Source organism: Salmo salar, chromosome ssa03, assembly GCF_905237065.1.
Source record: "Salmo salar chromosome ssa03, Ssal_v3.1, whole genome shotgun sequence".
NCBI classification, from domain to species: Eukaryota; Metazoa; Chordata; class Actinopteri; order Salmoniformes; family Salmonidae; genus Salmo; species Salmo salar.
In genome coordinates, this window is record NC_059444.1 from 20,847,820 (window position 1) to 20,991,998 (window position 144,179).

At 46.5% G+C, this 144,179-nt stretch overlaps 1 protein-coding gene across 1 annotated transcript; it reads right to left on the reverse strand.

The window, feature by feature from the left end:
* Window positions 1-6,304: 6,304 nt before the first annotated feature.
* Window positions 6,305-118,947, reverse strand: LOC106599513 (neuropilin-1a). Its single transcript, XM_014190791.2, has 18 exons — window positions 118,275-118,947; window positions 117,400-117,574; window positions 96,579-96,760; window positions 54,418-54,645; window positions 51,638-51,802; window positions 48,993-49,159; window positions 43,363-43,518; window positions 42,792-42,936; window positions 40,890-41,124; window positions 40,643-40,739; window positions 34,514-34,658; window positions 27,343-27,510; window positions 23,467-23,514; window positions 22,270-22,416; window positions 21,670-22,016; window positions 20,948-21,041; window positions 12,103-12,156; window positions 6,305-11,790 (listed from the first exon to the last, which is right to left on the reverse strand). Exons 1-18 carry the CDS (start codon window positions 118,342-118,344, stop codon window positions 11,501-11,503), a joined length of 2,913 nt encoding a protein of 970 aa, XP_014046266.1. The 5' UTR covers window positions 118,345-118,947; the 3' UTR covers window positions 6,305-11,500.
* Window positions 118,948-144,179: the final 25,232 nt, after the last annotated feature.

Sequence of the window (144,179 nt, forward strand, 5' to 3'; positions counted from 1 at the left end):
TCCTAAGAGACAATGTAGCTTAGTGAAACCACTGTTGGCTTGTTTTTGTGATCAGTGAACAAACATGAAGCTTTAGGGACCCTGTTGTTGGCCCTGTTGTTGGCCCTGTTGCTGACCCTGTTGTTGACCCTGTTGCTGACCCTGTTGTTGACCCTGTTGTTGACCCTGTTGCAGAGCATTGTTTATTTGTAAGACAGCATAGTTTAAGTTGTGCTGTCTTACTGCTGAGGAAGCGTTCTCCCATTTTTCCCCATCAAATTTGAGTTCTTCCAAACTGTGACACTAGTATAATATAACATCAACATTTTTACTCAGTTGGTAGAGCATGGAGCTTGCAATATCAGGATGGTGGGATTGATTCCAGAGACTACCCGTACATAAAACATTTATGCACAGATGTCTGTAAGTCACTTTGCATAAAGGCATCTGCTAAATGGCATGTATTATACTCTAAAAGAGTTACAATGTATTTCCTCTGTGATGTAAAATCTGAAAAACACTGATAGCCATCTGTGTCAAGACAAAGGGGCTCTGTGTAATATACAGTACCAGTCAAAATGCCAAGAGTGTGCAAAGCTGTCATCAAGGCAAAGGGTGGCGACTTTGAAGTATCTAAAGTCTAAAATGTTTTTTTGATTTGTTTAACACTTTTTCGGTTACTACATGGTTCCACATGTGTTAATTCATAGTTTTGATGTCTTCACTATTATTCTACAATGTAGAAAATAGTAAAAAGAAAAGAAAACCCTTGAATGAGTAGGTGTGTCCAAACTTTTGACTGCTACTGTAGGTTAAATTAATTTAAAGGATAGGATAGTGTTCTCTGAATGAGTGTGTACATAGTCAATGAGAACAATGACGATGTGGACACATTTAGCCGTTGTGTATGACTGCACAGCCCCCGTGTCTAAATAACAGTCAAATGAAGCAACAGGGACCTCTCTCCCCAAATCATCAGCCACTCATCTAGTACCTCCTAATTACATCCCAATCTTTTATTTATTTTTAACTTAATCACTGCAGGTTCATGAGTCATATATTCTAATTCAATTAAACTAAATATATAAACTATGAAAGGCTAAGTAATGATTCATTAATCTAGGTTCCAATGAAGCTGTAAATGAAAGACATTACGTTAACATAGTCCTTTGTATTCAAATCGATGTATTTGATGATGTTAGGATAATATTATTGTGTAGCCAAATAATTTGTCACAAACAAAACAATATTTTTTACAAATTTTCGCCTGAAATGACATACCTAAATCTAACTGCCAATAGCTCAGGTCCTGAAGCAAGGATATGCCTATTCTTGATACCATTTGAAAGGAAACACTTTTGTGGATGTTTGTGGAAATGTGAAAGAAATGTAGGCGAATATAACACATTAGATCTGGTAAAAGATAATACAAAGAAAACCCCCCTGTTATTTTTTTGTATTTTTATTTGTACCATCATCTTTGAAATGCAAGAGAAAGGCCATAATGTATTATTCCAGCCAAGCTGCGATTTCGATTTTGGCCACTAGATGGCAGCAGGGTATGTGCAAAGTTTTAGACTGATCCAATGAACCATTGCATTTCTGTTCATAATGTTGTATCAAGACTGCCTAAATGTGCCTAATTTGTTTATTAATTACTTTTCAAGTTCAAAACTGTGCACTCTACTCAAACAATAGCATGGTATTATTTCACTGTAATAGCTACTTTAAATTAGACAGTGCAGTTAGATTAACAATAATTTAAGCTTTCTGCCAATATCAGATATGTGTATGTCCTGGGAAATGTTCTTGTTACTTACAACCTCATGGTAATCGTATTAGCCTACGTTAGCTCAACCGTCCCGTGGATGGGACACCGATCCCGAAGAAGTTCTTCGAACATTTCCCAGGACATACACATATCTGATATTGGCAGAAAGCTTAAATTATTGTTAATCTAACTGCACTGTCTAACCTCATCCCCGTTTTGTGTTTTGAAGTCAGCCTTACGTTATTCAGCATTCTGTGCTGTCTTTGCTGTGTAATGGAGGCAGGAAAAATCCTTTATTAAGTATGGCTCTATAGAGGCAAGTGGAAGGGGGAGAACGTAAGGAATGTGTCTGTCATCCCTGCAATAAGTACCAAAATTGGTTAAAGAAAATTGTAAATGGACAGTTGTGCGATATACAGTGCATTCGGAAAGTAGTCAGACTGCTTCCATTTTCCACATTTTGTTACGTCACAGCCTTATTCTAAAATTGATTAAATATTACACACAATACCCCATAAGGACATTTTTTTTTTTTTTTTTTGCTCATTTATATATAAATAAACCCATACAGAAATACCTTATTTACATAAGTATTCAGACCCTTTCTATGAGACTTGAAATTGAGCTCAGGTGCATCCTGTTTCCATTGATCATCCTTGAGATGTTTCTACAACTTGATTGGAGTCCGACTGTGGTAAATTCAATTGATTGGACATGATTTGGAAGGGAAAACACCTGTCTATATAAGGTCTCACAGTTGACAATGCATGTCAGAGCAAAAACCAAGCCATGAGGTCGAAGGAATTGTCCATTGAGCTCCGAGACAGGATTGTGTCGAGGCACAGATCTGGGGAAGGGTACCAAAAAATGTCTGCAGCATAGAAGGTCCCCAAGAACAGGGTGGCCTCCATCATTCTTAAATGGAAGAAGTTTGGAATCACCAAGATTCTTCCTAGAGCTGGCCACCCGGCCCAACTGAGAAATCGGGGGAGAAGGTACTTGGTCAGGGAGGTAACCAAGAACCCAATGGTCACGCCAACAGAGCTCCAGAGTTTCTCTGTGGAGATGGGAGAACCATCCAGAAGGACAACCATCTCTGCAGCACTCCACCAATTAGGCCTTTATGGTAGAATGGACAGACGGAAGCCATTCCTCAGTAAAAGGCACATGACAGCCCGCTTGGAGTTTGCTAAAAGGCACCTGAAGGACTCTCAGACCATGAGAAACAAGATTCTCTGGTCTGATGAAACCAAGATTGAACACTTTGGCCTGAATGCCAAGCGTCATGTCTGGAGGAAACTTGGAACCCGCCCTACGGTGAAGCACATTGGTGGCAGCATCATGCTGTGGGGAAGTTTTTCAGCTGCAAGGACTGGGAGACAGGATCGAGGGATAAATGAATGGAGCAAAGTACAGAGAGATCCTTGATGAAAACCTGCTCCAGAGAGATACAGACCTCAGACTGGGGCAAAGGTTCCCCTTCCAACAGGACAACGACCCTAAGCACACAGCCAAGACAACGCAGGAGCGGCTTCGAGACAAGTCTCTGAATGTCCTTGAGTGGCCTAGCCAGAGCCCAGACTTGAACCCGATCGAACATCTCTGGAGAGACCTGAAAATGGCTGTGCAGCGACGCTCCCCATCCAACCTGACAGAGCTTGAGAGGATCTGCAGAGAAGAATGGGAGAAACTCCCCAAATACAGGTGTGCCAAGCTTGTAGCATCATACCCAAGAAGAATCAACGCCTTAATCGCTGCTAAAGGTGCTTCAACAAAGTACTGAGTAAAGGGTATGTAAATGTGATTTCAGTTTTTTATTTTAAAATACATTTGCAAAAATCTCTAAAAACCTGTTTTGCTTTGTCACTATGGGGTATAGTGTATAGATTGATGAGGGGAAAAAACAAAAAAAACAGGTTGTAACATAACAAAATGTGGAAAAACTAAAAAAGGGGTCTGATTACTTTCCGAATACACTGTAGATTGCAAAATAGTTGTGAAGAGATTTCAACGTACCAGTTCATGGTATATGGTTTATGAACTGATACACAAAACGATGCCTGACTCAAAACTTTGAGTTTTTCCAATTTCAATTATTATACAAAATTATTGCAACCAATAGAATGTTATATACAGTTGAAGTCGGAAGTTTACATACACCTTAGACAAATACATTTAAACGATGTTTTCACCATTCCTGACATTTAATCCTAGTAAATATTCCCTGTTTTAGGTCAGTTAGGATCACCACTTTATTTTAAGAATGTCAAATGTCAGAATAATAGCAGAGAGAATGATTTATTTCATATTTTATTTCTTTCATCACATTCCCAGTGGGTCAGAAGTTTAAATACAATCAATTAGTATTTGGTAGCATTGCCTTTAAATTGTTTAACTTGGGTCAAACGTTTCGGGTAGCCTTCCACAAGCTTCCCACAATAAGTTGGGTGAATGTGGCCCATTCCTCCTGACAGAGGTGGTGTAACTGAGGCAGGTTTGTAGGCCTCCTTGCTCGCACACACTTTTTCAGTTCTGCCCACACATTTTCTATAGGACTGAGGTTAGGGCTTTGTGATGGCCACTCCAATACCTTGACTTTGTTGTCCTTAAGCCATTTTGCCACAACTTTGGAAGAATGCTTGTCCATTTGGAAGACCTATTTGCGACCAAGCTTTATCTTCCTGACTGATGTCTTGAGATGTTGCTTCAATAAATCCACATCATTTTCCTGCCTCATGTTGCCATCTATTTTGTGATGTGCACCAGTCCCTCCTGCAGCAAAGCACCCCCACAACATGATGCTGCCACCCCCGTGCTTCACGGTTGGGATGCTGTTCTTCAGCTTGCAAGCCTCCCCCTTTTTCCTCCTAACATAACGATGGTCATTATGGCCAAACAGTTCTATTATTGTTTCATCAGACAAGAGGACATTTCTCCAAAAACTACAATCTTTGTCCCCGTGTGCAGTTGCAAACCGTAGTCTGTCTTTTTTATGGCGATTCTGGAGCAGTGGCTTCTTCCTTTCTGAGCGGCCTTTCAGGTTATGTCAATATAGGACTTGTTTTACTGTGGATATAGATACTTTTGTACCCATTTCCTCCAGCATCTTCACAAGGTCCTTTGCTGTTGTTCTGGGATTGATTAGCACTTTTCGCACCAAAGTACGTTAATCTCTAGGAGACAGAACGAGGCTGCATGGTCCCATGGTGTTCATACTTGCGTACTATTGTTTGTACAGATGAACGTGGTACCTTCAGGCGTTTGGAAATTACTACCAAAGATGAACCAGACTTGTGGAGGTCTACCATTTTTCTGAGGTCTTGGCTCATTTCTTTTGATTTTCCACTGATGTCCAGCCAAGAAGCAGTGAGTTTGAAGGTAGGTCTTGAAATATATCCACAGGTACACCTCCAATTGACTCAAATGATGTCAATTAGCCCATCAGAAGCTTCTAAAGCCATGACATAATTTTCTGGAATTTTCCAAGCTGTTTAAAGGCACTGTCAGCTTAGTGTATGTAAACTTCTGACCCACTGGAATTGTGATACAGTGAATTATATGTGAAATAATCTGTCTGTAGACAATTGTTGGAAAAATTACTTGTGTCATTCACAAAGTAGATGTCCTAACCAACTTGCCAAAACTCTAGTTTGTTAACAAGAAATTTGTGGAGTGGTTGAAAAACGAGTTTTAATGACTCCAACGTAAGTGTTTGTAAACTTCCGACTTCAATTGTATATAGGGGATACAACCATCCCAGCTCTGCAGATTTTGCTGGGAAGAGACAGAATCATTATATCGTTTTGGTACTGTCCATATGTAGCTTGTTTTTGGTCACAGGTTCAGGAATGGCTGAAGAATTGTAACATTTACCTGGAGCTAACTCTGCAAATAGTACTGCTGGGTGATTATAAAAGTCATAGTCAATCGATCAATAATGTAATACTCTTAGCAAAAATGTTTATCTTTAATTTACAATATGTAGGAATCTATGAGAAAAGAAAGGTTCAGAACTTTTGAGAAACATCACAGCACAGTTGAAAAATATATGGCAAATAGAATTTGGGTAGTTCGAGGACAGCACATTTCTAATTTGGGTCTTGAGCTGAAAAAGCTTAAGAACCTTTGGTCTATGGTGATATTAAGAATAGCTCTATGTCTGATAGCTCTATGGTGATGGTGTTTTTATCAGGACATTTCACTCTAACCACACAGGTCTTCTTTGCACATTGGTACAGTATCTCTACCTTTAAACAACTATACTTTACAGGAACTGAGCTGTGCTGGTAATTCACTGTATTTGATAATGTAACACCCTAATAACTGTGTGTGAGAAACTGTAACACACTGACAATGCACTAGATGACTTGATTTGTTGCTATTGAGTTGGAGTGGCCCGTCACGTGCAGTTGCCATACAAAGCATTCTATACAACACCGCCCTCCAGTGTTCAATGTGGATATGACAAAGGACTCATTAAAAGGGTACAACTCTGGGTATATGATGGGGCAAATACACAATAATCACTTTCTGAACCAAAACAACTTGAAATAATTAATCTTATTCAAACATTTATTTGATCCAATTCTTTGGAATGTAGTAGTCATTGATCAGAGTCAGAAATAATATAGACAGATGGGTCTTGAAGCTGACCAGGGAGTCAAATGGCACCTATTCCCTACATCGTGCACTACTTTTACCAGAGCCCTATGGGTGCACTATATAGGGAATTGGGACATTTGGGATGGAGTCCAAGTAAAGAAACATTACTTGAGTCATTAAGGCCTCAACTGCTTACTTCTTTTTTCTTTTTTTATCTGGGACGGCAAATTACAGAAGCAGTATTGAAAATCAAACATTTTGTAGAAAAAAAATGGCACAGACATTTGTGACAGTACAAAAAACACAAGGTGATATAACATACCAAGTAAAACATTACGTAAGTAAAGAGACATGTATAGCTTTTTCAATAATGAAAAACATCTCCATAGTTGTACATTTCAGAACTATATCATCTGAAAGCATATAAAAGAGTTATCTGTAACACTGTCTTATCCTTCTTTTGCTTTCTCTCTTTTTTCACAAGTCAATATCATAAACAACACAAAGATCTTTTAAATATATCAGTGCAACATTGTTTTCACATCTAGTGCTGCAGAATCCTTTCCTATTGACGAAGACAACACCAAGACATTATGCCTTTACAAGTGGTGGAACCATAGAAATAGAATGACTCATTTTAATTCCAATCATTCTAATCCTATGGAATGTGGAATACTGTTATGAGCTCGAAGCAGAACTATGAAACATCTGTTTAACTAGCTACCCCGCATTAAGAAAACATGAAAGAATCTAAACATAGAAGCTCATAGACCCTGGCGGAAGGAACAAACAGTATGGCTACATCACATCCATTGATTAAACCTTGGATCTATGTCTTCGCCATTTTATACAGTACTTTGTTTTGTCTGAACTCTTCACATTAACATTCAATACAGACAAAAAGGAGAGCAAAGAGGATGTAGGCTACAGTACATGAAAACAGCATGACGTCATAAGAGTCTCTTTCATTCTATCAAGGGCCATCATTCCACCACAGACATGTAGGGCCGGTTTCCCAGACATAGATTAAGCCTAGTCCAGGACATAAAAGCATTCTCAACGAGATTCTGAATCTATGTCTAAGAAACTGGCCCATAATGTCCCAGGTATTGTCATAGCACTGTGATAGCATTTTCTTCGTAGAGATGCTTCAGCCGCCCAGTCTGTTGTCTGTCTACATCCCAAATACCACCACAGTACACGACTTTTATATAGCCCATAGGGCTCTGGTCAAAAGTAGTGCACTCTTTAGGGAATATGGTTCCATTTCAGACACAGCAGATGGCTTCTTCACTCTCTCCTTGTTAGGCCTTTGTCGCCAATTGTTGCCCCTATTAATAAGGCTCAGTACTGATGATCATGGCTGAATCTGAACATCTCTCAAAAGGCCATAACCATTGGCTATAATAACCCTCATTTCCCAGGCAGCATTGGGAGAGCACCAATGGAACATAATAACAACACAATACATGATGACAGCCAGATAACATTGCCTATGATACATAAACCACAAAGAAAGGATACTGCAGCATTTTGTCTCTTTTTATAAAGGCGCTCAAATATATTAAAACCTATGTACAATAAGTTGGATGTGTCATGTGCTATGGAGGGATGGCATGGAATCCTGCCAATCTGACCCTACTCTACCAACCTAACGTACTGCTATGATCAGAATCAGACTCTACCAGCCGATGCCTAACGTACTGCTATGATCAGAATCAGACTCTACCAGCCGATGCCTAACGTACTGCTATGATCAGAATCAGACTCTACAAGCCGATGCCTAACATACTGCTATGATCAGAATCAGACTCTACCAGTCGATGCCTAACGTACTGCTATGATCAGAATCAGACTCTACCAGTCGATGCCTAACGTACTGCTATGATCAGAATCAGACTCTACCAGCCGATGCCTAACGTACTGCTATGATCAGAACAGAATCAGACTCCACCAGTCGATGCCTAACGTACTGCTATGATCAGAACAGAATCAGACTAAAATCAAATCAGCACAGAATCAGACTACCAGCCAATACCTAACGTACTGCCATGACCAGAACAGAATCAGACTACCAGCTGATGCCTAACGTACTGCCATGATCAGAACAGAATCAGACTACCAGCCGATGCCTAACGTACTGGTAGGACCAAAACAGAATCAGAATACCAGCCGATACCTAACGTACTGCCATGACCAGAACAGAATCAGACTACCAGCCGATACCTAACGTACTGGTAGGACCAGAACAGAATCAGACTACCAGCCGATACCTAACGTACTGGTAGGACCAGAACAGAATCAGACTACCAGCCGATACCTACGTACTGGTAGGACCAAAACAGAATCAGACTACCAGCCGATACCTAACGTACTGGTAGGACCAGAACAGAATCAGACTACCAGCCGATACCTAACGTACTGGTATGACCAGAACAGAATCAGACTACCAGCCGATACCTAACGTACTGGTAGGACCAGAACAGAATCAGACTACCAGCCGATGCCTAACGTACTCGTAGGACCAGAACAGAATCAGACTACCAGCCGATGCCTAACGTACTGGTAGGACCAGAACAGAATCAGACTACCAGCCGATACCTAACGTACTGGTAGGACCAGAACAGAATCAGACTACCAGCCGATACCTAACGTACTGGTAGGACCAAAACAGAATCAGACTACCAGCCGATGCCTAACGTACTGGTAGGACCAGAACAGAATCAGACTACCAGCCGATACCTACGTACTGGTAGGACCAGAACAGAATCAGACTACCAGCCGATACCTAACGTACTGGTATGACCAGAACAGAATCAGACTACCAGCCGATGCCTAACGTACTGGTAGGACCAGAACAGAATCAGACTACCAGCCGATGCCTAACGTACTGGTAGGACCAGAACAGAATCAGACTACCAGCCGATGCCTAACGTACTGGTATGATCAGAACAGAATCAGACTACCAGCCGATAACTAACGTACTGGTAGGACCAAAACAGAATCAGACTACCAGCCGATAACTAACGTACTGGTAGGACCAAAACAGAATCAGACTACCAGCCGATGCCTAACGTACTGGTAGGACCTGAACAGAATCAGACTACCAGCCGATGCCTAACGTACTGGTAGGACCAAAACAGAATCAGACTACCAGCCGATACCTAACGTACTGGTAGGACCTGAACAGAATCAGACTACCAGCCGATGCCTACGTACTGGTAGGACCAAAACAGAATCAGACTACCAGCCGATACCTAACGTACTGGTAGGACCAAAACAGAATCAGACTACCAGCAGATGCCTACGTACTGGTATGATCAGAACAGAATCAGACTACCAGCCGATGCCTAACGTACTGGTATGACCAGAACAGAATCAGACTACCAGCCGATACCTAACGTACTGGTAGGACCAGAACAGAATCAGACTACCAGCCGATGCCTAACGTACTGGTAGGACCAGAACAGAATCAGACTACCAGCCGATGCCTAACGTACTGGTATGATCAGAACAGAATCAGACTACCAGCTGATGCCTACGTACTGGTATGACCAGAACAGAATCAGACTACCAGCCGATGCCTAACGTACTGCCATGATCAGAACAGAATCAGACTACCAGCCGATACCTAAAGTACTGGTAGGACCAAAACAGAATCAGACTACCAGCCGATGCCTAACGTACTGGTATGACCAAAACAGAATCAGACTACCAGCCGATGCCTAACGTACTGGTAGGACCAGAACAGAATCAGACTACCAGCCGATACCTAACGTACTGGTAGGACCAAAACAGAATCAGACTACCAGCTGATGCCTACGTACTGGTATGATCAGAACAGAATCAGACTACCAGCCGATGCCTAACTTACTGGTATGACCAGAACAGAATCAGACTACCAGCCGATACCTAACGTACTGGTAGGACCAGAACAGAATCAGACTACCAGCCGATGCCTAACGTACTGGTAGGACCAGAACAGAATCAGACTACCAGCCGATGCCTAACGTACTGGTAGGACCAGAACAGAATCAGACTACCAGCCGATGCCTAACGTACTGGTATGATCAGAACAGAATCAGACTACCAGCTGATGCCTACGTACTGGTATGACCAGAACAGAATCAGACTACCAGCCGATGCCTAACGTACTGCCATGATCAGAACAGAATCAGACTACCAGCCGATACCTAAAGTACTGGTAGGACCAAAACAGAATCAGACTACCAGCCGATGCCTAACGTACTGGTATGACCAGAACAGAATCAGACTACCAGCCGATACCTAACGTACTGGTAGGACCAGAACAGAATCAGACTACCAGCCGATACCTAACGTACTGGTAGGACCAGAACAGAATCAGACTACCAGCCGATGCCTAACGTACTGGTATGATCAGAACAGAATCAGACTACCAGCCGATACCTAACGTACTGGTAGGACCAGAACAGAATCAGTGGAGAAAAGGCAACAGAAACTTTCAAAAAGGCACTGTGGAACTAGACACAGGTCTAGGGCCAGGGCAAGCACCCTCTGGATGCATACACACATGCACGCACATACACTTGCTCACGCACGCACATGCATGCGTACATGCACGCACACACACAAACAAGATGCACAAATCGATGCAGACATACAAACTGATAACATGGCCAGCCGAAGAGCCACGCGTCAGGTTAGTGAATATACGTTTTTATGCTCTTTCTGTGAAATAATAATGACTTCTGATGAAAAATAAAATATCCTATCCTTCCAGAAGAAAAATAACAAAAACATGATAAATACTTCCATCTCAATTGGTCTCATCACCAGCATCTGATTACAGAAAAACAAAGCACGTCGCAAAACAAACAAACAAAAAACTAAACAAAATAATAATTTTTGCTGTACACGTTTTATTTATACACAGTGCCCACTACGGGTAGGTTCCTTTCACTGCAGCTCCTGAGAATAGCATGGCTCAGTCACAACCTCCCACCATCGCTATAGCCAGCTGCATCCCAAATGCCACCCTATCCCCTCCATAGTGCACTATATAAGGAATAGGATAACACTTGAGTCACAACTCACAACCCTCCGTCCAGTGGTCTAGTTCCTCCAGCTATGAGGCTGCTTGTGTTCTTTTCCCTCAGAGGATAACGCTCACGCCTCTGAGTAGCTGTTCTGTGCATTCAGCTTGCTGTCCTTCTTTAGCTTGACTCCGTCCACCAGCTCAAAGTTATAGTTCTCCAGAGCTGACAAGTTCCGGCTGTCGGACATGTGGCCGTGTGAGCAGGCACAGTAGAGGACAACACCACAGATAGCTCCCAGGAAAACCCCCAGAGCGCTCATAGCGATGATGGTGATGAGAATGGGGTCCAGAGTTTTCAGCATGTTGCCTGGGCCACCCAGCTCGCTATTCTCCACTTCCTCTGGGTAGTAGGGGTCCATCGCTGAAATAGAGATGGAAAAAAACAACTTTAGTAGCCTGGGGTGGTCTAGACTAGCAGTTACTACTGCTGCCTTCAAAGCACACATGTACTGTATGCCAGTGCTGGCATTGGTTTGAATCTGGCCCACGCCCTTCTAACACAGCATCTCTCCTCTTTACTTTCTTGTCCCTCTTCACTTTAGTTGTTAAGGATGGAAGATCCTTAAACAGCTGGATACATACAGTATATGGCCGAGCATGCGCTCGAATTTATAATGTTAGAGATTTAAAACAAATATTACAAGCTCAATGAGCAGTGAGGTACTGCACTCACGGTATATGCAGATCTCTGTTGGCTGGGACGTGGGAGCCTCTGGTATATCTGGATCTGGAGGAGAAACAAAGTTGTTCTACATCATAAGCAGGATCAGTATTGTAACAAACTACCATTCTGATTACCTTCCCAAAGATGTCCAGAAGTCCTGGTTGAAGGATTTCATATTTCCTGCCTGTTCCCTTCCAATAGGATTTGCAACCTTAGCAGAGTCAAGGTGGGCAGTGACTAGGGTTGATGGGTGGGAACCCGGTTACCGAGATTTACCGGGATTTACAGCCCAAAACCACTCCCTTTTCGCGGGATAAATAGCTGCGAGAATCCGGTCAATTATAATAAATTATTTATATTTATTATTTATATACAGCATGGCGTGAAATGGAACTGTTAAATTATATGCAATGTTTAAATCTGGCTTCTCTACGGCCTATGCATGATGAATCATCAGTGCTCAGGGTGGGAACAGACAGCCCATCTCACAGCACTCTCTTTTTTTTTTGCTGAGTAGAGTGTTGGAGTCTATTTTGTAAATGACATCGCCAAAGTAAAGTCAGTTTCACGAGGGTATGTTTAGCAGCATGAGTGAAGGAGGCTTAGTCGCGAAATAGGAAGCCGATTCTAGATTTCATTTTGGATTGCAGATGCTTAATGTGAGTCTGGAAGTGCTAGCCGGGCGGGCGGGTGCGGGCAGCGATCGGTTGAAGAGCATGCATTTAGTTTTTACAAGCATTTAAGAGCAGTTGGAGGCCATGGAAGGAGTGTTGTATGGCATTGAAGCTCGTCTGGAGGTTAAGAAGTTTTTAACACAGTGTCTAAAGAAGGGCTAGAAGTATACAGAATGGTGTCGTCTGCGTAGAGGTGGATCAGAGAATCACCAGCAGCAAGAGCGACATCATTGTTATATACAGAGAAAAGAGTCGGCCCGAGAATTGAACCTTGTGGCACCCCCATAGAGACTGCCAGAGGTCCGGACAACAGGCCCTCCGATTTGACACACTGAACTCTATCTGAGAAGTATTTGGTGAACCAGGCGAGGCAATCATTTGAGAAACCAAGGCTGTTGAGTCTGCCGATAAGAATGTGGTGATTGACAGAGTCGAAAGCCTTGGCCAGGTCGATGAAGAAGGCTGCACAGTACTGTTTTTTATCGATGGCGGTTATGATATCGTTTAGGACCTTGAGTGTGGCTGAGGTGCACCCATGACCAGCTCGGAAACCAGATTGCATAGCGGAGAAGGTACGGTGGGATTCGAAATGGTCGGTGATCTGTTTGTTAACTTGGCTTTCGAAGATATAAGAACGGCAGGACATGATAGATATAGGTCTGTAACAGTTTGGGTCTTTAGGAATCTCAGATGATACGAAAGAGGTTGAACAGGCTAGTAATAGGGGTTGCAACAATTGCGGCAGATAATTTTAGAAAGAGAGGGTCCAGATTGTCTAGCCCAGCTGATTTGTAGGGGTACAGATTTTGTAGATCTTCCAGAACATCAGCTATCTGAATTTGGGTGAAGGAGAAGCAGGGGGCTTGGGCAAGTTGCTGCGGGGGTTGCAGAGCTGTTGGCCTGGGTAGGTGTAGCCAGGTGGAAAGCATGGCCAGCCGTAGAAAAATGCTTATTTAAATTCTTGATTATCATAGATTTATCGGTGGTGACAGTGTTTCCTAGCCTCAGTGTAGTGGGCAGCTGGGAGGAGGTACTCTTATTCTCCATGGACTTTACAGTGTCACAAAACTTTTTGGAATTTGTGATACAGGATGCAAATTTGTGTTTGAAAAAGCAAGCCTTTGCTTCCCAACTGACTGTGAATATTGGTTCCTAACTTCCCTGAAAAGTTGCATATCGAGGGGGCTATTCAATGCTAATGCAGTACGCCACAATATGTTTTTGTATTGGTCAAGGGCAGTCAAGTCTGGAGTGAACCAAGGGCTATACAGTTGAAGTCCGAAGTTTACATACTTAGGTAGAAACCTGTTTTTTAAACATTCCACAAATTTCTTGTTAACAAACTATAGTTTTGGCAAGTCGGTTAGGACATCTACTTCGTGCATGACACAAGTAATTTTTCCAACAATTGTTTACAGACAGATTATTTCACTTAAATTCACTGTATCACAATTCCAGTGGGTCAGACGTTTACATACACTAAGTTGACTGTGCCTTTAAACAGCTTGGAAAATTCCAGAAAATTATGTAATGGCTTTAGAAGCTTCTGATAGGCTAATTGACATCATTTGAGTCAATTGGAGGTGTACCTGTGGATGTATTTCAAGGCCTACCTTCAAACTCACTGCCTCTTTGCTTGACATCAGTGGAAAATAAAAATAAATCAGCCAAGACCTCAGAAAAATCATTGTAGACCACCACAAGTCTGGTTCATCCTTGAAACAATTTCCAAACGCCTGAAGGTACCACGTTCACCTGTACAAACAATAGTACGCAAGTATAAACACCATGGGACCACGCAGCCGTCACACCGCTCAGGAAGGAGACACGTTCTGTCTCCTTGAGATGAACGTACTTTGGTGCGAAAAGTGCAAATCAATCCCAGAACAACAGCAAAGGACCTTGTGAAGATTCTGGAGGAAACAGGTACAAAAGTATCTATATCCACAGTCAAACGAGTCCAATATCAACATAACTTGAAAGGCCGCTCAGCAAGGAAGAAGCCACTGCTCCAAAACCGCCATAAAAAAGCCAGACTACGGTTTTCTACTGCACATGGGGACAAAGATCATACTTTTGGAGAAATGTCCTCTGGTCTGGTGAAACAAAAATATAACTTTTGGGCCATAATGACCATCGTTATGTTTGGAGGAAATAGGGGGAGGCTTGCAAGCCGAAGAACACTATCACAACCGTGAAGAACGGGGGTGGCAGCATCATGTTGTGGGGGTGCTTTGCTGCAGGAGGGACTGGTGCACTTCACAAAATAGATGGCATCATGAGGATGTAAAATTATGTGGATATATTGAAACAACATCTCAAGACATCAGTCAGGAAGTTAAAGCTTGGTCGCAAATGGATAATGACCCCAAGCATTCTTCCAAAGTTGTGGAAAAATGGCTTAAGGACAACAAAGTCAAGGTATTGGAGTGGCCATCACAAAGCCCTGACCTCAATCCTATAGAACATTTGTGGGCAGAACTGAAAAAGTATTTGCGAGCAAGAAGGCCTACAAACTTGACTCAATTACACCAGCTCTGTCAGGAGGAATGGGCCAAAATTCACCAAACTTATTGTGGGAAGCTTGTGGATGGTTACCCGAAACGTTTGACCCAAGTTAAACAATTTAAAGGCAATGCTACCAAATACTAATTGTAGTCCAACTTCTGACCCACTGGGAATGTGATGAAAAAAAAAAAAAAAGCGGAAATAAATCACTCTTACTATTATTCTGACATTTCACATTCTTAAAATAAAGTGGTGACCCTAACTGACCTAAGACAAGGAATTTTACTAGGATTAAATGTCACGAATTGTGAAAAACTGAGTTTAAATGTATTTGACTAAGGTGTATGTAAACTTCTGACTTCAACTGTGTCTGTTCTTAGTTCTAAATTTTTTTGAATGGGGCATGCTTATTTAAGATGGAGAGGAAAGCACTTTTAAAGAATAACCAGGCATCCTCTACTGACGGGATGAGGTCAATATCCTTCCAGGATACCCGGGCTAGGTCGATTAGAAAGGCCTGCTCGCTGAAGTGTTTTCGGGAGCGTTTGACAGTGATGAGGGGTGGTCGTTTGACCGCGGACCCATTACGGACGCAGGCAATGAGGTTGTGATCGCTGAGATCCTGGTTGAAGACAGCAGTGGTGTATTTGGAGGGCAAGTTGGTCTGGATGATGTCTATGAGGGTGCCTGTGTTTATGGATTTAGGGTTGTACCTGGTAGGTTCCTTGATAATTTGTGTGAGATTGAGGGCATCTAGCTTAGATTGTAGGATGCCCGGGGTGTTAAGCATATCCCAGTTTAGGTCACCTAACAGTACAAACTCTGAAGATAGATGGGGGGCAATCAATTCACATATGGTGTCCTGGGCACAGCTGGGGGCTGAAGAGGGTCTATAACAAGCGGCAACAGTGAGGGACTTATTTCTGGAAAGGATTCAGACACGGCTAGGACATCCGGGTTTGCGGAGTGTGCTAAAGCAGTGAATAAAACAAACTTAGGGAGGAGGCTTCTGATGTTAACATGCATGAAACCAAGGCTTTTACGGTTACAGAAGTCAACAAATGAGAGCGCCTGGGGAATAGGTGTGGTACTGGGGGCTACAGGGCCTGGGTTAACCTCTACATCACCAGAGGAACAGAGGAGGAGGAGGATAAGGATACGGCTAAAGGCTATAAGAACTGGTCGTCTAGTGGGTTGGGAACAGAGAGTAAAAGGAGCAGATTTCTGGGCTTGGTAGAATAGATTCAGGGCATAATGTAAAGACAAGGGTATTTGAGGATGTGAGTACAGTGGAGGTAAACCTAGGCGTTGAGTGACGATGAGAGAGGTTTCGTCTCTGGAGGCACCAATTAAGCCAGGTGAGGTCTCCACATGTGTGGGGGGTGGAACAAAAGAGCAATCTAAGGCATGTTGAGCAGGACTGGGGGCTCCACAGTGAAATAAATCAATTAGAACTAGCCGAGACAGCAGTAGACAAGGCATATTGACATTAGAGAGAGGCATAAAGCAATCACAGGTGTTGATCGGGAGAGCTAAGACAACAACGGGTAAATGGTGATGAATGGGTAGAGCGGGTCAGTTAGGTACATACAGGACCCGAGTTCGAGGCTGGGACCGACAGATAAACAAAATGAGGTACCGTGTTATTGCAACAGTCCAGGGGGCATCAGCTGTGTAGCCGAGTGATCATAGGGTCCAATGAGCAGCAGTAGATGAAACATGGAGCCGTTCGGTAGTCACTACTACGCTAGGTGAGCGGGAGACACGGCGTTCAGAAAGCTAGCAGGCCGGGGCTAGCAGATGGGTCTTCGGCGACATCGCAACAGAAAAGCCTGTTGAAACTACATCGGACGATTACGTCGGCAGACCAGTCGTGATGGATCGGCGGGGCTACATGTCGACAATAAAGGGTCCAGGCCAATTGGCAAAAGAGGAATTGTAGTCCAAGAATTAGCTGGTATATGGGCCTAGCTCGAGGCTAACTAAAGGCTAACTGGTGCTTGCTTCGGGACAGAGGCGTTAGCTAACAGAAGCCACTCGGTTGCAGTTAGCAAGCTGCAATGATATATAGCCCATATATATATATATATATATATATATATATATATATAGATGTCCTATCCTACCTTTTTTCAATGCAGTATTAGCCTTATATTTAGCTAATTAATGATGGGTTATGCATAATAAGTTTCTAATTTATAGCCTCTGTCACTTGCACAATATGCACGCACCTGTGCTCCGCTGGCCTCTCTTCTTAAAAAATGCTCCTTTGCTCTTGGAGTCCCATGCAGGAAAAGCTAGACTAGAATAGCTTGTGCGACATATTTTTCTTTTGCATTTCTTATTCCAATAGACTATTTGAAGATGGACTCAAGCATAGCCACGGGAAGTAGGGGTGCTGAGGGTGCTGCAACACCCCCTGGAAAATCCCAATATATTTTAATTTGAAAATAATATTTTTTCACAAAAGTATTGCATGGGCCTTTTTTAGAATTAGCGGACCAATATAGATTTCTGTAGCCCAGGCAAAAGCAAAAAAATTCAGCACATCCGCTTTTTCAAAAAATGTAGTTGTATAATTAAGAACAGTATCATGCAGGATTCAATAGTTGGAATTGTAAGAGTTGTTGCCCAGTCCCTTTCTCTGTGATTGTCTTTATAATGGAATCCAGAAAGAACATAACCCTGTTCTTCAGCATTTATATCAAAAGGTGCAAAGTTATGGGCAAAGACAAAACAGCCACATCAAAATAAATATTTTTCTTGATCAAATAGCATGGAAAACAAAGCCTTTTTTGTGCAATATTAATTTACCATCCCTACAAACCACTTAATGTTAATGTTACTGTATTGTACATAGGCTGGTCATCTATGTCTGTACCTGTAGACTTTCCATCACCATGAAGAAAAACAATGCACACTACAGTAATTGACTACATTGAGACATCAAGTGGTTTGTGACGATGTGGCTCAGTTGGTAGAGCATTGCACTTGCAATGCTAGGGTTGTGGGTTTGATTCCTACGGGGTACCAGTACAAGAAAGTATGAAAATGTATGCATTCACTATTGTAAGTTGCTCTGGATAAGAGTATCTACTAAAATGGAAAATGAATGAATAGACCATTTCAGTTTTCATGCAGAAATAAGTTGCATTTAAAAAGTATTTCAGGAAACTGGAAAACATACTGTATATCAAGCAAGTATTTTTATATTCCACAAGTATTATCAGATTAACTGTTTTGCACAGATAATTATCAGACTCAAGTTACAAATCCTGGTAAACACTCCAATATATTTTGTTAAAATTTTTTCACAAACGTAGTGCACTGTGCCTTTACTAGTCCTGTATTAGCGGACTCATATAGATGTCTTCGGAGCTGCATATTTGTTTTTCTGCTTCCTCCACGGCAATAAAATCACAGCACCCCCAACCCCAAACTACTTCCCGCGGCTATGAACTCAAGCTCTTATTTGCTGAATGTTAAATAGCCTACAGCAGCCAACAGAACTCACAGGTAGTTTGAAAGAAGAGCGAACACGCGATGGCGGTAGGCTATAGCAGTTATTTATTCAGACCCATAACAATTCAATCTTTGTGAAGTGAAGTGAAAACATTCTGCATCTAATTCTAGTCATATATTATTCAAGGATGACATTAGAATGATGAAGATAAGGACAAAACTTGTTTCGTTTAACTGTTGAAAGTGAGGAAGGAATGAAGCAACAATAGAGAGAGAAAGAGGACGTAATACCCCATAATGACAAAGCAAAAACAGGTTTTGAAAGTTTTGCTAATTTATTAAATATTAAAAAATGAAAAATGACATTTACATAAGTATTCAGACCCTTTACTCTGTACTTTGTTGAAGCACCTTTGGCAGCGATTACAACATTGATTCATTATCGGTATGACACTAAAAGCTTGGCACTCCTGTATTTTTTGGAGTTTCTCCCATTCTTCTCTGCAGATCCTCTCAAGCTCTGTCAGGTTGGATGGAGAGCGTTGCTGCACAGCTATTTTAAGGTCTTGCTACAGAGATGTTCTATCGGTATCAAGTCCGAGCTCTGGCTGGGCCACTCAAGGACATTCAGAGACTTGTCCCGAAGCCACTCCTGCATTGTCTTGGCTGTGTGCTTAGGGTTGTTGTCCTGTTGGAAGGTGAACCTTAGCCCCAGTCTGAGGTCCTGAGTGCTCTGGAGCAGGTTTTCATCAAGGATCTCTCTGTACTTGGCGCCGTTCAACTTTGCCTCGATCCTGACTAGTCTCCCAGTCCTTGCCGCTGAAAAACATCCTCACAACATGATGCTGCCACCACCATGCATCACTGTAGGGATGGTGCCAGGGTTCCTCCAGACGTGACGCTTGGCATTCAGGCCAAAGAGTTCAATCTTGGTTTCATCAGATCAGAGAATCTTGTTTCTCATGGTCTGAGAGTCTTTAGGTGCCTTTTGGCAAACTCCAAGCGGGCTGTCATGTGCCTTTTACTGAGGAGTGGCTTCCGTCTGGCCACTCTACCATTAAGGCCTGATTGGCCTGAGTGCTGCAGAGATGGTTGTCCTTCTGGAAGGTTCTCCCATGTCCACAGAGGAACTCTAGAGCTCTGTCAGAGTGACCATCGGGTTCTTGGTCACCTCCCTTACTCAGTTTGTTCGGGTGGCCAGCTCTAGGAAGAGTCTTAGTGGTTCCAAACTTCTTCCATTTAAGAATGATGGAGGCCACTGTGTTCTTGGGGACCTTCTATGCTGCAGACATTTTTTGGTAGCCTTCCCCAGATCTGTGCCTCGACACAATGCTGTTTCGGCGCTGTACGGACAATTCTTTCGACCTCATGGCTTGGTTTTTGCTCTGACATGCACTGTCAACTGTGGGACCTAATATAGACAGGTGTGAGCCTTTCCAAATCATATCCAATCAATTGAATTTACCACAGTCGGACTCCAATCAAGTTGTAGAAACATCTCAAGGATGATCAATGGAAACAGGATGCACCTGTGCTGAATTTCAAATCTGGAAATAAGGTATTTCATTTTTTTTAAATAAATAACTTTGCAAAAATGTATAAAAAACAGTTTTCGCTTTGTCCTTATGGGGTATCGTGTGTAATATTGTATCCATTTTAAAATAAGGCTGTAACGTAACAACATTTCCTTAAATTAAACTGGTATACTTTTTATATATATATATATACATTTTCAAAAATGTCTAAAAACCTATTTTTGCTTTGTCATTATGGGGTATTGTGTCTAGATTGCTGAGGTATTTTATTATATTTAATCAATTTTAGAATAAGGCTGTAATGTAACAAAATGGGGAAAAAGTCAAAGGGTCTGAATACTTTCTGAAGGCACTGTATGCCTATTGAAAATTGCTCTATTGGATAATGGCGCAATCATTTTGGCTTTTTTGGGCTTGGTCTCATTAAATGTCTTTAATGTAGGGCTCATAAAATGCATTTAATATATGGCTCATCAGGCTCAGGTAGCATCAGGGTTGATTTTTTTAAATCAAAGCTCTAATCAAATTCAGACGTAGGCCTATTTAAATTCTTTTGAATGGCACTTCCGGTTTTGGCAGGAAATACCGGGTTACCCGGGAAAAAAGTTATTTATTCTCAGGGTTGAACATTTGCAAAATACCAGGAAAATATTCAACACTAGCAGTGACACTTACCCTTACACTCCTCTGGTGTGAGTCCATCCAGGATCTTTATATTGTCCAGCGCGATGTGTCCTGTGCTCCTATCTCCCACTCCCTCAATCACCACCTAGGAACAACAACACAAACACACAGGTGAAATACTGCTATATAGTGTATTACTTTTGACTAGGGCCCGTATTGTGCATTACTTCTGACCAGGGACCATGCTGCTCTGGTCAAAAGTAGCACACTACTGTACATAGGAAATAGGGTGTCATTTGGAACGTAACCTAGGTCTAAGAAGCTCGTAACCTAGGCCGAAGAGGCCCGTAACCTACAGATGTAAGATCTTAATTTGATCACCCTGTTGCAGGAGACATTTCCTGCAATGCAGGACATTTAAAACTTGTAGTGTATTTGAGGTTTAAAAAGGTTTCTGTAATTTCCACTTTAAAATTTCAGACAAGATTTTACCAAATGAAAAAAATATATAAACCCCCCAGAAAATGTCCATTAACTTGGATGCCTGATGAAGACCTAAGGGTCAAAACATTGTGTAAATAGAATCACCTGGGAGCATGAACAGCATTGTGCAACGTTTTCCTTTTTTATTGTATGTTTTATAAATTTAATTACACATAATAATTCACATTTCCTGTTGCTGCAGGATTTTTTTCTTGCTGGAGCAAACTGGCTCAAATTAAGATCCTACATCTGTATTTCGAAGAGACTCGTAACCTAGCCTAGTGCTTTACCTCATAGGGTATGCTGGAGTGGGGCACCAACAGTCGTCCCTCCCTCCATCTGCTGCCCTGGTGTCCACTGACGGTCCAGAGTAGTGCCTCCGCCCGCCCCTCCTCTGTCTGTCTCCTCTGTTTGATGTGCAGGGTGCCAGCGTGCTCCCCGAAAATGTGGTACCAGAAGGACACACACAGGTTGGTGTCAGGGGCGGTGACAGGCAGGCTGGCTAGGCGTGCCACCCTCTCCTCCATCCTCTCCTCCACCTCCTCTACCTCTGTCTCCCCCTCCTCCTGCTCATCCTCCTCCTCTTCCATTTCGGTCTCAGCAGCCAGCTGCATGTAGATGAAGTTCCCTGGAACTCCTGTAGAGGGCAGTAAGAGACAAGCTAAGAGACAAGCTAAGTATTTTCTGAGTCCATGTTCATTGTGTTAGTCCATATTTACTACAGTGTGTGTGTGTGTGTGTGTGTGTGTGTGTGTGTGTGTGTGTGTGTGTGTGTGTGTGTGTGTGTGTGTGTGTGTGTGTGTGTGTGTGTGTGTGTGTGTGTGTGTGTGTGTGTGTGTGTGTGTGTGTGTGTGTGTGTGTGTGCACTGTTCTCTTCTCCTCCCACCCACCTGTGTGGTCCAGGTTGGGCCCTTTGTGGACGGTGGGGGCCCCACTGGTCTGAATCATCCACTCGGCACCAGTATCCTTCTCCAGTGTCCAGCCACAGAACGACGGGTTGCCCGCCCAGCCAAAGTCACAAGCAAACCACAGGTACTCTGGAAAAGAGGTCAACCTTGTAAGTAACCACGCTCGTTTCCTCTGGCTGAGTGCAACTATTCTACACAATGTGAGAAGAGAGTGAGGTAAGGAAGTGAAAACATGTCATTTCTAATTTCCTAATAACAATTTAAACTTCACACCATTTTTCTTAAGAAAAATTACAATTTCTAGTTTCCTTACAGTCTCTTGAAGGCACTCAAACTTACATACAGAATTTCATATTTGACTAAACAAAGATTCACAGATCCAACACGTGTTTAGTACCAGGAGAAGGAGGAGTGAAGCGACCTTCCAGAGAGAAGGGAGGAGTGAAGGAACCTTCCAGAGAGAAGGAAGAGTGAAGGGACCTTCCAGAGAGAAGGGAGGAGTGCCATCAGAACAGAACAGCGATGAAGACCAAACCATTTCCAGACCGTACACTACGAGACAGAAACCCGTTTTCCATCCCCACTATGCCAGCTCTGCACAGTAACCCTGTGGGCCCTGGGCAAAAGTAGTGCACTATAAAGGGAATAGGGGGCTATTTGGGGCAAAACATTACACGGTGGCAGTGATTAACCAACGCATCCAAATGAATGCTACTGCTATGAAAACAAAGAGTGTTTGTTTAGTTCTCAGACGTTGCTGTAGCAGTCAGAGAATAAATAACTGTTGTTTGGCCCTCTGGTTGTTGACATATGACCCCTTTACTCAGTTCATTGAGACCCAATGTTCTTGTTTCTCTAGTTCAGTTTTTTCCATCTCAAAGCCAAAGACTGGTTGCTGGTCAACAGTTATGCACTATAAAGGGAATAGGGCGCCATTTCAAATCAAATTCAAATTTGATTTGGCAGCCACTCGCTGAAAGTAGTCCAATCTAGAACAGTAACGGAAATGTTCCTTCTCTTTTGTGCCTGGTTGCCAGATCTGTTTGTCCTTTAGCCAACTCCACTGTTGGTCTCTGTCATACCCAACATGCTAACAAACAGAGGAGTTGGCCAAAGCACAGAGAGAGAGAGAGATCGATGGATGAAGTGAATGAGGCGGTACTTTATGGGCGTTCTCACCTGGCACAAGTTCTTCCTCCAGGGTTGGGTCTGCCAATGTGGTGCCACCTGTCAGACACAGACGGGCACAGTCAGGGATGCAAACAAAATAGATCCTGTAGATAGATAGAGGTTGTTAGCAGAGAAGGAGGGATGGAGAGAGAGAGGTCATGAGCAACTGAGCTCCCACATTGTTCAGCATGTTTTAAAAAAAAATAGGTAGATTTAGAGTTAGACAAACTTAGATTTTTTGGCAGGGACATATTCAGGATGCTACCCGAAACAACATAACCTTCACTCCAAATCAAAGCTCCAAACCTACAACCTGATTTTGGATGGAATTTACTTGGAATGCTTCCTACACCCAAGGATTATTATTCCCAAACTGTACAGCAAATGCTCTGTCAAACAAACAGAAACCTGAAAACACCATCCAACCTGGAACTAAGTGAGTAATGCTTAGTCTGAAGCTATTTTTTACTTTCAAAAGCCAAGAAGAAAAATACATTACAATGATATATTTTACTTTATAAGGACTGAATGATAATGCTACCAAGCTTGCTAGGACAAAGAGATACAACTTCAATTATCACTGATGTGTGAAGCGAGAGGTGTCAAAGCCCTTGAGCCCAACAATGGCAGTAGAGCCCCAACCAAATGGAGAGGCTTTAGAAGCACCCTCCTGCTGTTCAGAGGTAATTAAAATACAGTACCCTCTGTATGGAAAGAATAATAAGACAAGAAAATAGTACAAAATGAAGCTCCTTATGCAAAATCAAGAGAATTTTTGCTGACTATTATAAAAATGGGAACATAAGCAACCTTATCTTCCACACAGACCATCCCCTGGCATGGTGCAGAGCTATATTAACACAGTACCCCTCTGTTAAGAGGGGGGGGGGTGTTACCGATGGGTGGAAACTCAGGATACTAGACAACGAGGACTTGGAGTCAGCTAATATAAATCTCTATAAGTCTGGAACAGTATTGGTACAGGGCAACCATAAACAGTTTTAGCTGAACTTTCACCTAATCTAAGAAATAGCTCAGCAGGAGAAGCTCTCCCTTGAGAAAAATACCCCCAACCCAAGCGGGTCAGACCAGACCTCTTCATAACATAACCCCACAGACGAGCAACCCCAAGTGGAAAGTCAACCTCCCAGCACAGAGTACTACTCCCTCATTGAAATGAAGGACACATTCACCCAGCTGGAGGTAAGGCAGGTGGAGCTGAAACAGCAGGTGATTACACTCCAGTCAGCACAGACCCAGACAACAGTCCAGCACAACAACACCCCCTTAATTAGACCTGGAGAGCTGGAGGTGGAGAGAGACATATCTGTACTCTGGACTGTAGTGAGACGACTTCAACAGGAGAAATAGCAGGAGAACAGAGCACTAGAGGAGAGGATCAGACTGCTGGAGGAGAGGGTAAGGGGGATGGCGTGTGACAGAGAACAACCCATTAGCGAGGTGGTCACCTCTGCAGAGAAGCCAGCAGAACAGCCCACCTCAGCTCCCGACAAAAGTCTCGACACCACAGCAGAACAGTCCCCAGACCCTGACCACGTCTACATCACAGCAGAACAGTCCCCAGACCCTGACCACGTCTACATCACAGCAGAACAGTCCTCAGACCCTGACCACGTCTACACCACAGCAGAACAGTCCTCAGACCCTGACCACATCTACATCACAGCAGAACAGTCCCCAGACCCTGACCACGTCTACATCACAGCAGAACAGTCCTCAGACCCTGACCACGTCTACATCACAGCAGAACAGTCCCCAGACCCAGACCACGTCTATATCACAGCAGAACAGTCCTCAGACCCTGACCATGTCTACATCACAGCAGAACAGTCCTCAGACCCTGACCACGTCTACACCACAGCAGAACAGTCCTCAGACCCTGACCACGTCTACACCACAGCAGAACAGTCCTCAGACCCTGACCACGTCTACATCACAGCAGAACAGTCCTCAGACCCTGACCACGTCTACACCACAGCAGAACAGTCCTCAGACCCTGACCACGTCTACATCACAGCAGAACAGTTCCCAGACCCTGACCACGTCTACACCACAGCAGAACAGTCCCCAGACCCTGACCACGTCTACACCACAGCAGAACAGTCCCCAGACCCTGACCACGTCTACACCACAGCGGAACAGTCCAGCCCGGACCCTGACCATGTCTACACCACAGCAGAACAGACAAATGAAGAACCCCAAGCCCAAGGGATCGCACCCCCTCTGAGCACCCCCCTGTCCCCCCGTCAGCCACCCTGATAGCCCTCCTGTGACAACCCCCCCCACAACCACTGAGGACATACACAAGACACAGATTGTTCTCCTTATGGACTCAAACAGAAAATATATACAAGGAAAAAAAAGTGTCTAAACTCTGGTGTCCAAACACCCAGCGTGCCCTAGACCTTCTGTCTGAGGACCAACTAGATTCACCCAGCGCGCCCTAGACTTTCTGTCTGAGGACCAACTAGGTTCACCCAGCGCGCCCTAGACCTTCTGTCTGAGGACCAACTAGATTCACCCAGCGCGCCCTAGACCTTCTGTCTGAGGACCAACTAGGTTCACCCAGCGCGCCCTAGACCTTCTGTCTGAGGACCAACTAGGTTCACCCAGCGCGCCCTAGACCTTCTGTCTGAGGACCAACTAGGTTCACCCAGCGCACCCTAGACCTTCTGTCTGAGGACCAACTAGGTTCACCCAGTGCGCCCTAGACCTTCTGTCTGAGGACCAACTAGGTTCACCCACCGCGCCCTAGACCTTCTGTCTGAGGACCAACTAGGTTCACCCAGCGCGCCCTAGACCTTCTGTCTGAGGACCAACTAGGCTCACCCAGCACGCCCTAGACCTTCTGTCTGAGGACTAACTAGGTTCACCCAGCGTGCCCTAGACCTTCTGTCTGAGGACCAACTAGGGTCACCCAGCGTGCCCTAGACCTTCTGTCTGAGGACCAACTTGGTTCACTCAGCGTGCCCTAGACCTTCTGTCTGATGACCAACTAGGTTCACCCAGCACGCCCTAGACCTTCTGTCTGAGGACCAACTAGGTTCACTCAGCGTGCCCTAGACCTTCTGTCTGAGGACCAACTAGGCTCACCCAGCCACATAATAATACACACAGTCACAAACCACCTGAGAGCACAGCAGGAAAGGGTGGCCACAGCACTCAAGGGAGTGATTGAAAAAGCTTCTTCTACTTTGCCCATCCTGCTACCATACAGTGGGTAAACGCAAGTATTTCCCGTGACTGTGCCTCAAAATCAAATGTTTACCTGGCCCACCACTCCACCAGGGACTTGAACAGCCTTTATGACCAGGCCCACCTATACAAGGCAGCAGTGTCCACCTTCGCTCAGACCCTAAAGGACATTGCTCTCAAACGCAGCCCCAAACTTCTGACCCACTGGGAATGTGATGAAAGAAATAAAAGCTGAAATAAATCATTCTCTCTACTATTATTCTGACATTTCACATTCTTAAAATAAAGTGGTGATCCTAACTGACCTAAAACAGGGAATTATTACTAGGATTATATGTCAGGAATTGTGGAAAACTGAGTTTAAATGTATTTGGCTATGGTGCATGTAAACTTCCGACTTCAACTGTATATACATAATGACATTTGAAATGTCTTTATTCTTTTGGAACTTCTGTGAGTGTAATGTTTACTGTTCATTTTTATTGATTATTTCCCTTTCGTTTATTATCTACTTCACTTGCTTTGGCAATGTAAACATATGTTTCCCATACCAATAAAGCCCCTTGAATTGAATTGAATGGGGGGTTGTGATAAGGAGAGAGTGATAGAGAGAGAGAGAGGGGAAAGGATAGAGGAATGGAGAGAGAAAAGGAGGGTGGTGGTCAGCACCTGTTGTGTCATAGTCCTCCCCTCCTGTTCCACTGTGACAGCTGGCCTCCTGGTCGTCACACTCTGACGTCAGGGTGGGCATGGTCACAGATGCGGTTGTGGTGGCAGCGAACGTGGTTACAGCAAACTTGGTTGCTACAGCCGTGGTCAGTGGGAGAGTTGTGGGCTCTGGAGGTAGAGAGAGGTAAAGAGAGAGTTGGTCCCCAACCAAGGAGGGCCTACAGCAGCCCCTATATCTTCTGCATAGATTCTGTCAGACCTGGGCCCTGACAGTAAATCTCAGTAAGACAAAAATAATGGTGTTTCAAAAAAGGTCCAGTTGCCAGGACCACAAATACTAATTATATCTAGACACCGTTGCCCTAGATGACACAAAAAACTATATATACCTCGGCCTAAACATCAGCGCCACGGGTAACTTCCACAAAGCTGTGAACGATCTGAGAGACAAGGCAAGAAGGGCCTTCTATGGAATCAAAAGGAACATAAAATTTGACATACCAATTAGGATCTGGCTAAAAATACTTGAATCAGTTATAGAACCCATTGCCCTTTATGGTTGTGAGGTCTGGGGTCCGCTCACCAACCAAGAATTCACAATATTGGACAAACACCAAATTGAGACTCTGCATGCAGAATTCTGCAAAAATATCCTCAGTGTACAATGTAAAACACCAAATAATGAATGCAGAGCAGAATTAGGCCGATACCTGCTAATTATCAAAATCCAGAAAAGAGACGTTAAATTCTTCAACCACCTAAAAGGAAGCGATTCCCAAATCTTCCATAACGAAGCCATCACCTACATAGAGATGAACCTGGAGAAGAGTCCCCTAAGCAAGCTGGTCCTAGGGCTCTGTTCACAAACACAAACTCACCCCACAGAGTCCCAGGACAGGAACACAATTAGACCAAACCAAATCATGAGAAAACAAAAAGATAATTACTTGACACACTGGAAATAATTTACAAAAAAATAACAGAACAAACTAGAATGCTATTTGGCCCTAAACAGAGACTTTACAGTGGCAGAATTACGTGACCAATGTGACTGACCTACAATTAAGAAAATATTTGACAATGTACAGACTCAGTGAGCATAGCCTTACTATTGAGAAAGTCCACCGTAGGCAGACCTGGCTCTCAAGAGAAGACAGGCTATGCCCACAAAATGAAGTGGAAACCGAGCTGCACTTCCTAACCTCCTGCCAAATGTATGACCATATTAGAGACACACAGAATTTGAAAACAAATCACATTTTGATAAACTCCCATTTATATTGGGTGAACTACCACACGCAGCAAGATTTGTGACCTGTTGCCACAAGAAAAGGGCAACTCGTGAATAAGAAACACCATTATAAAAACAACCTATATTTATGTTTATTTATAAATAAATAATGGGACATTTGAAATGTCTTTATTATTTTGGAACTTTGGTGAGGGTAATATTTACTGTTTATTTTTTATTGTTTAACTTTTATTTTATCTATTTCACTTGCTTTGGCAATGTAAACATATCACATAGAGTCTGCACAACTCTGCCAGGACCTAGGATCAAGGGAGATACTAAAGTGTTTTAGTACTATATCTCTTGACACAATGATGAAAATAATCATGGCCTCTAAACCTTCAAGCTGCATACTGGACCCTATTCCAACTAAACTACTGAAAGAGCTGCTTCCTGTGCTTGGCTCTCCTATGTTGAACATAATAAACGGCTCTCTATCCACCGGATGTGTACCAAACTCACTAAAAGTGGCAGTAATAAAGCCTCTCTTGAAAAAGCCAAACCGTGACCGAGAAAATACGAAAAACTATCGGCCTATATCGAATCTTCCATTCCTCTCAAAAATGTTTGAAAAAGCTGTTGCGCAGCAACTCACTGCCTTCCTGAAGACAAACAGTGTACACGAAATGCTTCAATCTGGTTTTAGATGGGTGAGACTGTACTTGTGAAGGTGGTAAATGACCTTTTAATGGCGTCAGACCGAGGCTCTGCATCTGTCCTCGTGCTCCTAGACCTTAGTGCTGCTTTTGATACCATCGATTACCACATTCTTTTGGAGAGATTGGAAACCCAAATTGGTCTACACGGACAAGTTCTGGCCTGGTTTAGATCTTATCTGTCGGAAAGATATGTTTGTCTCTGTGAATGGTTTGTCCTCTGACAAATCAACTGTAAATTTCGGTGTTCCTCAAGGTTCCGTTTTAGGACCACTATTGTTTTCACTATATATTTTTACCTCTTGGGGATGTCATTCGAAAACATAAAGTTAACTTTCACTGCTATGCGGATGACACACAGTTGTACATTTCAATGAAACATGGTGAAGCCCCAAAATTGCCCTCGCTAGAAGCCTGTGTTTCAGACATAAGGAAGTGGATGGCTGCAAACTTTCTACTTTTAAACTCGGACAAAATAGAGATGCTTGTTCTAGGTCCCAAGAAACAAAGAGATCTTCTGTTGAATCTGACAATTAATCTTGATGGTTGTACAGTCGTCTCAAATAAAACTGTGAAGGACCTCGGCGTTACTCTGGACCCTGATCTCTCTTTTGACGAATATATCAAGACTGTTTCAAGGACAGATTTTTTCCATCTACGTAACATTGCAAAAATCAGAAACTTTCTGTCCAAAAATGATGCAAAAAAATGTATCCATGCTTTTGTTACTTCTAGGTTGGACTACTGCAATGCCCTACTTTCCGTCTACCCGGATAAAGCACTAAATAAACTTCAGTTAGTGCTAAATACGGCTGCTAGAATCCTGACTAGAACCAAAAAATTTGATCATATTACTCCAGTGCTAGCCTCCCTACACTGGCTTCCTGTTAAGGCAAGGGCTGATTTCAAGGTTTTACTGCTAACCTACAAAGCATTACATGGGCTTGCTCCTACCTATCTTTCCGATTTGGTCCTGCCGTACATACCTACACGTACGCTATGGTCACAAGACACAGGCCTCCTAATTGTCCCTAGAATTTCTAAGCAAACAACTGGAGGCAGGGCTTTCTCCTATAGAGCTCCATTTTTATGGAATGGTCTGCCTACCCATGTGAGAGACGCAGACTCGGTCTCAACCTTTAAGTCTTTACTGAAGACTCATTTCTTCAGTAGGTCATATGATTGAGTGTAGTCTGGCCCAGGAGTGTGAAGGTGAACGGAAAGGCTCTGGAGCAACGAACCGCCCTTGCTGTCTCTGCCTGGACGGTTCCCCTCTCTCCACTGGGATTCTCTGCCTCTAACCCTATTACAGGGGCTGAGTCACTGGCTTACTGGGCTCTTCCATGCCGTCCCTAGGAGGGGTATGTCACTTGAGTGGGTTGAGTCACTGACGTGGTCTTCCTGTCTGGGTTGGCCCCCCCCCCCTTGGGTTGTGCCGTGGCGGAGACCTTTGTGGGCTATACTCGGCCTTGTCTCAGGATGGTAAGTTGGTGGTTGAAGATATCCCTCTAGTGGTGTGGGGGCTGTGCTTTGGTAAAGTGGGTGGGGTTATATCCTGCCTGTTTGGCCCTGTCCGGGGGTATCATCGGATGGGGCCACAGTGTCTCCTGACCCCTCCTGTCTCAGCCTCCAGTATTTATGCTGCAGTAGTTTATGTGTCGGGGGGCTAGGGTCAGTCTGTTATATCTGGAGTATTTCGCCTGTCTTATCCGGTGTCGTGTGAATTTAAGTATGCTCTCTCTAATTCTCTCTTTCTCTCTTTCTTTCTCTCTCTCGGAGGACCTAAGCCCTAGGACCATGCCTCAGGACTACCTGGCATGATGACTCCTTGCTGTCCCCAGTCCACCTGGCCGTGCTGCTGCTCCAGTTTCAACTGTTCTGCCTGCGGCTATGGAACCCTGACCTGTTCACCGGACGTGCTACCTGTCCCAGACCTGCTGTTTTCAACTCTCTAGAGACAGCAGGAGCAGTAGAGATACTCTCAATGATCAGCTATGAAAAGCCAACTGACATTTACTCGAGGTGCTGACTTGTTACACCCTCGACAACTACTGTGATTATTATTATTTTACCATGCTGGTCATTTATGAACATTTGAACATCTTGGCCATGTTCTGTTATAATCTCCACCCGGCACAGCCAGAAGAGGACTGGCCACCCCTCATAGCCTGGTTCCTCTCTAGGTTTCTTCCTAGGTTTTGGCCTTTCTAGGGAGTTTTTCCTAGCCACCATGCTTCTACACCTGCATTGCTTGCTGTTTGGGGTTTTAGGCTGGGTTTCTGCACAGCACTTTGAGATATCAGCTGATGTAAGAAGGGCTATATAAATAAATTTGATATGTTTCCCATGCCAATAAATCTATGAAATTGAATTGAAATTGGGTGAGAGAGGATAAGAATCCTCAGGGAAATGATACCTCTGCTGTTAGGATGTAGCAAGCAGACCGTCTACAGGTCAACCTTCTGTGATTGGATTAGGGGATATGGGGGTTTAGATGGTAATGTGTCTGACATGGTGACACCAAGCAGCCTTCCAGGCCACATGGTCTGGGTGGAGACAGGAAATTATTCTGTAACATGAGACAATGGAGAGAGGCTGGTAGCTACTGGTAGCATGATCACTACAGATAAACCCTAGTCCGATGCAGGCAGAGAGGGGTGGAACAGAGGGGTTGAAATAAAGGTGTGAAAGTGATTTGGAAAATGAATTGGAGTAGATTGCTCATAGTCAATTTTCCGATGCGCCCTTGTGAGTGTGTGTGTGCCCGCTCCCTAGTAAGTGTGTACATGCAGATGCTATTTGATGTGGAGATTGTATTGATTTAGGACAGATAAAAGGAGTTGGAGAATGTAAGCAGCCAGCCACACTCTTCTTCTTCTCTCATTTTTTACATTTATCAGACGATCTTATCCAGAGTGACTTATCGGAGCAATTATGGTTAGGTGCCTTGCTCAGGGGCACGTCAGCAGATTTTCCCCTAGTCGGCTCAGGGATTTGAATGAGAAACCTTTCGGTTACTATCCCAATGCTCTTAACTGCTACGCCGCCTGCCACCCATTCCACCCCCTCTCCCCTCCACTACCCCACCGTCTGTTTCTTATCCTCCTCCCTACGAGGGTAACCAGATACCCCATACCAGACAAATCCCCAACCCTCAGTCACCCTCCCACTGTGACTGGTCCACCTCGCCTCCCTCACCCTCACACTATGACTGGTCCACCTCCCCTCCCTCACCCTCACACTATGACTGGTCCACCTCCCCTCCCTCACCCTCCCACTTTGACTGGTCCACCTCCCCTCCCTCACCCTCAAACTATGACTGGTCCACCTACCCTCCCTCACCCTCACACTATGACTGGTCCACCTCCCCTCCCTCACCCTCACACTGTGACTGGTCCACCTCCCCTCCCTCCCTCACCCTCCCACTGTGACTGGTCCACCTCCCCTCCCTTACCCTCACACTATGACTGGTCCACCTCCCCTTCCTCACCCTCCCACTATGACAGGTCCACCTCCCTTCCCTCACCCTCACACTATGACAGGTCCACCTACCCTCCCTCACCCACCCTCACACTATGACGGGTCCACCTCCCCTCCCTCACCCACCCTCCCTCTATGACTGGTCCACCACCCTCCCTCACCCACCCTCCCACTGTGACTGGTCCACCTCCCCTCCCTCCCTCACCCTCCCACTATGACTGGTCCACCTCCCCTCCCTCACCCTCACACTATGACTGGTCCACCTCCCCTCCCTCACACTCACACTATGACTGGTCCACCTCCCCTCCCTCACACTATGACTGGTCCACCTCCCCTCCCTCACCCTCACACTATGACGGGTCCACCTCCCCTCCCTCACCCTCACACTATGACTGGTCCACCTCCCCTCCCTCACCCTCACACTATGACGGGTCCACCTCCCCTCCCTCACCCTCACACTATGACGGGTCCACCTCCCCTCCCTCACCCTCACACTATGACGGGTCCACCTCCCCTCCCTCACCCTCACACTATGACAGGTCCACCTCCCCTCCCTCCCTCACCCTCACACTATGACAGGTCCACCTCCCCTCCCTCACCCTCACACAATGACTGGTCCACCTCCCCTCCCTCACCCACCCTCCCTCTATGACTGGTCCACCTCCCTCCCTCACCCTCACACTATGACAGGTCCACCTCCCTTCCCTCACCCTCACACTATGACTGGTCCACCTCCCCTCCCTCACCCTCACACTATGACAGGTCCACCTCCCCTCCCTCACCCTCACACTATGACAGGTCCACCTCCCCTCCCTCACCCTCCCACTATGACAGGTCCACCTCCCCTCCCTCACCCTCCCACTGTGACAGGTCCACCTCCCCTCCCTCACCCACCCTCCCACTGTGACAGGTCCACCTCCCCTCCCTCACCCACCCTCCCACTGTGACAGGTCCACCTACCCTCCCTCCCTCACCCTCCCTCTATGACTGGTCCATCTCCCCTCCCTCACCCACCCTCCCACTATGACAGGTCCACCTCCCCTCCCTCACCCACCCACTGTGACTGGTCCATCTCCCCTCCCTCACCCACCCTCCCACTATGACAGGTCCACCTCCCCTCCCTCACCCACCCACTGTGACTGGTCCATCTCCCCTCCCTCACCCACCCTCCCACTATGACAGGTCCACCTCCCCTCCCTCACCCACCCACTGTGACTGGTCCATCCCCCTCCCCCTCCAGCCCAGAGTCAGGGCAGCCTGCTCTGGCACGCGTCAGCCTTTTATGTCCTAACCCTCCCACATAACACATAGCACATAACACAATCATTACACTTCCCACACTAAATGACAGGCAGGGTACGGTATACGACAGTCATCAAGCATGCAGCAAAGGCTAAATATCTACTGCCCAAGTCTTGCCACTAACGCAGGTCTCAGGTCTGTAGTTAGGAGTAGGTAAGTGAAACCTGTCTGGGATTCCATCTGTGTGTGGTCACTATGGTTGATGTCTAACTCTAGACCCTGTCAGAGGGGTCTTTTAATACTGAAATAACCCTAGCCTGGTCCTAGATCTGTTTGTGTGCTTAGTCAACTCTGTTGCTGTCGTTGTTAAGTAAAACTGTTGCCATGACAATTAATGTGCATGCGTGTGTGTGCACATGTTTGTCTGTCTTTCTATTTGTCTGTCTGTCTGTCTGTCTTGCTGTGATTGTGTGTGTGTGCTGAGATGTTTGTGCTAACTCACCATGGATCTCACAGCCCAGCAGCTCCAGTCTGAGCCCCAGGCCATCGGGGGTGGCTCTCTCTGGGTAGACCCTGAGGAAGCGAGTCAGCAGAGGGCCCAGCGTACGCAGCTCTGGGGTGTCATGGTTCTGGTTCCCAATGAAGATCTGGAAGAGAGCCAGGAGAACAGAACAGTGATGAAGCCCAAACCATTTCCAGACCGTACACTATGAGACAGAAACCCGTTTTCCATCCCCACTATGCCAGCTCTGCACAGTAACCCTGTGGGCCCTGGGCAAAAGTAGTGCACTGTAAAGGGAATAGGGGGCTATTTGGGGAAAAACATTACAAGAAGGGTAATGTCAGCTCCACACACTGCTCTGTGAGTTCAGCCACCTCATACTGCACACCCACACACCCACCCACCCACCTGACCATCCACCCACCCACCCTGAGGAAGATCATCTCCAGTCTATTGAAAAAATAATCCACTTTCTATCAAAACAAAACTTTCGGGAGGATGACATCTAGGATCTAGCAGGGTTATGAAACTAATATTATATCCTTAATATATTATTAATATATTATTATCCTTAATATAAGTATATCCTTAATATATTATTAATATATTATCCTTAATATAAGTATATCCTTAATATAGTATTCATATATTATTATCCTTAATATAAGTATATCCTTAATATAGTATTAATATATTATTATCCTTAATATAAGTATATCCTTAATATAGTATTAATATATTATTATCCTTAATATAAGTATATCCTTAATATAGTATTAATATATTATTATCCTTAATATAAGTATATCCTTAATATATTATTATCCTTAATATAAGTATATCCTTAATATATTATTAATATATTATTATCCTTAATAAAAAAAAAATTTGAATTTTTTTTGTTTTTTTTTTTTGAATTTTTTTAACCTTTATTTAACCAGGAAAGGCTCATTGAGATTTAAAATCTCTTTTTCAAGAGCGTCCTGGCCAAGATAGGCAGCGCCAAGTCATTACAAAAATTAGACAAACAACATGAAAAACTACAAGTAATCTAGTAAAAACCATAAAATTAACAAAGAATATAACAAAATCAAAAACAGCAAATTAAAAACATTGACAGGTCAGGGAATCAGTCTCAAGATCATTCATCAGTGATTTAAAAATACCAATCGGGACAAGTTCTTCCAGTTTAAAAGTATTTTGTAAGGCATTCCAAGACGATGGCGCAGAGTACATAAAAGCCCTTTTACCAAATTCAGTTCGGACATTTGGAACAGTTAGCAAGATAAAGTCCCTCGAACGAAGAGAGTACCCACCACATTTCTGAACAATAAAAATGCCCAAATAAAAAGGTAGTAAACCCAAAATGGCTTTGTAAATAAAAGTATACCAGTGACTGAGCCTACGAGTGACTAGAGAAGGCCAGCCAACCCTGGTATACAAAGTGCAGTGGTGCGTAAGGGTTTTGCAATTTAAAATAAATCTCAAAGTGCCATGGTAAAGGGTGTCAATTGATCTCAAACACTGAGCGGAAGCATTTATATATAAAATATCCCCATAGTCTAGTAAAGGCATAAATGTAGCTGATACTAGCCTCCTTCTGGCTTCAAAAGAAAAACAAGCCTTATTCCTAAAATAAAATCCTAATTTCAGCTTCAATTTTTTTGTAAGTTGTTGAATATGCATTTTAAAAGAGAGGCCATCATCAATCAAAATTCCAAGATATTTATATGAGGTTACAACCTCAATCTCCTTGCCCTGAAAGGTAGTAATAGGTGAAAGGTTCAGGGGTCTATTTCTTGCTTTAGAAAACACCAGAAGTTTAGTTTTGTCAGTATTGAGGATAAGCTTCAATTGAGACAAGGTATGTTGAACAGTATTAAAAGCAGTTTGCAAGTTCTGGAAAGCTTTTGTAAGAGATGAAGCACAACAGTAAATAACAGTATCATCAGCATAAAAATGAAGTTGTGCATTTTGGACATTTTTGTCTAAATTATTTATAAAAATAGTGAATAAGAGAGGACCAAGTACAGAGCCTTGGGGCACACCATTTAAGACAGACAATTTAACAGACCTAAGCCCATCAAATTGAGTGCACTGAGTTCTATCAGACAGATAGTTAACAAACCATGCAACTGCATGCTCTGAAAGACCTACACTCGACAATCTCTGCCTTAGTATAGCATGATCAACTGTATCAAAAGCCTTAGAGAGATCAATAAAAAGTGAGACACAATGCTGTTTTTTGTCAAGAGCTTCAGTGATATCATTTAAAACCTTCATGGCTGCTGTAATTGTGCTATGCTTCTTCCTGAAACCCGATTGGTACATTGATAAAATAGAGTTAGTATATAAAAACTCTTTTAGCTGGTCACTCACAAGGGTTTCAAGTATTTTCACCAGGGGTGACAGCTTTGAGATTGGCCTATAATTATTTAAAAGAGTTGGATCTCCCCCTTTTAAAAGTGGCAGGACAAATGCTGATTTCCAGATCTTTGGAATTTCATTACATTCCAGGGTTAGATTAAACAGATATGCAAGTGGTTCAGCTATGAAATCAGCTGCCAGATTTAAAAAGCAGGGATCCAAAAGATCAGGACCTGCAGGCTTTCTCTGATCTAAGGATTTCAGGGCTTTATGTACCACCTGCACTGAGAATGGCAAAAAGCTAAAAGTTTGACCAGCTCTCACTGGTTCATCCACACAAGGTTGTACAGAGACAGAGGACACTGAATCAAACAGCCTACCAGATGATACAAAGTGCTCATTGAAACAATTCAGCATTTCAGTTTTGTCATATATAGCAACAGAGTCCTTCAATACACATGACGGTAATTCATTAACATTACTGTTACCAGACATAGACTTAATAGCCTTCCAAAACTTTCTAGGGTCATTCAGGTTATCAGTGGTAACAGACATAAAATATTCAGATTTGGCCTTCCTGAGAAGAGAAGAACACTTGTTTCGTAACTGCCTAAAAACAAGCCAATCAGCATCAGAACACGATTTCCTTGCTTTAGCCCAGGCTAGATTACGGTCGTGAACAATGCAAGAAAGCTCAGACGAAAACCATGGATTATCCCTCCCTTTAACCCTGAACCTGCGGAATGGAGCATGTCTGTTTACTATTTGGAGAAAACCATCATGAAAGAATTTCCAGGCAGTTTCCACATCAGGGATAAGCTCAATCTTGCTCCAGTCAAAATAAAACAAATCATGAAAGAAAGCCTGCTCAATGAAACACTTCAGATTTCTCTTACGAATAAAACGCGGGTTAGACTTAGAAATCTTAGTATTTCTAATAGCAACAACAGCACAATGGTCACTTAAATCATTACAAAAAACACCAACCGCAGAATATTTATGTGGAACATTTGTCAATATCAAATCAATCAGGGTAGATTTATCAGGGCATTTTAGATTAGGGCGAGTGGGTGAGTTAATCAACTGGGTAAGATTCATAGAATTACAAAACATTTTTAAATCATCAGACACCGGCATTAACCAACACCAGTTAAGATCACCAATCAAAATCATTTCACTGTAAAGAAGTTTAGACATGAGGTGCGTCAAAGAAGAAAATGCATCACCGAGAGCAGAGGGGGGGTCTGTAACAGCCAATCACAGTTATAGAAAGACCCTTAGAAACCTCAATATTCAAAGCAAGAAATTCCAACTGTTTACAAATAGTTTCAGACTTTGCCACACTTACAGGGAATTTCGTTTTTACATATATAGCCACACCCCCACCTTTCTTAACCCGATCAGTGCGATAAACATTGTAACCAGTTATACAAATATCCGTATCAAGAACAGACTTGCTGAGCCAGGTTTCAGAAAACACAATTATATCAGCATCAGTTGATTTAGCCCAAATCCTAACCCCATCCATTTTTGACAACAGGCTGCGTACATTTAAATGAAAAATACCAAGACCAGATCTTGATTTAAAATCAGAGGGGGTTTGGAGACATTGCATATCAGGGCCAGGGTTAGGCTGCACGTTACCTGATATCAACAAAAGAAGAATAACTAGGCACCTCTGTTTAATAACTTTGCACGGCTTCTCTTTTTTAAGAGACCTACTGCAAGCGAAGTCTACAAGTGAGTTTCCAGACAATACAAAACAGTCATTTAAAACCATTAGACTTTGGTAGTGACACAAATTCGTAATGTTCACATCATGCCACAAATACATCGGCACTTGGACGAGTGGAACGAGTGAAAAGGAGCGAGTTCCTGCAAACAAAATGTCCAATGGACGGGAGAGCACATTGTCAGATGTACTCATCCAGCGACAATGTTCGTTTTCTCCAGATCTCGTTAAAGTCAGTGCACAAAGCAATACCACGAAAATTGTCATTTTCTCTGACAAATGTAAATAGAGCCCAATGAAGGTAAGGGGAGAGAGGGACAGCGTATATGTAAATCTGAATGTGAGTATTTGCACGTGTGAGTAGATTGGGTGTTGAGGTCGATTGAGAGAGCGGGTTGGGGATTATTGAGCTGCCACTGACAGCCAGACGAAGAGCAAAAAGGAGCGGCTTGGACGAGACACTCCGTGGATGAAGAAGGAACTCAGGCCAGCCAGAGATCGGGTTACTTTGGTAAACGTCAGTGCAGAGTTGAAGTGCCAAGTTGAGGAAGACCCGTGATCTTTACAGCAGCAAAAATAAAATAATTTGCACTACACAACAAGGAAGTTACTCAGCCATAAATAAATAGGTTATTAGTAGGTTAAAATGTACTAGTCACAGACAAACGACTTGACATGCTACCATCTTGGGACTTGACAAGTAGAACTTGACAAGAATACTTAATATAAGTATATCCTTAATATATTATTATCCTTAATATAAGTATATCCTTAATATAGTATTTTAAGCGAGAGGACATGTGAAAATAGTTAGCCCCTGCTGTGAAAAGGTTATTATGATGTCCGGGACACCAGGCCTGCTACCACCATGGTGCCATACCCTACACAGCTAACCGGGAACATTCCCAGAGCATTAGGTAACATTCCCATTAAGTTCTAGTTCGGGTTTTATCTAACATTAGGATGATAACATTGAAACAACATTCAGTGAATGTTTTTGATTAAATATATGTATTTATATGTCCACAAAATGTTCTCACCAGAGTGTTCTCACAACCTATGATTCTTATGTTTCCAATCAAAGTGAAGCCTGAAGTGGCAGTTTGAAAAACACTTTGTCTGCCTCCCAAATGGCTCACTATTCCCTTTATAGTGCACTAATTGTGACCGGAGCCCCGGTCAAAAGTGGTGCACTATATAGGGAATAGGGATCCAGCCCTGGATGTATAGCTGAAGCCACAGAAATAGACTTCCTGTTTGTTCATCTTTGAAGACTGGAGGCCGGAAATTAGCTTTTTAAAAAGACACAGGAAAAAGGCACAGGGGATATCTAACGCCACGTCCCAAATTGCACCCTATTCCCTATGTAATAAGTAAATTACTTTTGACAAGGGCGTGTTCTACATAGGGAATATGGTGCACTTTAGGACAGATAAGATCTCCCTCTGTCTACCATAAACAAGTCGCACCATCTGGAATAGATGGATATTCAAGTCAGACTGTCTTATGGAGGGGACAGAGAGTACTGCTGGATGTTTTGAATAGCTAGGTGCTGATGGTTTGCACACAAACACATTTCATCCTTGACTTTACCAACAGGATATGTTGCACTCTTGTCATCAATCTTGTCAAAATATTTTAATCACAGGATTTTGAGCTGTAATTCAAGATTTTTCATACAAAAAGCATTACAAGAATATTGACATCTTGATTTTTCCCAAAGTAACGCTAAGCAGAATCAGGTAAATAGATAAAGCACACTTTCTTTAACCTCAATGTCAACTTGTTTAGACATCACATTGTTGTTTTTTGTTTTTAGCTGTATATATTATGTATTGTGGATGTTTTCAATGTATTTTGAACACTTTCAGACAATGTGTTTAATCGTCATGAAAAAAAATGTGTGCACTAAAATTACAAACAGTTAACTCTGACAGCCCTACTTTCTATTGATCTGTGGGTCTCCGTTGAAAAGAGAGGAGATGAATGCACAGGATACCAAACATGAATTCCCAGGTTCCTTCCCTTACCTTAGGCTTAGAGCTGTTGTCTTCCTTCACCATGGTAAAGTCAGAGCCATTGTTGCTGTAGCCCACCTTGAACTTCTTCATAAACACATTCTTGTCTCTAGAAGAAGAAGAATACTTCATTAATCCATTCTACAGGCCACTGAAGATAATCTTCTGCCAAGATCCCAACCTCTGCGAAAGACACAAACACACACTGGCTCGAACCCTCCGGTTGCTGACCCGCCTATCTAACCTCCATGTTACCTACCTGTGGCGTCCTCCTTGGATGAGCAGGCCGCTGACCAGCTTGTCCTGGCCCAGGTCCATCTGCAGCCACTCGTTCCGGAAGGGCTGTCTGGTCTGTTGCTGGGTCCAGCCCGACCTCCCTGTCAGCAACCTGGCGTTCTCTGGTACCCAGCCGCGCTCTGCGTGCGATGACGCGCTGATCTGGGCGTCCGAGATTTGACCGGAGACCATCCCCAGCATGCCGGAGCAAGGGTAGTCTGTGAAATAGAGAGCGAGAGAGAGGGGGCAGGGTGAAGCTGCTGTGTCCTCATGGGCTCTATAAGGTAATAGGATACCATTTCAGACACATCCTGAGTCTGAGTGAGACAGTATGTAACAGCTTTCCCTGTGGAGATCAACTCCCCCTAGTTCCCCAGTCATTCAGTGTTAAGGTCTTGTGATTTCTTTTTACCACTGCTCTTTGTGGGAACTCCCTCTATGTGTGTGTGTATGTGTGTGTGTGTGTGTGTGTGTGTATGTGTGTGTGTGTGTGTGCACATGCGTATACTGCATGACATATAAGTGGAGGACACAGAGACAGACTGTCTACATCCTCCCTGTGTCATTCTAAACTCTTAATCACCTGGGCCTTGTACAGTATCACACACACACACACTAGCCCTGCAGTGAGAAAGAGTATAATAACATCTTTATGATGTTCTCCTGCTGAGAGAAATAAGGGAGGATATGGATCTCTGGAATGAATCATGCTGTGCTTTGTAATATCGTAAATACTGTATGTACGATGACTCAACTTGCCTTTTTGCCTTTTTCCATTGCACTTTTACAATAACAACCTAGCATGACCCTCAACCGGCTTAGGAAGCAGTGATTCTTCTTCTTTACAACCAAGAACAGAATCCATCAGATTTCTTAGAGCACTTATTAGGAAACCAGGTAACAGTATATGGTCTATATTAGAAGTTAAAGGAAGAGCCAAAATATGCTTATGCAATTGTGTGTGTGTGTGCGTATAATGTGCATTTGTGTGTATGTTTGAGAGCCGCCTGGTGATGTCTGACCTGATGTCTTGCAGCTGTGTGTGTGTGTACCTGATGTCTGCAGCTGTGTGTGTGTGTGTGTGTGTGTACCTGATGTCTGCAGCTGTGTGTGTGTACCTGATGTCCTGCAGCTGTGTGTGTGTGACTGTACCTGATGTCTTCAGCTGTGTGTGTGTGTGTACCTGATGTCTGCAGCTGTGTGTGTGTGTGTACCTGATGTCTTGCAGCTGTGTGTGTGTGTGTACCTGATGTCTGCAGCTGTGTGTGTGTGTGTACCTGATGTCATGCAGCTGTGTGTGTGTGTACCTGATGTCTGCAGCTGTGTGTGTGTACCTGATGTCTGCAGCTGTGTGTGTGTTTACCTGATGTCTGCAGCTGTGTGTGTGTGTGTGTGTGTACCTGATGTTTGCAGCTGTGTGTGTGTGTACCTGATGTCTGCAGCTGTGTGTGTGTGTACCTGATGTCTGCAGCTGTGTGTGTGTGTACCTGATGTCTGCAGCTGTGTGTGTGTGTGTGTGTATACCTGATGTTTGCAGCTGTGTGTGTGTGTGTGTGTGTACCTGATGTTTGCAGCTGTGTGTGTGTGTACCTGATGTCTGCAGCTGTGTGTGTGTGTACCTGATGTCTGCAGCTGTGTGTGTGTGTGTGTGTACCTGATGTTTGCAGCTGTGTGTGTGTGTGTGTGTGTGTGTGTGTACCTGATGTTTGCAGATGTGTGTGTGTGTGTGTGTGTGTGTGTACCTGATGTTTGCAGCTGTGTGTGTGTGTACCTGATGTTTGCAGCTGTGTGTGTGTGTGCCTGATGTCTGCAGCTGTGTGTGTGTGTACCTGATGTCTGCAGCTGTGTGTGTGTGTACCTGATGTCTGCAGCTGTGTGTGTGTACCTGATGTCTTGCAGCCGTACACCTCGAAGCGCATGCAGATGCCTATCTCCCAGGACATGGGTCTGATGCGGACGTAACGGGCTAGAGTCTGCTTGGGTAGGAACGACCTTTTTTCCTCTGTAGGATTGTGGTTCCCCTGGAAAATCTGAAGGAGGAGAAGGAGGAGGAAAACAAGAACAAGATTACTTTATTGTCCAAAAGAAACCTATCTTCTGCTTTATTCCAGAATATTAGACAATAGAGTCACTTTTGTTAAATAGAACTGTCTGAATCAATTGTGTAAAATATGGCAATTATTTTCTGGCATTATTTGTCCAGAGTACAGGAAATCTTGCCTAAAGTATTGTGAAATATGTATTGTGAAATGTGTGGTCTTGAAGTTCAAATCATACTGAACTCATTCTTTCTATTAGTTACAATGTATCACTATTCTGCAACCTCTCTGGGTTTCATCCTTCTAGGGCATTTTTCCTGACCATTGTGCTCTCGCTTCTGGCAGGTTACTGTAAAGCTCTTTGTGCCAACTGCTGATATAAAAAGGCTTAACTTATATCTTATGAGTCAGTCTTACCATCTGCTTGGATCCCTCCTTTATTGTGACCCAGTCCTCTCCATTGGAGCTCACGTCCAATTTGTAGGAGTGGACAAAGTACTCCTTCTTCGTCTCCTTGGAGATTGCTCCCTGTGTTCCCACAGCTGAAACAAAACGGAGGAATCCCAGGTCCACCTGGCAACACAAATTAGGCAAGAACATCCAGTTAGCTAGAACCCTGTTAGCTCATGCATTATTAGGACAAACAGATATAAAGAAATGAAAGGTCTGTATAGGGAATATTGCTGCACCTAAGTATTACAATGTTTTGACTTCACAGAAGCCTTCTTCAGGTGCAAACAAATACAATAACCAACGAGTTTGTTGGGCACAGGGCAGCTCTCATTGTCCTGCATTTGGCTGTTCATCATATACAGCCTATAAGAAGAAAATTGCAAACATGCAATACAGGCCTACTAACCGTGTTAGAAAAGAGCTGACAGAAGCCACTTTGAGCTACCTGTCCGGGCCGGTAGTGTTTGTCCCTAAAGTGTCAGTTAAGATATGGGTTGTAAGTGTTGATCATGTTAAGACACTCTGAATGAATAAACAGAGAGGCTGGACTTGCATTCTGAGCAGGGCGGGGCCTGCTAGTACAATTGTGGTGGACAGGATGAAACCAGTCAGAAGGCCCACAATGCCCCTGACGGTGAGTACAGGAGAGTTGGCCCTTCCTCTGGGAGCAGGGGCAGATCCACAGGAAGTCAGCTCCACCGCCTGGGGAATTCAATTGTCCGTCTGGGGAATTCCTGAGCTGCTGGTCCCTCTAAGGTTGCACCCCAAATGGCACCCTATTCCCTATAGTGCATAACTTTTGACCAGGGCCTATAGGGTAGTGATCAATATATGGAATATGGGGCTCAACCCTGGTCTCTCAAGGGCACAGGGGCATGGAGGGCAGGGCTGCCTGCTGGTTACACTGCTGCTGTTGGCTTTGTGTATTAATTATTGATGTGCTTTAAAGTAGCTGGAGCACAGCGTGGTTGGTTGCTATGTGATAATAGTGTAGATGTGTTTGTTTCTGTGCGTTTGTCTTGAGTCAGTGGCATGCTTTTTTGCTTTGTCAAATTAAAGCGTTTTCTTTCAGAGTATCCTCCAAAAGAACCGTTAGAGTGTCTTTGAGGTAATATTGATTTATACACAAAAAAACAGTGCAACTCCATGCCTTCTTCTTTTAGGGGCTTTGAATTATGAGGTGTTTTCTAGGTACATCATTTTCCATTTTGTTATGATGAAGTGTGCTACAGTAAGTGTCCCACTCCGTAGCATGGTGCAGATAGCCAGAGGCTAAGTCCCGAATGGCACCCTATTCCCTATAGTGCACTACGTTTGACTAGGGCTCTGGTCAAAAGGACAAAAGGAGTGCACCGTGTAGGGAACACAGTCCCATTTGGAACACAGAGTAATGCTCCATTCTTCTTACTTCAGCTGAATATAATGAGTTACCTAATTCATGCATGTGTGCCTTCACTACATAAAATTATATTATTCATGCGTCGACAGTTTATATATTATTGATACTATTTCCAGGATACAATTCTTCACCATGTTGTCATTTTAATGTGGGCTAGATGGTGGAGGACAGGAATTGGTGCTTCGACTCCTTTGTTATGAATCCTTGGCCATATAGGTATTATGCTGATTCATTGCCTCATCTTGGCTTTTATATTAAAGGGATATAGCTCGGCCCATTGTCTATAGCCAGTTTCCTCCAGATGCCACAGGTATGAATGAAACTACCAACCCATCACTGTGTGTAATTAATCCCCAACATGGCCGTTATTGTTGTACATAAGAGTTGAATTGTAGTGAGATTGACATGTAATTGAACCCTGTGAAGTAAGCTCATGCAGGAAAGGTTTCCTTTCCTTCCTCTCCGAAGACATTTATAGAGGTATACTGCTTGAGGAGAAACGTTTGTCATTGGTCTGTGACGTAGGGAACCAGGAAAGGGCTGTACATCTGGAGAACACATTTGGACCTGGCTGTGCTGTGAGTGAACATGTTGTTCTAGGACAGAGAGGAAAAGTGAAAACAACTAGTCCTCGGAGACTGTTGGAGGAGCTCCCATCATCCTATGAGAAAGTGAAGAATGCGATTCTTAGTTAGGTCGCATATGATCCAGTGTCGATGTGCACATATCAGAATCATACACTAAAATGTAGTATAAATAGGCAGGGCGTGAGTTTTATTTCGGAATGTTGGATGTCATGATAGAAGAATTGAAGCATTCTGTGGTATGCAGTCCTTAACATAATTGCCTTGTTAGTGCAAAACTGAACAGAAGAGATGTGTAATAAGCTCTTTACATTGCATTCAAAGCTGGTCCATGTAGAATGTGTTAACATGGCCAAAACCGACAGCTCACATCTCAACTGACCTGACCATGATTGACCCTGTCACTTTAGGGAATCTTGTTTAGTGTATTTTTCCTCGCTAACAATCCTACATGTGGTCGGAACCCCTTTTCCTGTCCTGATCTTAAGCGGTCTAAACCCAAGGTTATAGCACAGCACTTTCGTGAGAAAACACGGAGAGGTGGGTCAAAGCAGTCAGTCACAGCAGTCAGTCACAGCAGTCAGTCACAGTAGCCTAGCGCTGATTACAAGCTCTTCCTCTCCTCGCCATAAAAACACCAATATCCTGTTTTGAAGGATGTGCCAATGTTTTTGTTGAATCTCATTTAGTGAAGGTCTGGCTGATGAATGCAGCCGTGTCTGCCTCTTATTGTTTTCTCCATTAAAGGCCTGAGCGGAGGGTTTTATTTTCAACCGCAGGGTGTTAGCACTGCCAAGTGTGGAGTAATTAGGAATACGGGAGAATAATTAGCATCAGTCTTTTCATAGAGGAAGTCTGGCCAATAGGCTTGGCCGGCCACTGCGGAGCTCATGTCAGATAGAATAGGAGGCGCTGGACAGAGTGTTCAGTTGCTGGACAGAACGTTCGATTCAGAGCCATCTATTGCAATACAGGGCTCTGGTTCGGTTGGGAGATCAAGTTGAGACTGAGACTGAAGCTGAGAAACAAGGTATTTCCTGCCAGGACAGTCCAGGACACTGTCCAAAACCCCTCTAGTTTGTACTCAAGCTGCTTGTCTGTCCACCTTTTGGCAAACATTCTCAGCATTTTTCAATTTGTACAAATTTGTTGATGGGCACTTTGTATACAATGCTGTGCATGATTATGATTCTCAAAGAGATAACAAGTATGTGTATCAAATGTCCAAGTGTCTCAAAGAGTCTAACAGCGTAGCTTGTGTGCTATAAGTAGCTTGCCATTAATTTATAGAAGACGGAGGGGAATATATGGAAACTCTAGGGATTTTACCAGGATAGGCTACAGTAAGGAACACAACAGCCCAGTTCCCAGGGGTACTCTGTCATTCACACAGTCCACACAAATCCACGGGGAGCTATTTCTTCCTCTCCCAGAAAAGAAAGAGGGAGTGCCTTCCCATCCTTCAGACTACACTATATATACAAAAGTATGTGGCATTCCCTTCAAATTTGTGGATTTGGTTATTTCAGCCACACCCGTTGCTAACAGGTGTATGAAATTTGAGCACACCGCCATGTAATCTCCATAGACAAACATTGGTAGTAGAATGACCTTACTGAAGAGCTCAGTGACTTTCAACGTGGCACCGTCATAGGATGCTACCTTTACAAATAGACAATTTGTCAAATTTCTGCCCCAGTCAACTGTAAGTGCTGTTATTGTGAAGTGGAAACGTCTAGGAGCAACAACGGCTCAGCTGCAAAGTGGTAGGCCCAAGAAGCTCACCGAACGGGACCACCGCCTGTTCTTGGATGCAACACTCACTACTGAGTTCCAAACTGCCTCTGGAAGCAATGTCAGCACAAGAACTGTTCATCAGGAGCTTCATGAAATGGGTTTCCAATGCCAAGCGTCGGCTAGAGTGGTGTAAAGCTCGCTGCCATTGTACTCTGGAGCAGTGGAAACGTGTTCTCTGGAGTGATGAATCATGCTTCATCATCTGGCAGTCCGACGGACAAATCTGGGTTTTTGGTGGATGTCAAGAGAACGCTACCTGCCCCAATGCATAGTGCCAACTGTAAAGTTGGGTGGAGGCGGAATAATGGTCTGGGGCTGTTTTTCATGGTTCGGACTAGGCCCCTTAGTTCCAGTGAAGGAAAATCTTAACACTACAGCATACAACGACATTCTAGATGATTCTGTGCTTCTATCTTTGTGGCAACAGTTTGGGGAAGGCCCTTTCCTGTTTCAGCATGACAATGCCCCCGTGCACAAAGCAAGGTCCATAAAGAAATGGTTTGTCGAGATCAGTGAGGAATAACTTGACTGGCCTGCACAGAGCCCTGACCTCAACCCATCGAACACCTTTGGGATGAATTGGACGCCGACTGCGAGCCAGGCCTAATCTTGTGGCTGAGTGGAAGCAAGTCCCCGCAGCAATGTTCCAATATCTAGTAGAAAGCCTTCCCAGAAGAGTGGAGGCTGTTATAGCAGCAAATGGGGGACCAACTCCATATTAATGCCCATTATTTTGGTATAAGATGTTCGATGAGCAGGTGTCCACATACTTTTGGTCATGTAGTGTATGTTACTGCAGTATTCTGTGGTAATGTAACGACATCCCATGATTCAAAGAACAACAGAATTATCATGCAATGCGGTCAAACTATGGAGGATGTCCCATTTGATACATGTTGTGTTTTTTCCTAGCAGTTCCTTAAAAGCAGCTATTGCATTTGGTTGTTTTAAAAGACATTATAATCCCTGCATTATTCCTGGAATTCTGTTCTGTTTCGTGAAACTAGTGAAATCTTGATTGACATGTTCATGTTCAGTTCCTAGTGTTTGGAGTGTGTGTGTGTAGTGTTACATAACAGCCTCATATAACAATCTGCATTTACCACAAGAGGCCTCCCCCTGAGGTTGTTGTTGATACAAAACTAGATTATAGAAGCCATGTCCCTGTTGGACAGTTTGTTTACAGTGTGCATAGGTAGGAGCTTAATCAACCCAAACACCAACTAGTCCAGTCAGTCTGGCCTCTCAATCATAATCATAATCATAATAATTGTTTGTGACTTGGTGTTGTTTATTTTCTGGCTTTTGTAGGTCTGGCATCATTCACAAACAACCTCATGACCTGTGCTACTACAATCTCTCTCTCTCTCACACACACACACACGCACACAATCAAATTTGCGCAGACACACACACACACACACACACTAGTGTATACACACACACACACGCGCACACAATCATACTCACGCACGCATGCACACCTACAATCACATACAGTACACACACACACACACACACACAATCACACACTCACTTCACATGACAGTAGCTGAACAGGGAGCTGTAAAGGACTAAACACACTGTCCCAACGAGTTTGAATACCCAACTCTTGCTCAATCCAGTGCTTAATATGCAGCCATAATGTTTTATAGGCACCAATAGGATAAGTAATGTCAGTGACAGACACACAGAACCCTATTTCTCTATGTAGTGAACAGTGCCCATAGGGATACAAAGGGAATAGGGTGCCGTTTGGGACTCAGACACCACACATGTAACCCAGCTGCCCCAGGGCTGTCTCTCTCACTTACCTGTATCCACTCTCTAGCAGAGTCTTCTGAGGGGGTCCATCCGTTCTCTTTGTAGTTGAGTCTGGAGCGTTCTGGGGACCAGTTGGGGTTGTACTGAGAGGAGGCAGTGATCTGATCTGAGGTGATCTCTCCTGACTCCATCCCCAAGCCCTCCAGACAGGTAAAGTCTGTCAGAGGAGAAATAAAACATGAGTTAGACTTTATTTGGATATTCCCCTAGAGATGATCTACATAATACCGATTCAATTATCAACAAATGATCAACTGCAACTCTGTTGTTACACAACAACTTGCTGTGGTTAGGGTTAGGGTGAGGGTTAGGGTGAGGGTTAGGGTGAGGGCTATGAGTCTCCATCCTCTGTCCTGTGGTGTCTGTCTAAAGCAGTGTTCACTCTTTTTCAGCAGGGACACCATTTTTTTCAGGCAGAATTTCAGGGGACCCCATTTTTTCCCAAAATAATTTCTCGTAACCTCAAATCTACATCAACAAATAACCTTCAATTCATTGCATTTTCATCTCTTAATAAAATGAAAGAAACCAATAAATATATTTACTCAATAAAATAGTATTTGTCTAATGATCTTTCTCAAAAACATTTGTATATTGTCCCATACAATAATCTGTACTCTTAGTTTTTTGTTACTCATTTTGAATACCACTGGTCTAATGAGACGCTCTGTATTTGTGTGACTCATAGAGGTCTCAATCACAAAGACAATTCATGTGTAATACAATGGAAATGAACTGTGTTTTACTAGAAACTAAAAGTTACTTGCTCAAAATCCAAATCCAAATCCAACAGGTAGACCTTACAGTGAAATGCTCAGAAGAAAAGAAGAGCATTGTGTATCTCAACTGGACATGTTAAAAGATGACCCATTCAGAACATTTTGTAAGGCGTTAGAGCGCACCAAATTCCTCTGATTAGTCGTGGTTGTAAATGCCTCATCTCAACACCCCCGGAGTAGTACGTCGAATGCCTGTCTTTGTTAGTGTCTGTTTGGTGACCCTTGCCCCAAACACAGGTTCAGGTTAGGTTCGCTGCCCTGATGCATGTACCCTTACCCCCAATTCAATCTCCTTAATGCTGAGTGCCAAGCAGAGAGGGACTGGGTCCCATTTTTATTTACTCTTTACAGCTGTAAAATACCAGTGGTTGGTGTTCATGTTCATGTTGGATGACCAAAACTCATCAGGAGGTTGTACAAAAACATCTCAAACAGACTCCATGTTGAAATTCCCCCGGACTCCTACAGTGATTTAGGGCCTTGCGACCTGTCCCTCTGACCCTGGTTGAAGGAATGTGTGCGAGTGTTTGTTTGTTTGTGTTTGTGTGTGCACTCACACGGCTCCCATCAGACTGTAAATCTGTCCACATAGCCTTTCTCTGGATGGCTAAGAGCAGTGCTGGTGTTAGACAAATCTCTAATTATCCCAGATGGCTGTAGAAACACACACACACACATAAATACACACACACACCCTCCATGGCTGGCTAGCTGTGTGTTTTCACAGTGGACCCACACAGAGCAGAGTGATGACTGGTCTTGTCACCAGGCCTCCAGCTAAGCGTGACAGATTGAAATGAAGGCTCCATGGTGAACCCAATCACATTGCCTTTTCCACAGCATTAGTTCCCTATCAGTCTGTTTGGTAGTAGAAATGTGTGTGCCTAAATGTTCTTAAAACTGTTTTGGGAAAACTTCAGATACTTTTTTCCATTACGTGGGAGGAAGGTTGGAATGTAACATTCTCAGAAATCAGTATTCCTCCTATTTCCACGATGACGTTATCTTATCTATAACAGTCGGAAACACCCCATACTGTGACTTTGATCGCATGAACTGTTGAAATAGTCTCTGATAAGGTCTTTCATTTGGATTGCAATGATATGTGGACATTTTGATGTTCTGTCAATGCCTGCTGAGGGAATGGAACCGAAGGAAACGTATGAATGGAAATGAGAGAATTAGCAGAGTGCTGAGGAGAGATGGAAGAAAGGACAGAGACTGTTTTGGATTCTCTGCGATGGGATCTTGTAAGTCCATCCTGCCTCTGTGTGTATGAGAGGCGTCTAAACAGACCTTATGTCACCAGTCAGTCCCACACACATTGTCCGTTCCCCCCATCCCACCTACTGTGGGTGTGTTTGTAAATTCTATCTGGAGTGCCAGATTGCGCTCAGAGTGCGCTCTGGGCGTTTGTAAATTCAGAGTGTTGTCAGATTGTCCATTCGTAAATTCAGAGCGTTTCGCTCTCGGAGCGTTCAGTGCGCACACTGGACGCTCTGGCCGAGAGTTGATCCTAGCGTTCTGACCTCACAACAGCAGTCAAGCACCCAAGCTAACCGGCTAAAGTTAGCTAGCTTGCTAGCTACTTCCAGACCATTTTACTCGCCCTAGCAGAGCTGGTTAGGCTGTTTTCATGTTACCTAGAACGTTGGTGACTGTAACTGTGCTGCTGGCAACAATTTAATTATGATTTTTGCCGACGTTTACTGACATATTCAACGCGTGTTGAACGTTCGTAAATTTGTCAGTTATGTGCTCTGGCACACTGAGACGAGAGCGCTCTGAAATCGGAGTAGATGGCCAGAGCAAATTTACGAACGGCCCTAGGCCGTAAGGCAGTAGGTCATACTAACCCTCTGGTCCCTGTCGTAGGCTCCTCTCTCTGACGGTGTAGTTGCCTGAGAAGCCCTCTCTGGCGATGGCGTTGTCTGTGTTGATGGTCATAGAAAGGATCCCTGTGTAGGAGATGACTCGGCCAGGACTGCTGTTACCACAGTACCGCCCGATGTGGGGTCCCACTGGGATAGGGAGAAGGAGAGAAGGGGGGAAAGAGAGAGAGCGAGAGAGAGAGAGAAAGAGAGAGAGAGAGAGAGAGAGGGGAGAGAGAGAGAGGGGGAGAGAGAGGGGAGAGAAAGAAAGAGAGAGAGAGAAAGAGAAGGGAGAGAGAAAGGGGAGAGCGAAAGAGGGGGGAGAGAGAGAGGGGAGAGAGAAAGAAAGAGAAAGAGAGAAATGAAGAGAGAGAACAATGTAAAGTCCATCACAGCTACAACATCACAATTACTTCCTTCAATATCCCATGTTGTGATTGATTCAGCTTTTCTACAATTAAGCAATAAGGCACGAGGGGGTGCGGTATATGGCCAATATACTATGGCTAAGGGCTGTTCTTATGGATACAGCCCTTAGCCGTGGTATATTAGTCATATACCACAAACCCCCAAGGTGCCTTATTGCTTTATAAATTGGTTACTAATGTAATTAGAGCAGTAAAAATACATGTTTTGTCATATTTGTGGTATACGGTCTGATATACCACGGCTGTCAGCCAATCAGCATTCAGGGCTCGAACCAACCAGTTTATAATCTGTAGTAATAGGCTAATTTACTGCACGAAGTCTCTATTCTAGAATGAACTTCCCTCCATTAAATGTTTCACTAACTTTCACTCTGTTATCTGACAAAACATTATATCGTGGTCGTGTGACAACCATTAGAGGATAACAGGTTGGAACTTTCCGATGATCTCAGGTCGCACCTCGTTTGTGACTTTACACCTTGTGTCAAAAACAGACGTGACAAGTCAGGTAGCAGAGACTATGGTACGTTCACAGTGTTTATCATTAACACGTGTTCACAGACAATATATAACAGGTTTGGTACAGAAAAAATATCTCTCATCTCCAATTATGTGTCAAGAATTCTCTGATGCTTCTCCTTTTTCCTTTTTGTTTCCCTTTCAAATACCATCTGGGATGTCAAACATGTACACACCTCAAACACAAAGCTTTGGCAGACCCCGGGACAGAAAACACACAGGTCTATTGAGAGACATGACCGGCCTGGCATGTTTACAGCACTAACCCAGCTGTGAGGTGTGTGATTGTTTGGTCCTTGTATGTTTCTATAGGGCTGTGCCAGTCCCTTCCTTGGGGCTGTTTCCCAAATGGCACCCCATTCCCTATTAAGTGAACAACTTTTGAGCAGGGCCCATTGCGATCTGGTCAAAAGTAGTGTGCTAAATAGTGAACAAGGTGACATTTGAGATGCAGGCCCTAGCCTGGCAAGGCCCTAGTATAGAGGAAGAAGTCTCAGGGAACCAGACAAAGCAATGTGCCCAGCCCGGCACTCCTCTGATGCTTGTCAATGTACATTTCCTCCCATTCTCCTCAGACCCAATCACACAACAATGGAGACTGGGCAACGCGGTCCAGTGAAACAACATCATTGAAGACAATGAATAGTGGAGGTTCTGCCTGTCTCCTTAATGTGCTGGGCTAAATCAATCTGTGTGGCCTGGTGGATGAAAAACAACAGCGCTGCTGGCTGATGAAACAAATCTCTCTCTCGCTCTCTCTCTCTCGCTCTCTCTCAAGTCAATTCAATTTCATTTCAATGTGAGGGCTTTATTGGCATGGAAACATATGTTAACATTGCCAAAGCAAGTGAACTAGATAATAAACAAAAGTGAAATAAACAATACAAATTAACAGTAAACATTACACTCACAATATTTCCAAAAGAATAAAGACATTACAAAATGTCATATTATGTGCAAATAGTTAAAGTACAAAAGGGAAAATAAATAAACATAAATATGGGTTGTATTTACTCGTTCTTCACTGGTTGCCCTTTTCTTGTGGCAACAAGTCACAAATATTGCTGCTGTGATGGCACACTGTGGTATTTCACCCAATAGATATGGGAGTTTATCAAAATTGGGTTTGTTTTCAAATTCTTAGTGTATCTATGCAATTTGAGGGAAATATGTGTCTCTAATATGGTCATACATTTGGCAGGATGTTTAATTGCTATATTGTAATTATTTTGCCACTATGGCCTATTTATTGCATTACCCCCCTTATCCTACCTCATTTGCACACACTGTGTATAGACTTTTTCTATTGTATAATTGACTGTATGTTTGTTTATTCCATGTGTAACTCTGTGTTGTTGTTTGTGTCGCACTGCTTTATCTTGGCCAGGTCTCAGTTCTAAATGAGAACTTGTTCTCAACTAGCCTACCTGGTTAAATAAAGGTGAAATATATATATATTTTTTTAAAAGGAGGTTAGGAAGTTCAGCTCAGTTTCCACCTCATTTCTGGGCAGTGTGCACATAGCCTATCTTCTCTTGAGGGCCAGTTCTGCCTATGGCGCCCTTTCTCAATAGCAAGGCTATGCTCACTGAGTCTATACACAGACACAGCTTTCCATCAGTTTTAGTCAGTCACAGTGGTCACGTATTCTGCCACTGCATACTCTTTGTTTAGGGACAAATAGCATTCTGGTTTGCTCTGTTTTTATGTCAATTATTTCCAGTGTGTCAAGTAATTATCTTTTTTCATGATTTGGTTGGGTCTAATTGTGTTGCTGTCCTAGGGCTCTGTGGGGTCTGTTTGTGAACACTCTCTCACCTGCAGGGAACCCGTCCCAGATCTCCAGCCAGTCGTAGCGACACAGTGCCCCGGGTGGAGGGGTGGTGTCAGGCTCCATGTCGAACGTGTCAAAGTCCACCACGATCTCTGACATTTTGGGGGCGATGATCATGAAGGTACAGTCCAGGTTGTTGGGGTACTTGTCAGGGAAGCCTGGCGTCTTTATAACGCCCTTAGACGAGGTGAAGTTTCTGGAACACTCAGGTCCTGATGAGAAGATGGAAAAAATATGAATCGTATGTTAAACTTTGCATGCTTTATCCTGTTTTGGTAAATAATATTTGGGTCCATGGCTGTAGTTTTATGGCTTTATGCTTGTATTAAATGTATTAATGCTGTTATTTATCATCATAATCACTGTATTTGTCTGTAACACTAATCATACAGCAGTTGAGGATCTGAAAGCAAGCAATATGTTGCCATAACTACAATGTTGTCACTTGGGCTTATATAGACCACTGTTACCCCTAACACCACACCAAAACAAATCCCTACCACCTCACCCCAACAAACCCCTCACCCCTACCACCTCACCCCAACAAACCCCTCACCCCTGCCACCACACCAAAACAAACCCCTCACCCCTACCACCTCACCCCAACAAACCCCTAACCCCTACCACCACACCCCAACAAACCCCTACCACCTCACCCCAACAAACCCCTCACCCCTACCACCTCACCCCAACAAACCCCTCACCCCTACCACCTCACCCCAACAAACCCCTCACCCCTACAACCTCACCCCAACAAACCCCTAACCCCTACCACCTCACCAAAACAAACCCCTCACCCCTACTACCTCACCCCAACAAACCCTTCACCCCTACCACCTCACCCCAACAAACCCCTCACCCCTACCACCTCACCCCAACAAACCCCTAACCCCTACCACCTCACCCCAACAAACCCCTCACCCCTACCAACTCACCCCAACAAACCCCTCACCCCTACCACCTCACCCCAACAAACCCCTCACCCCTACCACCTCACCCCGACAAACCCCTCACCCCTACCAGCTCACCCCAACAAACCCCTCACCCCTACCACCTCACCCCAACAAACCCCTAACCCCTACCACCTCACCAAAACAAACCCCTCACCCCTACCACCTCACCCCAACAAACCCCTCACCCCTACCATCTCACCAAAACAAACCCCTCACCCCTACCACCTCACCCCAACAAACCCCTCACCCCTACCACCTCACCCCAACAAACCCCTCACCCCCACTCCACCCCAACTAACCTCTCACCGCCACTCCACCCCAACTAACCTCTCACCGCCACTCCACCCCAATTAACCTCTCACTGCTACTCCACCTCAACTAACCTCTCACTGCCACTCCACCCCAACAAACCCCTCACCCCCACTCCACCCCAACTAACCTCTCACTGCCACTCCACCCCAACTAACCTCTCACCGCCACTCCACCCCAACTAACCTCTCACCGCTACTCCACCCCAACTAACCTCTCACCCCCACTACCTCAACTAACCTCTCACTGCCACTCCACCCCAACTAACCTCTCACCGCCACTCCACCCCAACTAACCTCTCACCGCCACTCCACCCCAATTAACCTCTCACTGCTACTCCACCTCAACTAACCTCTCACTGCCACTCCACCCCAACTAACCGCTCACCGCCACTCCACCCCAACTAACCTCTCACCGCCACTCCACCCCAACTAACCGCTCACCCCCACTCTACCCCAACTAACCGCTCACCGCCACTCCACCCCAACTAACCGCTCACCGCCACTCCACCCCAACTAACCGCTCACCGCCACTCCACCCCAACTAACCGCTCACCGCCACTCCACCCCAAATAACCTCTCACTGCCACTCCACCCCAACTAACCTCTCACTGCCACTCCACCCCAACTAACCTCTCACCGCCACTCCACCCCAACTAACCTCTCACCGCTACTCCACCCCAACTAACCTCTCACCCCCACTACCTCAACTAACCTCTCACTGCCACTCCACCCCAACTAACCTCTCACCGCCACTCCACCCCAACTAACCTCTCACCGCCACTCCACCCCAATTAACCTCTCACTGCTACTCCACCTCAACTAACCTCTCACTGCTACTCCACCTCAACTAACCTCTCACCGCCACTCCACCCCAACTAACCTCTCACCGCCACTCCACCCCAATTAACCTCTCACTGCTACTCCACCTCAACTAACCGCTCACCGCCACTCCACCCCAACTAACCGCTCACCGCCACTCCACCCCAACTAACCTCTCACCGCCACTCCACCCCAAATAACCGCTCACCGCCACTCCACCCCAACTAACCTCTCACCGTCACTCCACCCCAACTAACCTCTCACTGCCACTCCACCCCAACTATTCTCTCACTGCCACTCCACCCCAACTATTCTCTCACTGCCACTCCACCCCAACTATTCTCTCACTGCCACTCCACTCCCAACTAACCTCTCACCCCCACTCCACCCCAACTAACCTCTCACCCCCACTCCACCCCAACTAACCGCTCACCGCCACTCCACCCCAACTAACCTCTCACTGCTACTCCACCTCAACTAACCTCTCACCCCCACTCCACCCCAACTAACCTCTCACCCCCACTCCACCCCAACTAACCTCTCACCGCCACTCCACCCCAACTAACCTCTCACTGCTACTCCACCTCAACTAACCTCTCACCCCCACTCCACCCCAACTAACCTCTCACCCCCACTCCACCCCAACTAACCGCTCACTGCTACTCCACCTCAACTATCCTCTCACTGCTACTCCACCTCAACTAACCTCTCACCGCCACTCCACCCCAACTAACCTCTCACTGCTACTCCACCTCAACTAACCTCTCACTGCTACTCCACCTCAACTAACCTCTCACCCCCACTCCACCCCAACTAACCTCTCACCCCCACTCTACCCCAACTTATCTCTCACCCCCACTCCACCCCAACTAACCTCTCACTGCCACTCCACCCCAACTAACCTCACTGCCACTCCACCCCAACTAACCGCTCACCCCCACTCCACCCCAACTAACCTCTCACCCCCACTCCACCCCAACAAACTTCTCACTGTCACTCCACCCCAACTAACCTCTCACTGCCACTCCACCCCAACTAACCTCTCACCCCCACTCCACCCCAACTATTCTCTCACTGTCACTCCACCCCAACTAACCTCTCACTGCCCCTCCACCCCAACTAACCTCTCACCCCCACTCCACCCCAACTAACCTCTCACCCCCACTCCACCCCAACTAACCGCTCACCCCCACTCCACCCCAACTAACCTCTCACCCCCACTCCACCCCAACTAACCCCCACTCCACCCCAACTAACCTCTCACCGCCACTCCACCCCAACTTATCTCTCACCCCCACTCCACCCCAACTAACCTCCCACCCCCACTCCACCCCAACTAACCTCTCACCGCCACTCCACCCCAACTAACTGCTCACCCCCACTCTACCCCAACTAACCTCTCACCCCCACTCTACCCCAACTAACCTCTCACCCCCACTCCACCCCAACTAACTGCTCACCCCCACTCCACCCCAACTAACCGCTCACCGCCACTCCACCCCAACTAACCCCTCACCCCCACTCCACCCCAACTAACCTCTCACTGCCACTCCACCCCTCACCCCCACTCCACCCCAACTAACTGCTCACCCCCACTCCCCCCCAACTAACCTCTCACCCCCACTCCACCCCAACTAACCTCTCACCCCCACTCCACCCCAACTAACCTCTCACCGCCACTCCACCCCAACTAACCTCTCACCGCCACTCCACCCCAACTAACCTCTCACTGCTACTCCACCTCAACTAACCTCTCACCGCCACTCCACCCCAACTAACCTCCCACCCCCACTCCACCCCAACTAACCTCTCACTGCTACTCCACCTCAACTAACCTCTCACCGCCACTCCACCCCAACTAACCTCTCACCGCCACTCCACCCCAACTAACCTCTCACTGCTACTCCACTTCAACTAACCTCTCACTGCCACTCCAACTAACCTCTCACTGCCACTCCACCCCAACTAACCGCTCACTGCCACTCCACCCCAACTAACCTCTCACGTCACTCCACCCCAACTAACCTCTCACTGCCACTCCACCCCAACTAACCTCTCACCCCAAATCTACCCCAACTAACCTCTCACCCCCACTCCACCCCAACTATTCTCTCACTGTCACTCCACCCCAACTAACCTCTCACTGCCACTCCACCCCAACTAACCCCTCACCCCCACTCCCCCCAACTAACCTCTCACTGCCACTCCACCCCAACTAACTGCTCACCCCCACTTCACCCCAACTAACCCCTCACCCCCACTCCACCCCAACTAACCTCTCACTGCCACTCCACCCCAACTAACCGCTCACCCCCACTCCACCCCAACTAACCTCTCACCGCCACTCTACCCCAACTAACCTCTCACCCCCACTCCACCCCAACTAACCTCTCACCCCACTCCACCCCAACTAACCTCTCACTGTCACTCCACCCCAACTAACCTCTCACTGTCACTCCACCCCAACTAACCTCTCACCCCCACTCCACCCCAACTTACCCCTCACCCCCACTCCACCCCAACTAATTCTCACCGCCACTCCACTCCAACTAACTGCTCACCCCCACTCCACCCCAACTAACCTCTCACCCCCACTCCACCCCAAATAACCTCTCACCCCCACTCCACCCCAACTAACCTCTCACCGCCACTCCACCCCAACTAACCTCTCACCGCCACTCCACCCCAACTAACCTCTCACTGCTACTCCACCTCAACTAACCTCTCACCGCCACTCCACCCCAACTAACCTCTCACTGCTACTCCACCTCAACTAACCTCTGACCGCCACTCCACCCCAACTAACCTCTCACCGCCACTCCACCCCAACTAACCTCTCACTGCTACTCCACTTCAACTAACCTCTCACTGCCACTCCACCCCAACTAACCTCTCACTGCCACTCCACCCCAACTAACCGCTCACTGCCACTCCACCCCAACTAACCTCTCACGTCACTCCACCCCAACTAACCTCTCACTGCCACTCCACCCCAACTAACCTCTCACCCCCACTCTACCCCAACTAACCTCTCACCCCCACTCCACCCCAACTATTCTCTCACTGTCACTCCACCCCAACTAACCTCTCACTGCCACTCCCACCCAACTAACCCCTCACCCCCACTCCACCCCAACTAACCCCTCACCCCCACTCCACCCCAACTAACCTCTCACCCCCACTCCACCCCAACTAACTGCTCACCCCCACTTCACCCCAACTAACCCCTCACCCCCACTCCACCCCAACTAACCTCTCACTGCCACTCCACCCCAACTAACCGCTCACCCCCACTCTACTCCAACTAATCTCTCACCCCCACTCCACCCCAACTAACCTCTCACCCCCACTCCACCCCAACTAACCTCTCACTGTCACTCCACCCCAACTAACCTCTCACTGTCACTCCACTCCAACTAACCTCTCACCCCCACTCCACCCCAACTAACCCCTCACCCCCACTCCACCCCAACTAATTCTCACCGCCACTCCACTCCAACTAACTGCTCACCCCCACTCTACCCCAACTAACCTCTCACCCCCACTCCACCCCAACTAACCTCTCACCGCCACTCCACCCCAACTAACCTCTCACCCCCACTCCACCCCAACTAACCCCTCACCTCCACTCCACCCCAACTAACCTCTCACCGCCACTCCACCCCAACTAACTGCTCACCCCCACTCCACCCCAACTAACCTCTCACCGCCACTCCACTCCAACTAACCTCTCACTGCCACTCCACCCCAACTAACCTCTCACCCCCACTCCACCCCAACTAACCTCTCACCGCCACTCCACTCCAACTAACCTCTCACTGCCACTCCACCCCAACTAACCTCTCACTGCCACTCCACCCCTCACCCCCACTCCACCCCAACTAACCTCTCACCGCCACTCCACCCCAACTAACTGCTCACCGCCACTCCACCCCAACTAACTGCTCACCGCCACTCCACCCCTCACCCCCACTCCACCCCACCAAACCCCTCACACCCACTCCACCCCAACTAACCTCTCACCGCCACTCCACCCCAACTAACCTCTCACTACCACTCCACCCCTCACCCCCACTCCACCCCAACTAACCTCTCACTACCACTCCACCCCTCACCCCCACTCCACCCCAACTAACTGCTCACCGCCACTCCACCCCAACTAACCTCTCACCCCCACTCCACCCCAACTAACCTCTCACCGCCACTCCACCCCAACTAACCTCTCACCGCCACTCCACCCCAACTAACTGCTCACCCCCACTCTACCCCAACTAACCTCTCACCGCCACTCCACCCCAACTAACCTCTCACCCCCACTCCACCCCAACTAACCCCTCACCCCCACTCCACCCCAACTAACCTCTCACCGCCACTCCACCCCAACTAACTGCTCACCCCCACTCCACCCCAACTAACCTCTCACTGCCACTCCACCCCTCACCCCCACTCCACCCCAACTAACTGCTCACCGCCACTCCACCCCAACTAACTGCTCACCGCCACTCCACCCCTCACCCCCACTCCACCCCACCAAACCCCTCACACCCACTCCACCCCACCCCAATGAGCTTCAGTCAGGAAGAGTATCATTCCCCGCTGTGAGGAGATAAAGTGTTGTTCCCTCACTGTTGCTTTGGCCTTGTACACATTATTGCATTGTACACATTCAAGTTGTACAACTGATGTACAAGACGTTTCACACAACAGAGAGTTTGTACAAGACATTTGTGACACAACGGAGAGTTTGTCTGCACAAAGATGCCTATGATGACAGACACGGTTTACCTCAGTCCAAAAGCCAGGGAGTCAGTGGACTGTCATAAAGCGACATGTGCAAGCCAAGGTTACTGTTGTAATGTTGACTGATCTTTGTAGAGAAGATGAGATGACAGCAGCACACAGTGTTGATGTGGGTCACTGACCCACAGGAGAGAGATGTGTCTCTCATGTTGTCGGGCCAGATGTGACCTCTGATACATGAGAGCATGCAACATATGAGAGAGAGAGAGAGAGAGAGAGAGAGAGAGAGAGAGAGAGAGAGAGAGAGAGAGAGAGAGAGAGAGAGAGAGAGAGAGAGAGAGAGAGAGAGAGAGAGAGAGAGAGAGAGAGAGAGAGAGAGAGAGAGAGAGAGAGAGAGAGAGAGAGAGAGAGAGAGAGAGAGAGAGAGAGAGAGAGAGAGAGAGAGAGAGAGAGAGAGAGAGAGAGAGAGAGTGTGTGTGTGTGATCTTGCCTGTACATTGTGTCTATCAACTAACCTCCTGCCAAACTCCACCCACTTGGACGGAGAACTTTCCCTGTCTAAGCCACAGTTTGATGTGGTCCTGGAAAAATGTCCGTCTTTCAAAACCACCAGACATGTGTTTTTGGTTTGAGGAATGTCAGTGAAACGATAGTGAGAGGAGAGGCCTAGACAGATATAGTCTCATGGTTCTGTGGAACACCCAGTGTGTATCATTTATAAGACCACTGGTGTGTATTATGTGGTCAATGAGGGGAGGAGCTCTGGATATGGCGGCCGGATGTGTTCCAATCGTATTGCGTTCCAAATGGTACCCTATTCCGTATATAGTGCACTTCTTTTGATCAGGACCTATAGGGCTCAGATCAAAAGTAGTACACAATGTAGAGAATAGAGTGCCATTTGGGACACAACCACATTTATCAGTCACCCTGGCGATACGCTATCTTTAACACAAATGGTGCTTGTCTTCATCATGAGAACAGTTTATGACAATTTCCAGTGTCACTTTTCTCTCGTCGTAAAGATAGACCCATAGCCAGAGTCGTTGCTTGGCTTGTCACAGTATATTACACATCCTAAATGTGAACAGAGCCAGAGAGATTCCATAGAGGGAGTAGAGCCATAGAGGGAGCAGAGCCATAAAGGTTCCATAGAGGGAACAGAGCCATAGAGGTTCCATAGAGGGAACAGAGCCATAGAGGTTCCATAGAGGGAACAGAGCCATAAAGGTTCCATCGTGGGAACAGAGCCATAGAGGTTCCATAGAGGGAACAGAGCCATAGAGATTCTATAGAGGGAACAGAGTCATAGAGGTTCTATAGAGGGAACAGAGCCACAGAGAGAACAGAGCCATAGAGGGAGCAGAGCCATAGAGGGAGCAGAGCCATAGAGGGAGCAGAGCCATAGAGGTTCCATAGAGGGAACAGAGCCATAGAGGGAGCAGAGCCATAGAGGGAGCAGAGTCATAGAGGTAGCAGAGCCATAGAGGTTCCATAGAGGGAACAGAGCCACAGAGAGAACAGAGCCATAGAGGGAGCAGAGCCATAGAGGGAGCAGAGCCATAGAGGGAGCAGAGCCATAGAGGTTCCATAGAGGGAACAGAGCCATAGAGGGAGCAGAGCCATAGAGGGAGCAGAGCCATAGAGGGAGCAGAGCCATAGAGGGAGAAGAGCCATAGAGGGAACAGGGCCATAGAGGTTCCATAGAGGACACAGAGCCACAGAGAGAACAGAGCCATAGAGGGAGCAGAGCCATAGAGGGAGCAGAGCCATAGAAGGAGCAGAGCCATAGAGGTTCCATAGAGCTGAACAGAGCCACAGAGAGAACAGAGCCATAGAGGGAGCAGAGCCATAGAGGGAGCAGAGCCATAGAGGGAGCAGAGCCATAGAGGTTCCATAGAGGGAACAGAGCCACAGAGAGAACTGAGCAATAGAGGGAGCAGAGCCATAGAGGTTCCATAGAGGGAACAGAGCCATAGAGGTTCCATAGAGGGAACAGAGCCATAGAGAGAACAGAGCCATAGAGGGAGCAGAGCCATAGAGGGAGCAGAGCCATAGAGGTTTCATAGAGGGAACAGAGCCACAGAGAGAACAGAGCCATAGAGGGAGCAGAGCCATAGAGGGAGCAGAGCCATAGAGGGAACAGAGCCATAGAGGGAACAGAGCCATAGAGTGAGCAGAGCCATAGAGGTTCCATAGAGGGAACAGAGCCATAGAGAGAACAGAGCCATAGAAGGAGCAGAGCCATAGAGGGAGCAGAGCCATAGAGGGAGCAGAGCCATAGAGGGAGCAGAGCCATAGAGGTTCCATAGAGGGAACAGAGCCATAGAGGGAGCAGAGTCATAGAGGGAACAGAGCCATAGAGGGAGCAGGGCCATAGAGGGAGCAGAGCCATAGAGGGAGCAGAGCCATAGAGGTTCCATAGAGGGAACAGAGCCATAGAGGGAGCAGAGCCATAGAGGGAACAGAGCCATAGAGGGAGCAGAGCCATAGAGGGAGAAGAGCCATAGAGGGAACAGAGCCATAGAGGGAGCAGAGCCATAGAGGGAGCTGAGCCATAGAGGGAGCAGAGCCATAGAGGGAGAAGAGCCATAGAGGTTCCATAGAGGGAACAGAGCCATAGAGGTTCCATAGAGGGAATAGAGCCATAGAGGGAACAGAGCCATAGAGGTTCCATAGAGGGAACAGAGCCATAGAGGGAGCAGAGCCATAGAGATTCCATAGAGGGAACAGAGCCATAGAGGGAGAAGAGCCATAGAGGGAGCAGAGCCATAGAGGGAGCAGAGCCATAGAGGGAGCAGAGCCATAGAGGGAGCAGAGCCATAGAGGTTCCATAGAGGGAACAGAGCCATAGAGAGAACAGAGCCATAAAGGTTCCATAGAGGGAACAGAGCCATAGAGGGAACAGAGCCATAAAGGTTCCATAGAGAGAACAGAGCCATAGAGGGAGCAGAGCCATAGAGGGAGCAGAGCCATAGAGGGAGCAGAGCCATAGAGGGAGCAGAGCCATAGAGGTTCCATAGAGGGAACAGAGCCATAGAGGGAACAGAGCCATAGAGATTCTATAGAGGGAACAGAGCCATAGAGGTTCTATAGAGGGAACAGAGTCATAGAGGTAGCAGAGCCATAGAGGTTCCATAGAGGGAACAGAGCCACAGAGAGAACAGAGCCATAGAGGGAGCAGAGCCATAGAGGGAGCAGAGCCATAGAGGGAGCAGAGCCATAGAGGTTCCATAGAGGGAACAGAGCCATAGAGGGAGCAGAGCCATAGAGGGAACAGAGCCATAGAGGGAGCAGAGCCATAGAGGGAGAAGAGCCATAGAGGGAACAGGGCCATAGAGGTTCCATAGAGGACACAGAGCCACAGAGAGAACAGAGCCATAGAGGGAGCAGAGCCATAGAGGGAGCAGAGCCATAGAGGGAGCAGAGCCATAGAGGTTCCATAGAGGGAACAGAGCCACAGAGAGAACTGAGCCATAGAGGGAGCAGAGCCATAGAGGGAGCAGAGCCATAGAGGTTCCATAGAGGGAACAGAGCCATAGAGGTTCCATAGAGGGAACAGAGCCATAGAGAGAACAGAATCATAGAGGGAGCAGAGCCATAGAGGGAGCAGAGCCATAGAGGTTTCATAGAGGGAACAGAGCCACAGAGAGAAAAGAGCCATAGAGGGAGAAGAGCAATAGAGGGAGCAGAGCCATAGAGGGAATAGAGCCATAGAGGGAACAGAGCCATAGAGTGAGCAGAGCCATAGAGGTTCCATAGAGGGAACAGAGCCATAGAGAGAACAGAGCCATAGAGGGAGCAGAGCCATAGAGGGAGCAGAGCCATAGAGGGAGCAGAGCCATAGAGGGAGCAGAGCCATAGAGGTTCCATAGAGGGAACAGAGCCACAGAGAGAACAGAGCCATAGAGGGAGCAGAGCCATAGAGGGAGCAGAGCCATAGAGGTTCCATAGAGGGAACAGAGCCATAGAGGGAACAGAGCCATAGAGGGAACAGAGCCATAGAGGGAGCAGAGCCATAGAGGGAGAAGAGCCATAGAGGGAACAGGGCCATAGAGGTTCCATAGAGGACACAGAGCCACAGAGAGAACAGAGCCATAGAGGGAGCAGAGCCATAGAGGGAGCAGAGCCATAGAAGGAGCAGAGCCATAGAGGTTCCATAGAGCTGAACAGAGCCACAGAGAGAACAGAGCCATAGAGGGAGCAGAGCCATAGAGGGAGCAGAGCCATAGAGGGAGCAGAGCCATAGAGGTTCCATAGAGGGAACAGAGCCATAGAGGGAGCAGAGCCATAGAGGGAACAGAGCCATAGAGGGAGCAGAGCCATAGAGGGAGAAGAGCCATAGAGGGAACAGGGCCATAGAGGTTCCATAGAGGACACAGAGCCACAGAGAGAACAGAGCCATAGAGGGAGCAGAGCCATAGAGGGAGCAGAGCCATAGAAGGAGCAGAGCCATAGAGGTTCCATAGAGCTGAACAGAGCCACAGAGAGAACAGAGCCATAGAGGGAGCAGAGCCATAGATGGAGCAGAGCCATAGAGGGAGCAGAGCCATAGAGGTTCCATAGAGGGAACAGAGCCACAGAGAGAACTGAGCCATAGAGGGAGCAGAGCCATAGAGGGAGCAGAGCCATAGAGGTTCCATAGAGGGAACAGAGCCATAGAGGTTCCATAGAGGGAACAGAGCCATAGAGAGAACAGAGCCATAGAGGGAGCAGAGCCATAGAGGGAGCAGAGCCATAGAGGTTTCATAGAGGGAACAGAGCCACAGAGAGAACAGAGCCATAGAGGGAGCAGAGCCATAGAGGGAGCTGAGCCATAGAGGGAGCAGAGCCATAGAGGGAGAAGAGCCATAGAGGTTCCATAGAGGGAACAGAGCCATAGAGGTTCCATAGAGGGAATAGAGCCATAGAGGGAACAGAGCCATAGAGGTTCCATAGAGGGAACAGAGCCATAGAGGGAGCAGAGCCATAGAGATTCCATAGAGGGAACAGAGCCATAGAGGGAGAAGAGCCATAGAGGGAGCAGAGCCATAGAGGGAGCAGAGCCATAGAGGGAGCAGAGCCATAGAGGGAGCAGAGCCATAGAGGTTCCATAGAGGGAACAGAGCCATAGAGAGAACAGAGCCATAAAGGTTCCATAGAGGGAACAGAGCCATAGAGGGAACAGAGCCATAAAGGTTCCATAGAGAGAACAGAGCCATAGAGGGAGCAGAGCCATAGAGGGAGCAGAGCCATAGAGGGAGCAGAGCCATAGAGGGAGCAGAGCCATAGAGGTTCCATAGAGGGAACAGAGCCATAGAGGGAACAGAGCCATAGAGATTCTATAGAGGGAACAGAGCCATAGAGGTTCTATAGAGGGAACAGAGTCATAGAGGTAGCAGAGCCATAGAGGTTCCATAGAGGGAACAGAGCCACAGAGAGAACAGAGCCATAGAGGGAGCAGAGCCATAGAGGGAGCAGAGCCATAGAGGGAGCAGAGCCATAGAGGTTCCATAGAGGGAACAGAGCCATAGAGGGAGCAGAGCCATAGAGGGAACAGAGCCATAGAGGGAGCAGAGCCATAGAGGGAGAAGAGCCATAGAGGGAACAGGGCCATAGAGGTTCCATAGAGGACACAGAGCCACAGAGAGAACAGAGCCATAGAGGGAGCAGAGCCATAGAGGGAGCAGAGCCATAGAGGGAGCAGAGCCATAGAGGTTCCATAGAGGGAACAGAGCCACAGAGAGAACTGAGCCATAGAGGGAGCAGAGCCATAGAGGGAGCAGAGCCATAGAGGTTCCATAGAGGGAACAGAGCCATAGAGGTTCCATAGAGGGAACAGAGCCATAGAGAGAACAGAATCATAGAGGGAGCAGAGCCATAGAGGGAGCAGAGCCATAGAGGTTTCATAGAGGGAACAGAGCCACAGAGAGAAAAGAGCCATAGAGGGAGAAGAGCAATAGAGGGAGCAGAGCCATAGAGGGAATAGAGCCATAGAGGGAACAGAGCCATAGAGTGAGCAGAGCCATAGAGGTTCCATAGAGGGAACAGAGCCATAGAGAGAACAGAGCCATAGAGGGAGCAGAGCCATAGAGGGAGCAGAGCCATAGAGGGAGCAGAGCCATAGAGGGAGCAGAGCCATAGAGGTTCCATAGAGGGAACAGAGCCACAGAGAGAACAGAGCCATAGAGGGAGCAGAGCCATAGAGGGAGCAGAGCCATAGAGGTTCCATAGAGGGAACAGAGCCATAGAGGGAACAGAGCCATAGAGGGAACAGAGCCATAGAGGGAGCAGAGCCATAGAGGGAGAAGAGCCATAGAGGGAACAGGGCCATAGAGGTTCCATAGAGGACACAGAGCCACAGAGAGAACAGAGCCATAGAGGGAGCAGAGCCATAGAGGGAGCAGAGCCATAGAAGGAGCAGAGCCATAGAGGTTCCATAGAGCTGAACAGAGCCACAGAGAGAACAGAGCCATAGAGGGAGCAGAGCCATAGAGGGAGCAGAGCCATAGAGGGAGCAGAGCCATAGAGGGTTCCATAGAGGGAACAGAGCCATAGAGGGAGCAGAGCCATAGAGGGAACAGAGCCATAGAGGGAGCAGAGCCATAGAGGGAGAAGAGCCATAGAGGGAACAGGGCCATAGAGGTTCCATAGAGGACACAGAGCCACAGAGAGAACAGAGCCATAGAGGGAGCAGAGCCATAGAGGGAGCAGAGCCATAGAAGGAGCAGAGCCATAGAGGTTCCATAGAGCTGAACAGAGCCACAGAGAGAACAGAGCCATAGAGGGAGCAGAGCCATAGATGGAGCAGAGCCATAGAGGGAGCAGAGCCATAGAGGTTCCATAGAGGGAACAGAGCCACAGAGAGAACTGAGCCATAGAGGGAGCAGAGCCATAGAGGGAGCAGAGCCATAGAGGTTCCATAGAGGGAACAGAGCCATAGAGGTTCCATAGAGGGAACAGAGCCATAGAGAGAACAGAGCCATAGAGGGAGCAGAGCCATAGAGGGAGCAGAGCCATAGAGGTTTCATAGAGGGAACAGAGCCACAGAGAGAACAGAGCCATAGAGGGAGCAGAGCCATAGAGGGAGCAGAGCCATAGAGGGAACAGAGCCATAGAGGGAACAGAGCCATAGAGGGAACAGAGCCATAGAGTGAGCAGAGCCATAGAGGTTCCATAGAGGGAACAGAGCCATAGAGAGAACAGAGCCATAGAAGGAGCAGAGCCATAGAGGGAGCAGAGCCATAGAGGGAGCAGAGCCATAGAGGGAGCAGAGCCATAGAGGGAGCAGAGCCATAGAGGTTCCATAGAGGGAACAGAGCCATAGAGGGAGCAGAGACATAGAGGGAACAGAGCCATAGAGGGAGCAGGGCCATAGAGGGAGCAGAGCCATAGAGGGAGCAGAGCCATAGAGGTTCCATAGAGGGAACAGAGCCATAGAGGGAGCAGAGCCATAGAGGGAACAGAGCCATAGAGGGAGCAGAGCCATAGAGGGAGAAGAGCCATAGAGGGAACAGAGCCATAGAGGTTCCATAGAGGGAATAGAGCCATAGAGGGAACAGAGCCATAGAGGTTCCATAGAGGGAACAGAGCCATAGAGGGAGCAGAGCCATAGAGATTCCATAGAGGGAACAGAGCCATAGAGGGAGAAGAGCCATAGAGGGAGCAGAGCCATAGAGGGAGCAGAGCCATAGAGGGAGCAGAGCCATAGAGGGAGCAGAGCCATAGAGGTTCCATAGAGGGAACAGATCCATAGAGAGAACAGAGCCATAAAGGTTCCATAGAGGGAACAGAGCCATAGAGGGAACAGAGCCATAAAGGTTCCATAGAGAGAACAGAGCCATAGAGGGAGCAGAGCCATAGAGGGAGCAGAGCCATAGAGGGAGCAGAGCCATAGAGGGAGCAGAGCCATAGAGGTTCCATAGAGCGAACAGAGCCATAGAGGGAACAGAGCCATAGAGATTCTATAGAGGGAACAGAGCCATAGAGGGAACAGAGCCATAGAGGTTCTATAGAGGGAACAGAGTCATAGAGGTAGCAGAGCCATAGAGGTTCCATAGAGGGAACAGAGCCACAGAGAGAACAGAGCCATAGAGGGAGCAGAGCCATAGAGGGAGCAGAGCCATAGAGGGAGCAGAGCCATAGAGGTTCCATAGAGGGAACAGAGCCATAGAGGGAGCAGAGCCATAGAGGGAACAGAGCCATAGAGGGAGCAGAGCCATAGAGGGAGAAGAGCCATAGAGGGAACAGGGCCATAGAGGTTCCATAGAGGACACAGAGCCACAGAGAGAACAGAGCCATAGAGGGAGCAGAGCCATAGAGGGAGCAGAGCCATAGAAGGAGCAGAGCCATAGAGGTTCCATAGAGCTGAACAGAGCCACAGAGAGAACAGAGCCATAGAGGGAGCAGAGCCATAGAGGGAGCAGAGCCATAGAGGGAGCAGAGCCATAGAGGTTCCATAGAGGGAACAGAGCCACAGAGAGAACTGAGCCATAGAGGGAGCAGAGCCATAGAGGGAGCAAAGCCATAGAGGTTCCATAGAGGGAACAGAGCCATAGAGGTTCCATAGAGGGAACAGAGCCATAGAGAGAACAGAGCCATAGAGGGAGCAGAGCCATAGAGGGAGCAGAGCCATAGAGGTTTCATAGAGGGAACAGAGCCACAGAGAGAACAGAGCCATAGAGGGAGCAGAGCAATAGAGGGAGCAGAGCCATAGAGGGAACAGAGCCATAGAGGGAACAGAGCCATAGAGTGAGCAGAGCCATAGAGGTTCCATAGAGGGAACAGAGCCATAGAGAGAACAGAGCCATAGAGGGAGCAGAGCCATAGAGGGAGCAGAGCCATAGAGGGAGCAGAGCCATAGAGGGAGCAGAGCCATAGAGGTTCCATAGAGGGAACAGAGCCATAGAGGGAGCAGAGTCATAGAGGGAACAGAGCCATAGAGGGAGCAGGGCCATAGAGGGAGCAGAGCCATAGAGGGAGCAGAGCCATAGAGGTTCCATAGAGGGAACAGAGCCATAGAGGGAGCAGAGCCATAGAGGGAACAGAGCCATAGAGGGAGCAGAGCCATAGAGGGAGAAGAGCCATAGAGGGAACAGAGCCATAGAGGGAGCAGAGCCATAGAGGGAGCTGAGCCATAGAGGGAGCAGAGCCATAGAGGGAGAAGAGCCATAGAGGTTCCATAGAGGGAACAGAGCCATAGAGGTTCCATAGAGGGAATAGAGCCATAGAGGGAACAGAGCCATAGAGGTTCCATAGAGGGAACAGAGCCATAGAGGGAGCAGAGCCATAGAGATTCCATAGAGGGAGAAGAGCCATAGAGGGAGAAGAGCCATAGAGGGAGCAGAGCCATAGAGGGAGCAGAGCCATAGAGGGAGCAGAGCCATAGAGGGAGCAGAGCCATAGAGGTTCCATAGAGGGAACAGAGCCATAGAGGGAGCAGAGCCATAGAGGGAACAGAGCCATAGAGGGAGCAGAGCCATAGAGGGAGAAGAGCCATACAGGGAACAGAGCCATAGAGGTTCCATAGAGGACACAGAGCCACAGAGAGAACAGACCATAGAGGGAGCAGAGCCATAGAGGAAGCAGAGCCATAGAGGTTCCATAGAGGGAACAGAGCCATAGAGAGAACAGAGCCATAGAGGGAGCAGAGCCATAGAGGTTTCATAGAGGGAACAGAGCCATAGAGGGAGCAGAGCCATAGAGGGAGCTGAGCCATAGAGGGAGCAGAGCCATAGAGGGAGAAGAGCCATAGAGGTTCCATAGAGGGAGAAGAGCCATATAGGTTCCATAGAGGGAACAGAGCCATAGAGGTTCCATAGAGGGAACAGAGCCATAGAGGGAACAGAGCCATAGAGGTTCCATAGAGGGAACAGAGCCATAGAGGGAGCAGAGCCATAGAGGGAACAGAGCCATAGAGGGAGCAGAGCCATAGAGGGAGAAGAGCCATAGAGGGAACAGAGCCATAGAGGTTCCATAGAGGACACAGAGCCACAGAGAGAACAGAGCCATAGAGGGAGCAGAGCCATAGAGGAAGCAGAGCCATAGAGGTTCCATAGAGGGAACAGAGCCATAGAGAGAACAGAGCCATAGAGGGAGCAGAGCCATAGAGGTTTCATAGAGGGAACAGAGCCATAGAGGGAGCAGAGCCATAGAGGGAGCTGAGCCATAGAGGGAGCAGAGCCATAGAGGGAGAAGAGCCATAGAGGTTCCATAGAGGGAGAAGAGCCATATAGGTTCCATAGAGGGAACAGAGCCATAGAGGTTCCATAGAGGGAACAGAGCCATAGAGGGAACAGAGCCATAGAGGTTCCATAGAGGGAACAGAGCCATAGAGGGAGCAGAGCCATAGAGGTTCCATAGAGGGAACAGAGCCATAAAGGTTCCATAGAGGGAACAGAGCCATAAAGGTTCCATAGAGGGAACAGAGCCATAGAGGGAACAGAGCCATGAAGGTTCCATAGAGGGAACAGAGCCATAGAGGGAGCAGAGCCATAGAGGGAGCAGAGCCATAGAGGTTCCATAGAGGGAACAGAGCCATAGAGGGAACAGAGCCATAGAGATTCTATAGAGGGAACAGAGCCATAGAGGGAACAGAGGCATAGAGGTTCTATAGAGGGAACAGAGTCATAGAGGTAGCAGAGCCATAGAGGTTCCATAGAGGGAACAGAGCCACAGAGAGAACAGAGCCATAGAGGGAGCAGAGCCATAGAGGGAGCAGAGCCATAGAGGGAGCAGAGCCATAGAGGTTCCATAGAGGGAACAGAGCCATAGAGGGAGCAGAGCCATAGAGGGAACAGAGCCATAGAGGGAGCAGAGCCATAGAGGGAGAAGAGCCATAGAGGGAACATGGCCATAGAGGTTCCATAGAGGACACAGAGCCACAGAGAGAACAGAGCCATAGAGGGAGCAGAGCCATAGAGGGAGCAGAGCCATAGAAGGAGCAGAGCCATAGAGGTTCCATAGAGGGAACAGAGCCACAGAGAGAACAGAGCCATAGAGGGAGCAGAGCCATAGAGGGAGCAGAGCCATAGAGGGAGCAGAGCCATAGAGGTTCCATAGAGGGAACAGAGCCACAGAGAGAACTGAGCCATAGAGGGAGCAGAGCCATAGAGGGAGCAGAGCCATAGAGGGAGCAGAGCCATAGAGGTTCCATAGAGGGAACAGAGCCACAGAGAGAACAGAGCCATAGAGGGAGCAGAGCCATAGAGGGAGCAGAGCCATAGAGGGAGCAGAGCCATAGAGGTTCCATAGAGGGAACAGAGCCATAGAGGGAGCAGAGCCAAAGATGGAGCAGAGCCATAGAGGGAGCAGAGCCATAGAGGGAGCAGAGCCATAGAGGTTTCATAGAGGGAACAGAGCCACAGAGAGAACAGAGCCATAGAGGGAGCAGAGCCATAGAGGGAGCAGAGCCATAGAGGGAACAGAGCCATAGAGGGAACAGAGCCATAGAGTGAGCAGAGCCATAGAGGTTCCATAGAGGGAACAGAGCCATAGAGAGAACAGAGCCATAGAGGGAGCAGAGCCATAGAGGGAGCAGAGCCATAGAGGTTCCATAGAGGGAACAGAGCCATAGAGGGAGCAGAGTCATAGAGGGAACAGAGCCATAGAGGGAGCAGAGCCATAGAGCGAGCAGAGCCATAGAGGGAGCAGAGCCATAGAGGTTCCATAGAGGGAACAGAGCCATAGAGGGAGCAGAGCCATAGAGGGAACAGAGCCATAGAGGGAGCAGAGCCATAGAGGGAGAAGAGCCATAGAGGGAACAGAGCCATAGAGGTTCCATAGAGGACACAGAGCCACAGAGAGAACAGAGCCATAGAGGGAGCAGAGCCATAGAGGGAGCAGAGCCATAGAGGTTCCATAGAGGGAACAGAGCCATAGAGGTACCGTAGAGGGAACAGAGCCATAGAGAGAACAGAGCCATAGAGGGAGCAGAGCCATAGAGGGAGCAGAGCCATAGAGGTTTCATAGAGGGAACAGAGCCATAGAGGGAGCAGAGCCATAGAGGGAGCTGAGCCATAGAGGGAGCAGAGCCATAGAGGGAGAAGAGCCATAGAGGTTCCATAGAGGGAGAAGAGCCATAGAGGTTCCATAGAGGGAACAGAGCCATAGAGGTTCCATAGAGGGAACAGAGCCATAGAGGGAACAGAGCCATAGAGGTTCCATAGAGGGAACAGAGCCATAGAGGGAGCAGAGCCATAGAGGTTCCATAGAGGGAACAGAGCCATAAAGGTTCCATAGAGGGATCAGAGCCATAAAGGTTCCATAGAGGGAACAGAGCCATAGAGGGAGAAGAGCCATAGAGGGAACAGAGCCATAGAGGGAGCAGAGCCATAGAGGGAGCTGAGCCATAGAGGGAGCAGAGCCATAGAGGGAACAGAGCCATAGAGGTTCCATAGAGGGAACAGAGCCATAGAGGGAACAGAGCCATAGAGGTTCCATAGAGGGAACAGAGCCATAGAGGGAGCAGAGCCATAGAGGTTCCATAGAGGGAACAGAGCCATAGAGGGAGCAGAGCCATAGAGATTCCATAGAGGGAACAGAGCCATAGAGGGAACAGAGCCATAGAGGGAGCAGAGACATAGAGGGAGCAGAGCCATAGAGATTCCATAGAGGGAACAGAGCCACAGAGAGAACAGAGCCATAGAGGGAGCAGAGCCATAGAGGGAGCAGAGCCATAGAGGTTCCATAGAGGGAACAGAGCCACAGAGAGAACAGAGCCATAGAGGGAACAGAGCCATAGAGGGAGCAGAGCCATAGAGGGAGCAGAGCCATAGAGGTTCCATAGAGGGAACAGAGCCATAGAGGGAACAGAGCCATAGAGGGAGCAGAGCCATAGAGATCCATAGAGGTTATAGAGCCATAGAGGGAACAGAGCCATAGAGGGAACAGAGCCATAGAGGGAGCAGAGCCATAGAGGTTCCATAGAGGGACCAGAGCCATAGAGGGACCAGAGCCATAGAGGGAGCAGAGCCATAGAGAGAACAGAGCCATAGAGGGAGCAGAGCCATAGAGGGAGCAGAGCCATAGAGGTTGCATAGAGGGAACAGAGCCACAGAGAGAACAGAGCCATAGAGGGAGCAGAGCCATAGAGGGAGTAGAGCCATAGAGGTTCCATAGAGGGAACAGAGCCATAGAGGTTCCATAGAGGGAACAGAGCCATAGAGGGAGCAGAGCCATAGAGGGAACAGAGCCATAGAGGGAACAGAGCCATAGAGTTAGCAGAGCCATAGAGGTTCCATAGAGGAAACAGAGCCATAGAGGGAGCAGAGCCATAGAGGGAACAGAGCCATAGAGGGAGCAGAGCCATAGAGGGAGCAGAGCCATAGAGGGAACAGAGCCATAGAGGGAGAAGAGCCATAGAGGGAGAAGAGCCATAGAGGTTCCATAGAGGACACAGAGCCGTAGAGGGAGCAGAGCCGTGGAGGGAGCAGAGCCGTGGAGGGAACAGATCCATAGAGGGAACAGAGCCATAGAGGGAACAGAGCCATAGAGGGAGCAGAGCCGTAGAGATTCTATAGAGGGAACAGAGCCATAGAGGGAACAGAGCCATAGAGGTTCTATAGAGGGAGCAGAGCCATAGAGGGAGCAGAGCCATAGAGGTTCCATAGAGGGAACAGAGCCATAGAGGGAACAGAGCCATAGAGATTCTATAGAGGGAACAGAGCCATAGAGGGAACAGAGCCATAGAGGTTCTATAGAGGGAACAGAGCCATAGAGGTAGCAGAGCCATAGAGGTTCCATAGAGGGAACAGAGCCACAGAGAGAACAGAGCCATAGAGGGAGCAGAGCCATAGAGGGAGCAGAGCCATAGAGGTTCCATAGAGGGAACAGAGCCATAGAGGGAGCAGAGCCATAGAGGGAACAGAGCCATAGAGGGAGCAGAGCCATAGAGGGAACAGAGCCATAGAGGTTCCATAGAGGACACAGAGCCACAGAGAGAACAGAGCCATCGAGGGAGCAGAGCCATAGAGGGAGCAGAGCCATAGAAGGAGCAGAGCCATAGTGGTTCCATAGAGGGAACAGAGCCACAGAGAGAACAGAGCCATAGAGGGAGCAGAGCCATAGAGGGAGCAGAGCCATAGAGGGAGCAGAGCCATAGAGGTTCCATAGAGGGAACAGAGCCATAGAGGGAACAGAGCCATAGAGGGAGCAGAGCCATAGAGGGAGCAGAGCCATAGAGGGAACAGAGCCATAGAGAGAACAGAGCCATAGAGGGAGCAGAGCCATAGAGGGAGCAGAGCCATAGAGGGAGCAGAGCCATAGAGGGAGCAGAGCCATAGAGGGAGAAGAGCCATAGAGGTTCGATAGAGGGAACAGAGCCATAGAGGGAGCAGAGCCATAGAGGGAACAGAGCCATAGAGGGAGCAGAGCCATAGAGGGAGCTGAGCCATAGAGGGAGCAGAGCCATAGAGGGAGAAGAGCCATAGAGGTTCCATAGAGGGAACAGAGCCATAGAGGTTCCATAGAGGGAACAGAGCCATAGAGGGAACAGAGCCATAGAGGTTCCATAGAGGGAACAGAGCCATAGAGGGAGCAGAGCCATAGAGGTTCCATAGAGGGAACAGAGCCATAAAGGTTCCATAGAGGGAACAGAGCCATAGAGGGAACAGAGCCATGAAGGTTCCATAGAGGGAACAGAGCCATAGAGGGAGCAGAGCCATAGAGGTTCCATAGAGGGAACAGAGCCATAGAGGGAACAGAGCCATAGAGATTCTATAGAGGGAACAGAGCCATAGAGGGAACAGAGCCATAGAGGTTCTATAGAGGGAACAGAGTCATAGAGGTAGCAGAGCCATAGAGGTTCCATAGAGGGAACAGAGCCACAGAGAGAACAGAGCCATAGAGGGAGCAGAGCCATAGAGGGAGCAGAGCCATAGAGGGAGCAGAGCCATAGAGGTTCCATAGAGGGAACAGAGCCATAGAGGGAGCAGAGCCATAGAGGGAACAGAGCCATAGAGGGAGCAGAGCCATAGAGGGAGAAGAGCCATAGAGGGAACAGGGCCATAGAGATTCCATAGAGGACACAGAGCCACAGAGAGAACAGAGCCATAGAGGGAGCAGAGCCATAGAGGGAGCAGAGCCATAGAAGGAGCAGAGCCATAGAGGTTCCATAGAGCTGAACAGAGCCACAGAGAGAACAGAGCCATAGAGGGAGAAGAGCCATAGAGGGAGCAGAGCCATAGAGGGAGCAGAGCCATAGAAGTTCCATAGAGGGAACAGAGCCACAGAGAGAACTGAGCCATAGAGGGAGCAGAGCCATAGAGGGAGCAGAGCCATAGAGGTTCCATAGAGGGAACAGAGCCATAGAGGTTCCATAGAGGGAACAGAGCCATAGAGAGAACAGAGCCATAGAGGGAGCAGAGCCATAGAGGGAGCAGAGCCATAGAGGTTTCATAGAGGGAACAGAGCCACAGAGAGAACAGAGCCATAGAGGGAGCAGAGCCATAGAGGGAGCAGAGCCATAGAGGGAACAGAGCCATAGAGGGAACAGAGCCATAGAGTGAGCAGAGCCATAGAGGTTCCATAGAGGGAACAGAGCCATAGAGAGAACAGAGCCATAGAGGGAGCAGAGCCATAGAGGGAGCAGAGCCATAGAGGGAGCAGAGCCATAGAGGGAGCAGAGCCATAGAGGGAGCAGAGCCATAGAGGTTCCATAGAGGGAACAGAGCCATAGAGGGAGCAGAGTCATAGAGGGAACAGAGCCATAGAGGGAGCAGAGCCATAGAGGGAGCAGAGCCATAGAGTTTCCATAGAGGGAACAGAGCCATAGAGGGAGCAGAGCCATAGAGGGAACAGAGCCATAGAGGGAGCAGAGCCATAGAGGGAGCAGAGCCATAGAGGGAGAAGAGCCATAGAGGGAACAGAGCCATAGAGGGAACAGAGCCATAGAGGGAGCTGAGCCATAGAGGGAGCAGAGCCATAGAGGGAGAAGAGCCATAGAGGTTCCATAGAGGGAACAGAGCCATAGAGGTTCCATAGAGGGAATAGAGCCATAGAGGGAACAGAGCCATAGAGGTTCCATAGAGGGAACAGAGCCATAGAGGGAGCAGAGCCATAGAGATTCCATAGAGGGAACAGACACATAGAGGGAGAAGAGCCATAGAGGGAGCAGAGCCATAGAGGGAGCAGAGCCATAGAGGGAGCAGAGCCATAGAGGGAGCAGAGCCATAGAGGTTCCATAGAGGGAACAGAGCCATAGAGGGAGCAGAGCCATAGAGGGAACAGAGCCATAGAGGGAGCAGAGCCATAGAGGGAGAAGAGCCATAGAGGGAACAGAGCCATAGAGGTTCCATAGAGGACACAGAGCCACAAAGAGAACAGAGCCATAGAGGGAGCAGAGCCATAGAGGAAGCAGAGCCATAGAGGTTCCATAGAGGGAACAGAGCCATAGAGAGAACAGAGCCATAGAGGGAGCAGAGCCATAGAGGTTTCATAGAGGGAACAGAGCCATAGAGGGAGCAGAGCCATAGAGGGAGCTGAGCCATAGAGGGAGCAGAGCCATAGAGGGAGAAGAGCCATAGAGGTTCCATAGAGGGAGAAGAGCCATAGAGGTTCCATAGAGGGAACAGAGCCATAGAGGTTCCATAGAGGGAACAGAGCCATAGAGGGAGCAGAGCCATAGAGGTTCCATAGAGGGAACAGAGCCATAAAGGTTCCATAGAGGGAACAGAGCCATAAAGGTTCCATAGAGGGAACAGAGCCATAGAGGGAACAGAGCCATGAAGGTTCCATAGAGGGAACAGAGCCATAGAGGGAGCAGAGCCATAGAGGGAGCAGAGCCATAGAGGTTCCATAGAGGGAACAGAGCCATAGAGGGATCAGAGCCATAGAGATTCTATAGAGGGAACAGAGCCATAGAGGGAACAGAGGCATAGAGGTTCTATAGAGGGAACAGAGTCATAGAGGTAGCAGAGCCATAGAGGTTCCATAGAGGGAACAGAGCCACAGAGAGAACAGAGCCATAGAGGGAGCAGAGCCATAGAGGGAGCAGAGCCATAGAGGGAGCAGAGCCATAGAGGTTCCATAGAGGGAACAGAGCCATAGAGGGAGCAGAGCCATAGAGGGAACAGAGCCATAGAGGGAGCAGAGCCATAGAGGGAGCAGAGCCATAGAGGGAACAGAGCCATAGAGGGAGCAGAGCCATAGAGGGAGCAGAGCCATAGAGGGAACAGAGCCATAGAGAGAACAGAGCCATAGAGGGAGCAGAGCCATAGAGGGAGCAGAGCCATAGAGGGAGAAGAGCCATAGAGGTTCGATAGAGGGAACAGAGCCATAGAGGGAGAAGAGCCATAGAGGGAACAGAGCCATAGAGGGAGCAGAGCCATAGAGGGAGCTGAGCCATAGAGGGAGCAGAGCCATAGAGGGAGAAGAGCCATAGAGGTTCCATAGAGGGAACAGAGCCATAGAGGTTCCATAGAGGGAACAGAGCCATAGAGGGAACAGAGCCATAGAGGTTCCATAGAGGGAACAGAGCCATAGAGGGAGCAGAGCCATAGAGGTTCCATAGAGGGAACAGAGCCATAAAGGTTCCATAGAGGGAACAGAGCCATAGAGGGAACAGAGCCATGAAGGTTCCATAGAGGGAACAGAGCCATAGAGGGAGCAGAGCCATAGAGGGAGCAGAGCCATAGAGGTTCCATAGAGGGAACAGAGCCATAGAGGGAACAGAGCCATAGAGATTCTATAGAGGGAACAGAGCCATAGAGGGAACAGAGCCATAGAGGTTCTATAGAGGGAACAGAGTCATAGAGGTAGCAGAGCCATAGAGGTTCCATAGAGGGAACAGAGCCACAGAGAGAACAGAGCCATAGAGGGAGCAGAGCCATAGAGGGAGCAGAGCCATAGAGGGAGCAGAGCCATAGAGGTTCCATAGAGGGAACAGAGCCATAGAGGGAGCAGAGCCATAGAGGGAACAGAGCAATAGAGGGAGCAGAGCCATAGAGGGAGAAGAGCCATAGAGGTTCCATAGAGGACACAGAGCCACAGAGAGAACAGAGCCATAGAGGGAGCAGAGCCATAGAGGGAGCAGAGCCATAGAAGGACCAGAGCCATAGAGGTTCCATAGAGCTGAACAGAGCCACAGAGAGAACAGAGCCATAGAGGGAGCAGAGCCATAGAGGGAGCAGAGCCATAGAGGGAGCAGAGCCATAGAGGTTCCATAGAGGGAACAGAGCCACAGAGAGAACTGAGCCATAGAGGGAGCAGAGCCATAGAGGGAGCAGAGCCATAGAGGTTCCATAGAGGGAACAGAGCCATAGAGGTTCCATAGAGGGAACAGAGCCATAGAGAGAACAGAGCCATAGAGGGAGCAGAGCCATAGAGGGAGCAGAGCCATAGAGGTTTCATAGAGGGAACAGAGCCATAGAGGGAGCAGAGCCATAGAGGGAGCAGAGCCATAGAGGTTTCATAGAGGGAACAGAGCCACAGAGAGAACAGAGCCATAGAGGGAGCAGAGCCATAGAGGGAAAAGAGCCATAGAGGGAACAGAGCCATAGAGGGAACAGAGCCATAGAGTGAGCAGAGCCATAGAGGTTCCATAGGGGGAACAGAGCCATAGAGAGAACATAGCCATAGAGGGAGCAGAGCCATAGAGGGAGCAGAGCCATAGAGGGAGCAGAGCCATAGAGGTTCCATAGAGGGAACAGAGCCATAGAGGGAGCAGAGTCATAGAGGGAACAGATCCATAGAGGGAGCAGAGCCATAGAGGGAGCAGAGCCATAGAGGGAGCAGAGCCATAGAGGTTCCATAGAGGGAACAGAGCCATAGAGGGAAAAGAGCCATAGAGGGAACAGAGCCATAGAGGGAGCAGAGCCATAGAGGGAGAAGAGCCATAGAGGGAACAGAGCCATAGAGGAGCAGAGCCATAGAGGGAGCTGAGCCATAGAGGGAGCAGAGCCATAGAGGGAGAAGAGCCATAGAGGTTCCATAGAGGGAACAGAGCCATAGAGGTTCCATAGAGGAATAGAGCCATAGAGGGAACAGAGCCATAGAGGTTCCATAGAGGGAACAGAGCCATAGAGGGAGCAGAGCCATAGAGATTCCATAGAGGGAACAGAGCCATAGAGGGAGAAGAGCCACAGAGGGAGCAGAGCCATAGAGGGAGCAGAGCCATAGAGGGAGCAGAGCCATAGAGGTTCCATAGAGGGAACAGAGCCATAGAGGGAGCAGTGCCATAGAGGGAACAGAGCCATAGAGGTTCCATTGAGGACACAGAGCCACAGAGAGAACAGAGCCATAGAGGGAGCAGAGCCATAGAGGAAGCAGAGCCATAGAGGTTCCATAGAGGGAACAGAGCGATAGAGAGAACAGAGCCATAGAGGGAGCAGAGCCATAGAGGTTTCATAGAGGGAACAGAGCCATAGAGGGAGCAGAGCCATAGAGGGAGCTGAGCCATAGAGGGAGCAGAGCCATAGAGGTAGAAGAGCCATAGAGGGAACAGAGCCATAGAGGTTCCATAAAGGACACAGAGCCACAGAGAGAACAGAGCCATAGAGGGAGCAGAGCCATAGAGGGAGCAGAGCCATAGAGGTTCCATAGAGGGAACAGAGCCATAGAGGTTCCATAGAGGGAACAGAGCCATAGAGAGAACAGAGCCATAGAGGGAGCAGAGCCATAGAGGGAGCAGAGCCATAGAGGTTTCATAGAGGGAACAGAGCCATAGAGGGAGCAGAGCCATAGAGGGAGCTGAGCCATAGAGGGAGCAGAGCCATAGAGGGAGAAGAGCCATAGAGGTTCCATAGAGGGAGAAGAGCCATAGAGGTTCCATAGAGGGAACAGAGCCATAGAGGTTCCATAGAGGGAACAGAGCCATAGAGGAACAGAGCCATAGAGGTTCCATAGAGGGAACAGAGCCATAGAGGGAGCAGAGCCATAGAGGTTCCATAGAGGGAACAGAGCCATAAAGGTTCCATAGAGGAATCAGAGCCATAAAGGTTCCATAGAGGGAACAGAGCCATAGAGGAACAGAGCCATGAAGGTTCCATAGAGGGAACAGAGCCATAGAGGGAGCAGAGCCATAGAGGGAGCAGAGCCATAGAGTTTCCATAGAGGAAACAGAGCCATAGAGGGAACAGAGCCATAGAGATTCTATAGAGGGAACACAGCCATAGAGGGAACAGAGGCATAGAGGTTCTATAGAGGGAACAGAGTCATAGAGGTAGCAGAGCCATAGAGGTTCCATAGAGGGAACAGAGCCACAGAGAGAACAGAGCCATACAGGGAGCAGAGCCATAGAGGGAGCAGAGCCATAGAGGTTCCATAGAGGGAACAGAGCCATAGAGGGAGCAGAGCCATAGAGGGAGCAGAGCTATAGAGGGAGCAGAGCCATAGAGGGAGAAGAGCCATAGAGGGAACAGGGCCATAGAGGGTTCCATAGAGGACACAGAGCCACAGAGAGAACAGAGCCATAGAGGGAGCAGAGCCATAGAGGGAGAAGAGCCATAGAAGGAGCAGAGCCATAGAGGGTTCCATAGAGGGAACAGAGCCACAGAGAGAACAGAGCCATAGAGGGAGCAAAGCCATAGAGGGAGCAGAGCCATAGAGGGAGCAGAGCCATAGAGGGAGCAGAGCCATAGAGGGAGAAGAGCCATAGAGGGAACAGAGCCATAGAGGGAGCAGAGCCATAGAGGGAGCAGAGCCATAGAGGGAGCAGAGCCATAGAGGTTTCATAGAGGGAACAGAGCCACAGAGAGAACAGAGCCATAGAGGGAGCAGAGCCATAGAGGGAGCAGAGCCATAGAGGGAACAGAGCCATAGAGTGAACAGAGCCATAGAGTGAGCAGAGCCATAGAAGTTCCATAGAGGGAACAGAGCCATAGAGAGAACAGAGCCATAGAGGGAGCAGAGCCATAGAGGGAGCAGAGCCATAGAGGGAGCAGAGCCATAGAGGGAGAAGAGCCATAGAGGTTCCATAGAGGGAACAGAGCCATAGAGGGAGCAGAGTCATAGAGGGAACAGAGCCATAGAGGGAGCAGAGCCATAGAGGGAGCAGAGCCATAGAGGGAGCAGAGCCATAGAGGTTCCATAGAGGGAACAGAGCCATAGAGGGAGCAGAGCCATAGAGGGAACAGAGCCATAGAGGGAGAAGAGCCATAGAGGGAACAGAGCCATAGAGGGAGCAGAGCCATAGAGGGAGCTGAGCCATAGAGGGAGCAGAGCCATAGAGGGAGAAGAGCCATAGAGGTTCCATAAAGGGAACAGAGCCATAGAGGTTCCATAGAGGGAACAGAGCCATAGAGGGAACAGAGCCATAGAGGTTCCATAGAGGGAACAGAGCCATAGAGGGAGCAGAGCCATAGAGATTCCATAGAGGGAACAGAGCCACAGAGAGAACTGAGCCATAGAGGGAGCAGAGCCATAGAGGGAGCAGAGCCATAGAGGTTCCATAGAGGGAACAGAGCCATAGAGGTTCCATAGAGGGAACAGAGCCATAGAGAGAACAGAGCCATAGAGGGAGCAGAGCCATAGAGGGAGCAGAGCCATAGAGGTTTCATAGAGGGAACAGAGCCATAGAGGGAGCAGAGCCATAGAGGGAGCAGAGCCATAGAGGTTTCATAGAGGGAACAGAGCCACAGAGAGAACAGAGCCATAGAGGGAGCAGAGCCATAGAGGGAAAAGAGCCATAGAGGGAACAGAGCCATAGAGGGAACAGAGCCATAGAGTGAGCAGAGCCATAGAGGTTCCATAGGGGGAACAGAGCCATAGAGAGAACATAGCCATAGAGGGAGCAGAGCCATAGAGGGAGCAGAGCCATAGAGGGAGCAGAGCCATAGAGGTTCCATAGAGGGAACAGAGCCATAGAGGGAGCAGAGTCATAGAGGGAACAGATCCATAGAGGGAGCAGAGCCATAGAGGGAGCAGAGCCATAGAGGGAGCAGAGCCATAGAGGTTCCATAGAGGGAACAGAGCCATAGAGGGAAAAGAGCCATAGAGGGAACAGAGCCATAGAGGGAGCAGAGCCATAGAGGGAGAAGAGCCATAGAGGGAACAGAGCCATAGAGGGAGCAGAGCCATAGAGGGAGCTGAGCCATAGAGGGAGCAGAGCCATAGAGGGAGAAGAGCCATAGAGGTTCCATAGAGGGAACAGAGCCATAGAGGTTCCATAGAGGGAATAGAGCCATAGAGGGAACAGAGCCATAGAGGTTCCATAGAGGGAACAGAGCCATAGAGGGAGCAGAGCCATAGAGATTCCATAGAGGGAACAGAGCCATAGAGGGAGAAGAGCCATAGAGGGAGCAGAGCCATAGAGGGAGCAGAGCCATAGAGGGAGCAGAGCCATAGAGGTTCCATAGAGGGAACAGAGCCATAGAGGGAGCAGTGCCATAGAGGGAACAGAGCCATAGAGGTTCCATTGAGGACACAGAGCCACAGAGAGAACAGAGCCATAGAGGGAGCAGAGCCATAGAGGAAGCAGAGCCATAGAGGTTCCATAGAGGGAACAGAGCGATAGAGAGAACAGAGCCATAGAGGGAGCAGAGCCATAGAGGTTTCATAGAGGGAACAGAGCCATAGAGGGAGCAGAGCCATAGAGGGAGCTGAGCCATAGAGGGAGCAGAGCCATAGAGGTTCCATAGAGGGAACAGAGCCATAGAGGGAACAGAGCCATAGAGGTTCTATAGAGGGAACAGAGTCATAGAGGTAGCAGAGCCATAGAGGTTCCATAGAGGGAACAGAGCCACAGAGAGAACAGAGCCATAGAGGGAGCAGAGCCATAGAGGGAGCAGAGCCATAGAGGGAGCAGAGCCATAGAGGTTCCATAGAGGGAACAGAGCCATAGAGGGAGCAGAGCCATAGAGGGAACAGAGCCATAGAGGGAGCAGAGCCATAGAGGGAGCAGAGCCATAGAAGGAGCAGAGCCATAGAGGTTCCATAGAGGGAACAGAGCCACAGAGAGAACAGAGCCATAGAGGGAGCAGAGCCATAGAGGGAGCAGAGCCATAGAGGGAACAGAGCCATAGAGGGAACAGAGCCATAGAGTGAGCAGAGCCATAGAGGTTCCATAGAGGGAACAGAGCCATAGAGAGAACAGACCCATAGAGGGAGCAGAGTCATAGAGGGAACAGAGCCATAGAGGGAGCAGAGCCATAGAGCGAGCAGAGCCATAGAGGGAGCAGAGCCATAGAGGTTCCATAGAGGGAACAGAGCCATAGAGGGAGCAGAGCCATAGAGGGAACAGAGCCATAGAGGGAGCAGAGCCATAGAGGTAGAAGAGCCATAGAGGGAACAGAGCCATAGAGGTTCCATAAAGGACACAGAGCCACAGAGAGAACAGAGCCATAGAGGGAGCAGAGCCATAGAGGGAGCAGAGCCATAGAGGTTCCATAGAGGGAACAGAGCCATAGAGGTTCCATAGAGGGAACAGAGCCATAGAGAGAACAGAGCCATAGAGGGAGCAGAGCCATAGAGGGAGCAGAGCCATAGAGGTTTCATAGAGGGAACAGAGCCATAGAGGGAGCAGAGCCATAGAGGGAGCTGAGCCATAGAGGGAGCAGAGCCATAGAGGGAGAAGAGCCATAGAGGTTCCATAGAGGGAGAAGAGCCATAGAGGTTCCATAGAGGGAACAGAGCCATAGAGGTTCCATAGAGGGAACAGAGCCATAGAGGGAACAGAGCCATAGAGGTTCCATAGAGGGAACAGAGCCATAGAGGGAGCAGAGCCATAGAGGTTCCATAGAGGGAACAGAGCCATAAAGGTTCCATAGAGGAATCAGAGCCATAAAGGTTCCATAGAGGGAACAGAGCCATAGAGGGAACAGAGCCATGAAGGTTCCATAGAGGGAACAGAGCCATAGAGGGAGCAGAGCCATAGAGGGAGCAGAGCCATAGAGTTTCCATAGAGGAAACAGAGCCATAGAGGGAACAGAGCCATAGAGATTCTATAGAGGGAACACAGCCATAGAGGGAACAGAGGCATAGAGGTTCTATAGAGGGAACAGAGTCATAGAGGTAGCAGAGCCATAGAGGTTCCATAGAGGGAACAGAGCCACAGAGAGAACAGAGCCATACAGGGAGCAGAGCCATAGAGGGAGCAGAGCCATAGAGGTTCCATAGAGGGAACAGAGCCATAGAGGGAGCAGAGCCATAGAGGGAGCAGAGCTATAGAGGGAGCAGAGCCATAGAGGGAGAAGAGCCATAGAGGGAACAGGGCCATAGAGGTTCCATAGAGGACACAGAGCCACAGAGAGAACAGAGCCATAGAGGGAGCAGAGCCATAGAGGGAGAAGAGCCATAGAAGGAGCAGAGCCATAGAGGTTCCATAGAGGGAACAGAGCCACAGAGAGAACAGAGCCATAGAGGGAGCAAAGCCATAGAGGGAGCAGAGCCATAGAGGGAGCAGAGCCATAGAGGGAGCAGAGCCATAGAGGGAGAAGAGCCATAGAGGGAACAGAGCCATAGAGGGAGCAGAGCCATAGAGGGAGCAGAGCCATAGAGGGAGCAGAGCCATAGAGGTTTCATAGAGGGAACAGAGCCACAGAGAGAACAGAGCCATAGAGGGAGCAGAGCCATAGAGGGAGCAGAGCCATAGAGGGAACAGAGCCATAGAGTGAACAGAGCCATAGAGTGAGCAGAGCCATAGAAGTTCCATAGAGGGAACAGAGCCATAGAGAGAACAGAGCCATAGAGGGAGCAGAGCCATAGAGGGAGCAGAGCCATAGAGGGAGCAGAGCCATAGAGGGAGAAGAGCCATAGAGGTTCCATAGAGGGAACAGAGCCATAGAGGGAGCAGAGTCATAGAGGGAACAGAGCCATAGAGGGAGCAGAGCCATAGAGGGAGCAGAGCCATAGAGGGAGCAGAGCCATAGAGGTTCCATAGAGGGAACAGAGCCATAGAGGGAGCAGAGCCATAGAGGGAACAGAGCCATAGAGGGAGAAGAGCCATAGAGGGAACAGAGCCATAGAGGGAGCAGAGCCATAGAGGGAGCTGAGCCATAGAGGGAGCAGAGCCATAGAGGGAGAAGAGCCATAGAGGTTCCATAAAGGGAACAGAGCCATAGAGGTTCCATAGAGGGAACAGAGCCATAGAGGGAACAGAGCCATAGAGGTTCCATAGAGGGAACAGAGCCATAGAGGGAGCAGAGCCATAGAGATTCCATAGAGGGAACAGAGCCATAGAGGGAGAAGAGCCATAGAGGGAGCAGAGCCATAGAGGGAGCAGAGCCATAGAGGGAGCAGAGCCATAGAGGTTCCATAGAGGGAACAGAGCCATAGAGGGAGCAGAGCCATAGAGTGAACAGAGCCATAGAGGGAGCAGAGCCATAGAGGGAGAAGAGCCATAGAGGGAACAGAGCCATAGAGGTTCCATAGAGGACACAAAGCCACAGAGAGAACAGAGCCATAGAGGGAGCAGAGCCATAGAGGGAGCAGAGCCATAGAGGTTCCATAGAGGGAACAGAGCCATAGAGGTTCCATAGAGGGAACAGAGCCATAGAGAGAACAGAGCCATAGAGGGAGCAGAGCCATAGAGGGAGCAGAGCCATAGAGGTTTCATAGAGGGAACAGAGCCATAGAGAGAACAGAGCCATAGAGGGAGCAGAGCCATAGAGGGAGCAGAGCCATAGAGGGAGCAGAGCCATAGAGGTTCCATAGAGGGAACAGAGCCATAGAGGGAGCAGAGCCATAGAGGGAACAGAGCCATAGAGGGAGAAGAGCCATAGAGGGAGCAGAGCCATAGAGGGAGAAGAGCCATAGAGGGAACAGAGCCATAGAGGGAGCAGAGCCATAGAGGGAGCTGAGCCATAGAGGGAGCAGAGCCATAGAGGGAGAAGAGCCATAGAGGTTCCATAAAGGGAACAGAGCCATAGAGGTTCCATAGAGGGAACAGAGCCATAGAGGGAACAGAGCCATAGAGGTTCCATAGAGGGAACAGAGCCATAGAGGGAGCAGAGCCATAGAGATTCCATAGAGGGAACAGAGCCATAGAGGGAGAAGAGCCATAGAGGGAGCAGAGCCATAGAGGGAGCAGAGCCATAGAGGGAGCAGAGCCATAGAGGGAGCAGAGCCATAGAGGTTCCATAGAGGGAACAGAGCCATAGAGGGAGCAGAGCCATAGAGTGAACAGAGCCATAGAGGGAGCAGAGCCATAGAGGGAGAAGAGCCATAGAGGGAACAGAGCCATAGAGGTTCCATAGAGGACACAAAGCCACAGAGAGAACAGAGCCATAGAGGGAGCAGAGCCATAGAGGGAGCAGAGCCATAGAGGTTCCATAGAGGGAACAGAGCCATAGAGGTTCCATAGAGGGAACAGAGCCATAGAGAGAACAGAGCCATAGAGGGAGCAGAGCCATAGAGGGAGCAGAGCCATAGAGGTTTCATAGAGGGAACAGAGACATAGAGAGAACAGAGCCATAGAGGGAGCAGAGCCATAGAGGGAGAAGAGCCATAGAGGGAGCAGAGCCATAGAGGTTCCATAGAGGGAACAGAGCCATAGAGGGAGCAGAGTCATAGAGGGAACAGAGCCATAGAGGGAGCAGAGCCATAGCGGGAGCAGAGCCATAGAGGTTCCATAGAGGGAACAGAGCCATAGAGGGAGCAGAGCCATAGAGGGAACAGAGCCATAGAGGGAGCAGAGCCATAGAGGGAGAAGAGCCATAGAGGGAACAGAGCCATAGAGGGAGCAGAGCCATAGAGGGAGCTGAGCCATAGAGGGAGCAGAGCCATAGAGGGAGAAGAGCCATAGAGATTCCATAGAGGGAACAGAGCCATAGAGGTTCCATAGAGGGAACAGAGCCATAGAGGGAACAGAGCCATAGAGGTTCCATAGAGGGAACAGAGCCATAGAGGGAGCAGAGCCATAGAGGTTCCATAGAGGGAACAGAGCCATAGAGGGAGCAGAGCCATAGAGATTCCATAGAGGGAACAGAGCCATAGAGGGAACAGAGCCATAGAGGGAGCAGAGCCATAGAGGGAGCAGAGCCATAGAGATTCCATAGAGGGAACAGAGCCACAGAGAGAACAGAGCCATAGAGGGAGCAGAGCCATAGAGGGAGCAGAGCCATAGAGGTTCCATAGAGGGAACATAGCCACAGAGAGAACAGAGCCATAGAGGGAACAGAGCCATAGAGGGAGCAGAGCCATAGAGGGAGCAGAGCCATAGAGGTTCCATAGAGGGAACAGAGCCATAGAGGGAACAGAGCCATAGAGGGAGCAGAGCCATAGAGATCCATAGAGGTTATAGAGCCATAGAGGGAACAGAGCCATAGAGGGAACAGAGCCATAGAGGGAACAGAGCCATAGAGGGAGCAGAACCATAGAGGTTCCATAGAGGGAACAGAGCCATAGAGGGAGCAGAGCCATAGAGAGAACAGAGCCATAGAGGGAGCAGAGCCATAGAGGGAGCAGAGCCATAGAGGTTGCATAGAGGGAACAGAGCCACAGAGAGAACAGAGCCATAGAGGGAGCAGAGCCATAGAGGGAGTAGAGCCATAGAGGTTCCATAGAGGGAACAGAGCCATAGAGGTTCCATAGAAGGAACAGAGCCATAGAGGGAGCAGAGCCATAGAGGGAACAGAGCCATAGAGGGAACAGAGCCATAGAGTTAGCAGAGCCATAGAGGTTCCATAGAGGGAACAGAGCCATAGAGGGAGCAGAGCCATAGAGGGAACAGAGCCATAGAGGGAGCAGAGCCATAGAGGGAGCAGAGCCATAGAGGGAGCAGAGCCATAGAGGGAGAAGAGCCATAGAGGGAGAAGAGCCATAGAGGTTCCATAGAGAACACAGAGCCGTAGAGGGAGCAGAGCCGTGGAGGGAGCAGAGCCATAGAGGGAGAAGAGCCATAGAGGGAACAGAGCCATAGAGGTTCCATAGAGGACACAAAGCCACAGAGAGAACAGAGCCATAGAAGGAGCAGAGCCATAGAGGGAGCAGAGCCATAGAGGTTCCATAGAGGGAACAGAGCCATAGAGGTTCCATAGAGGGAACAGAGCCATAGAGAGAACAGAGCCATAGAGGGAGCAGAGCCATAGAGGGAGCAGAGCCATAGAGGTTTCATAGAGGGAACAGAGCCATAGAGAGAACAGAGCCATAGAGGGAGCAGAGCCATAGAGGGAGCAGAGCCATAGAGGGAGCAGAGCCATAGAGGTTCCATAGAGGGAACAGAGCCATAGAGGGAGCAGAGTCATAGAGGGAACAGAGCCATAGAGGGAGCAGAGCCATAGAGGGAGCAGAGCCATAGAGGGAGCAGAGCCATAGAGGTTCCATAGAGGGAACAGAGCCATAGAGGGAGCAGAGCCATAGAGGGAACAGAGCCATAGAGGGAGCAGAGCCATAGAGGGAGAAGAGCCATAGAGGGAACAGAGCCATAGAGGGAGCAGAGCCATAGAGGGAGCTGAGCCATAGAGGGAGCAGAGCCATAGAGGGAGAAGAGCCATAGAGGTTCCATAAAGGGAACAGAGCCATAGAGGTTCCATAGAGGGAACAGAGCCATAGAGGGAACAGAGCCATAGAGGTTCCATAGAGGGAACAGAGCCATAGAGGGAGCAGAGCCATAGAGATTCCATAGAGGGAACAGAGCCATAGAGGGAGAAGAGCCATAGAGGGAGCAGAGCCATAGAGGGAGCAGAGCCATAGAGGGAGCAGAGCCATAGAGGTTCCATAGAGGGAACAGAGCCATAGAGGGAGCAGAGCCATAGAGTGAACAGAGCCATAGAGGGAGCAGAGCCATAGAGGGAGAAGAGCCATAGAGGGAACAGAGCCATAGAGGTTCCATAGAGGACACAAAGCCACAGAGAGAACAGAGCCATAGAGGGAGCAGAGCCATAGAGGGAGCAGAGCCATAGAGGTTCCATAGAGGGAACAGAGCCATAGAGGTTCCATAGAGGGAACAGAGCCATAGAGAGAACAGAGCCATAGAGGGAGCAGAGCCATAGAGGGAGCAGAGCCATAGAGGTTTCATAGAGGGAACAGAGCCATAGAGGGAGCAGAGTCATAGAGGGAACAGAGCCATAGAGGGAGCAGAGCCATAGAGGGAGCAGAGCCATAGAGGTTCCATAGAGGGAACAGAGCCATAGAGGGAGCAGAGCCATAGAGGGAACAGAGCCATAGAGGGAGCAGAGCCATAGAGGGAGAAGAGCCATAGAGGGAACAGAGCCATAGAGGGAGCAGAGCCATAGAGGGAGCTGAACCATAGAGGGAGCAGAGCCATAGAGGGAGAAGAGCCATAGAGATTCCATAGAGGGAACAGAGCCATAGAGGTTCCATAGAGGGAACAGAGCCATAGAGGGAACAGAGCCATAGAGGTTCCATAGAGGGAACAGAGCCATAGAGGGAGCAGAGCCATAGAGGTTCCATAGAGGGAACAGAGCCATAGAGGGAGCAGAGCCATAGAGGTTGCATAGAGGGAACAGAGCCACAGAGAGAACAGAGCCATAGAGGGAGCAGAGCCATAGAGGGAGTAGAGCCATAGAGGTTCCATAGAGGGAACAGAGCCATAGAGGTTCCATACAGGGAACAGAGCCATAGAGGGAGCAGAGCCATAGAGGGAACAGAGCCATAGAGGGAACAGAGCCATAGAGTTAGCAGAGCCATAGAGGTTCCATAGAGGGAACAGAGCCATAGAGGGAGCAGAGCCATAGAGGGAACAGAGCCATAGAGGGAGCAGAGCCATAGAGGGAGCAGAGCCATAGAGGGAGCAGAGCCATAGAGGGAGAAGAGCCATAGAGGGAGAAGAGCCATAGAGGTTCCATAGAGAACACAGAGCCGTAGAGGGAGCAGAGCCGTGGAGGGAGCAGAGCCATAGAGGGAGAAGAGCCATAGAGGGAACAGAGCCATAGAGGTTCCATAGAGGACACAAAGCCACAGAGAGAACAGAGCCATAGAGGGAGCAGAGCCATAGAGGGAGCAGAGCCATAGAGGTTCCATAGAGGGAACAGAGCCATAGAGGTTCCATAGAGGGAACAGAGCCATAGAGAGAACAGAGCCATAGAGGGAGCAGAGCCATAGAGGGAGCAGAGCCATAGAGGTTTCATAGAGGGAACAGAGCCATAGAGAGAACAGAGCCATAGAGGGAGCAGAGCCATAGAGGGAGCAGAGCCATAGAGGGAGCAGAGCCATAGAGGTTCCATAGAGGGAACAGAGCCATAGAGGGAGCAGAGTCATAGAGGGAACAGAGCCATAGAGGGAGCAGAGCCATAGAGGGAGCAGAGCCATAGAGGGAGCAGAGCCATAGAGGTTCCATAGAGGGAACAGAGCCATAGAGGGAGCAGAGCCATAGAGGGAGCAGAGCCATAGAGGTTGCATAGAGGGAACAGAGCCACAGAGAGAACAGAGCCATAGAGGGAGCAGAGCCATAGAGGGAGTAGAGCCATAGAGGTTCCATAGAGGGAACAGAGCCATAGAGGTTCCATAGAGGGAACAGAGCCATAGAGGGAGCAGAGCCATAGAGGGAACAGAGCCATAGAGGGAACAGAGCCATAGAGTTAGCAGAGCCATAGAGGTTCCATAGAGGGAACAGAGCCATAGAGGGAGCAGAGCCATAGAGGGAACAGAGCCATAGAGGGAGCAGAGCCATAGAGGGAGCAGAGCCATAGAGGGAGCAGAGCCATAGAGGGAGAAGAGCCATAGAGGGAGAAGAGCCATAGAGGTTCCATAGAGAACACAGAGCCGTAGAGGGAGCAGAGCCGTGGAGGGAGCAGAGCCATAGAGGGAGAAGAGCCATAGAGGGAACAGAGCCATAGAGGTTCCATAGAGGACACAAAGCCACAGAGAGAACAGAGCCATAGAGGGAGCAGAGCCATAGAGGGAGCAGAGCCATAGAGGTTCCATAGAGGGAACAGAGCCATAGAGGTTCCATAGAGGGAACAGAGCCATAGAGAGAACAGAGCCATAGAGGGAGCAGAGCCATAGAGGGAGCAGAGCCATAGAGGTTTCATAGAGGGAACAGAGCGATAGAGAGAACAGAGCCATAGAGGGAGCAGAGCCATAGAGGGAGCAGAGCCATAGAGGGAGCAGAGCCATAGAGGTTCCATAGAGGGAACAGAGCCATAGAGGGAGCAGAGTCATAGAGGGAACAGAGCCATAGAGGGAGCAGAGCCATAGAGGGAGCAGAGCCATAGAGGGAGCAGAGCCATAGAGGTTCCATAGAGGGAACAGAGCCATAGAGGGAGCAGAGCCATAGAGGGAACAGAGCCATAGAGGGAGCAGAGCCATAGAGGGAGAAGAGCCATAGAGGGAACAGAGCCATAGAGGGAGCAGAGCCATAGAGGGAGCTGAGCCATAGAGGGAGCAGAGCCATAGAGGGAGAAGAGCCATAGAGGTTCCATAAAGGGAACAGAGCCATAGAGGTTCCATAGAGGGAACAGAGCCATAGAGGGAACAGAGCCATAGAGGTTCCATAGAGGGAACAGAGCCATAGAGGGAGCAGAGCCATAGAGATTCCATAGAGGGAACAGAGCCATAGAGGGAGAAGAGCCATAGAGGGAGCAGAGCCATAGAGGGAGCAGAGCCATAGAGGGAGCAGAGCCATAGAGGTTCCATAGAGGGAACAGAGCCATAGAGGGAGCAGAGCCATAGAGTGAACAGAGCCATAGAGGGAGCAGAGCCATAGAGGGAGAAGAGCCATAGAGGGAACAGAGCCATAGAGGTTCCATAGAGGACACAAAGCCACAGAGAGAACAGAGCCATAGAGGGAGCAGAGCCATAGAGGGAGCAGAGCCATAGAGGTTCCATAGAGGGAACAGAGCCATAGAGGTTCCATAGAGGGAACAGAGCCATAGAGAGAACAGAGCCATAGAGGGAGCAGAGCCATAGAGGGAGCAGAGCCATAGAGGTTTCATAGAGGGAACAGAGACATAGAGAGAACAGAGCCATAGAGGGAGCAGAGCCATAGAGGGAGAAGAGCCATAGAGGGAGCAGAGCCATAGAGGTTCCATAGAGGGAACAGAGCCATAGAGGGAGCAGAGTGATAGAGGGAACAGAGCCATAGAGGGAGCAGAGCCATAGAGGGAGCAGAGCCATAGAGGTTCCATAGAGGGAACAGAGCCATAGAGGGAGCAGAGCCATAGAGGGAACAGAGCCATAGAGGGAGCAGAGCCATAGAGGGAGAAGAGCCATAGAGGGAACAGAGCCATAGAGGGAGCAGAGCCATAGAGGGAGCTGAACCATAGAGGGAGCAGAGCCATAGAGGGAGAAGAGCCATAGAGATTCCATAGAGGGAACAGAGCCATAGAGGTTCCATAGAGGGAACAGAGCCATAGAGGGAACAGAGCCATAGAGGTTCCATAGAGGGAACAGAGCCATAGAGGGAGCAGAGCCATAGAGGTTCCATAGAGGGAACAGAGCCATAGAGGGAGCAGAGCCATAGAGGTTGCATAGAGGGAACAGAGCCACAGAGAGAACAGAGCCATAGAGGGAGCAGAGCCATAGAGGGAGTAGAGCCATAGAGGTTCCATAGAGGGAACAGAGCCATAGAGGTTCCATAGAGGGAACAGAGCCATAGAGGGAGCAGAGCCATAGAGGGAACAGAGCCATAGAGGGAACAGAGCCATAGTGTTAGCAGAGCCATAGAGGTTCCATAGAGGGAACAGAGCCATAGAGGGAGCAGAGCCATAGAGGGAACAGAGCCATAGAGGGAGCAGAGCCATAGAGGGAGCAGAGCCATAGAGGGAGAAGAGCCATAGAGGGAGAAGAGCCATAGAGGTTCCATAGAGGACACAGAGCCGTAGAGGGAGCAGAGCCGTGGAGGGAGCAGAGCCGTGGAGGGAACAGATCCATAGAGGGAACAGAGCCATAGAGGGAACAGAGCCATAGAGGGAGCAGAGCCGTAGAGGGAACAGGGCCATAGAGGGAACCGGGCCATAGAGGGAACAGAGCCATAGAGGGAGCAGAGCCGTAGAGGGAGCAGAGCCGTAGAGGGAAGAGCCATAGATGCTTTTCTGACTGTAATGTATTTTAAATGTGGCAAGAGTGGAATGTAATATGTCATGGGATTATATAGGCAGGCCAATGCAGGCGCAATTTTTAAGTCATACATATGGCAGGTAGCCTCGAGGTTAGAGTGTTGAACCAGTAACCGAAACGTCGCTGGTTCAAATACAGGAGCCGACAAGGTGAAGAATCTGTTGCTGTGCCCTTGAGCATGGCACTAACCCTAATTCCTCCAGGGGTGCTGGACAATGGTGATCCTGGCTGTGACCCCACTCCCTGTGGGTGTCTCAGGGGGACTTACACACGTGTGTAACAGTAGAAATGATTATTACTTGTATGCCTTCCAAATTGTACCCTATTCCTGATGTAGTACACTACTTTTGCCTACTACTTTTTTTAAAACAGTGCATTATTACTTGTATGCCTTCCAAATTGTACCCTATTACCGATATAGTACACTACTTTTGCCTACTACTTTTTTTAAAACAGTGCATTATATAGGGAATAGGGTGCCATTCAGGGTGCACCCTTTGTTAAGAGGACCTACATTCGTCTTTCTAACACCCCCCCCAACACCCCTGTCCTAGATTCAGATTCAGCCTCTCTTTGCCAGAGCATTCATCTAATGTGCAGGTCACCCCTGAGCGTCCAAGGATAAACTGTGCATTAACTAAATGAGCCTGGGGCTACCGCACCTGTCTGGTACCCCCCCTCCCCACCCTCACTCCCTGTCTGTCTCCCTGTCTGTCTCCCTGTCTGTCTTTGTCTCTCTCTCTCTCTCTCTCTCTCTCTCTGTGTCTCTGTCTCTCTCTCTCACTGGGGTCTCCTGCACCCGTCTCGTACCCTCCCTCCCTCCCTCCCTCCCTCCCTGTCTGTCTGTCTGTCTGTCTGTCTTTGTCTCTCTCTCTCTCTCTCTCTGTCTCTCTCTCTCGCTGGGGTCTCCTGCACCCGTCTCGTACCCTCCCTCCCTCCCTCCCTCCCTCCCTCCTCCCTCCCTCCCTCCCTCCCTCCCTCCCTCCCTGTCTGTCTGTCTGTCTGTCTGTCTGTCTGTCTGTCTGTCTGTCTGTCTGTCTGTCTGTCTGTCTGTCTGTCTGTCTGTCTGTCTGTCTTTGTCTGTCTCTCTCTCTCTCTCTCTCTCTCTCTGTGTCTCTGTCTCTCTCTCTCACTGGGGTCTCCTGCACCCGTCTCGTACCCTCCCTCCCTCCCTCCCTCCCTCCCTGTCTGTCTGTCTGTCTGTCTTTGTCTCTCTCTCTCTCTCTCTGTCTCTCTCTCTCGCTGGGGTCTCCTGCACCCGTCTCGTACCCTCCCTCCCTCCCTCCCTCCCTCCCTCCCTCCCTCCCTCCCTCCCTCCCTCCCTCCCTCCCTCCCTGTCTGTCTGTCTGTCTGTCTGTCTGTCTGTCTGTCTGTCTGTCTGTCTGTCTGTCTGTCTGTCTGTCTGTCTGTCTGTCTGTCTGTCTCTGTCTTTGTCTCTCTCTCTCTCTCTCTCTCTCTCTCTCTCTCTGTGCCTCTGTCTCTCTCTCTCTCTGTGCCTCTGTCTCTCTCTCTCACTGGGGTCTCCTGCACCTGTCCTTACTGGCTGCTACAGTGGAAAAGTCCCAGCTTCTCCCACTAGCACTTCTAGAGCCAAACGGCAGCAGGAACGACTCAGCAGGAAGACTTAGCAACAACAGGAAACCTGCTCGTACTGCATCCATCCCCATTCTCTAACAACCACAAGCACCAGGCGTGGACGGGAGAGATACAGGCAGAGACTCAGACAGCCAGGTAATGGGTTCCAAGCAGTGATGACCGATAGAGGAAGAAATCGGAGGATGGGCTCATTGTCATGACTGGAATGGAATGAAAAGGTATCAAACACATGGTTTCCGTGTGTTGGATGTGTTTGATACCTTTCCATTCCATTCCAGCCATTACAATGAACCTGGCCACCATTGGTTCCAAGAGTAGTAGAGAGGGGTCTTTTCAGGAGAGTCAGTGTGTGTTGGACCTTCCTTATCAGATCTGTCCTCATTGGCTCTCAGTCAGCTGGATAGAGAGAGACTGGCCGGGCTAATAGGGATTGGATAAAGGATATGGGAATGGGGTTCCTTCCTTTAAAGGCTGATATGAATGTTTACAGTACTCTCCCTGTCCTGCATCCTGCCCCCCGAGGGGCCATTCAGAGAACAGGGGACTCTGGGTCCCTGGGTTCATTTGGCTTCAACAAGGGTGACCTACAGTACTGACGCTAGTTGTATAGGAAAGGATGAAGTAGCTTTAACTTCAGTTTGTAAGACCTTGAACAAAAGATTTAGCCTCTTAGCTGCGAATCCTAACTGGCCCTTAGTCTCCCATTGCCGTCAATGCATGACTAAGTGAAAATTCCTCTTAGGTGGAAGTTAGGATTCACCCTTGTCTGTATCTGAACAGAGTGAAACAAGTAATAACACATAATAGTAAGAAATACTTTAGAAACGGTTCAACACCGTATCCAAAGAGGCTGACCTGTCTTGAAGACCTCGTAGCGCACTGAGAATCCAGCCCCGGGTGACTCGTAGTCGGACACAAACTTGATTAGGAGCTGGCTGCCGCTGGAGATGATGGGGGAGGGGGCTATCTTCCCACAGAACTTCCCCAGGGTCGGAGCCTGCTCATCCCCACCGTTAAACACCTCCACATAGTCATACCTGACGACACAGAGAGGGGTGTAAGACTTACTTATTGTACAACACTGCTGCAGTAGCTAAACAATAGCTAAACAATAGTGAAATAGATCATTATTTAGGTTTGGAGGTTTGTCCACAGCACTGGGCCTCAACCTACTGCAAGTAAGGAAAATACATGTTCATAGAGTGGTATGGTGAGGTTGCTTTTGAGCATGGCTGCGTCATGGTCATAACATGATGCAGCCACCACCATGATTGAAAATATGAAGTGTGGTACTCAGTGATGTGTTGTGTTGGATTTGCCCTAAACATAACACTTTGTATTCAGGACATAAAGTTCAATTCTTTGCCACATTTTTTGCAGTTTTACTTTCGTGCCTTATTGCAAACATGATGCATGTTTTGGAATATTTGTATTGTGTACAGGCTTCCTTCTTTTCACTCTGTCATTTAGGTTAGTATTGTGGAGTAACTACAATGTTGTTGATCCATCCTCAGTTTTCTCCTATCACATCCATTAAACTCTGTAGCTGTTTTAAAGTCACCATTAGCATAATGGTGAAATCCCTGAGCGGTTTCCTTCCTCTCTGGCAACTGAGATAGGAAGGGCGCCTGTATCTTTCTAGTGACTGGATGCATTGATACACCATCCAAAGTGTAATGAATAACTTCACCATGCTCAAAGGGATATTTAATGTCTCCTTTTTTTTTACCCATCTACCAATAGGTGCCCTTCTTTGCAAGGCATTGGAAAACCTCCCTGGTCTTTGTGGTTGAATCTGTGTTTGAAATTCACTGCTCCATTGAGGGACCTTCCAAATACTTTGATGAAGTTATTTCTGCTTGCCATAACAAAGGGGTTGAATACTTATTAACTAAAGACATTTCAGCTTTTCATTTTTTATTAATTTGTAAAAAAATCTAAAAACCGAATTGAAACAAAATCTCAATTGAATCCATTTTCAATTAAGGCTGTAACACAACAAAATGTGGAAAAAGTCCAAGGGTATGAATATTTTCTGAAGGCAATAGGGTGCCATATCCTAGGCTTTACACACAGCTACTTCATCAGTTTGCCCAGGAGTTTGATTCTCAGGAACCTGTGTGTGTGTGTGTGTGTGTGTGTGTGTGTGTGTGTGTGTGTGTGTGTGTGTGTGTGTGTGTGTGTGTGTGTGTGTGTGTGTGTGTGTGTGTGTGTGTGTGTGTGTGTGTGTGTGTGTGTGTGTGTGTGTGTGTGTGTGTGTGTGTAATTGGGTTCTCAGCTGAGCTCTCTGGGTTTGGGTTTCTTTGTTTAAACCAGACTGCTAACACATTTATTTATTTTAGTTATTTAACCTTTTTTATTTTTTACCAGGTAGGCCAATTAAGAACAAATTCTTATTTCCAATAACGGCCTGGACATGTGGACTAATAGTATCTACTCTAGCCACATGTAGCTCAGTTGGTAGAGCATGGTGTTTGCAACGCCAGGGTTGTGGGTTCGATTCGCACGGGGGGCCAGCACAGAAAAAAAAAAAATGTATGAAATTGTATGAAATGTATGCATTCACTGCTGTAAGTCGCTCTGGATAAGAGCGTCTGCTAAATGACAAAAATGAAAATGAACTCTCAATGTGAACACAGTTCAGCATTTTATGAATCCTGTATAGTTGTCTCTTTCCAATCCCATGACTGCTGTGTCTAAGCAGGCTTGATGATGACGACAGCTGTCTCTGTTCCACTCTCAAGAAAAAGTTCCCATCCTCGGGTGGGTTAAAGAACACCAATAAAGGGTTCCACCTCTCCACTTTTTGCATGGCTGCCTATATGTAGCCTGGCTGCCTATATGTAGCCTGGCTGTCTGTATGTAGCCTGGCTGTCTGTATGTAGCCTGGCTGCCTGTATGTAGCCTGGCTGCCTGTATGTAGCCTGGCTGCCTCCATATAGCCTAACTGTCACACTCACATACTTGCACACACACACATAATCAAACATGTTTTTTCTTGTATACTGAGTACATCATGTACAATTATAATGAGTATGCTTTGTTTAACTGATTGAACAAACTACTGACATTTTTTTGTACTTATATTTGTGGTGTGGTTTTCATATAAGCCCTTTTTGGCTTACAACCTCACCAGCACACCGTTTTTACCTGTGTTTTTAATCTGTACTGTTATGCCTTTCACTTCTTTTCTTTGGTGCGAATAAATAAAGCCTACAAAAAAACCTATGGGAAGGGAGTGGGAAAAATGGGGTTGGCCCAATTGAACTGCTAAAGGAGTGGGGGTGGGAGGAGAGGGAAAGATGGGGTTGGCACAACTGAACTACTAAAGGAGTAGGGGTGGGAGGAGAGGGAAAGAAAACCCATTTGTTTCTGTCTCCACCAGCAGGGAGGCACAATGTTACATTCTGTTCTAAGACACACCATTTGTAGGGTTGCATCTATTTTTAGGGCCGGGGAGTGACAGAGTGAGTTTGTCCTGTGAGTGTCTCTCTTGTCTATACCAACGATGTTAGTTAGACTGTTAGCTAGGCTGTGAGAACCATGAACTCACTCCCTGTATATTTGTAGGTCATATCAAGACTCATCATCACACCCACATTCAGTACGTCACATGTTGAACCCAGAACAAAGGAGAGCTCGGTTTGTTGTTTTGAAAGTTTTGAAAGTCTCTGGAAAAGTATTCTATTAAAAAAGTCTGGTTATTAGCTAGCTACAGTGCCTTCAGGAAGTATTTATATCCCTTGACTTACAGCCTGAATTCAAAATGAATTAAATAGATGTTTTTTCTCACCAGTCTACACACAATACCCCATAATGACAAAGTGAAAACATGTTTTTAGAAATGTTTGCAAATGTATTGAAATTAAATACAGTATCTCATTTCCATACCCCTGAGTCAATACATATTAGAATCACCTTTGGCAGCGATTAAAGCTATGAGTCTTTCTGGGTATGTCTCTAAAAGCTTTGCACACCTGGATTGTACAATATTTGCACATTATTCTTTTCAAAAATCTTCAAGTTCTGTCAAATTGGTTGTTGATCATTGCTAGGCAACCATTTTCAAGTCTTGCCCTAGATTTTTAAGCAGATTTAACTGTAACTCTGCCACTTAGGAACATTCACTGTCTTCTGGGTAAGCAACTCAAGTGTAGATTTGGCCTTGTGTGTCACGTCCTGACCATAGAAAGATGTTATTTTCTATGGTAGAGTAGGTCAGGGCGTGACAGTTTTTTTTTTCTAGTTTAGTTTTTCTATGTTGTCATGTTCTAGTTTTGTATTTCTATGTTGGGTTTTGTTTGGGATGATCTCCAATTAGAGGCAGCTGGTCCACGTTGTCTCTAATTAGAGATCCTACTTTAAGTAGGTTTTTTTCTACCTGGGTTTGTGGGAGATTGTTTTTAAGTAGTGTATGTTTCACCTATGCGTCACGGTTTGTTGTTCTTAGGTTTATGTTTATGTATTGCATAGTTTCACAGTGTAAATAAAATGTGGAACGACATACACGCTGCATTTTGGTCCGCTTCTCCTTCCTACGACAGCTGTGACAGAATCTCCCACCACAAAAGGACCAAGCAGCGTGCCCAGGAGGAGCAGGGATCCTGGGCCCGGGAGAGGAAAGAGTGGAGGACGTCCTGGACCTGGGAGGAGGTAATGGCAGGGGACAAGACCCTGCGATGGAAGCAGGTGGAGACAGCGAGGTAGGAACGGCAACGTTACGAGGAACTAGCACGGCAACGACGGAAGCACGAGAGGCACCCCCAAATATATTTGTGGGGGGGGGGGTGGCACACGGGGAGATTGGCAGAGTCAGGGTGGAGACCTGAGCCAACTCCCCGTGCTTACTGTGGGGAGCGAGTGAAGAAGCAAGCACCGTGTTATGCAGTGATTCACAGCCCGGTGCGATCTGTGCCGGCGCCCCGCATTTGCCGAGCTAGGTTGAGCATTCAGCCAGGAAGGGTGGTGCCAGCTCAGCGCTCCTGGTCTCCAGTTCACCTTCTCGGTCCAGGATATCCTGCGCCGGCGCTGCGCACTGTGTCGCCAGTGCGTATTCACAGCCCAGTTCGTCCTATGCCAGCTCCCCGCATTTGCCGGGCGGAAGTAAGCATCCAGCCAGGACGGGTTGTGCCAGCTATACGCTCGGGACCTCCAGTGCGCCTCCATGGTCCAGTATATCCTGTGCCTGTCCCACGTACCCGGCCTCCAGTGAGTCTATCCAGCCTGATACGCCTTGTGCCTGCTCCTCGCACTTGCCCTGAGGTGCGTGTCACCAGTCTGGCGCCACCTGTGCCAGCCCCACGCATCAGGTCTCCAGTGCGGCTGCCCAGTCCGGGGTGTCCTGTTCCTGCTCCCCGCACTCGCCTTGAGGTGCGTGTTACCAGTCTGGCGCCACCTGTGCCAGCCCCACGCATCAGGCCTCCAGTGCGCATTCCCAGTCCAGAGCTTCCAGCGACAGTTCCCAGTCCGGAACCTCCTGAGACGGGCCGCAGTCCGGAACCTCCTGAGACGGGCCACAGTCCGGCGACGTTCCCCAGTCCGGACCCTCCGGCGGCGTTCCCCAGCCCGGAGCGGCCGGCAGCCCGGAGCCTCCGGCAGCCCGGAGCCTCCGGCGGCAGCCTGCAGCCCGGAGCCTCTGGCGATGATCTACAGTCCAGTTCCTCCGATGACGATCCACAGTCCGGTGGCACAGAAGCAGAGGGATCAGCCGGCGGAGCGGGGGTTACGCCCCGAACCGGAGCCGCCTCCTCTGTTGGAGGATCCGCGGGATGAGAAGTTTATGTGTACTGCACCAGAGCCGCCATAGACAGTAGTTACCCACCCTACCCTCCCTTTCTTTGTCACGTCCTGACCATAGAAAGATGTTATTTTCTATGGTAGAGTAGGTCAGGGCGTGACAGGTTTTTTTTTCTTCTAGTTTAGTTTTTCTATGTTGTCATGTTCTAGTTTTGTATTTCTATGTTGGGTTTTGTTTGGGATGATCTCCAATTAGAGGCAGCTGGTCCTTGTTGTCTCTAATTGGAGATCATACTTAAGTAGGTTTTTTTCTCTACCTGGGTTTGTGGGATATTGTTTTTGAGTAGTGTATGTTTCACCTTTGCGTTTTTTTGTTCTTCAGTTTGTTTATGTATTGCATAGATTCACAGTGTAAATAAACTGTGGAACGACACACATGCTGCACTTTGGTACGCTTCTCCTTCCTACGACAGCCGTGACATTGTGTTTTAGGTTATTGCTCTACTGAAAGGTTAATTCATCTTCCAGTGTCTGGTGGGAAGGAAACTGAACCAGGTTTTCCTCTAGGATTTTGCCTGTGCTTACAGTAGTTCCATTCCGCTTCTTTTTTTAATCCTGAAAAACTCCTTAATGATTACAAGCATACCCATAACATGATTCAGCCACCCCTATGCTTGAAAATATGGAGCGTGGTACTCAGTCATTTTTTGTTTTGGATTTGCCCCAAATATAAACTTTATTCAGGACATGTTTTGTAATATTTTTTATTGTGTACAGGCTTATTTCTTTTCACTCTGTCAATTAGGTTAGTATTGTGGAGTAAGTACAATGTTGTTCATCCATCCTCAGTTTTCTCCTATCACAGCCATTAAACTATAACTGTTTTAAAGTCACCATTAACCTCATGGTGAATTCCATGAGTGGATTTCTTCCGCTCTGGCAACTGATAATGGATAATATGTCTGCAAAGCTTGATAATGTGTGTGATGTTAACAGAGGTCTATTTTCTGGGTGACTTGACTGGTTAGCAACTAGCTGTCCTCTCAAAAGGAAGCTTCTAACTGTGACTAATGCCTGTAATATGACCCAGGTTATTACTCAATCAACTAGAGTGCATTCCAATAGTGTTGGATCTTTGGCATCCACTTGTATTGATCATATTAATCAGTAGTTAATCATATTGAAAGTCAGTAGTTAACTTGTTTGCTGAAAAATAGCATTGTATTTGGTCAAACTGTCACGTATTTCGTTGTGTTGAGGAAAGGAGGACCAAAATGCAGCGGGATTGTGGACACATGTTTATTCCTGATAAAAACAGGTAAGGTATCCACTTGAAGAAAAACAAAACAATAAACAATACTCACAACGGCAACAGTGTTGCAGGCTCAAACAAACGCAATGCACACAACAATCTCCCACAAAAGACAAACACAAACACACCCTCATATATGGGACTCTCAATCAAAGGCAAATAGACAACACCTGCCTTCGATTGAGAGTCCCAACCCCAATGAACCCAAACATAGAAACAGACACACTAGACTAAACAGAGTACATGAAAATCAAACAGCGCCCAAAAACCCAGGGAATACCTAAATCGACTGCCCTACAACAAACACACCACCCCTAACCACATAAAACAAATACCCTCTGCCACGTCCTGACCAAACTACAATACCAATTAACCCTTATACTTGCCAGGACGTGACACAAACACAATCTTCTCCAGCAGTTTACTAAGAACAGTTTATTAAGAATAGGCAGCAAACTGAAAGGATGCTTTACTATTTTTAGGCGGTGAAATTACCTTTGCTTCCTTCAATGCCTGTGGACACACAGTCCTTTAGGCTTTGGTTAAACCTGCAATATGTCACTTTTTGGGCGACCCGACCAAATTCTCATAGAAGTGTGTGGTATGTCTGACTGTTTGAGACACTACTCTGCCCTAAGGCAGGACCTAGCTGAGACAGTGTGTCCGTCTGTCGACAGTTTCCAGTATTCAGCCTGCTCGACACTGCAGGCTGGATTAACCCTGAGCGTGGCTAGGTCAGTGGAATAACTAATGCCTTAACTTCTCCCAGTGAGAAGAGAGGATGGAAGGAGTCATTCCCTGTGTGTGTGTGTGTGTGTGTGTGTGTGTGTGTGTGTGTGTGTGTGTGTGTGTGTGTGTGTGTGTGTGTGTGTGTGTGTGTGTGTGTGTGTGTGTGTTCTACTGGACAATATGAGGGCAGTTAGGCTACAGCTACAGAACATAGCCTAAGTTCCTATTTAACAAGGGCGAGAGGAAAGAGTTTCAGTTGGTTAATAGGGCTGTCTCAGTGCGCAATGAAAGCCCCAAGTGTGCAGCCATCTGCATACTCTCTCCCCATGGCACTGCTTTTACAAGTCTATCTAAGGGGGGCATGATGCACAGGAATAAAATGCCATACGTACATAACATCACTGTAAGCTAGGCACTAGTGCTTTACTAGAGGGCACTTCAAATGCTTCCCACAGGTCACATAAAGCCTGCTGTGAACAGAATGAATAGATTTTATAACGCAGAGTGTTCATTTAAGCATTGGAAACATATTTATGCCCTAAGCTGTCTGTGACCAATAAACTGCAGTCAGGTATGAAGACTGGTGTCATAATTACTGTTAATTATGACACCACTCCGTGTTTGCCTAGTTGACTATAAGCTAAACAAGGCACATGGGCGGAGGATAATAGACAGACTCCCTTAACTTTTTAGGGTATAGGGGACAGTATTTTCGATTTCGGATGAAAAGCGTGCTCAGAGTAAACTGCCTAATACTTGGGCCCAGAGTCAAATATTTGCATATTATTAGTAGATTTGGATAGAAACTTCAGAGTGTTTTATAAAACTGTTTGAATGATGTCTGTGAGTATAACAGAAGTCATATGGCAGGCAAAAACCTGAGAAAAATCCAACCAGGAAGTGTGGAAATCTGAGAATTGTAGTTCTTCTTTTAAATCCCTATCGAAACTACAGTGTCTGTGGGGTCACGTTGCACTTCCTAAGGCTTCCATTGGCTGTCAACAGCCTTCAGAAAGTTTTTCCATCATTCTCCTGTTACTGGGCAGAGAATAGTAGCTCAGTCAATGAGTGGACTGCCTATGGACAAAGGACTTGGTGATGTGCGATCCTTCTTTTTCTTCTTGAATGAATACGCTATTGTCCGGTTGGAATATTATCGACGTTTTATGTTAAATACCCTAAGGATTGATTGTAAACAACGTTTGACATGTTTCTACGACCGGTAATGGAACATTTTGACTTTTCGTCTCTGGTTCTGTGCTTGCGCGTTATGCCTTTGGATAGTGATCTGAACGCACGAACAAAACTGATGTATTTGGACATAAATATGGAGTATTTCGAACAAAACAAACATTTCTTGTGGTAGTAGGAGTCCTCGGAGTGCATTCTGACGAAGATCAGCAAAGGTAATAGAATATTTATAATACTAATTCAGAGTTTTGTTGATGCCAGAACTTGGCGGGTAGCTGCTTCGATGGCTGAGCAATGTACTCAGAATATTGAACAATGTGCTTTCTCCATAAAGTTATTTTGAAATCTGACAAAGCGGTTGCGTCAAGGAGTAGTGCATCTATAATTCTTTCAATAACTGTTGTACATTTTATCAATGTTTATGATGAGTATTTTTGTAAATTGATGTGCACATTCACTGGAAATTTTGGTGAGAATACATTTTCTGAACATCACGCGCCAATGTAAAATGCTGTTTTTGGATATAAATATGAACTTTATCGAGCAAAACATACATGTATTGTATAACATGAAGTCCTATGAGTGCCATCTGATGAAGATCATCAAAGGTTAGTGAATATTTTAGCTGTACTTTTGTTTTTTGTGATGCATGTCCTTGCTTGGAAAATGGCTGTGTGGATTTTCTTGTGAAGTTTATGTCCTAACATAATCTAATTTTATGCTTTCGCCGTAAAGCCTTTTTGAAATCAGACAATGTGGTTACATTAACGAGAGTCTTATCTTTAAAATGGTGTAAAATAGTTCTTTTTTTAGAAAATGAAATTATGAGATTTTTGCTGTTTTGTATTTCGCGCCATGGTATTTCACTGGCTGTTGAGTAGTGTGGGACGGTCACGTCCCACCTAGCCCAGAGAAGTTAAGGACACGACATGGCATAGCGAATGTCAGCCGCACACAGTAGATCACATGCTGGGTGTCGGAGAACAATATACCATCATTACCTCTTTAACAACAGAATGTTATTTTACAAGATCTACCAAAGGTGTCCAGAAACAGTGAAAGACACTATTAATGAGCACAACATAACCAAATAGCTGTCTGTTCTGGCATTGAACAAATAAATACAGTAAAATCGAACCTATGGGGCCAACCACATAAAATGTGTCACTATCTATACCCCATGCCTCAGTCAGCGTAACCCTTAGGTGTAACAAACATTTAAAGGGTGTTCCCATGTCTAAATCCTGAGAAAGGAGACTCATATACCTGGGAGAGGTAAGAGGAAAATGGCCCTTGCTCAAAAGTAGTGCACTATATATAGGGAATACTTTATATTTGGGACGCATCCTGGACAGATGGACAGACAGGGAGGAGAGGAACAAGCTGTTACTTATACTCTGAAAGGAAAGCACTGCTTACTGGGCTTTCTGATTGTAGCTGGCTGGCCACAAACACCTCTGGTTTCAGCCTTGTAGTGTCTGACACCCCGAGATGGAAACATGGTGACTGGAGTCCTCATGATGATTGGTGATCAAGGCTTTTTTTCATCCATATTATAGCACAGCAACAACACAGTTATCTAGACATTCATGTTTGTCCTGGCAGATCATTTTAATGCTTGTCCTGGCAGATCATTTTAATGCTTGTCCTGGCAGATCATTTTAATGCTTGTCCTGGCAGATCATTTTGTAGATGCCAATAATATATTTCTATACCATCCACATGGTCAGCCGGCCAGCCACACAGCAGTAACTCTTATTTTTAGACTGCAGCTGTACTCCAGTCCACTGCTTATTCTGTTTAGATACATGAGGAAGGCCAGATAGATACATAACCATCTGTGGTGATAGATAGTCCTATAGCCCTTCCTAAATACAAGCGGTTGAGTTTTTTTTATGTATTTTTTATTTCACCTTTATTTAACCAGGTAGGCCAGTTGAGAACAAGTTCTCATTTACAACTGCGACCTGGCCAAGATAAAGCAAAGCAGTGTGACACAAACAACAACACAGAGTTACACATTGGATAAACAAACGTACAGTTAATAACACAATAGAAAAGTATATATACAGTGTGTGCAAATGAGGTAAGATTAGGGAGATAAGGCAATAAATAGGCCATAGTGGCGAAATAATTACAATTTAGCAATTAACACTGGAATGATAGATGTGCAGAAGATGAATGTGCAAGTAGTGATACTGGGGTGCAAAGGAGCAAAAACATAAATAACAATATGGGGATGAGGTAGTTGGAGGGCTATTTACAGATGGGCTATGTACAGGTGCAATGTAAGCCGCTCTGACAGCTGATGCTTAAAGTTAGTGAGGGAGATATGAGTCTCCAGCTTCAGTGATTTTTGCAATTCGTTCCAGTCATTGGCAGCAGAGAACTGGAAGGAGAGGCGGCCAAAGCAGGAATAGGCTTTGGGGTTGACCAGTGAGATATACCTGCTGGAGCGCATGCTACGGGTGGGTGCTGCTATGGTGACCAGTGAGCTAAGATTAGGCGGGGCTTTACCTAGCAAAGACTTATAGATGACCTGAAGCCAGTGGGTTTGGCGACGAATATGAAGCGAGGGCCAGCCAACGAGAGCATACAGGTCGCAGTGGTGGGTAGTATATGGGGCTTTGGTGACAAAACGGATGGCACTGTGATAGACTGCATCCAATTTGCTGAGTAGAGTGTTGGAGGTTATTTTGTAAATGATATCGCCGAAGTCAAGGATCGGTAGGATAGTCAGTTTGCAAGGGTATGTTTGGCAGAATGAGTGAAGGATGCTTTGTTGTGAAATAGGAAGCCGATTATAGATTTAATTTTGGATTGGAGATGCTTAATGTGAGTCTGGAAGGAGAGCTTACAGTCTAACCAGACACCTAGGTATTTGTAGTTGTCCACATATTCTAAGTCAGAACCGTCCAGAGTAGTGATGCTGGACGGGAGGGCAGCAATCGGTTGAAGAGCATGCACTTAGTTTTACTTGTATTTAAGAGCAGTTGGAGGCCACGGAAGGAGAGTTGTATGGCATTGAAGCTCGTCTGGAGGTTAGTTAACACAGTGACCAAAGAATAGCCAGAAGTATACAGAATGATGTCTTCTGCGTAGAGGTGGATCAGAGAATCACTAGCAGTAAGAGCGACATCATTGATGTATACAGAGAAAAGAGTGACCGGAGGGACCTGATATCCATCCCAAATGGCACCCTATTCACTATACAGTATAGTTCACTACTTATCACCAGGGTCTATAAGGCTTATAGCACTACAGATGTCCTATCTTAATTTGACCAGTTTCTCACAGCAGGAAAATAAAGCTGCATCAACAGGAAATTAATATGTGGATTCTAATATATACTTGTGTAGGGTTTTTACATTTTTAGTTAGGATAAACCAAGTCTGACATTTTAAAGTGGAAATTACAAACTTTAGAAGCCTTTTTAAACTAAAATAATCTGTGACAAGCGAGTGATCAAATTAAGATAGTATATCTGTATATAAGGAATAGGGTTCCATTTGTGATGCAGGTCTGATCTCCAACTTCTCCACAGCCATATTGAGAATGAGTCTCAGTAGTCAAGAATCAAAGACGTCTGCTGTCCTCTCCTCTCCTATAAACAATGCTGCTTTATGAGTTCAGACAGACTGGGGGGTCAGCCTAAGGGCCTGTTCTTGTGTTGGGAGCAGATACAAGGCATTCCTCCATGCCACTCGTGATAGAGAGTTATTATCCACCAGGGTCCCTGCTGTTGGTGGGCGGCTAACCCTAACCCTGGCTCCAGAGGATGGGCTTCCTGTCTGTCTGACTCTGGATGAGTCTCAAATGGCACCCTATTCTGTATAGATTTCACTACTTTTGACCAGAGCCCTATGCGCCCTAGTCAAAAGTAGTGCACTAAATATGGAATAGGGTGTCATTTGAGACACCCACTGCAATGCTGAAGTGATATAGACCATCGGCTCATCCTCTCATCCTGAGGACACTAACTGGGTGACCGTCGGACTCCCCTTTGACCCCTTAAGGGACCCTGACCCCAGCGGTAAGAGGTCTCCCTGCATCCTTATGGTCTTTTCTGTCCACTATGAAATCACCTGAAGCTACAATGACATGATCCAAACAGAGTAAAAAGGCACTATTTTTAACTGATTAGTTCATTGAGTTTGTTGCTCAGTGTCTCATGATTGTTGTTGGCACAGACACACACACAGACACACACACATCACGTTGCCATGGTAATAGGACAATATTACTATTCACAGTGAACTCTGGAGAAAGCCACTGTCAAGGGGGACAGACTGTGTACATGCTGTAGACAGCAGACCTGTGTTCAAACACTATTTGAAATCTTTCAATTACCTTGAACATTTGCTTTAGCCTGCCTGGAGTGCCAGATGAGCTGGGTTTGCAGTTATGATACTATTGGTCTATGAAAGCCAGGCAAGTTCAATCAAGCACAGACAAAGTATTTGAAATTATTTCAAATAATCCTTAAACCCAGGTCTGGTACACAGTTCTTGTGACTTGTGACGCATTTCCTAAGTCCTGAAGACATCTGGAAGGGGGTGCTTTCTGTCCACAGAGGGATAGCAGCTGTGAGATTGCAGCGCAGCACCTCTCTGAATCTGAGTTTTGTCTTAACTCTCTCCTCATTAATCTGCTCGTTAGACTGAAATCTGACATGTGTTTTCATTAGGCTGTGCAACTTCAGCCTGCTCATGAGTAGGGAGGCAGAGGGCCTCCGGATGCTCTGACTACTAAAATGCACTTTAGACTGAAGATGACTGAAGGGCACATTTTAGACCCATTGCCTGTGTGTCGGTTAACAAAACACACAAAGGTTTTGTCCCAAATGGCACCCTACCCATCAAAGGTAGTGCACCCTATATAGTGCATTACCCATCAAAGGTAGTGCACCCTATAGGGAACATGGTGCCATTTGGGATGCATCCACAATGTTTCGTCTGGCGTAAGCCAAGTGGTGAGTGACAACATTTATTTGGGAAAATGCATCCAAACAATCATGACAACGGTCTTGAGAAAGGAAAAGTCATACAATTGCACAAAGCATGATTACAGTACAGATAATACCTATTTATATACTGTGTGTACAAAACATTAAGAACACCTGCTCTTTCTATGACAGACTGACCAAGTGAATCCAGGTGAAAGCTATGATCCCTTATTGATGTCACTTGTTCAATCCACTTCAATCAGTGTAGCTGAAGGGGAGAGGACAGGTTAAAGAAGGATTTTTAAAACCTTGAGACAATTGAGACATGGATTGTGTATGTGTGCCATTAATTAGAGGGTGAATGGGCAAGACTTAAGTGCCTTTGAACGGGGTATGGTAGTAGGTGCCAGGCGCACCGGTTTCTGTCAATGCTGCTTGGTTTTTCACGCTCAACAGTTTCCCGTTGTATCAAGAATGGTCCACCACCCAAAGGACATCCATCCAACTTGACACAACTGTGGGAAGCATTGGAGTCAACATGGGCCAGCATCCCTGTGGAACACCATGCCCCTAATTGGGGCTGTTCTGTTATGTTTATGTATGATGTAGCTATTCAGTGTAAGCCAGTCATAAGGTTAAAAAATGGGTCAACTGCAGTGCCACTGTACCGGGAGTAAAAAATGCTTGGTGTCCATGGTGTGCACTTTGCACCAATACAGAGAGAGAGATCAAGATCGAGAGATCGAGATCGAGAGAGAGACATAGAGACAGAGAGAGAGAGACACAGAGAGAGAGAGAGAGACAGAAAGAGAGAGACAGGGAGAGACAGAGAGAGATCGAGAGAGAGATGGCGTGTGGAGAAGAAAAACAGGAAACTGAGGAGTGTATAGAGAGTTCAGTGTGCATACAGTACAAAGTGAGAAATGGAATGTCATAAGAAAAGAGAGAATCCAGATGAAATCTGTCCAAGAGGTCATAGTACGACTGCCCATCAGGCTGACTAGCCTATGGCTCTATAAGTCACCACCAGCAGTCTAAATAAGTATTACATCTGGTTGACCACAATGACCACAGAACCATAGTGGGGCAGTGGGAATGTCCATTGACCACACTGAGAGGATCATTCAATTAGGGCTGTATCCTTCACTGGACCATTCCTCTCCAGCAGGACACCCTATACCCTACATAGTGCACTACTTCCCCATGGTCCTGGTCAAAAGTAGTGCAAAACATAGGGAATAGAGTGCATTTGGGACAGTCACTGTCTCTGACCAGGTTAGTAGCAGCACTGCTGGTTGGGAGTCTGTAGGTCGGCAGCTGTGTTTTTATTTGATACGTGTCATACCACAAAGGTTATGTCAACTACAGACAACAAGGGAAAACAAGGCAAGAGTAAACATGTCGTCCCCCACAAATGATGCAGCGCCCCCCCTTGGGCCAATTGAGATATAACGTGTGACTAACGTACTAACGCACGTGCCTCATCCATGTAGTTTAGGAACCTGCAGGCTGGATTTAAGGTTGTTGATTGTTGAACACATGAGTCATCTGATTCCATAACCTGTAATCACCCTACATCCTGGCATTTAGATTTGATTCAATTACACGACTTGAAGTTCAAGAGAGAATAACTTCAGATAAGCATGCCAGTCCCAACTCTGAAGTTCACAAATCTTTCATTGATGTAATTGGGAAACTTTAGTGGAATTTAAAATCACGAGCACCAAATATCTTAAGTTAGGATTTGTCCGGAAATTCCTACAGCAAACTCTCTTAGATTTATGAGATTATGTAAAGAGGGGTTTTACAAGAATCTATTTTCAACTCTGATATGGTTGTTTTAAAATTGGTATATAAAGGCCGATGTCACGAAAAGACACGATATAATCACCAACTATTTATTTCCGTACAGGGTAATGTAATAGTGTTGTTGCAGCTACTTAGTACATTGAGAGAAAAAAAGAGTCTCAATAGTGACCGATCACAATAGTGACAGTAAATACATGAAGATAGAGTGCCCTCATGGGCCTGGACCCAGATTCACAAAACCTTCTTAAGAAGGAATTACTTCTTAACTGCCATTGTTTCCTTAACAATAGACTTAAGAAGAAAGTTAAGCAAAGTTGCTATTCCTCGAAAAGGCTCTTGGAAATATTATTGCGCTATTTTTTATGTTTCTCCTTAAGCAAAAAGTTAACAAGAAATTAGATTCTGGAAAATAATGTTTTTAGAAATGTATTTAATTCCAAGATAGCTAAACCCTTGTCTCAAACTCAGAGCATTGAAAGAAAAAGCTCATTAAAACAATTGAACATGTTTAATTCACTCACAAACTTAATCTGAAAGTTTCAGTTTTGATTATTTTAAACCCAAGAACAGGTTTTAGAACAATACGCTACATGATTGCCATTGCTAGCTAGATAGCTAGCTAAAATTGTTGCATAGCAACAAACATCTTAAGAGGATTTTCAACGAGATATGAGAAATTCGTAAGAAAATGATTCAATCTTAAGATATTGTTGAGGAATTTCACTTACGAACTATATTATTTTGTGAATCTGGGCCCTGGCCATTCCAGGAATGGAACTATCTGTCCCAACCCCTTACAGCAAAGTAAGGGGCAAGGCTCGTGATCGGTAATGGTATTATTAAAAACACTAGAAAATAAAGGAAAGCCGCACACTCTAAGAGCTCAGATGCAAAAATGTAATAACCAACGTTTCGACAGCGAAGCTGTCTTCATCAGGGTATCATCACAAACACTGCAAGATGAGTCATTTATATAGTGTCAAGAGACACACAGGTGTTTGTAATCATGGCCAAGTATGGCCTAATATCATTGGTTAACTCAAATATTTAAAAAAAGAGACACACAGGTGTTTGTAATCATGGCCAAGTATGGCCTAATATCATTGGTTAACTCAAATATTTAAAAAAATGGCATACAAAGAACATACAAAAAGACAAACAAATGAATAGCATACGATCATAGCATTTGTAGTCTAAAATGTATCTAACAAACAATTACAATGGCAAAATCACAATTATCACAAGAATGGCTTCGTTTATTGTTAAAACGAGAGGCTGCCTGGATCTTTAATTTAAAGACCCTTGCTCCCTTCGGTCTCAACATAGACTTTGATCTGAAGCCATTCTTGTGATAATTGTGATTTTGCCATTGTAATTGTTTGTTAGATACATTTTAGACTACAAATGCTATGATCGTATGCTATTCATTTGTTTGTCTTTTTGTATGTTCTTTGTATGCCATTTTTTTTTAAATATTTGAGTTAACCAATGATATTAGGCCATACTTGGCCATGATTACAAACACCTGTGTGTCTCTTGACACTATATAAATGACTCATCTTGCAGTGTTTGTGATGATACCCTGATGAAGACAGCTTTGCTGTCGAAACATTGGTTATTACATTTTTGCATCTGAGCTCTTAGAGTGTGCGGCTTTCCTTTATTTTCTAGTGTTCTACTCCGCTAGCCAGCACCTCGCCTTTATAGGTGTGCGTTTCTTTTTTCTAGATTATTAAAAACACAACATATAATATAATGTATACCAGAGTAAAATCTAATATATGCATGCAAGTATGTACAATACATGACCAAAAGTATGTGGACACTTGCTCTTTGAACATCTCATTTCAAAATCATGGGCATTAATATGGAGTTGGTCCCTCCTTTGCTGCTATAACAGCCTCCACTCTTCTGGGAAGGCTTTCTACTAGATGTTGATACAATGTGCTTCCATTCAGCCACAAGAGCATTAGTGAGGTCGGGCACTGATGATGGGTGATTAGGCCTGGCTCGCAGTCTGCATTCCAATTCATCCCAAAGGTGTTCGATGGGGATGAGGTCAGGGCTCTGTGCAGGCCAGTCAAGTTCTTCCCCACAGATCAACAAACCTTTTCTGTATGGACCTCGCTTTGTGCAAAGGAAAGGGCCTTCCCCAAACTGTTGCCACGAAGTTGTAAGCACAGAATCATCTAGAATGTCATTGTATGCTGTAGCATTAAGATTTCCCTTCACTGAAGCTAAAATCATTAAAAAACAGCCCCAGACCAGAGATCCTTCTAATCCCCAGCTATGTGGTGGCAGCATGGTTCAACAGTGCCCCTGTGTCCCGAAAACATCAAGCTTTCTAATCGCCCAAGTATGTCCTCACTCACAGGACATCTCCAAGTCATATGAAAAAAAAGACACTGCACAGTTAGTGCTTTGAATCATCTCTACTCTCCTTTTGGAGAGGAAAAGGAGATGTTTATGTCTACACAGATAGCACTTTGAATCATCATTACTCATTTTGGTGAGGAAAATGTTGTTCAGTGCTTCTTCCTATGAGGAGGGAAGAAGTGTCTCCAAGGAGACGACTTCATCGGCATAGCAAGCCCACTGTTCAATCAGCCCTTTACATTTGGGTTTAGCCTAGTGTTTGAACCTTCGGGCTCGCCAATGGGTTTAGCCTCAATGTGTTGGTTTCAATAGAAGTAACCTTGTCCGGGGGTATCATCTGTTGGGGCCACAGTGTCTCCTGACCCCTCCTGTCTCAGCCTCCAGTATTTATGCTGCAGTAGTTTATGTGTCGGGGGGCTAGGGTCAGTCTGTTATATCTGGAGTATTTCTCCTGTCTTATCCGGTGTCCTGTGTAAGTATGCTCTCTCTAATTCTCTGTTTCTCTGTTTCTCTCTCTCTCTCTCTCTCTCGGAGGACCTGAGCCGTAGGACCATGCCTCAGGACTACCTGGCATGATGACTCCTTGTTGTCCCCAGTTCACCTGGCCATGCTGCTGCTCCAGTTTCAACTGTTCTGCCTGCGGCTATGGAACCCTGACCTGTTCACTGTGATTACTATTATTTGACCATGCTGGTCATTTATGAACATTTGAACATCTTGGCCATGTTTTGTTATAATCTCCACCCGGCACAGCCAGAAGAGGACTGGCCACCCCTCATAGCCTGGTTCCTCTCTAGGTTTCTTCCTAGGTTTTGGCCTTTCTAGGGAGTTTTTCCTAGCCACCGTGCTTCTACACCTGCATTGCTTGCTGTTTGGGGTTTTAGGCTGGGTTTCTGTACAGCACTTTGATATATCAGCTGATGTAAGAAGGGCTTTATAAATACATTTGATTTGAAGTAGAATGACTCTTTCCGACATCTTGTTTTACATTTTCTCAGCAGTGAAGGCAAAAACAGGAAGGCCAAGTGTATTATTGGATACAACATGATTTGTTTGAGGATTGGTTTCTAAGGAAGTAAATTGGGCTATGAACTCCAATAATCTGTTTGTTTGTGCTCAGTTCCATGGGCATTTCCCCTTTATTTCGCCACTGTGAAATTGACAGGGGTCTTTAACAGCTAAACTCTATAAGTGACAGAGACTGATTATATTAGAGCCGTAGAGGGTCATGTTATCCTTTGTTTATCTCCCGCCTTGTATGTAAATACCGTTAGTAGCTCTGTTACCGTGTACGTCTTCATGTCTTCACTGTCACTATTGTGATCGGTGCTGTAAGAGTCTGCCATACCATGGAAGTCATTTCTGAGACTCTTTTTCTTTCCATGTACTAAGTAGCTGCAACAACACTATTGCATAATTGAAAGCAGACAAAAACTCAGATTCTGAGAAAGAAAATGTTATTTGCAAGCAAAAACTTGGTCATTATCGCACGCTTGAGGAAAAAGTTCAAACAACCTCAACAAAATATGTCTCTGATTACTCTATAATCCATATGTCTTGTTATGGACTTCTGCTCCAGTTTCTGTTGAGGGATTTTTTTCATCGGTCATGCTATTTTAGTGTCAGCGTGAGGTAAGTCTGTCTTTGATTAGGCTCAGGGCTGTGTCCCAAATTGCACCCTATTCCCTATATAGTTCACTACTTTTGACCAGGGCACATAGGGAGTAGTGTGTGATTTGCTTGCTAAATAGGGGACAGGGCCTGATTTGGAACTCTGACTTTGATACTGCTCCACATTGGCATATCGAATGGACACCAGAGCATCTCCACAAAAGCCTGATTGATGTTATTTAGATGTCTGACCACTCAAGGAATGTAAAGTTGTCTGTTCCGACTATGATATCAAGAGAAGAGCTCAAGATTGCATAAAAATGTAACATAGACCGACCCCTCCTTAGAAGAAAAAAAACCCAGATGTTTTGTACAAGAGCTCTGCTTGAAGGCAAATAGAACCTAAGCATCCTTTGTTTGGATAGCTAGTTAATTACAGCCATGTTCCAGGGACATGTGTGTTCTATTTGGTTCTTTAATTCAATTAATAATATAGGGTGGTGATGGCATGCGCCTCATGGGTCGCGACCCAAATGGCACCCTATTCCTTATTTAGTGCACAAGTTTTGACCAGGGCCTTGGTCAAAAGTAGTGCACTATATAGGGAAGAGGGTGCCATTTGCGATGCAACCATGCACTGCAGCTTTCCCGGACATTGTATCTGAAAGAAGGAATTCAGTTGTGACAATACATTTGAATTAAAAGGAGACATTTGAAAAGAGTGGAACCACCGTAGGACAATGACCCTAACCGTTGCAACTACGACTTTTATAGATGATATTGAAATATCATGTTTTGGAGTTTGATTTGCTGATGTTAATAGAGGGGAAAATAATTATCTTAGGAAACTGTGGTTTAGCCAAGGCCCCTCATTTGGCATTTTAAACATTTAGTCTCTTACCACAACTTTCACTTCTGCCAAACAATGACTATGAACTATAATATAAATCCTCACAACAAATATTAGAGTAAACCTATCATCACAGGCTAGGACAGGCTAGGTTGCCGTTACACAGAACTTAATGATTAACTTAGAGAACGCCTCCATTCCATGTTGGAACTGGAAGCATTCCAACCATGGTTCCAAAGAACAACAACTATCCTTACAGCTATACACTATCCAGGATCTGTCAGAACGCTAAACACTGCTAACATTTTATAGGTCCCTTGGTGGTGAAACGTGATCCAATAGCAGTTAAGGACCCCAGCGCGAGTCAGTGAGCCTATGATTTACACATAGTTTATGAAGCATTTAAAAAGACAGAGGGACCATAATAAAAATGGGTTTATTTATGGTAAATTGTGAACATGTGGGCTTTTGTGAGAAGGCATTCTTACCCTGAGGTGCAGAGTGCAGGTATGTAGGTGTGTGTGTGTCATACTGTATGTGTCATACTGTATGTGTCATAATGTATGTGTAACCCAAATCATAATCAATGATCAGGACTAGATAGCACAGCTCCAGAAAGGAACTAGGAAACATTCACCCACAACTAGGCAAAATATACATTACATAATTGACCCAACAATATTGTAGACAGCACTACACAGCAAAATAAATATATTAAATCAAATATCAAAAACAAAACGCTTCATTCCAATTATATTTCCTCTGAAATGCCAATATCCAGAAGTAATGGATGATGCTCCAGTCTAGTTTTCTTTCATGTTCAAAGGATCAAATCAAATTGCATTCGTCACATACAGATCAGTACAGATCAGTACTGTATGCATCACATGTCTCATAGTAGGAGTGCTGATTTATGATTCGTTTTGCCTTTTTGACAACAATCAATAAAAATAATTTGGACAGAGGGGACCTGATCCTAGATCACCTCTACTACTCTGATACGTATGGCCCCAGAGGGAAGGAAGTGAAACATCTTTGAAATACTGAATATTGTTCTTATTTTGACCAATAGGTGGCAGAGTTTGACACTTCATCCAGAAAAGAGCGCGTTACTTACTTGCAGTCTCTGTCCTCCAGATCAAAATGAGGGTTAAAGTTGATGAGTATCTTCTGTCCTGGGTCTGGGGCCGATATCACCCACATACATTGTTGTGATGGAGGGTATGAGGTCGGATAGCCAGGAGAGGTGAGATAATCTGCACTGGTTATCTCAATGTTATCTCCACATTTATCTGCAAACAAAAACAGATAGAGATAATTATTCAACAGGGAAATTACACATACAATTTGTTTTATAACAAAAGAAAACCAGTAGGGTGATGCGTAGGCCTATAGTCTCCCCTCTAAAAAAACGATGTGTGATCATTCAGAAACAATATTGATAACACTCAGTTAATCCTACATGGAAATAATTAACCAGGGGAAAATGTTAAAACACACATTTACCAGTGTGCTTGTTTCAAAACTAGTAGTGAAGCATGTGCTATGAATCCTAAATAGGGTACTTTGTCATTTTCATATCCTTCTTTTTTTACTACATGAATAGTAAATAACATATGAAATATGAAGACATGCTCGCAAAAGAACCCGCTCGTACCCACACCATAAACGATAAAGGACAACGAACAGCTTTGCAAGAACAAAAGTAATTGATTCATGTACAGTATTCCCTCTCTCCGCTGTTGACGGAACGACACCTTTATTTAAATAAACAAATAATACACCTCTCCGTTTTGGATAACCTGACTTTCAATTTATTTAGAGAACAGAGCTACAGATGCGCCCAGCAAAACCCTCCAGCCTACTGTAGCCAAGATGCACCTCTGTAGACGACCCGAAAACAGGTGAGTTGTGATGACAAATCGTGCAAATTAAGGATTTTTTTATAAGGCTAATGTTAGAAAATATGATATTTCAAGAGTCCACACTTACAACTTTGAGTCAATGAAGCCACAAAGAGGAGTTCGGTTGAAAAGAAAAGTATAAATCCACAATACATCATTGTGCTGTAAAATACACACGTGTAAAAAAAAAAGAAAGAAATGCTTGATATGTCCACCTTCTTATAGTGCGCAAAGCAAAATAACAAACGTCTCAGAAATGTCTAAATTTTGCTTCAGGTCGCAAGCAGCATCCTGTGTTATTATTCAACTACGGTTTCCTCTCTCTGAAAGTCGTGTATCTCTCCCAGAATAAGAATGTGCCATTTCCAAGGAAAATTATAATAATCCAAACGTAGAAAACAATTCAGAAAACCCAGTCACCTAAAGTGCCCCGACAGGTATCAATCGAAAACTGATATTTTTACATAAAAAATGTAACGAAAAAGTTCCAGAATTCAGTAATATCTCATACACTCACTATCCCGTCTAAAATCAACCAAGGCATGAGTTAGCTACAAACACCTGCGTACTGAGAGTGCGAGCGGGCTACCCAATTCCTAATCCTCTTGACTGCGTTCTGTTCGGTAAAGGTTCGCCCCTTTTCCGAAGCGCGCTGACTGACCGACAGAGTAGAATGTCACTCTCATTCGACTTGACGCCTACTGTGAAAGTAACAGTGAGTGGTATTTCCACTCCCCAAATTCCAGCTCCAAGACGCGAACACGCACAGACTGATCACTATGAGACGAGTGGGCAGGAGCGAATGACACCGGTGCGCCCTCCTCCCGCTCGTGCACAGCAGAGGGAGAGGGCTGAATTGGAAGGAAGGAATATAATGGACATTGCACACGAAGGCATTCATTTTGATAAGAAACCTAAGCTGTTGCAAATTAAAAAACAACAAGTGATTAAAATATAACAATGGGCCCTTATAACAACGGCATCGGGGTTTATGGGGAATTGTTACTTTATGCACTTGACGCTTTCCTTTACGGATAGCTCCTTGCATATGAAATAGGATACTCATTATTCTTATTCATTTACAGTAGTTTAATATCAGTATATTATATATGTATTGTTATAACACCACTTCAATTCTACACATAAAGAGGAATATTTTGATCTGTGCAAAGCCAGTCTTCTGTTCCTATTAAGAATGCTGCCATGTCCCTAACAGTTGTTCTGTAGCCTACTGCTTATAAGAGGGTGCCCACTACTAAAGTACCATCACACAACAGTCTGTTGAAAAAGCAGGCTTTTTAACTCTGAAGGGAGTGAGAAAGAAAGAAACTCAATCATCAGCACACTGGCTATGAACATCCCCCCCCCCATAATGTCATGAGTAACATCCTCATTCTGCAGGAATACATCTTAAACCCATATCAGCACCTACAATAACGTGGTATAACTGTGCAAGCTCTGGAACAACACATATGAACATGCTTGAAACCACAGCAAAAGCCCTTAATTAATTCAGGCAGGAAACAGGGGACGAGCCTCAGTGCCTTCAGAGGAACAGTTAACCTGTGGGGTGAGTGGGAGCAGAGCAGGCAGTGGTGTGTGTGTGTGTGTGTGGGGGGGGGGGGAATGGTCTGGCCAGGGATGGTCCTCACTGTTCAAATCAAATCTAATTAAATCAAATCAAAGTGTAAACAGATTTGCTATTTTATCGCAGGTGCAGCAAAATGCTTGTGTTTCTAGTTCCAATAGTGCAGTAATACAGAGTAGTAACAAACCTAAAAACACAATACGCACATAATACAGATTAAAAAGATGAATAATAAAGAAATAAAGAAATAGCAGAACGAGCAATGTCAGAGACCGGAATATAAATATATAACCATATCATGGTGTATATAGACAGTATATGAATAGAAAAGGTGTATACAGCAGTAGTTATATAGGATAAGCCTTGACTAGAATACACTATATACATATAAAGTGGGTAAAACAGTATGTAAACATTATTAAAGTGACCAGTGTTCAATTACTCAATTTACAAAGGGCAGCAAGGATGCATGGAACAGTGTTAGGACTCAGGGCTCGAATTAAAACAATGTCTCAGAGCAGGAGTGCTGATCTAGTGTCAGGTCCCGTCTGTTCATATAATCTTATTCATTATGATCTAAAAGGGAAAACTGATTCTAGATCAGTACTCCTTCTCTGAGACTCATTATGAATATGAACTCAGATGTCTTATGTGGAAGAAGGCACCATTGACTCTGTGTATGTGGGTTGGTCAGTTTCTGCAGAGGATGGCATGGTTTCTATCTCTGAATGCCAGTCATTCTGGACTGAGTATGTTGAAAGTGAAAGGCATGTCATTGTACTGTAACACATTTTATGTGCCAGAATTACACTCTGTGTGTGTGTGTGTGTGTGTGTGTGTGTGTGTGTGTGTGTGTGTGTGTGTGTGTGTGTGTGTGTGTGTGTGTGTGTGCACGCACGCGCGCGGTGAAAAATGATCTATATATGTTATACATTTGAAATCCCATGTATTAGAGTGAATCATGCACAACTTAAAGACACATAATAATCCTAAACATGACCAAAGCAGCAGCAGTCACGAGTAGATGATATGGTTATGCTGTCATTTGAACCCACTGCTGTTTCACACAAGATTAATGGTAGCAGTAGAATACCATCCGGCACATGCACAGATAGGGCTCTACCTGAGAAGAGCACATGCCTTTTGCCCTACCAGTCTCCAAAGTGCCCTTTTGTTATTGGTAAAAAGTATATGTATATATACAGTATACTGTATATATATTTATTTGTATACACTTCTTATCGCTTTTGTCCTGAACCTACTTGTCACAAGCGTCGATGAAAGGGGATCAAAACGCTAGCGGGTATAGTGCTCATCTTCATATATTTATTAAAGAGAGTGAACACTTAAACAAAAATAACAAACCGACAGTCAACAGTTCTGTAAGGTTCACAGACTATACAGAAAGCAACCACCCACAAACCCAAAGGAAAAAACAGGCTGCCTAAGTATGGCTTCCAATCAGAGACAACGAAAGACACCTGCCTCTGATTGGAAACCATACTCGGCCACACATAGAAAATGAACATAGAAAAAGAAAACTAGAACATATCCCCTGGAAACAAACAAACCCCAAAACACACAGAAACAACACCCCCTGCCACGCCCTGACCATACTACAATGACAAATGACCCCTTTACTGGTCAGGACGTGACACTACTGCCCGCAAGACGTCGTTAAATTAGCTTTAAATGTGTAATTTAATTAGCCATTAAGATGTGACCATCATTTGCTTTTATGTAATTACATAATCAAAGTCATAATTGCTCAACGAGTCTGTTGTAGCTCTAAAATAGCCAACCCCCAACCCAGCCAACAGCAGAGCACAGAGAGAGAGTAAAGAGAGAGAGAAAGAGCGAGAGAAAGACAGAAAGAGGGAGAGAGGGTTTCTTTCTCTGGGGAGAGTAGATCAAAGCCACGAGGGCCTCAATGGTGGCAGAACGTCATCAATATAAATTGCATCATTTATGTTTTAGGCCCCACTGATTTACGAAAGACACACACGCACGCACGCACGCACGCACACACACGACAGCTCGACTCTGTCCCCAACGTCATATTTGAACGGTAATTACACAATGATGTGTCCCAAATGTCACCATATTAACTATGTAATCCATTACTTTAGACCAGAGCCCTGGTCAAATATAGTGGACTAGTTATACAGGGAACAGTGTGCCATTTGGCCACACATGTTAGCACACTCATAATGGGATGTTAAGGCTCTTGTGAGGGTTCTTCATAGTATTTCCACATGGTAAGTCATTGGGACACCTACGCCGTTGGTGTCAATCCTCCTGATAATGTGGGTTGAACTATAGGTTGAATACATTCACAATGTTGACGTGTGTGTGTGTGTGTGTGTGTGTGTGTCTATTTTTCAATGACTGCCAGATAATAAGCCAGGAATGATGGAGGAGAGGAGCAGTTTCTGTAATTACATATTCATATCACCATAATTACAGGCTTAGGGACAGTGATGCATTACACAGTTATGGTGGACTTGAGGTGGAACGCCATCTTGAAGGTACCGCTCATAGTGGTCTATAGCCATGTAGACACACATATCCACAATCACGCCTGTACACATGGAGCAAATCACATAAGTACAACCTTGGAAGAAGCCTTTTCTGCTACTGCCAAGAACCACCTCTTGTTTGATCTCCTTTAACCTAGTCAAATCCCACAACATTTCTAGCAGAGGAAGACATTTGGACACATTGAAATAATAATCATTCTATTTCTATGGTTGGACACATCATGAGGTCATATAGCCGTGATAAGAACATAGTGTTTGAGGTGGATCTCATCCAGGGAACTGTCATCGTTTCACACCCAGCTTAGACAAAGGCCAAGCTGCCAGCGGTGCTGTCTGTTGGTGAACCACCCTGCCAAGACTAGGGATTGTTTCCCAAATGTCACCCTATTCCCTATGTAGTGCACTAGTTTTGATGAAGGCTCTGGTGAAAAGTAATGCAATACACAGAGGACAGGGTTCCATACGGGACGCAGCCTAGAGCTTCAGGGACCAGCAAGGGGATCAGATAGGGAAGCAACCTCCTGTTCAGGCCAAAAGACCCATTGTCACAGGATCCAGGTTTAGCTCACTGTTTAATCTCTATCATTGACCCAGGCACCCTTCTACAGTTCATTTGCGACTCTATCTTTCCTTGGCTCCTGTCTTTTTGTTGTCTCATCAGTCTGATTTGAATGTGAAGTGGATATATGAGTCTCTTGTCTCCTCTGCTGTGTAGGGAATAGTAGTGCCATTGGGCCACAGCCTACCTTTTCAAAATGTTGTCTAATACCATTGAGGGTGTTGCTGAATTAGTGAATTAATCCCAAATATTTTGTAAATACAGTCATTTCAGCTATCACCACCACTGAGAAGATTTCTTTCCTCACATAATTTACATGACAGGTCTTACAGGGTGATATATTAACACTTCTCATGTCTGTGACACATTCCTGTGGGAGATTTAAGTCAGCTCACATATTTTAAGTAACAGCTGTTTCAAATGTTCATTTTCCTCCTCAGAGCCTTGGTTATCAATGTTTGTATGGTGAATTTATTATAAGTCTTATATGACATTGCTGTTGTGTATGATAGCTTAAGTACTCTACCCTCTCAGGAAAAAAAGGTGCAATCTACAACAGTGGAGGATGGTGGGAGGAGCTATAGGAAGACGAGCTGATTGTAATGGCTGGAATGGAATGAATGGAATGGACTCAAACGTGATTCCTGCTATTATAATGAGCCCGTCCTCCTATAGCTCCTCCCACCAGCCTCCTGTGATCTATAACCTTTAAGGGTTCTTTGGCTGTCCCCATAGGAGAACCCTTTGAAGAACCCTTTTTGGTTCCATGTAGAACCCCTTTCCATAGAGGGTTCTGCTGGACTAAGAAAGGTTCCACCTGGAACCCAAAAGGGGTCTCCCTATGGGGACAGAACCCTTTTGTAACCCTTTTAAGAGTGTACATCTGTTAACTATTTTCCTACTACGGTACTCTGTATTTGCCAACCAACACCCCTAAACACCCACCTTCCTATGACATGATTAATGATATGCTCAAGACATATGTGCATGAAAACTTGCTATGGAACTTGCTATGGAAATGTTGTTCTTTTTATAAAAGTGTCTCCAGAAATACAGCATGTGTCAGAGGACGATGATGATGTTGATATGTACAGTATAAGCTGATTTGTATGCTGATATGTATGATACACTCTTACAAAAAGGGTTCCAACAGGCTTCTTCGGCTGTCCCCATAGGAGAACCCTTTTTGGTTCCAGGCAGAACCCTTAATGGTTCCAGGTAGTACTCTTTTTGGTTCCATGTAGAACCCCTCTGTGGAAAGGGTTCTACGTGGAACTCAAAAGGGTTTTACCTGGAACTAAAAGGGTTCTTTAAAGGGTTCACCTATGGCGACAGCTGAAGAACCCTTTTAGGTTCTAGATAACACCTTTTTGTCAGTACAGGACTTTTTATGTGTATCTTCTATTATTCTTATTTAAAACGGATGTAGCTCTGTCCTTGAACTGTTCTCGTCTATTCATGTTTTGTATTAGTTATGTTTTATGTTTTGTGTGGACCCCAGGAAGAGTAGCTGCTGCATGAGCAACAGCTAATGGGGATCCAAAGAAACAAACAAACTATCAGGGTTGACACAGCATGCCCAAATATATCGAAGGCCTTCGCATGGTGTCAGTAGCCTAATACACCACACCATGACTGGGCCCGGGTCCCACATGGAACACTATTTCTTAAATAGTGCACTGCTTTTGACTAGAGCTCTATGTCTATCGTCCCGGATCCAATCCCTGGTGATCAGGGGAGATGTTCAGGGAGCGTCAAAAATGCCAAAAGTGATGTATAGAGCAGGTGTATTCAACCGGCGGTCTGCATTGCATGGGGGTTTGCATTAAAAAAAATTACATTGTTTTTGTTGTTGTGAAAAACGTGTTTATTTAAAATGTTTTATAAATATCGCTAGCAACAATAGAAAAACAAATGTAATTACATACAGTAGAAAATAGATTAATTTTATTTCTAATTACTTTATTTCTCAACAAATTACATTCACTGGAGTATTTGACTGGATCACTGGAGTAAAGTCTACACCCAATGTATTAGGCGCATATGACAAATAACATTTTACAACACTGCTTTTGCAACAAGCGCTGCTGGTTAGCTCTCTTGACTTAGCCATGTGTTGGCAAAAATGTATGTCTAACCTTTGATTAACCTGTTAGGGCTAGGGGGCAGTATTGACACAGCCGGATAAAAAACGTACCCGATTTAATCTGGTTACTACTCCTGCCCAGTAACTGGAATATGCATATAATTATTGGCTTTGGATAGAAAACACCCTAAAGTTTCTAAAACTGTTTGAATGGTGTCTGTGAGTATAACAGAACTCAAATGGCAGGCCAAAACCTGAGAAGATTCCATGCAGGAAGTGGCCTGTCTGACAAGGTGTGTTTTATCTTGGCTCTTTTTATTGAAGACTGAGGATCTTTGCAATAACGTGACACTTCCTACGGCTCCCATAGGCTCTCAGAGCCCAGGAAAAAGCTGAAGGATATCGAGGCAGGCTCTGGCTGAAACACTTTATCGCTTTTGGCAAGTGGCCGCTCAGAGTACTATGGGCTTAGGCGCGTGCCCGAGTCGACCGAATGCTTTCTTTTCTTTTGTCTGTTTACCTAAACGCAGATTCTCGTTCGGAATATTATCGCTTTTTTATGAGAAAAATGGCATAAAAATTGATTTTAAACAGCGGTTGACATGCTTCGAAGTACGGTAATGGAATATTTAGAAAACTTTTGTCACGAATTGCGCCATGCTCGTAACCCTTATTTACCCTTTCGGATAGTGTCTTGAACGCACGAACAAAACGCCGCTGTTTGGATATAACGATGGATTATTTTGGACCAAACCAACACTTGTTATTGAAGTAGAAGTCCTGGGAGTGCATTCTGACAAAGACAGCAAAGGTAATAACATTTTTATTATAGTAAATCTGACTTTGATGAGTGCTAAACTTGCTGGGTGTCTAAATAGCTAGCCCTGTGATGCTGGGCTATCTACTGAGAATATTGCAAAATGTGCTTTCACCGAAAAGCTATTTTAAAATCGGACATATCGAGTGCATAGAGGAGTTCTGTATCTATAATTCTTAAAATAATTGTTATGCTTTTTGTGAACGTTTATCGTGAGTTCGGTTGGAATGCTAGTCACATGCTAGTCACATGCGTTCGGTTGGAATGCTAGTCACATGCTAGTCACATGCTAATGTAAAAAGCTGGTTTTTGATATAAATATGAACTTGATTGAACAAAACATGCATGTATTGTATAACATAATGTCCTAGGGTTGTCATCTGATGAAGATCATCAAAGGTTAGTGCTACATTTAGCTGTGGTTTGGGTTTATGTGACATTATATGCTAGCTTGAAAAATGGGTGTCTGATTATTTCTGGCTGGGTACTCTGCTGACATAATCTAATGTTTTGCTTTCGTTGTAAAGCCTTTTTGAAATCGGACAGTGTGGTTAGATTAACGAGAGTCTTATCTTTAAAATGGTGTAAAATAGTCATATGTTTGAAAAATTGAAGGTTTTGCATTTCTAAGGTATTTGAATAACGCGCCACGGGATTACACTGGCTGTTGAGTAGGTGGGACGCAAGCGTCCCACCTAGCCCATAGAGGTTAACCAGCTAAATAGCTGATCTTAGTGAAAACGTGTTTGGAGTTACCTTTCTATCTTATTGGCTGTGTTAGTTTACGCTTCCTCTTCCAATTATGTATGGACATTAAAACAATCTACCAAATCTATACATTTTTAAATGTTGATCACTTCTCCTTTCCATTATACCTGATGATAAGAAAAGACCTGTTAAAACGTATTCTATGATGGGGTTCCCTAGGTCGCCGGTTTGCCTGGGAGGGTTCCCTGGGCAAGAAAAGGTTGAAGACCTCTTGGATAGAGGACCATTTTTTTTGCGGCCCTCCGGACCTCAGTGAATACCGAATGTGGCCCGTGTTGCAAAATGAGTGTGACACCCCTGGGGTAGAGCAAGAGCACAGAGAAGGAAGAGAGGAGCAGCAGAGCACAACTTTAAGTTCCTACTGTGGCTGTCCCTGTGGCTCAGTTGGTAGAGCATGGTGTGTGCAACACCAGGGTTGTGGGTTCGATTCCCACGGGGGGCCAGTACAAAAATGCATGAAATGTATGCATTCACTACTGTAAGTTGCTCTGGATAAGAGCGTCTGCTAAATGACTAAAATGTAAAATGTTAATGAAGATGCTACACTGGGATGCTTACATTTTTGGGGGATCCGCGCTACAGACGGCTATATTGATCCACTGGGACTAGTAAAAACCCAGTGTAGTACTTTGTGAAAAAGAGAATATTTCTATATTTTTTGGATTCAGATTTTTCAGGGGGTGCTGCAGCACCCTCAGCAGCCCTACTTCCTGCGGCTATGTCAGAGTATTAAGATCCTCTGTAGTGTTTTCATTTGTGTCAAATCTGGAAACTGTGGAGGATGAGACTTTAATACGGCTCCATTTGCCATCAGGAGGTAACTTAAACCTCTTTTCTGAAATTCAGTTTTAAGTAGCAAGATAAGATGATTGTTGATTTCATTAGAGTTCATGGTTGTTATTGATACACAATGCATGATATTATTATCAAAGGGATATATTATTATCAAAGGTATATATAATTATCAAAGGGATATATAATTATCAAAGGGATATATTATTATCAAAGGGATATATTATTACCAAAGGGATATATTATTACCAAAGGGATAAGGCAGCTGGTTGATGCTCTCGTACTGAGTGACTGAGTAAATATGTACTGATTCTGAGCTACGCTTAAATACTTCTTTATAAGCAAAGGATTTAACTCTGATCTTGAATTATTTTTTGGGATTGTGTATTGCTCTACAGGTTGCAAAAAACAAACATTTTGCACAGTGTACAGGTGTAGGGTTTACATTTGATCACCCTGTTGTTGCAGGAAATTCAAACTGGTATGTGTATTCAAAGTTTAAAAAGGCTTCTAAAGTTTGATTTCCATTTAAAAATGTCAGACTTGATTTGCCCTAACTACAAATGTATCAACACCTACAGAAATGTCCATTAATTATAATCCACACGATAATTCACATTTCCTGCTGCTGCTGGATCATGTTGTATGAATTCAATGTGGAAACTAACTGATCTTTCAAAAAAGTATCTACATTTCAAAGCCAACTTGCCATAGATAGAGTGACTCAATGCTACTTGATGTCAATCTAATACCATTCAGACAATATTAAAAGCAGTTGGTGTACATTTCAGAAAACAGAAAATGGGAGTAACCCACTTTATTTTCCATAAAACCTCCCATTCACTTCAGTTTAGTACCCTCAACAGTTCTAAAAGTAGCCCTAGCCAACCACCTGACCAACCTTGCCATAGTATTTACATTTGCGTAATAAATGGCAGTAATGGACTCCAGCACAGTTACTAAATCACCCAGAACGGCCATTCCCAGCTGACAACATTTTCAATTTTTGTGCTGCCTCACCTCATTTTTATTCTGAATGTGATGCGTAGTGCCACGGTGCCGGGTTACAGTCTCACCGCATGGACAGCAGAGCTGGAATGGCTTAAAGGACCATGCATCTTTCCTGCTCCACTGGCTCCAGTGCTTTCTGAGTTGATGGTTTACTGGGCTTTGAAGGAGCACATTTGTTCACTCTCTGAGATGGTCTCAGCTCAGCTCTGCTCTCCATGGTAAGGTATGGGGGTGGTGAGAAGGTGAGTTGGCTCACAGGGTGTGTGTCCCAAATGGCACCCTATTCCCTTTATACTGTAGTGCACTATACAGGAAATAGAGGCCATTTGAGACGCAGCCTGGGTCTACACCTCAGTCAGTAATACTGGGAGACGGAATTTCAGGGAAGCAGAAATGTCTTGTGGAAGCATCTGCTGTACATGCATATTTCTATTCCGTTCAAACAATACAAGGAGAATAGGTCATATCCTTAATGTCCACTTTCAAGCATTAGGCCATTAAACAATTAAGACACACTACACAGCTTTTCCATTCTGTTCGGTTTAACCCACAGACCATCAGGAGTTCAGTGTTAAAATCCCTTGTGGTTCATTACATTTACCAGCAACAGAACTCCTTTAGGAATACTTCTGTACTCTACCTTCTCCCTACTGCTTTGTAACTGAATGATGTAACACAAGCCCAGTGTTGGGGGTTAATGAAGACAACAGCCATAGACTCCCTCCTTTACAGAAGACACATCGCCTCATTACGCTGTATCCACACAGTCCATTAGGACCAGACCGTTTCAGGCCACTCATCTGTCTTCTACTCTTTAGGCTATGGAGGGTTGAACAGGTGGAGGTTCACTTACTCAGTTACTGATTCACTGGAGGCAGGTCCAGATCCAGAAATAGGGTAGTTTAGGCAAATGCCAGATGGGCTGGTCCCTATCTTTAGCGCAGTGGGCCGGTCTAAATATATATATTTTTTGGTGTGAAGAGTGATCATTATTTGGCTAATAATGGGGGCCTTGAGGAAGAAAATTGGCTGGTGTGGGGTCTTGAGGCTATGGGCTGTTGTGGGAGCCTTGAGGAAAGAAATGGGCCGGTGTGGGGGCCTTGAGGAAAGAAATGGGCCGGTGTGGGGGCCTTGAGGAAAGAAATGGGCCGGTGTGGGGGCCTTGAGGAAAGAAATGGGCAGGTGTGGGGGCCTTGAGGAAAGAAATGGGCAGGTGTGGGGGCCTTGAGGAAAGAAATGGGCTGGTGTGGGGGCCTTGAGCAAAGAAATGGGCTGGTGTGGGGGCCTTGAGCTAAATAATTGTCTGGTGTGGGGGCCTTGAGCAAAATAATGAGCTGGTGTGGGGGCCTTGAGGAAAGAAATGGGCAGGTGTGGGGGCCTTGAGGAAAGAAATGGGCCGGTGTGGGGGCCTTCAGGAAAGAAATGGGCTGGTGTGGGGGCCTTGAGGAAAGAAATGGGCCGGTGTGGGGGCCTTGAGGAAAGAAATGGGCCGGTGTGGGGGCCTTGAGGAAAGAAATGGGCCGGTGTGGGGGCCTTGAGGAAAGAAATGGGCCGGTGTGGGGGCCTTGAGGAAAGAAATGGGCCGGTGTGGGGGCCTTGAGGAAAGAAATGGGCCGGTGTGGGGGCCTTGAGGAAAGAAATGGGCCGGTGTGGGGGCCTTGAGGAAAGAAATGGGCCGGTGTGGGGGCCTTGAGGAAAGAAATGGGCCGGTGTGGGGGCCTTGAGGAAAGAAATGGGCCGGTGTGGGGGCCTTGAGGAAAGAAATGGGCCGGTGTGGGGGCCTAGAGGAAAGAAATGGGCCGGTGTGGGGGCCTTGAGGAAAGAAATGGTTCATGTTAGAAACGCCAGAGCGAATTTCTGGTCCCAGTCCATCCCTGGGTAGGTCTGCAGAGAGAAAACATTGACTAGAGAACTGTCAGTGTTCATAACATTGATTATATAGAATTGTGTTTAAAAATAAATCAATTCAGGGTAATAAAAACACAATCAAACATAACAAACCAACTCATAGCAGCCTATACCTTCAGGTGTGTAAAATGTTATTGTCATCTCAATTCTCCATTGATATAGACGTTAGCCCTTTCCATTGATACAGTTCACTTTATGGCCACTGTTTTTCTCTTTGTCGTGCTGTATGAAGTGAATGTGGATTTCAGAAGTTTGAGTCTGAATAGGTGGGAGCCGCTGGCGTTGGATCAATATTTGAATAGAAGTGCTTTGGTTTCATCCCCAGTGTGTCCTGCCCTGTGTTGCCCACGGCAGAGCTGGGATCAGTGCCAGACAACTCTCGAGAGATGATCAGCGTGGTAATACTTTATGAGCACTCTCCTTGATACATTATGAATGAACCCAGAAATCCAGCCCAAACCTTACTTACACACACACACACACACACACACACACACACACACACACACACACACACACACACACACACACACACACACACACACACACCTTTTCAATGGATTCAACTTGACAGAGTTTAATCTACTGAACTCTTTGCGTCTGTCACACTCGCTCACATTTCTTGGAGATGCTCATTATTTGATCATTTGATAACAGGTCTCCCGATATCCACATTCACTGCCTAAATGTACTGATTCCCTAGCCTTCCCACAGATGTCGTTCCCACTGATACAGTATTGATTTCTAGTCTGCTGTAGAACATACAGTGTAAAGAGAAACCGAACCAGGGGGATTTCTTCTCATTATGGAATGCCTCCAAGTCCTGAGTGAATTTCTAAAGCTGTAAGCTGTTGTTCAATATTTTGAGAATTAAGCGGTCGCTTTTAAGAATTAGAGATAGCTAAACTTTCCAAGGTCATTTCTTGATGAACATTAATGGCAAATGAATTATTGAAAGAGAAAAAGAAAGACATTGTACAATACATCATCCTCTGTAGATTGATTCTCAATCTCAAAGACTCAATTTGACCGCTATGCAGAGTTTGAGGTACGTCATTTACCGTAGCTATGATACAGGAGCGTTACAGCATGTTTATGTTGCTATTATGCCCTATATTGATTGTCTGTATATGAAGTGCTTTTGCATGCATTTTACTGTAACTATACTAGACATGTCCTCAAAACAAACCCCTCCCCATCCACCCACCCTGTGCACTCAAGAGCTCATCTGTCTCAGAGTCCAACATGAAATTAGGGGGCATTCTCTCTCACTCTGGTTTCCTAGGTAACCACTTAAAATATGAGGGGTTTCCAGCAGGGGAATATCAGCATGCCAATGTTATTTACCACCGGCAGGTTGGAGCACTAATCCTTGACACCCTTACTCAGTCCCAAATGGTAACCTATTCTATGTAGTGCATTACTTTTGACCAGGTCCGTGCACTATATCGGGAATAGGGAACCATTTGGGATGCACAAATCCTTGACACCCTCCGTGCTGCTATGCCACCTCTCTCTGAAACATCCACCCACCACCCCTCCACACCCAGGCACCCACACCACCCTAACATTCCAGTTCCAGCACAGTAAACATGCAACTTGCCGTTTCCATGGCGATATCGATATTCATCACTTAGCCCAACAGCATCAACAGGTGAGTTGTAATTTTGTCACCTCCCCTCCCTATCCATCAAACTGATAATCAGCCAGAGTTCATTTGCATGGTTCCAGTCGAAGTGTTTACCAGATGGGTGTCTTTCTGTGGGAACTGGTTTCTAACATGATTAGTGCTGCGTGCTAGCAGATCAGATCCAGTACTAGAATATACAGTTCCCTGATTGGCTGGGTTTGGGTGAAAACGATAAAATTACACTGTATTTAGGTTGGTGTCAAACATGTACCCTGTTAGTTTTAGGGCTCTTCTCAAATGTCACCCTATTCCCCATATAGTGCACTACTTTTGACTAGGGCCCACAGGGTGCCATTTGGGATGCAAACATAGTCCCTATCAGATCAACCTGGCTTGACCAGGTATTGGTGTATCCTAGAAAAGCATTTAATTTATTTCAGATATGGAGGCCAGAGACTCCATTTAGTGGACAACAAATTATCAAGAGATTCAATTTGTCATGTGTCATTCAGAGGAGTGACATTTCCATTAGTTTGACGGTGACAGCTGCGTCACAACATACAATATGCAAAGTGTGAACAAGAATCCCTAATTGTTGACACATAACCATGTAGGTTCTCATTCACAGCAGACCTCTGTGTCACAACATACAGTTACTGTCATTATGGCAGTTTGTTTTATGCTACCATGTGAAATTATTAGACAACATTTCAACCACCAGGTTGACTAGGTCTTCATCATTAAAGCCTGACGAACACCTTTGTGTTGAAACTTTCATTGATAAGGAATTAAGTCAGTTCAGTGGAAAGGGGAAAATAATAGGCTACTAACCATAATGTAACTTGCAACAGTAATATGACAGTTGTCGGAAATGTAAATCACCCTATATCTGAGTCAACACTTGGCTTCTAATAAACATGGTAGATGACTTTGGTTGAGAGTGCCTTCTACGTTTGTTAAGGCTTATTGTTCAAGAGGCCCTACAGTGATGCTTAAGTATCGAGGCTTCAGTAGGATCCTTAGTCTACAGGCTCACCATCAGGTACCCCAGGGATGTCATTACGATAGAGCTTCTTCCAAATACATTGATTTGCAATTACATTTACATATTGGATCATGGGAGTTTGGTTGAGGAGAGGGGGGAGGAGGACTCATACATATAGGTGGCCTAGTGGTTAATAAGAGTGTTGGTCCAGTAACTGAAAGGTCGCTGGTTCGAATTAACGAGCTGACTAGGTGAAAAATCTGTCAATGTGCCCTTGAGCAAGGAACTCCAGCCTAATTGCTCCTGTAACTTACTCTGGATAAGAGTGTCTGGTAAAATATATTTATGCTAATTAACATAAATAAAATTAGCCCAGAGCTTAACATGGGAGGAGGAGCATTTCAGTGCTTGAACACCACATGGGAGGAGAGGGGCGAATGCCTGAACACCTTTAGCAATGCCTGGTGCAGCTCTGAAAGATGCAGGGCTTCAGAAATGTGTCTGAGGTGGGGGAAGGAGATACATGAGACAAGGCATGGGGGCTGAGCTTTGCTGCAAGGTCTGTTCAACCAGACAAGCAGTGTCATTCTCAGCAATGTGATCCTGCTACCTTTCTGAAAGACAACCAAATAATCAATCCTCCCTGCTACAATAGCTAATAACAGGTACCTACTGCAAAATTAATAACTGTACATTTCTGAGCAATTTTTTTACACTACATGTGCAGAGAGATACTGTAGCTATTTAGAGTCACTTAAAATCCTTGGTGAACCAGAAAAATGTTGATTCACAGGTTTCCATCAAAATGATTTTGTCTTTCATATCACTGATACAAAATACTCTCCCTTTGGGAGGGAATTATATGTTCTGTATTGAGATGAGGAAGAGTAATATGCGGTGATTATTGAGCAATACACTGAACCTGGATGAGAGTATCTCAAAGGAGAATGTTAATGATGCTTCTATTGGGTTTTCCTTCCACCCCTGCTGCCATTCATTTGCCTGCAATCTAGTGTGATGAAACAGCACAGCTCTTTTGAACATAATTAACGTCTGCAATCACTTTGAACTCAGTGTATTGAGTGCCTGTGATGGAGAGAAATTACACCCGGCTATTGCCACGTATTTAATAGACCTGGGAGTGCCAATTAATGTTTGAGAACCTTTATTCATGTCAACCATTGCTCTATTTATTAAAAACACTTTTCTGAACTGAAGCCTGTACTTTTCGTCAATTTCATTAAAGCCTTCAAGCAAGACAATTCCCAGACGCCAACTGTGTTTCACGCTGAAGGTGCCCTTCATCCAATCTACACTGGACCACTACTTGGATATCACTGGCCTTGGGGGATACATGAGGATAAACAGAGCCACAGATTTCTGGTTTTTTTTGTCCTCTATTACTACCTCTTTACAACAGTTATATTTTCATATTCACATCTACATTAGCATTTTGATCTGCAAAAGCCATTGGGGTTGAAGATTCCATTTCATGCAGGACCAGTCCTATTATCAAATTGTAATATAATGTATCTGTTTTTGTTTATGGCCCTGCTGATGAGCAATGAATTTGTCTGGTGAGCAATGACTGTGTCCCAAATGGCACCCCACTATGGGTCCTGGTCCAAAGTAGTGCACTACATAGGGAATAGGGTGCCAGGGATGTAGCCTTACTGTTAATGTATCTGTTTTTGTGTATGGCCCTACCGATGAGCAATGACTTTCTATCATCTGGCTAGTGAACAATTATTCACTAATACCCAGGGTTATGTTTCATACCACTATTGAGTACTGAGTGGGTCCATAGCACCACAGCCCATAGCAGCACAGTGAGCACACATCCCAACGGAGGGGCAGTGATACTTGAACCATACAGGCTACGGGCTACAGATCTGATTATTGTCCAACTAAAGATATGATTTCATCTACAAGAAGTAGCATACAGGTATCTGGCAGACAGGTATACAGCCACGCCACTGAGCGGGCACCATGCAGCAAGTGGACTAAGTTTTTGACAAAAGGAACTGGGGAACCCACCATTGGAATGTATGTGTATCAGTCTATCGATATAGGGTTGTTCTGATCAATACGTTCCTGCATCATGGACAGATGTGCTCTGCCTTCTGTCAGGGGTCGTCAGACAGAGAGGGATTAAAGAGCGTATTGGAGCGGACTGTTAAATATTCAGTTAGTCAGCCTTCCATGATTCGTTCACTCTAATCAAAAACGTGGCAGGCGTCTTGAGTAATTGATGCATAGCTAATGACTTAGTGATTAATTGCCTTGGTGCTGTGGCTTTGCATCACTTGGGTTGATGGCTGATGGCTGATGCAAAAGCCAGAGGAGGAATTGAAATGAAGACCACAATATACGTTAGTAGTATTCGATGGCCATTAAACATCGCCTGAACATTGTCGCACATATAAAAATGATCTAATTAGAAGAAGAAAAAAATCAGCTTAGACTAATGCAGCTCTGTTTGGAAGTGTTTGGTGTTAATTAAGTTTGTCCAGACATATGGAAGTTTGCTCTAAGGATTAACACTGCATGGCGTGAAGGACGATGGGGAATTTCTGCCTGGCGTTGGAACACGGCTGCGGCTCCCCATGAGCTGAGGAGGCTCCATGGCGACCGTGTACACTACGTATGTGTCCAAAATGGCACCCTCTTCCTTCAGTGCACTACTTTTGACTAGAGCCCTATGTTGGAAAAAGGGTCCCATTTGGGAAGCACATTACTAGAGCCCGACTGTTTGCTGATTGGACAGAAGGGAGTAATGATGGAGCAAAGGCCTTCTCAGTGATTCAAAGTCCTCTGGTGTCTCAAGATGAGAAATAACCACAGTGCTTCCATTCCAAACATCTTGTTACTCAGAGCGAAGCTCTTCACTCCAAATGTCAAGTGTGCTTTCTGTGCTACAGTATGACTACTATAGTAGTTGATTCAAATGTTTTCATGTTGATTTACACAATGATCATTTTGTATCCATCCCTTCTATATATTGTGGCAGGCTCAAGGGCGTGGGGTTTCCATGTCACCAAGTTCAATACCAAAACATGCACCATTAGCACAAATAGAATGCAAATGGGAAGTTGATTATGGATTTTAGAACACGGGGAAGAAGGGGAAATTCACCAATCACCTCACAGTCCACAAGTCGTTCCATTTTCCAGGGGTAATCCTCACGCTCGGGTTCTCAGACAATCCAGTCCGGTACACAAGGGAGGTAGTCTGACAGTCCAGGTCACAATGGTAATCACACAGGTATTGCTCTCTTCTTCCACTCTTCATCACACACTTGGCTCTCTCCTACTCTGCCCCTTTGTGCAGGATGCCTCCTCTTTTATCCCCAAGCACTCCCTGGTTTAACGATCACAGCCTTGCCTCGTTGGGGCCTTGCCTTGTCCATATAAGGCCCAGGGGTGGAGCCAACGGGCTGCCAGATATCTCCCTCACCTCTCCCTGCCATCTGCCCCGCCCCGGTCCAGCTCCCTAGAGCATCCCTCCTGGAGAGGGCATTGGCATTACCATGGGCTGCACCTGATTTGTGGATGACAGAGAAAGCAAAGGGCTGTAAGGATAGGAACCAGCGGGTGACCTGGGCATTACTGTCCTTATTCCGTGACATCCAAACCAGTGGTGCATGGTCCGATACGAGGGTGAAGTGCCGTCCCAATAAGTAATACTCCGTTTCTAGCACCCACTTGATTTCTAGACATTCTTTCTCCACCGTGGAATATCTTTGTTCCCGTGGCAACAGCTTCCAGCTAATGTACATGATTGGGTGTTCCTCACCTTCTTGGAGCTGTGATAGGACGGCAGCCACCCCTGTTTCAGATGCATCGGTCTGAACCACCAGTGGTTTGGAGAAATCCAGTGTCACCAGCACGGGTCCAGAACACAGTGCTCCCTTTAGGTCCTGGAAGGCTTTTTCTGCCTCCTCGGGCCACTTCACCTGGGCGGGCAAACGGCTCCTGGTCAGATCTGTAAGGGGGCTGGCTAGGGAGGCAAAGTGGAGAATAAATCTCTGGTAGGAGCTAGTCAACCCCACAAACATGCGTACCTGCTTCTTGGTGAGGGGCGGGGCCCGTCCCAAATCACCTACACTTTCTTCACCTGGGGTTTGACACATCCCCTCCCAATCATGTACCCCAGGTACTCAGCCTCCCGCAGGCCAAGCCGACATTTCTTTGGGTTTGCTGTTAGCCCCGCCTCCCGTAAGGCCTGCACTACTGTGCTCACCTTGTTTATATGGGTCTCCCACTCACTTCCATGGATCACAATATCATTGATGTATGCTGCCGCGTACTTCCGATGGGGTCGGAGAACCCGGTCCGTCAACCTCTGGAAGGTGTCCTGGGCCCCGTTCAGTCCAAAGGGCAGCTTCTTGCAATGGAACAGACCATCCGGGGTGGCGAAAGCAGTTTTCTCCCATGCCTCGGCACCTGCCAGTAAACCTTTGTCAGGTCGAGCGTGCTGATAAATAGGGCAGTCTAGCCATTCGATTAATTCATCAAGTCGGGGCAAGGGGTAGGTGTCGAACTTTGAGATTTCATTTACTTTTCTAAAATCCTTACAGAATTGAATGGTGCCATCTGGTTTTGGCACCGACGCTATGGGGCTGCACCACTCACTATTCTACTCTTCGATTATATCAGCTTCCAACATCGTTTTTACCTTAGTCCTGACAGCCTCTCTCCTTGCTTCTGGTATGCGGTAGGGTCTCAACTTCACCTTTTTTCCCGGGTTCAGTGATGATGTGGTGCTGTACCAGATCATTGTCTACTGGTTCACTGGAGAACACATCCTGGTTTCAGCTGACCAACTCCCTCAGCTCCTGCTTCTGGGCTTGGCTCAGCTGCTCTCCCATTGTCACCTCTGCTGGCTCGGTCTCTGTGGTAGCCTTCTTCGGGGAAATAGAGTAGAGTACATCACATGCATTCCATTTCTTTAGCAGATTCACATGGTAAATCTGGGTCAGATGCTTACGTCCCGGCTGTCTGACCCTATAGTTAACTTCACCCACCTTCTCAATTACTTCATATGGCCCGTTCCATCGGGCTAAAAGCTTACATTCTGAGGTGGGGACCAACACCAACACTTTGTCTCCTGGCTGAAAGTCCCTTCGTTGTGCCTCTGTTGTACACCCTCGCTTGGGCCTCCTGGGCCTCCAGCATGTGTTCCCGTACCAGGGGCCACAGGATTGCCATCCAATCTCTCATTTCTCCCACGTACTCCACCAAGGTTTGATGGGGTGATGGTTGCTGTTCCAGGCTTCTTATGCCACGTCCAGCAGTCCTCGGGTCGTCTCCCATACAGGAGTTCGAAGGGAGAGAATCCTGTTGAAGCTTGGGGCACTTCTCGGATCGAGAACATCAGGTAGGGTAGCAGCTGGTCCCAATTCTTTCCGTCTGCCTCCATCACCTTCTTTAGCATCTGCTTCAGGATTTGATTGAATCTTTCCACAAATCCATTGGTCTGAGGGTGATACACTGAGGTGCGCAACTGGGTTATTCTCATTAGCTTGCATAGATCCTTCATGATTCGTGACATGAACGGGGTGCCCTGGTCGGTCAATATCTCACCAGAAATGCCTACTCGGGAGAACAGCATAACCAACTCATGTGCCAATCCCTTGGTGGCCATGGTACGCAGGGGAATGGCTTCTGGGTACCCGGTGGCATAATCCAAAATCAACAGAATGTATTGGTGCCCTCGGTTTCTCTTGGGTAGAGGTCCCACCAGGTCCATTGGGATCCTGCTGAAAGGAACTGAAATAATGGGTAGGGGAATGAAGGGACTGCGGAAATGTGGTTTTGGAGCCACCTGCTGGCACTCCGGGCAACTGTAGCAGTATTCCTCCATTGGTTTCTTCACCCCTGGCCAGTAAAATTGTGCCTTGATTCTGTCTAAGGTATTTTCCACCCCTAGGTGAGCCAATAGAAGGTGGGAGTGCGCCAACTGCAGGACAGATGTTACAAAGGGACGAGGCACTAACAACAACTCCAGACATTTGTCATTCTTCTTCACGACCTGATACAGCAACTTCTTCTTTATAGCAAAATGGGGGTAGGTTATTTGACTTACCCCCTCCACGGGCTTTTCATCTACTACGGTCACCTGCTGGAGATCGCTGGCCAAGTTGGGATCACAACGGGTAATCACACAGGTATTGCTTGCTCTTCTTCCACTCTTCATCACGCACTTGGCTATCTCCTACTCTGCCCCTTTGTGCAGGCTGCTTCACCTTTATCCCCAAGCATTCCCTGGCTTAACGAATCACAGCCTTGCCTCGTTGGGGCAGGAATTCCATATAAGGCCCGGGGGTGGAGTCAACAGGCTGCCAGATATCTCCCCTCAATAACAACTCCCCTCACCTCCCTCTGACACAATATTAACATAAAATTCGACCAATAACTACTGGGTATTGAGAGGCACAATGGCAGATATACAGTATGATACCCATGGTTGGAAGGTTCCCCCTGGTTTTTGTGGCATTGTGCCGTTATCCCCTGCTGTGTGTCTGGTTCATACAGATGCTCCACGGGGAGAGAAGAGGTATCTCCCCCCATCGCCCCTCTCAAAAGAGACCTGCAGAGATTTGAGTACAGCGCTAATATTAGCCACTTCTGAAAGGTCACCTGGAAAGGAAAGTCATTACATTTTGGCAAAAACTGGGACGATTGGGAAACCTTCGATTTCTCTATTCTTAGAACTGAGGAATAAGAGGAGGAAGGAACTCCTCTTGAGTCTGAAACAAATGCTTTGATAATCTACTTGATTCCATTTGTTTTATTGGAGAATTGCAATGTGGTTTTAAAGCTTGACTACTGTCTTCAAGGTAATAAACCCTATTTACAGATAAGTCTAAGTCTACCAACATCACTATGTTTTTTGAAAGGGAAAGTTTACACTCTTTACTTTTCACCTCAAGCCACTGTGACCAACAGTCGAGTGTCTGTATCAGTAATGTCTCCTGTTTATATCAATGTCAAACACTTATCCTGCTGGTGATCTGCATTATAAGTCTGTATAGTGTAGCTATGTGTCTATAGTAGGGCTATGTGTCTTTATAGTAGGGCTATGTGTCTTTATAGTTGGGCAATACGTCTATAGTAGGGCTATACGTCTATATTAGGGGCTATGTCTATAGTAGGGCTATGTGTCTATAGTAGGGCTATATGTCTATAGTAGGGCTATATGTCTCTATAGTTGGGCAATACGTCTATAGTAGGGCTATACGTCTATATTAGGGGCTATGTCTATAGTAGGGCTATATGTCTATAGTAGGGCTATATGTCTATAGTAGGGCTATATGTCTCTATAGTTGGGCAATACGTCTATAGTAGGGCTATACGTCTATATTAGGGGCTATGTCTATAGTAGGGCTATATGTCTATAGTAGGGCTATGTGTCTTTATAGGAGGGCTATACGTCTATAGTAGGGCTATACGTCTATAGTAGGGGCTATGTCTATAGTAGGGCTATATGTCTATAGTAGGGCTATGTGTCTTTATAGGAGGGCTATACGTCTATAGTAGGGCTATACGTCTATAGTAGGGGCTATGTCTATAGTAGGGCTATACGTCTATAATAGGGCTATACGTCTATAGTAGGGCTATACATGTCTATAGTAGGGCTATATATGTCTATAGTAGGGAAAAATGTATATATTACGGCTATGTGTCTTTAAAGTATGGCTATATGTCTGTATAGTAGGGCTATATGTCTATAGTAGGGCTATAGGTCTATAGTAGGGCTATAGGTCTATAGTAGGGCTATATGTCTGTATAGTAGGGCTATATGTCTATAGAAGGGCAATATGTCTATAGAAGGGCAATATGTCTATAGAACGGCAATATGTCTGTATAGTAAGGATATATGTCTATAGTAGAGCTATACAGTGAGGGAAAAAAGTATTTGATGCCCTGCTGATTTTGTACGTTTGCCCACTGACAAAGAAATGATCAGTCTATAATTTTAATGGTAGGTTTATTTGAACAGTGAGAGACAGAATAACAACAACAAAAAAATCCAGAAAAACCCATGTCAAAAATGTTACGAATTTATTTGCATTTTAATGAGGGAAATAGGTATTTGACCCCCTCTCAATCAGAAAGATTTCTGGCTCCCAGGTGTCTTTTATACAGGTAACGAGCTGAGATTAGAAGCACACTCTTAAAGGGAGTGCTCCTAATCTCAGTTTGTTACCTGTATAAAAGACACCTGTCCACAGAAGCAATCAATCAATCAGATTCCAAACTCTTCACCATGGCCAAGACCAAAGACCTCTCCAAGGATGTCAGGGACAAGATTGTAGACCTACACAAGGCTGGAATGGGCTACAAGACCATCGCCAAGCAGCTCGGTGAGAAGGTGACAACAGTTGGTGTGGTTATTCGCAAATGGAAGAAACACAAAATAACTGTCAATCTCCCTCGGCCTGGGGCTCCATGCAAGATCTCACCTCGTGGAGTTGCAATGATCATGAGAACGGTGAGGAATCAGCCCAGAATTACACGGGAGTGTCAGTCGTTGCTAGGAGTGGTGGTAGGAGTCAGGCGCAGAGAGCAGAGGTGAGGAACTGTGTGTTTATTCAATAAAAACACAACACGATCGACGCCAACACAACGGGCGTGAAAAATGCAAAGTGCCCAAACAACAGGTGCACAGCATGCATGAAAATAGAACAGTAGTAGATCGCCAGCACATCCAAATACAAAACACAACCTGACGCTAAATAATCCCGCACAACACTGGGCGGGCTAACCAGGCTTAAATAACCAAAATCAAAAGACAAATGAGGAACAGGTGCAACCAATAAGACAAACCAAACGAAAAGGAAAAAAGGATCAGCGGCGGCTAGTAGGTCGGTGACGACGACCGCCGAGCACCGCCCGAGCAGGCAGGGGAGCCACCTTCGGTGGGATTCGTGACAGTACCCCCCTCCTGACGCGCAGCTCCCGCAGCGCGCCGCCACCGACCTCGAGGGCGACCCGGAGGACGAGGCGCAGGGCGATCCCCATGAAGGCGGTGGAACTCCCTCAGTAGTGGATGGTCCAAAATGTCCCTCCTGGGTACCCAGCACCTCTCCTCCGCGCCGTACCCCTCCCAGTCGACGAGGTACTGTAGGCCCCGCCCCCGAAGTCTGGAGTCCAGAATGGCGCGTATTTTATACGCCGGGGACCCCCAATGTCCAGCGGGGGGGAGGAACCTCCGGCACCTCACCTTCCTGCATGGGACCAGCCACCACCGGCCTGAGGAGAGACACATGAAACGAGGGGTTAATACGGTAGTAAGATGGAAGTTGTAACCGGTAACACACCTCGTTTATCCTCCTCAGGACTTTAAACGGCCCTACACACTGCGGGCCCAGCTTCCGGCAGGGCAAGCGGAGGGGCAGGTTTCTAGCCGAGAGCCAGACTCGATCCCCTGGTGCAAACACAGGGGTCTCACTGCGGTGCTGGTCAGCGCTCTTCTTCTGCCGTCCACTCGCCTTTGTAAGTGCGTCTTTGACGGCTCTCCAGGTGTCCTTCGAGCGCTGCACCCAATCCTCCACCGCAGGAGCCTCGGTCTGGCTCTGGTGCCATGGAGCCAGGACCGGCTGGTAGCCCAACACGCACTGGAACGGTGACATGTTGGTTGATGAGTGCCGTAGAGAATTCTGGGCTATTTCTGCCCATGGCTATTTCTGGGCTATTTCTGCCCATCTCGCCCATTCTCTGGGCCGGTCCTGGCAATACGTCCTTAGAAACCTACCCACCTCTTGGTTCACCCTCTCCACCTGCCCATTACTCTCGGGGTGGAAACCCGAGGTCAGGCTGACCGAGACCCCCAAACGTTCCATGAACGCCCTCCAAACTCTGGACGTGAACTGGGGACCCCGATCAGAAACGATGTCCTTGGGCACCCCATAGTGCCGGAAGACATGGGTAAACAGGGCCTCCGCAGTCTGCAAAGCCGTAGGGAGACCGGGCAACGGGATGAGACGACAGGACTTCGAGAACCGATCCACAACGACCAGGATAGTGGTGTTCCCCTGTGATACGGGAAGGTCAGTGAGGAAGTCCACTGATAAGTGTGACCACGGCCGCTGTGGAACAGGAAGGGGGTGTAATTTCCCTCTAGGCAGGTGTCGAGGAGCCTTGCTCTGAGCGCACACCGAGCAGGAGGAAACATAAAACCGCACGTCCTTACCCAAGGTGGGCCACCAGTACTTCCCCCTCAGGTTCCGCACTGTCCTCTCGATCCCAGGGTGACCCGAAGAGGGGAGATTATGGGCCCATCAAATCAATCGATCACGGAGACCAAGCGGTACGTACTGAACCCCTGTCGGACACTGCGATGGTGCAGGTTCCGACCTTAACGCCCGCTCGATCTCCGCGTCCAACTCCCACACCACCGGAGCTACCAAACACGACGCCGGAAGAATGGGAGCCGGATCGATGGCCCTCTCCTCGGTGTCATATAGGCGGGACAGTGCGTCGGCCTTCGTGTTCAGTGAACCTGGCCGATAAGAGATGGTGAACCGGAAAGGGGTAAAGAACATGGCCCACCTGGCCTGACGCGGATTCAGTCTCCTAGCTGCCCGGATGTACTCGAGATTACGGTGGTCAGTCCAGATGAGGAAAGGGTGCTTTGCCCCCTCAAGCCAATGTCTCCACACCTTCAGAGCCTTGACCACAGCTAACAACTCCCTGTCCCCCACATCATAGTTCTGCTCCGCCGGCCCTAGCTTCCTAGAGAAGAAAGCGCACGGGCGGAGTTTGGGTGGCGTGCACGTCCACCTCCACTATGAATGCCAAAGAGGGATCCGGATGAGCCAGCACTGGAGCGACGGTAAACAGCTCCTTCAGGCGACTGAACGCTCTGTTCGCCTCTGCTGACCAGCGCAAGCGCGCCGGACCCCCTTCAGCAGTGAGGTAATGGGAGCAGCAACTTGACCAAAGCCCCGGATAAACCTCCGGTAGTAATTGGCAAACCCTAAAAACCGCTGCACCTCCTTTACCGTGGTCGGAGTCGGCCAATTACGCACGGCTTTAACGCGGTCATCCTCCATCACCACCCCCGAGGTGGAAATGCGATACCCCAGGAAGGAAACGGCTCGTTTGAAAAACTCACATTTCTCAGCCTTGACGTACAGGTCATTCTCCAGCAGTCGCTCAAGCACCTTGCGCACCAGGGAGACATGCGCGGCGCGGGTGGCGGAATAAATCAAGATGTCGTCAATATACACCACCACCCCTGTCCGTGCAGGTCCCTGAGAATCTCGTCAACAAAGGATTGAAAGACGGCTGGAGCATTCTTTA

What these genes read in the sequence shown, in the direction of transcription:
- LOC106599513 (XM_014190791.2), bottom strand. Translation starts at nt 118,344, where the DNA reads ATGATGTATTGTGGATTTATACTTTTCTTTTCAACCGAACTCCTCTTT. An exon ending in CTGGGACGGGTTCCCTGCAG is followed by an intron (nt 51,803 to 54,417) that starts GTGAGAGAGTGT and finishes TCCCTATCCCAG; the next exon opens with TGGGACCCCACATCGGGCGG. An exon ending in CACACCAGAGGAGTGTAAGG is followed by an intron (nt 12,157 to 20,947) that starts GTAAGTGTCACT and finishes TTTCTCCTCCAG; the next exon opens with ATCCAGATATACCAGAGGCT.